The 144179-nt window shown below is 38.4% G+C and overlaps 3 pseudogenes; 2 read left to right on the top strand and 1 right to left on the bottom strand.

The window, feature by feature from the left end:
* The first annotated feature begins 1987 nt into the window (after positions 1–1987).
* Positions 1988–2781, top strand: LOC149229309 (uncharacterized protein At4g15545-like; annotated as a pseudogene).
* A 22880-nt stretch (positions 2782–25661) lies between these two features.
* LOC149229308 (two-component response regulator ORR21-like) lies at positions 25662–80854 on the top strand (annotated as a pseudogene).
* Positions 80855–88561: 7707 nt separating this feature from the next.
* Positions 88562–124881, bottom strand: LOC149229307 (protein NODULATION SIGNALING PATHWAY 1-like; annotated as a pseudogene).
* Positions 124882–144179: the final 19298 nt, after the last annotated feature.

The raw sequence follows: 144179 nt of genomic DNA, 5'->3' as shown, positions 1-144179 counted from the left end.
AAGACTCACACGAGCTCACGGAGTGAACCCGAGTGTGTGCAGTCATCAAGTGAAACTCTCCAAGGGAGGCTCCGAAGTTGGTGCAGACCAAAATTTTGGAGGGTGGTTGTAGCCGCTACAACAATCACCCTGGGTTGGCTTAGATTTTCTTCTCATCAATAACTTTCAATTAACTATTCCTTTGATCAATTCTAGTACCTGGGTTGAGAGTTATTCCCTTTGGAATTTTAACCTGTTAATCCATGATTTTCACTCTTCATATTTTCTGTAGCTTTCTTTGAAATTTTTGCGGGATTTTTGACTTTGACCCAAAATTCTAGGTTTACCACTGTAATCTACTCGGAATTACCTTTCTTTTGACTGCTCATTGGGCGAAAAAATATGCCCTTACAAAGTTTCGCTTATCTTTCTCCAGACTTTTAGTCGTTTTGAGCTCATCTTCCCTTTTAAAAGTTTGGTGTTCTTGCAACCTCAAAGTCATTGAATAGGCCCATCCATGTCACTCATGAAATCGTAGGTCATATGATTAACATGGCCTTTTGCCTCATTGTCCACCTCAGTGCCTATCCATGTTATTTGATGCTTCCTCGCTGGTCATTTCAGCCATTACATGATAGCATACGTGTTCAGGTCAACAGGCGCTTTCATGGACCATACACTACATATGCTCTTGGGCTCTACATACACTTTCAATCGCATTTAATTAAAACTATAAAATATTACATATTTATATATTAACCTCTCAGGCCTTTTGCATACTATCGTATCAACTATTGACACACACACACACACACACATATAGCGCACACACATATAAATTTATTATTAAACAATACTCTTCATATATTATTAAACAACTCGCGTTTACAAATATGCCTGATGTGGCTACTTTCAGGTCCACCCCTAGCTACTCTTTCATGCCCCGTGGGAACTAGTGATTCGCCCTATGAGGCCCCCCACATATTTCACACGCCCCACATATTCATGGCATATTATATATGTAACATACTAGCAATTTCACCTAAAGGTGAAAAGGAACGCAAAATCCGTGCTTGCAGTGTGCAAATCCATGGACTTGGGTGACTGACAACGATATAACCATAAAAAAGCAATGGTCATCCACGTGTCAATAATTGAAATTGCTAGTAATAAAATTTGATACAAGCTAGTAATAAACATTGATACAGGTTGACATTTATAGTCAATATCCCTCAATTCTCACTGCATCACCGGTCACATGAAACACAATTATTCAAGCCCCCAAACTCCGGATCCAACTCACGAGATAAGGTTGATTCCCTCTGTAATTGATCTCCAAACCATGGTTCGTTTGAGACCCCAAAACCCATCCTCAATAACCTTGGTTCATCACTATTCCTTGTTTAAGTGTCGCAAGCAAAACAAAAGATGACATGCAAACTGATCAAAATGAACCGGACAACTGCAAGCTTAAAAATATCTTGATAATCATGGAAAGAAGTGTTTATTTATTGAAATGAATGCCATAACCCGACGCCAGGTATTTTCGCAAGATATACAATTTTCTAGAAATAACATGATAGCATGACACATTACACTCCTGAATTTATGACACCAATCAATGTAAAGAGCTCTATTCAATATTTATCTTCAGGTTATTGAGAGTCTAGCCTCTGTGTAGTTTTAACAATATCCCAAAATGCGTTGAAACTGGTAGTCCAAATTGTGTTTCAAACTTGAGTTGTAGACACATTTGCTCCAGTTTTGGGAGGGAGAGAAGTTAGAGGTCCTCTTGTATTTAGTTGGTCAGAATGTCTCGCTCGAATCTCCACTGCAGCTAAGCACCTGACCCAAAAAGGCCTCACGATCCAAATTTCCTCTAACTAAACAACATTCTTGCACTCCCTCCAAAACAAGCAATAATTTGATTGCCCGTTAGCGTTGAATGCCCGCCATACCGCCTCGTCTCTTGTTAACCTCGGGTGTATGCAGGGTTTCATGCATGGTCATGGTGTTGGTCAGTTTAGAAGTAAATAAAATACTATTCACTCCCTTTGTACAAGAGCGAGCACTCGATGAGCAAAGAAAACTTGCGAATGAGAGAATTGCATTAGCGTCAACTGCCAAGAAGCTTAATCGAGATGTGGCAAAGTTGGAAGCATCACGAAAAAAATTATGAAATCACTTCATGAGGATGATGAAACACCTCAATATAAGGCGACAAAAAGCAAGACAACCCCACTACTGGGTACACAAATCTGCCGGTCAGTTCATCATTAAGAGGAGAAGAGGCCAGTAATGATGGACTAGCAAATCAAGCTGGAAATGGAACCATATAAACAAGCAATTCAGCTGAGAAAGAAGAGATTCATGGAGAGACTAATGCTTGAAGGCAAGGTGGGTAGAGGTTTTCATTGACACCCTATCTCACACCACAACGTACTCCAACACGAACACCAAAGATGATATTTGCAACTGGTTCATCTAAAAGATCGGTTATGTCTGTAGTAGGTTCACCAAAAAGATCATCTACTGCAGCGTCTGCAAGAGGACATTCTGTGTCAAGATCTCCCACAAGGCGTCCGCATGAAGGTGGAATTTCATCAACCAACTCATCAGACAACTGCACCAAATTCGCCTCCAACACTTCTTGTGCATACTTCACGAGTGGATGGAAAGGAGTTCTTCCGTCAAGTTAGGATCCGATTATCATATGTACAATTTAGTGCATTCCTTGCCAACATTAAAGAGCTAAATTCTCATTGGCAAGCAGAGGGCAATGATAATGAGATGTATCACTGAGCTAACTCCCAACGCTGAGCACTACCTGTCTCCACCATAAATTCAATAGTCAACGCGTGACGATGCGCGACGATGAATTCCAATGAATTCTGATAGTATTGTAATCATACAACCCAAGGGTATCTTGTGGTCCACCACCCACCAACCAGGTGTTAAATTTGGATAAGTGGGAGGAGGAGGAAATTTAAGCTCGGTGATGAGCGAACAATGTTTGCACATAGAGAGCCCGCACAGAGAAAGCCTTCAGCATAATTACATAACATAAGGTTTTGACGGCATAACATATTCGCAGGCCCCATCATTTGACGTGGTCTGCTATCGGGGTTTTGACCCTCTTAAAACCTTGCCCCTTCTGACATAGCTCGCCTCCGGAGCTTCATAGCTTGTCGCCAGCCGACTTGATCTTGTTTTTCCACCTCTCCCCACATTCTGTGATTCCGTGGCCCGTCTCCAAAGCATTGTTCCGATCTGCTTCCACAACGTCCATCGCAAGCTCAATATGGTGTCAGGAGATATCAAAACCAAAAATACGTCTCTACTGGAGCTCTTCCCTTTTTTATAGCTACTATCTTCCCAATGTACAAATGGTAGAATTTTTAAAACTAATAGATGTTCAGTACACCAGCTAGTGCAAAATGGTATATATGTAACTATGATCTTTGATGAAATATATATAAAATAAAACGACCAGTAAAACAAAAGTATCCCTCTTACAGGCCCTCTTGCATATATTGGATGTTTCTTAGAATAATGCGTGCAAATCCAATTGGCCATTCATGACCCAAAAAAAAACTTGAAATAGCCAAAATTATAATATGCAAAAATAATAGCTAATTTTTTTTTAAGAAAAAAAAAAAACTCTTGTATTAATATTAAACAGATAGTACATATGTCATGTATCTTGATTACACCTTGCTTCTTCAGCATACATTACCTCCAAAAAGGTAGTGATCTGTGTCTTTTCTGCTAACCATATCTTCTAGTTCTATGTACATAAGTGCTTTAGTTCACTATCAATCCTACTTAGTCCTATACTATTTAATGATAAAAAAGAAAACACAAAATGTATTCATCTTCTTACAGTAAAAAAAAAATCCCATGTGTTCATCATTACTCAGTATTGTCTTATAACTCTTCGAGAAGTTGATGCTTCCGGCATTTGTCTTAACCCCATGATCAAATGCTGTAAAAAAAAATTTACCAGGTTCTTTCCCAATACCTCTTTTGGATAGTAAATCTGCAGTCCAGTTCTGTTTTTTGTAGATGTGATCAATGTTGATGTGTTGGTATGTGCTTACCATCATCTTGATGCGCTTCATCCAATTATTCAAAATCGGAGGGGTTGAATTTATTCTGTCTCTTAGTCCAGTCGATACTTCCTTTTGCATCCCCATGGACCTGTAGACTCTCCAATCCCAAACATTTCCCTGCTATCAACACTCCCCATAACACCACTATCTCTGCCTCACTGTTCGTGCCCTGTCCCCCTTCCCACCAAAAGTGATAGCTTTTTCTTGGCTCAGTGACTATGTAAACCCCACATCCACATTTCCTCCCACAACAAGCTCCATCGAAGAAACCCACTCGGAGTGTATGCCATATATTTTTCCAAATGATTCTTCTATGCTTGCTTGCAATATGAGTTGGTCCAAGCTCCAAGAAGTAGGCAACAATTTTTATTATGTCCTCCCTTACTATCGGGTTCCTGTTCTAAAAAATGAGTGCATTTCTGCTCCGCCAAATGATCCATATGAGATATAGAGGGAGAAAACGAAATTTATCATGAGATTTAATTCACTTCCATATGCAACTTCTTAATGTAGTGAAATGCTTCATTGGCATGATGCCTAAGGTGTCCAATACCCCTTCCCAAACAACCATCACATATGGGCAATGTATAAATAAATGTGCATTATCCTCACTACTTTTCTTACAAAGGAGGCATATCCCCGGCCCTATGTGTCCTATGTTAAGTAAATTATTCCATGTTAGTACTCTGTCCTTTATAGCCAACCAGCTGAAACACTTGATTTTGTTGGGGATATTCCCTTTCCAAATTTTTGAATCCAGGAGTTCCCCTGATGTCCCAATGCCTCCCTAGGGATGCCATTGTATATCTCTTTTACCAAAGGGTGCCCCTTTTTCATGCCCCCCCATGACAAATGATATTGCTGATCATTTAGAGAGATGCCCGCGTTTCTCAGGTTGGTGATATAATCTTCCCATTCACTGACATCCCCCTCCGATAGTTGAATGTCCCTAACACTTTTCCATGATTGGCGGTCTATGCACAATGCATCAAACTTATAAATCTGATTTAGGTAGATTAGCTCTCTGTTATGCAGGAGATTAAGAATTCCATATGATAGAGTGTGGTTCCCTCCCATACCTTTAATAGCATCCAGTCCAATCTTGATGATTGTCCCATCTCCAACCTCCCACCGAACTGATCCCATCATCCACTGGATGTTTTTCATCATACTCCTCCAAATGTATGATGAATTAGTCTTCCTCTTGGCCCCTCTCGAAATCCAAGCAGTGAAAGACTGTCCATACATGTACTTTTCAGTGATGATCTTTGACCATATGCATGATCCACCCTCCACATGTTCTTTATGATTAGGGAACTATTGAAGGTGGCTAGATCAATAATACCCCATCCCCCTTCCTCTATGGGTCTAGAAATTTGTGACCATTTAACAAGATGATACTTCCCCCGAGATAATTTCCCATTCCAAATGAATTGACCCATAATAGATTGGATCTTTTTAATGATCTTTCTTGGCAGTTGGAAAAGGTGCATCCAATATACCGCAAGGTTTTGTAGAACAACTTTTAACATTATCATCCTACCTCCCATAGACAACCATCAATTTTTCCATCCATCTAGCTTCTTTTGGAACCTTATTACTAACCATTCCCAGTCCATGATGTTATAATGGTTGGGCTTCAGGATGAAACCCAAATATGTGCACCCCTCGTCCAAATGTCTCACCCCCATAGCTAAGTGCAATCTAATATCCTCTATCTTAGGACCAATGTTCCCATTGTGGATGAGAAAATACTTCGAACCATTCATGCACAAACCCGAAGCTCTACCAAATGATGAGATGATGCTATGGAAAACAGTTCATTCCGCCAAGGTAGCAAGGCCTCCGAATTGGAGGTCGTCTATGAACATTAAGTGTGTAATGGTAATCCTTTTTGACAGTTTAATACTTGAGATTGACCCCACCGCTTTTGCATCCCTCACTTTTCTGCTGAGGCTGTCAATTACCATAAGGAACAACATAGGCGAGAGGGCACACCCCTGCCTCAATCCCCTGTAGGCTGAGAATAATTTGGATGGTATTCCATTTATAATTACTGCAAAATTTGTGGTCTTAATGCATGCCATAATCCACCCAATGATTGGAATGGAAAATCCCACTTTGTTCATAATCAATTTGAGGAATTCCCGGTCTACACAGTTCGTCAAATCAACCTTTAGCATACAAGACTTCACGTTCTTGGATTTGATGGTATGCATAACCTCCTACGAAATACCAATAACATCATGAATCTGCCTTCCCTCGATGAACTTGAACTTCTCCTCTGAGATGAATTTTGACAGTATCAGCTTCAACTACCTAGCGATCACTTTAGATATCAGTTTGTACATTGTATTGCATAGTGATATCGGCCAGAAATCTGCAAATGTTTGAGGGATTTTCCTCTTTGGAATAAGAGCGATAAAGGTGGCATTAACAACCCCAAGAATAAAGCCATTTATCCTTGACTCCTCAATCACTGCCAATAGGTCAGGTATCATCAAATCTGAAAAATGGATAAACACCTCCACACCCTAACTGTCCAGTCCTGGGCTTTTCTCCCTGGCCGATTCTTTCATAGTGTCTACTAGTTCCTCCTTCGAGACTGATCTGCACAGTAATTCATTATCCTCCCCCGAGAACCACTTCGGCATATGGGAGATAAATTCTGACTGTGCTTGGAATTCCAAATCCTGATCCTTATATTGATCCTGGAAATGACGCATAGCCTCCACCTCTAGTGAAGCTTGTGAGGAGATAATATTCCCATCCTCCTTCTGAATGCTTTTGATGAAATTAATGTTCTTCCTGTGATTAAACTATCTGTGGAAAAATTTCGAGTTCTTATCTCCCGCTTGTACCCAAATCGCCCTGCTCTTCATTTAGATGTCCTTCTCCTTCTTCAGTAGAACCTCACGTTTGATTCCCTCCATCTCAATGATCTTATTCTTGTATAATGTCGAGAAATACAGGGGGTCATTGGGGTCATTCATCATTCGAATCGAAACGTCAATGTCCTTTATAGCCTTATCTTCTTCTCTTTTTTCCCTGCAATCCATTCACGGGCTTCCCTTTTCAACCGAGAGAGCTTGTTTGTAATTACAGTCAAGCAGTCCTTTGGTCCCGTAAGCATTGGCCTTTGCCAAACCAAATGAACGATTTGTTCAAATTCCTTCATTTACAGCCACCTCGGATTAATTTTGAAAGCCTGGTAACTTCTGATATCAAAATCCCCTCTTATTACAAAACATTTTGTAACTATCCCTGTACTCCCCGTTCCTTGATCCTGGAGGATCTCTACAGTGAACCCTACATGCTTTCCCTTCATGAAGAATCTCCCATTGTGTCCCTCTTCATGAGAAGAACAATTCCCTCTTGCACCATTTCCCCAAAATCTTTTGTTTTTACCAATTTACAAGACCAACGCTAATGACCCTAGTCCTCCTCGCGCCGATGTGCAGGAATTAACATTGTCCCTAGTGTTGACCAGAGCGACTGAGCTTTGTTCCAGTCGCACTGATCCTCTTATGGAAATTTTTTTAAATAAATAGCCGAAGCTTCCAGCTCTAGAAGCTTCATAACGAAAGTCTGGTAAATGGTTTGGCCGGATGGGGTCGAGGATGTCAGTTTGGGCTCCTTTCCCCTATAAGGATGGAACTACCTCAAGAGATAAGACCTTCTCCCATGAGAAGAGGATCCATCTCCCATCCATTCATGCTATATAAACCTCCCTTTTTCCCAAGCACAAGCTAGTGTTAATGTTGGTGTGCTAGTGCTAATTAAGTTTGGAGTAAATAACAAGCTATTCATAGTTGTAGCTCTCTAGTTGTGTGAGGGAGAAGTGTGAATTTGGTTTAGTGTGAAGCCTAAAGGGAAGAGCCTTAAAACTATCATTGTTGAGGCCATCATGGAATGCTAGCAGAAGTGTGTGGGAACCTAGTTTTGTCGGAGGAGAATGGCAACGTCAAGACAATGGTTGTAATCTCTTCTTGATTCAATATATATGCAACTATCGATTGATTTCCTACATGATGTGTCATCTTACATGTTCATGGCTTAATGTTTCTTGACTTGTTAAGTAGGTTGAATTACAATTTGTCTATTATCACGGTTGTTGTTTGCTGTTATTTACTTGTTTCAGGTGTTTGAAGAAGGAAACGAGAGATAGCTGGAGCGAGCAAGCAAGGTCATCACCAAACAGGATAAGCGTACTGAGAGGTAGGCTCTCTTAATTGGTTCTAACCTAAGGAAATCTTCCATAGAATGTATCAGTTGTGGCTAGACCCATTATTGGGCTAGAGGAATTGTTTGTGTCCACACTCATAATTTTACTTCACCACACCTCTCTAGGCCAACATAATAGGTCTGTGATCCTATATGCTGTCTACGAGAATTGAAAATGCCATATTTGGAAGGAGGAGGAATAGTGATTGGCATATTAAGAATCAGTCGATCCTTTTTGCAATGCCTTCTCCACCTATACGTCCATTCCTCCATGTCGGCCCAATTGGATTTAGAACTATATCAACCATAGCATGATCTCTCATCCATACCTCAAAATATGATGACATCCCGTCAACTCGTGCCTTGTTCCCCCATATCTCCGTCGGCCCCATAGTGAAGTTCAGGTCTCTAGCAATAATGTTCGAACTCAATCTAAAAACTCCAGTTTTTGTTACTCTGTCCCAAAATTGTTTTCGACCAGTATACGGAGCATATATGTTCGTGATCCTTAACCACCTGGTCATCCCTTTCTTATATCTGGACATGATAATACCTGCACACAAATTGTATGCCACCAAAAATCATAAATGATGGGATTCCACATAAATCCCAATCCCCCCGAATGTCCATTGGCATGAGTTGCACATGCAACCCAATGTGGACAGATTGCAAGCATGGCTTCCACCATTTTGACCCGCTCAGACATGGTTTCTTGAAGAAGTATCATGGAGGGGTTGTGAGACCTAACCAGACCCCTAAGAGAGCATATTTTATGGGGTGCTCCCACCCCCCTGATATTAAGGGAAATGATGGGCATGGGGGGAACCCTATGTTGGGCGTTCCCTCTCTAAGGACCTGAGAACCATGTGCATCAGAGATCGTGATACACCCAACAATGAATGAAGTATCAATGCCAAAAGGGACCCCTCCCAATTCCAGATCAGAGGTAGGTGATAATGCAATGTGATTGAAATCTGTAATTTTTTTGTAGCGGGTAGCCCTCTTTTTCTTGAGGGTGACATTCCGTAGACTAATCCCTCCATCAACAGACTCTTGGTTATGGAAAAAAGACAGCTTGATGGTTAAGGGAATGAGGAAATCATCTGAAAGAATGAGAGCTTCTAGCTCTCGGTCTGGCAACAATGAATTTGTCTGGGAATTCCCATCCATGTGTGTCGATAGGTGAGAACTACCATCCCCCCCATCCAGTGGATAAATAACATGCACAGGCTTGTCCAGTGGTTTGAGGCCTTTCCCCAGGGCTTCCCTCGAATCCAAAATGTTAGATGGGTTCATCGATCCTTCCCGAGTGTCTCCCATCCCAACCCCCACAGAAGGGCCAGAGTTAACTAGATACAAAGGAGTGTGGAAAATCGTCTGATGTGCATTAATAACATACGATTTATTTACAGGTTCATTCATAAGGGAATAATTACTTGGACCAGGGTCGAAATTGTTGGCTTGTGCAGCGTTTGATTGCTGAGATTTATCTGATCTAGTCTATATGCTGCCATTGCCCTATCATTCTGACCCCACCATATGTACCGTGCCAAGCCTAAACCCCTCATATTCCCTCCCCTGCTAATCAAACCCGGACAAGTAGCGACAAGGTGACCAGTCTCATGGCAATGCAAGCAGAGGAAAGGCATACTCTAGTAATTGATCACTAAGGTGAAGGAAAAACTACTCCATCAGATCTCAAGTTTCGCCGTCAATCCCCGACCCATCTCCACCACAATAAGCATCCATGCCATCCTTTTGTCCAACTGCCCGAAAGAACCTTCATCCCAGTAGTAATAACTTCCAATCATGTTTGGAATTTCCTTTAAAACTTCCTCATTCCAAAGCTCTAAAGGGAGCCCTAGAAACTTTTCCCAGATGTAATGGCGACCTGGTCTCTCTGCAAATGGGTCAAAACCCGCCTTCCATCTTTTCAAAATCAGAAATCCCCTACCTTTCACCCATGGCACCTTCAGTATCCGCTCAACATCCTCTGCCAATTGCTTCATCTATTCCCCTGTCATATGGAGAGGGTGCCACGTTCCCACCAAAGCTTTATGCCTCAGTCACTCGATACTGTCCCAGTGTGCCCCAACTCCCAAAGTTAATGGTATCTCCCCCTTCACTGCTTGCAGAGGATGTTTTTTCGGTTTCGAAGCACGCTTAGCTCCATAATTACCTTCTCCATTTATCAGACCACCATGCACTTTCTCAATGTCCTGCTCAGACAATTTTTGATATTGTAAAAGGCCGGACATGGCCGCCCGCTCAACCTTGATGGTTGCTCCTATCAATGCCTCGGGGGATGGAGACCCTTCATCCTGCATGTCTGCCATCCGACATATGAAACGTACTACAACAACAATGTAATAAGTGGTCCCGTAGTAACCACCTCATGGCACACCTCCCCTCCTGTAGTAGGTGCCTAATATGAATCCTTTTGCATAATTTAGTTCCACATTGGATTCATGAAATAATGAGGGTTGACCTAGACCCCCACTCACCTCCAGACAGTAGGAAGGAGAAAATATAAGGGACCGACACGTTTATGGCGAGATCACTAGAGGATTTCATGTACCAATTTGCCCGTATCCCTAGTAGTCTGAACGATATAGCTTTAAATTCTACGTCCAAAAAATACAAACTAGCTGTGATCAATCCCTTGACACCTAATATAGACCCAGATCCACAATGCCTACTTAGTCTAGAGCCAAGGAAGTCCACCAGCAAGCATTTCACCAGCCCCCCAGTAAGGAGTTTCCTGTCATAACTAAGACTGATCCCGCACACATGATTAAAAATTGGTTACGACCCGCACCTCTAACATTCTCGGCATCCTTACATAACTTAGACCACACCCATTCTAGCACATAGTTCCTGATACCGAATGCAAGTTACACAACAGGTCTCACTGAATCTCTCACAACAACTCTCACTGCACTAACACTAATATGGTCTCCCATCCCACCATAAGAACAATACTACCGCTAGAAACGATATTATGGTGAGAGCGCTCACGACACCATCCCTATCACAAGCAGTTAGACCAGTCCTTTGCCAAGCTCAATGGCGGCTCGAGGTAGCTCATTTTCTTGCAGGTTCTCATCTCAGAACAATCTCTATTTCTATTGCACTCCTACCTACGAAACAAACGAGCCTCTTATCAGAAGCAAAATGGTGTTCAAAGCGTCGCCATCTTGTTGTATTTCTTCTTCTAGCCAACCATCTTGATTGCGCCAATGGTCTGCTCCACCTCCAAAATTTGAGTTCTCTTACGTTGTTTGGATAATTAGAACTATCAGGCCAAAATAAGTAGAGTTTCGAAGGAGTATCAAGCTCCTCACATCCATTCTAACCGCATTGCAGATAACGGTGCTATTACAGGGCGCAATGTATGCTCTTGCAAATTAACCATTGCTCTACAAATTCCTTGACGACAACGTGATTATGCAAGAAATATAACTACTTTCTCCCAACATGAACAACAACTATAGGTGGTCTGAATTGTTAATCTGCGAGTAGGTATGGTTACGATGTATATGAAAGCCATACCATAACCTGCAGCTTTCCAGATCCGATAGGCTTCCTAACTCTATAACGCATTTGGACATTTCGTTATGGAACTTCATCCCATGATGGGTATATAAAACGTTATCTCTCTCTCTCTCTCTCTCTCTCTCTCTCTCTATATATATATATATATATATATATATATATATATATATATATATATATATATATATATATATATATATATATATATATATGTATTAAAATCCTATCCTTAAACTCTCTTAATACACTGCGTATCCTTGAAAATTTGAAGATATATACACAGTGGAAATATCTATTATTTGGCAACATTAAAGTATATTAACAAATATCCCCAACTGGGATTTACAACAAGTCGTATTAAAAGCACAACACATCATCTTACATAAGTAATTATCATGAACAAGGCACAAAATTAAAATGTGAAGCAGAATTGTAAGCACTACAAACATTTTTACACAAACCCCAAAACTAGGGTTTTATCATTCATCATTCAGATATATAAGCAATACAATATACAAAATTGTATACTTATCTTGCTAAAAAGATCGACTGGCTATGGTCTCTCCACATTCCACCCTACCATAGACTGTGTGATTCATAGATTTCAACCATGGGTCACCCCCGAACCGAGGGCTATAACTTCACACGCGACAATAACCGATAATAACCATACCTCCATGGTCAAGGTGCCAACCCAATAATCATGTTACTCCAGGGCTCTAGGAACCCTCCAGGCTAACTACAAAGGTGCCAACCCAACAACCATGTGTTGTCTAGGCAATCCTCTCTGCGGACAAATATGATCCCTCTAGCCCAATGAGTGGGACTAGCAATCTGTGTGACAATATACTAGACACTTTCCTAAGTTACAATTGAAATAGAAGAAGAGGAAGATGACCTACCTCGTTTTGATGCTATAATATCCTCCTTTGTTGAAGACCTCAAATTGCTTATGCCATGAGCTCGGTCCTACTGCTCACAGTGTTTAAATGCCTGCACAAGAAATCAATACACAACGAAGCATACAAGTACAAATAACATAATCGAAAGTAACCTACTTTACATATCAAGGAGCATTAAGATAAATGATGCATTAACATACACATTTATGGAAAATGAACCAACAATTGTATATATTAATAGAATAAAGGAGGAAGCATACAACCAAGCCTTGATGTCAATAAGCTCTCCTTGAGTGAATGTCCAAGTCCAAGCTCAAGCTCTCCAAGAACTCCTTGTCCAAGCCAAAAGAGTAGCATGTAGGCACAATCTCAACATAAGGGTGCAAATAGCCAAAGAGCAACCATTTGGGAATGGGAGAGGATGAATATCTATGCAGGGAAAGGGAGTTAGGATCTATCCAAAGATAGGAGAAGGCCCTCATCTCAAGGAGGTAGCTCATAGGGATAAGACTAAAAGGCCAAGTTGAGAGAACTTGACCTCATCCATGCCGAACAACCTCCAGCTCGTCGTTCTGGAAGCCTCTAGATCACAAAGCTTCTTGTTCTTTTTGGGAAAATTGCCTTTTAGGGATCATAGTGCAACTAGCGACCATCGCGGTTTTCAGTGTTAGGGGAGAGATGATCCTCAAATTAGGTTTTTAGAGCCGTTTTCTTCAGGGGAAGTTCAGAGCATTTTTCATCAGTGTTTTAGGGAGGATTTGAGCTGCATATCTGGATGAGTACATTGCATGATGGTCATGTTTCAGGCACTTTGGGGTATGTCACATGGAAGTGTGGGAGGTGTGACAAAATACTATGTAATAGATGCCCCCTAAAGCATAAAGGTAGAACAAAGAGTGATGGCTGAGATGCTTTACGAGCTTTTGCAAGGATGAGAACAAATACTGTTAGGAGACCTGCAACTCAAGGACGCATATACATATACATATCTGATATCAAAACATGAATCCACGGTATGGACGTAGCCATCTGGATAATAAGGACTTTGAGAAAGATCCATGGCATGGGCACATCCATCCAAATGAGAAGGATCATCTATAGATCTAAGATCCAAGGTATGGACGCCACCACCCGATATAGAAGGATCATCATAAATGTAAAGTCCCACGGTATGGTCACATCCATCCGTATAGTAGAAACATGTGTACAATCATGAATAATACATATCTCCACATAGCCATATTAGACAAAGCTCAAGGTCTTGCACTCCATCCCAACCCGATCAAAGTATGAATTCTAACATGAGAATGAATGTGTCGAAGTCGAACATGCTAGAAAACCACTTGATTACTGGCTAATGATGTGGACCGTTAATAGGCACGAAAGGAACCACCAATAATGATAACTGTCCTCAAGGTACGATAGTACAATATGTGAATGTGAAAATGAAGTTGATGTCGAACACTCGTGGAATCACCCAATCGAAGGTCAATAGTGAAAACCTATCGTCAGATGCGAAGTTGAAGTCAACAGGAAGTGACCCATCGAAGGAGGGCCATGATGATTCCCCCATCATCGACACGAAACAAGGAATAAAGTGAAATGAATGAGTATGATCAAGACTATAGCAAAATGTTAGACAATGTATAGGTAACAAACTGCAGATAGGACTTCTCTTGAACATATTTGTGACATGAATCCAGAGTGTGGCAAGATTTGAATCAACATAGGACCACGGGTCATGATGACGAAAAATAGAATAGTGAGATGAGAGGAAAAATGGATCACCCAAACCCCAAAAGGCAGGTGACTGAGCGAGGATATCCTAAACCCGACACGAGATGCAGATGAGTGTCATGTTCAAGAGCGACATGCTGCCTATACAAGAGATGTTTCACTTTCACTTTTTCCCCACTATTTCTAGTGAGTACCTCTTTATTTTTACACAAGCTTGAAGAGGATACCATATGCTTGTTGTATAAGTTCACCCTTCGGATGAATCCATCCTAGTAAGTTTTACGAGTCCTAGGAAGGAGAAACTTGGGCTTGTCATGGTGACAAGTCTTTCATCATTTAATTTTTACGAGTTCGATGGAAGAGTAACTCAGTGTCTTTTTCATATTTAGAGAGTTTGAAAAAGAGAAGAAAAAAGAAAACTCCATCAGGTCCCTTTTCGTAATTTGTCTCTCGAACCCGAAAAGGTAGAAAACAATATTCGAGAGAACCTCTTGATCATATTGACCAAAGTGTTCATTTTTCGTAAATAGTCAATCCCAACTCGAAAAAGTGGTAAACATATACTGAGACGATGCCAATTCATTCAATTTAATGAGTTCAAAAAGACAAGTACTCGACAATCTTTTCATTTTTTGAGAGTCAGAAAAGAGCTTAAAGATGACTCCTCTTAGAGAAATGAGTGGTATAAAAGGATAACAACTGGTTTTGGTCATGATGGAACTGCTCAAAACATGTAAGGGTCAAGAGGGTGGCTAATAATACCATTTATCACAGATGTTCCCTAGGCAAGGGTAAAACAACCAAGTGAAAGCATATGATCGACTAAAGAGATGGTGACAATGGAATGAAAAAAACAAGGCTCATCTAGCGAAAGCAGGCTGATGGCAATCACGAGAGGGAAAGTGGGAATGGTTTCATTTTTACACAAGCTTGAAAGATGGGAAACTATGCTTGAGTGTACTTGAATATGGTTTTGTTTTTTCACAAGCTTGAAACATGAGAAAAACTATGCTTGTATTTGGTTTCATTTTTACACAAGCTTGAAACAAAGATAAACTATGCTTGAGATAAGTTTGCATGCCCCCAGTAAAATGACTCAATCCGAGGTACATGCCCCCCAAGCTTCATTTCATTCACCTAAGTATACTACTGGTTACTAACAGGTGGATGGAATGAAGGTTTACTTATGAGATCAAGTGAAAGACTTGACTAGGATTTTACGATATCTAATCAAAGACTTGAATTGGAAGGGGATTTGTTTCATTTTTTAATGAGCTTGACACAAAAAAATAACCATGCTCATGACACAAGTAAAGGAACCATGCTCGTGGATACCTATTTAATTTTTTAACGAGGTTGACATAGTAAAAGAACTATCCCCATATCCCTTGTTTCATTTTTTAAGGAGCTTGACACAAGACAAGGAACTATGCTCCACAAGACCTATTTCATCTTTTAACGAGGTTGACATAGTAAAAGAACTATCCTCATGGTACCTATTTAATTTTTTAATGGGGTTGACATAGTAAAGGAACTATCCTCATGGCCCTTGTTTCATTTTTTAACGAGCTTGACACAAGACAAGGAACTCTGCTCCAAACCCTTTATCACAACCCAAAAGAGGCCATGGCTTCCAAGAGGTTCTCATCAAATGGGAGAACAACACTCTGGAATGGATACATGTCCAGGGATCCAAATGAAAAATTAGGTTCCAGTGCCCCCCAGTACATGGTGTACTACATCATCTACTAGATCATCAGTAGATGTGGGCATGGAATACATGGCCATGTAATTAACCTGTGGTGGGGGTGATACCGCTTGTAAATAAGAAGCATTTAGGGATGATGGTTGAGTGGGAGTTTATTCAGGACCAATGAATGTAAGTTGATCAATGATCACAATGCTTCCTTCATGTGGGAAACACATCACTCGAAAGAGGGAAGAGACAAGAGCTCCATGACATAAACATAGTCACGACTAAGGAGTAGATTAAAATCTAAATGGCCTTGGACAACCATCACGTCTATATACACAGTATTTCCTCCCAAAGTAATTGGAAACTTAGGAAGGATCCCTAATGGTTGACTAGTTCCTCTTTTAAAAGCTAATGGATTCTGGGTGATGGGGACAAGCTAAGGAGAGCCTAAATCTTGCCAAGCAGTTGAGGATAGAATGTTAACAGAAGCACCCTTGTCTATGATTATGCTAGGTACAACGATATGGTAAGCCTGTACTGTAATATGGAAAGGCACATAAGACGGAAGACGATATCCTTCCAGTCGACTCCAATCAAAAGAAGTGACCAAACTACTTGGAGGGGGTGTTGTAGGAACAAGAGAGCTACCCTCTTTCTCTCTGGGAATAGGAGAACTGCTCTCATGCATCTCGGGAATGGGAAGATTTCCCTCTAGTTCATTCGAAACTGAATAAACCAGAAGAACTTGAGCAATATGGGGTGATCTCTCTACCAAAAAAGTATGGTTAACTAAAGGTGGTCGAGCCAAGTCTCCCGGTTTCTCAACCAATGGTTGGTCAAGAACGGACTCATGAGACTCACTTTCAGAGAGAGTGGGGTTGACCAAAGATGAATGTTGATCAATCGTCGGATCAACTAGTGAAGGATTAGGGAAAAGCTTTTGATACCCAGTTAGAAGACGAGGTTGAGAAGCTGTAAGGTTTTCCAACTCATTGGAAGCCTCATCCAGAAGAGGACAAAAGTGAATGTGATGATTACCTTCACATAACTTACAGGGAAATTTGACTTTTCCCTTTTTCCCATGGGATTTACTATCACTAATTGAAGGTTTATCAACAACATGATCACCAGAGGCAGATGGCAAAGGTTTATGTGAACCTATAGACCACACTTGTAAGACCTTGGGAATAACAGGACAATTCTGAAGAAGGTGGTCAACCTTACATAACATGCAAGGGAATTTTATTTCAGGGGGTGGTTGGAAGATCTCTCTTCATTAGTTACATCTGTAACAATAGTTGTTTGGTTTCCCCTTGTCTTATTTTGTTTCTTCTTCTACTTAGCTTCCTGGTTACGAGAATCCAAACTTTCACCAGGAAAAGAGGATGAACGGGGTGAAGAAATAGGCGAAGAAGGAAAGGGGTCAACGTTAGGATCAACATGAGGTTGGTGTTGTTCAGGTGGAGGAGAACTTGGTTGAAAAGTAGTTTCGACACTCGGAATCACCGATGTCGAAAATAACCAAATTGGCAGACCAATGGTCAATCTAGGAAGGGACAACGTTTCCATATAAGGAGCACTACTATTTCCAAATGAAGGAAAAGGATTAGGATTCCCATCAGAGGAGTTTCCTTGACTGGTAGACTCAGGAAATGTTTCCATTGGTATTAACCTAAGATCTACTAAGGAGTATTCCCACAGGAAAGATGTTGTTTCGTGGTCAATTAATTGATTTTAGAACTTAACAAAACAAAATCAAAGAGGGGTAAGCTAGGAAAGAGGGTTTACCAAGTATCCGTGAACCGCTATATACACCTTAGCCGAAACCAAGGACTTAATGTACGACTGTCAATCTCCCCGAATGCTGTGTTCGGTGTATCACATTTACAAGGCGGTTGACTTAGTTACCTATGGCTAAAGGATAACAACCTAATGGGGTCTCCCAATATATACGGGGAGTACAAGTCCGCGTTAGCGGTGTCTAATGCAGAACCGTTCAATCAGAGCATTCCTATATACTTATCATACTGAAATGCCTCTAATATACTCGAAATTATTGGAGAACCTTCTATATACTTCCATACTAGGATGATATTTCACCCCCGGGATACACTGCAGGCAGTTAACGACAACAACAATGTTTAAAGACGTCGGAACACGTCTCTAGCCTGGACTTCTAGATATTTGCGTTAAGTTCCAAATGATCCTTAGGTTAATTGAGGTAAATTTTAATGTTTATATTCAATTATATTTTAGTTTTGGGCTCAAAACAATGTCACCTGAATCCCTAAGATGCAATTATATGAGAAAAGGAATTTTTCCACTTCAATGAAAGCTATAATAACAAAGGGAAGAAATTTCAATCAATAATGCATCAAACAAAATGCATCATGCAAAATGCCTTCCACTAACTTTCACTTTCGTCTTCCAAATGCAATGCCAAGATGCAATCATATAGAAACGAAAATCACTTTCCTTTCACTAAGATGCAATAACGATTTTTCTTTCACTTTGATTCAAAAAATGCAAACTAGTGCAATGAGCAAAGTAAAATGCAATCAACTCAATAAAAATGAAGATTTCCTTCACTTTAAGATTTCGAATGCAAGAAATATCTAAAAAATACTTAAATTGCAATATCTTTCACTTTTTCTTTCTGAAACATAAGAATGAAGACAAGTACTTCCTTTCAGTTCAACCCAACCAAACAATTCATAATCTATGCTTGACAATGGAACTAAAGCAATCTTCAAAGCATCAACGTTACTCGACACTAATGAAAACTACTTCACACTAATGAACCAAAAGCAACTTGTAAAAGATGTCTCGATTACAGGAAGACTCTTGAACGGGAGCAATCAATCTCAGAAAAGTAGACTAAACAATGAGTGGTGACCTAGGTGAAAATCTACTAGACACTTTCCTAAGTTACAGTCGAAATAGAAGAAGAGGAATATGGCCTACCTCGTTCTGATGCTATAATATCCTCCTTTATTGAAGACCTCGAATCGCTTGCACCACGGGCTTGGTGCTACCGCTCACAATATTTAAGTGCCTACACAAGAGATCAAGACACAACAAATCTTACAAGTACAAATAGCATAAACGAAAGTAACCTACTTAATATATCAAAGAGCATTAAGATAAATGATGCATTAACATACACATTTATGGAACATGAACCAACAATTATATATATTAATAGAATAAAGGAGGGAGCATACAACCAAGCCTTGATGTCAATAAGCTCTCCTTGAGCGAATGTCCAAGTCCAAGCTCAAGCTTTCCAAGCACTCATTCTCCAAGCCAAAAGAGTAGCATGTAGGCACAATCTTAGCATAAGCGTGCAAATAGCCAAAGACCAAATATTTGGGAATGGCAGAGGATGAATATATAGGCAGGGAAAGGGAGTTAGGATCTCTGCAAAGATAGGAGAAGGCCCTCATCTCAAGGAGGTAGCTCATAGGGATTAGACTAAAAGGCCAAGTTGAGAGAACTCGACCTCATCCATGCCGAACAACCTCCCTCTCGTTGTTTTGGAAGCCTCTAGATCACAAAGCTTCTTGTCCTCTTTGGGAAAATTTCCTTTCAGGGATCATCACTAGTATCCAAGCCAAAATCGTGATGGCATCATGGGGCTAGTATAGTGCAACTAGCGACCATTGCGGTTTTCAGTTTCAAGGGAGCGATGATCCTCAAATTAGGGTTTTAGAGCACTTTTCTTCGGGGGAAGTTCAAGGCAGTTTTCATCAGTGTTTTAGGGAGGATTTGAGTTGCATATCTGGATGAGTACACTGCATGATGGTCATGTTTTAGGCACTTTAGGGTATGTCACAGGGAAGTGCGGGAGGTGTGACAAAATAATGTGTAACACCATGCTACTCTAGGGCTCTAGGAATCCTCCAAGCGTAAATCCAAACAACTCCTAGTTGGTATTAGAACCCATGCTCAAGGCTCACTTGCTAGTTTCTCAGGATCGAAGTCTAAAAACCATCTTCCACACAATCCTCCCAATCATAATAATATTCCTCATAACAATAAAAATAACAATGATCATAATAATCCCCATAAGGCTTGCATATATATTTCTCCTAATGCATGACATCTCTCAGCCATGTGGCACACCGAAGCCACATGGGCCCTTGGTGTCCTCATCATCGGCACACATCATCCAACACCATTTCCCCTTTTCATTGTGGAGTTGCATGCCCCCCATACTCTTATCGTGGAGTGGGCTCCATAGCCAACCTATTTAATTATTATTAAAAATATTACATTGCATTTATAATCATAGCCCTCTGATCATTAAAATATTATTAACAATATTACAAATTACATTGCAATTATAATTAGAATATTACATTGTAAATATAATTAAAATATCACAATTTGATTATTATTAAAAATATTACAAATTACATTGTATTTATAATCCTAGCCCTCCGACCACTCAACAAAAAATGCTTAGGCACGTTGGTCCCAAAGTACATAATATATCTACATGGGCATGCATGCCACACAACATAGATTGGCTCACCGGCCTAATACCTTGCACATATAATTACAACATTAAAAGTGGGTAGGGGTATTACAAGGAAAATCTAGTGGGCTAAGAAAGGTTGGAGCAAGCCATGAGGCACTGTAGTAGAGTGATAAATTTGTCCTCTTGGTGTTCTTGAATCGTTGCAAGTGGTTATTCAAGAAAGTAGAATATTTTTTTCACTAACTTTGTTTGAATCCTCTAGTTAGGTCATAACCCATCAAATCAATGCAAGTTTATGAATTTTTATTATGCCTATTATGCTTTAGGGATTTATTTTGTTAAAGCTCTAGATAAATTTTTTTGAGTCTTGCAGACACACCAACACTTCACGGGATGATTGTGATCTTACAACTAATAAACCCTATGTTCATTGTGTTTAGGAATACTTCTCCAACATATTCTTCAAATTAATATACAAAATTGTCATGTTTCAACGATTTGATTTTGAGGAAATAAAAGAATGTTTGTTGGATGAGTTAAACAATTATTTCTTGAAATTTACAGGAGGTAATGACTATCTACATATAAACAGAATCCTTATGGATCAACTTGTAGAGACATCTTCATGACAATACTCTTCATCTCCTGATCAGATATTTTCAAAATAGCTGGAAGATGTACACATGGACGGCTTGGTAAATCTTCTTTATGTCCATAAACTTTCCTCAAAAACTATTATTAAATCAAATTTGATGGATGCAATGTTGTTTTCTTGCTGGTTGGATAGGGTTATTTTGGATTAATCCACTCTAGGTCCCCCAATTAAGCTGTTGAGTAGGATGTATTCTATCGAGGGGTTTGGCATATGCATACATTGACATATCTTGTTGGCTTCTATTTCCACGCCATATTAGTCCTTGGGATAAAGCAAGTGTGAGAGAAATATATGTTTGATGAAGAACCAACCATTGTTTTAGTTGTTGCATAACAACTTCAGAAAAATAATGCTGCCATTCAAACTCATTATGTAAATGAGGAAAATAATGTTTGCTACAAAGAGAGCCATCACAAAGCACAAAGGACCTATAGATGATATCAATGAGGGATTCCACACTTAGCCAACGAAACCATGCCCTTACATTCTGATTTAATGTTAACTTTTAAGTGTTGTACTTAACATATATACAAACTCCCTTTAACATGCCCCTTTTGAGAAGCTGCTTTTTGTAATCCAATCATGCAATGATATGGAAATTGGAACTGATAATACGTTTCCCTATCTTTCTTGTAAATATTAGTTCAGAATCAATCATAGGATAGTGGTTCCTTGCCGGTAAAAAGATATTTAATATTATTACAAATATGAGTTAGGGAATTCTTTATCATTAGGGTGTCACTTAAGGTTATTTTGATGCTTGTGTAGTGGGGCTTCCAGATAAGTATGCGTATAATAATTTATTAGACAGGTTTAATTGTAGGATATACAAAAATTTTAGGCTATTTGGATGTCCTATTCCATGGAGATTTCTCATATGTCTGGCGAGGGAAAGTAGAAATTTGAATTCCATTATGGGAAGCTATGAGCAGTGTACGGTGGCATAGGATTGTAGATTTTACAGTTTATTTTCTAAGCAAAAATAGAGGCATAAGGGAAGATATTTGTCAAGATATTACGTACCATTTTGGTAATTATGAATAGGACAATCACAACTAAATAAATAATAATAGCATTCTTTAATAGTTATTAATATAGAAACACGACATGAGTATTTGATAAAGAGATATGAAGACAATATAATTATATGTGAAGCTATTGTAACAATCATTGTATATGTATCGATAAAAATGTCATTCACTCTTTGGGCTCTCCCACCTTTGGTGTATGAGAAATCCCCTTCGAGGATGGTTATTTTCCATCACTGGGCCATGCACATATCTTCTCTTGTGGTGAACAAATAAGTTCATTATGATTATCTTTTCTCTAGTAGATCCTAGATGCTACTAGATTCAGGACCACGTATTCATTACAAGCAACTAATCTGATTGGTTTAGAAGATTATTCATCCATGGTCCTTTTGCAGAAGGAGCCAAGTAGAGTAGCGTATTTTGTCACAAAAGTCCTTTTTAAAATATAAAAGAAAGAATTTTATTTATTTATACAAAAATATCAGATAGGAAGTTAGGTTAGCTGCAATCCCAAAATGAAAAAATTACAGGCATAACCCGCTGGCTCAAACCCAAACATCTCTAAGGGAATATAGTATATACCCTTTAGGTCGAGGCTATGTTGTTTTTCCAGTATATTATAGATCTTTTCCTCATCTCTATTCTAACTTTTCTTTCACTCCCTTAACATTATAAATCAATGCAATCATTTTGTTCATTTCTCATCCAACTTTTCTAGTACCTTGTCCAATTGCATGTTTTTTTCCTAAACCTCTTTTTATAGTTTAATCACATTTTATGTAAAATTTTATTGTTTTTCCATGATCCACACATCAGCTCCAAGCTTTACTGTAATCCATAGATTTATCATAGTCTCATTAAATTATGAAAACTTCTCGCCTAATTCCCATGAAAGCTTTTCAAGCTTCCTCTTAGAAATATTTCGCAAAGTAAAAGTATTTTTCTTGGTTTTGGAATGACCTAGTTCATCCTAGTCCCTACCTCCACTTGAAATTCTTCCTATTGCCTACTTTCCTGCTCTCCCATTTGCTTCGATTTCTGTCACTACATCCTCTTCTTCTTCTGTTTTTGGGGCATTATGCGTTCTCCTTAGCCATTGATTTTCCTTTATCCTTCCACTAGGATTTTAACAACCTTAATATTTGAGTTTATTTCTATCATTTTGTATGCAAAATAATAAATATGATTGTGGAATTTGATACACACACTGCACATCAGTACACATCCTGAGAGGGTGTCCTTATTAGGATATATTTTTCGATAGTTGTCCTTGTTGGGACATATTTTTCTATAGGTGTCCTTATCAACATTATATTTTTGAATTCTTTATAACTTTGCTTGTCTAGTGAAAATTCCTATTTTCCTCCCCACTAGCTTCCTTTTTGTATCTACATATCACATGCACCTAATTACTCTCATCTAGGTATTTTTTAGCTTCCCCCACAAATGTTGAGATGGAAATTTTTTTAGAGCTTCTCGTAATTTTGTGCCAAGTGGAAGGGGTTGTCCCCCCTTTTTGCAAGCTCAACAGGTGAGAAAAAAATATGCACTACTTGTGCAGTTGTTGTAAGAACTAGATGTGTTTGAACTTATTATGATCTGCCACTAGAGGGATATGTGAAAATGTTATGGTTCTTATGCATTCACTTGTGTTGTTCTCAGTTGCTACGTACTAAGCTATATTTTGACTTCTATCATCAACTATGAATATAATTTTTTCCTTCCCTTCTGCATTATCATATTGTTAGGATCAAAGTCTTTATACATGTGTTGTTGATGGGGCTGATGATAAATTTCAAGTTCTTTTAAACAACTCCTAGGAAATGGTTGGTCTCTTTCCTATGAGATCATTTTTCTTAATCTTGTTTCACATTCTGACCCATTGAGTAAACATAGAAAAGCATAATAACTCTAGAAAAATACCCTCTAATGGCTGATACATATGCATAAACCATGCTTTTTTCCAGAAGAATTATTCCAAGTTAACTTAAACACCATAGATAGGGATTCAAACCATAGTCCAGTACTATTAAAAAAATTAGCATAACCTTTTAGATGAATAATCCCAAATAATTAATAGCCCTAGAAATTCCTATCAATTATTAAGTTATTACTATGTAGAATGCAAAAGTCCTTTACAAAATTGTTGACTCATGCTATATTCTTGTGTTAATTTTTTTTGGTGTCCCATTTAGGATATTGAGAGAATAGAAAAAAGTAGAGTCTTCAATGTAAGCATTTCAGGAGTGGTGGAATTCAGGGCAACACCTATGCATTCCCAATGATGAGTTACTAATTCAAAAATTACCAATATATGTAATATTGAAATGGATCCAAAATTCAATAGGTTCCTTTCCCATGGTTGATACTAGATCACATCATCATGCCAAGTGAATGCATAGGCCCAACCGTACGCCACAAACCTTTAAAATCCACACAACACACTTTTGATAGAGACAACCACTAATACTGAGTTTAACCAACTGACGTCTTTCTAGCTGAGGTGTACTTGAAGAAAATAATTGTGAGTAATATTCATGCTATGCGTCTTCTATCTAAACACCTGAGGCTGCTGTAAATTGGTCCGCGTGCCTTCTCATCAAAAAAGTCTTTCCTTTGCTAAAAAGATTAGGGAAATGTGTATACAATCATAATCAATGAATTCCACAATAGGGAACATAGTTTACATGATTCAGTGGTGATAGACAAAGGTGCAAGGAAGTTCTATAGTCATCATGCATCCAATAGATGAAATAAAAGTAAGAGAACCAACCTTCAAGAAAAAGATTGCCCCTCTACCAAACACATAATGCAATACAACCACCTCCTGATCTCAAGTCCATGGTGATTTAGCATAACCATTTGGACTAGCAAGATTCCATGCTGCTTATGCATTATTGGGTACCACTGGAGAGACACAATAGGATAAATGATACTCATACTCTGCTTTCACAACCTGCTCAGAAAAAATCTTAGGTCAAATTTCAAAACAACAATGCATATGAAATCAAATTCTTATCTTATGTTCTGTGCCTGATTTTTTATTTGACATGCCATGTGAGAAACCTCTATGCCATTTTCTCTTTTTGATGCATGTGAGTTGTGGACTACTAAATAGTGGAATTCATTTTAAGATCTATTGAGGTTGAATTTGTTTTCGAGATCACATATTATGAATTCTGATATACAAATATGTAGCATAATACATTCATACGAAGTTCACTGATAAATTGTACACAAGTGTTTTCAAGGAGATACTAAACCATAATCATGATATGAGAAAAAAAATGGATTTATCAAATGCAACACCTCGTATTTCTCCTACAACTAAGGGCCATGTTGAGGTGGTCAACGAGCTTGTTGCTGGATATAGTAAATTGAAAGGAATTGCTAGAAACAAAGGCAAGAGTGCACTACATTTGATTGCAAGAAGTGTGTAACACCCTCACCCCACATCTACCCAAGTAACCATCCAATAGGGGTAAATATGCAATGAGAAGCCACTATAATGGGATTCAACCTCCTAGGTGACCTTAAGGAAGTGGAATTGACAGAATCACATCACACAAACCTTCCACATGAACAATAGAAATCCTAGGAGCCATCCCAACTACTCACGTAACCAACCCCTGGGTCCCACTGAGTTTTTATACCATTAAACCCCCAGACACTCCCTTGATATGGACAAGGGCGTGTTTGGGAGGCTCTAGATACTCCCACAACATGGGTATGCATGTGTCTCAGGACTTTTCTCCTTAGACCTATGCTTGCGAATCCAAGATTTGTGCCCCTTTTTCAGGCCTAGAGCTCAGGTCACTACCCAAAAATCAATGGCAGGTTCATAAATGAATTTACATAATAGAACAATGATACATTTGTAAAAACATTGACAAGTTATAGACTGGACCCCTTCTAGCCATGACAAGAATTTTGTCAAACATGTCACAAATATGTAATCTATAGGTTTAAAAAATAAATCTGTGCATAGGGGTCTCATACTTATATGAGAATCGCTAAGAAGAATTGTTCCCTTATATAATTAGCTGCATTATCATCTATTAGGTCATAGATACATTGTTCATTCCTTTAAAAATCAAAACATGAGGAGAGCCATACATCATCACTGTCATAATACATGCTTATAACTAGCATAATAACAACATAAATACCAAGGATACATCACCCATAGAATCCACATATAAACCAATACATTTACACATAAGATACTAACGAAATAACCTCTTATTAATGAATGCAAAAGCCAACTCGGTATGGGACTACCACATTCCTCCTGACCGTAGATTGGCTGAGCCAGATCTCTCTTCATCCAATCACCGTCGTTCCATATTCCAAGCATGAATGTGGGACTCAAACCAAAATAACCAACCAGGGCATCCTAAGGCTAGACCACCTCACCCTCATAAATAGAAACTAGGCTTTACCTTAATCCACACCAGATCACTAAGCCAAACAATAAACATGTAATAACAGACTACCATGATCTCCACCGGACCACTAGGCCAAAACAAGCATGGATTCCACTTGATTCTCCACCTACACCGTGAGGAATTTTCTTATCTCCTAGTCTCTTAGGATTTACCGCAATCCACATAGGATCACTAGGCCCTAAACCGAGACTCCACCCTCTAGGCTTTATCATATATCTCACCATTCACCATTAAGGATTCCTAAGCTTAATCAAGGGAAACCACCTCTAGGATTTATAGTATATTCCTCCATTCACCAGTCGAGTATTCCTAGGCCCATCAAGGCACACAATACCTAGCTTTATCGCAACCCACATTCTGGTTCAGGGGTCACTAGGCTAGTGGCTTTACTGCAATCCACTGTCTAGTTTAGGGATCACTAGGCCATGTGTTCTTTATTTCAAAGATCCACCTCACTTAGCTTCGAATCCATTCGGCAATCCAGCTCAACCAAAACATGAGAACACCATCACATCATGGCCATCTAGAAATGGAAAGGTTAGGCTGAAAACACTGTCATACCTATAAAAACCCATGTCATAACAACAAAGAGCCACATGCAATACCATGCATGCCAAATCTAGCAAGGAAAACACACATGCAAATTGATTCTTGTAAAGAATCTTGCTATAGTTGCTTGATCCTACTCTTCCATTCTTGCTCCTTCCTTCCTCATGCCTCCTTTTCCTTTCTTGATCCAATGCCAAAGTGCTCCAAGAAAACTCTAAGTGTCCAAGAGTGAGAGAGAGATAGATAATAATGAGAGAGCTCCAAAACTGAACTGAAAAAAGGTACCAACTAATCCTCATAAGCCTTTTTATCAATTAGGCCTCTATTTTCTTCATTTTTTATTATTTTTCCTTCATTTTCCTCCTCACATGCAACTTGTGACATTTCACCTTCCTTTTCTCCTAATTTCCATTATTTTCATAAATAAATGTGCCAAAAATTCCATTTTGCCTTTCTAAATGCTTTAGCCATTTCCTTAGCCATACTTAACCAAATGAACACACACACTAGGATGTCTTTCCCAACATTCAACTTGGAATAAGTGTCCCATCAACCGTGGTTATTATTTTTTCCTTTATTAACTTTTATTACATGGAATTTTGACCAGGGTTATTACAGAATCCTCCCCCTTGGGGGACACCGTCCTCGGTGTTCAACCACGCCTATACCTCAACAAAACTGTTGAAAGGGAAACATATTTACCATGGAGCTTTATAAATTAGCTTGTTGCAGTATTTACAATGAATGACTCCGTTGAAAAGAAAACCAACATGACAACTATGATGACATGACACCCATACCGCTTATTTGGATATTTATAACATAGCTCATGGAGGTATTTACATCCATATACATATGTACATATATCTAAACATCACACCAAAACATATACCAAACATCATACCAAAATTTCTTTTCCTCAACTGACAAACAATGAAGGATACATAGCCCACATCTGATCCGCCATCCCCTATGTAGCTTCATCGGGCCCAAAGTGCTTCCAATTCACTTTAACTTGCTTGATTTCTCAGTTCTGGAGCATGCGTACCTTTCTTTACAATATACACTAAGGATCTGACTGGAATTCTCCATTTGGGTCCACCTGCAATACATGCCATTTAATCACATGATCAACATCTTTAACATACTTCTTAAGAAATGACAAATGGAAAATATCATGGAATTTCAATGTCGAAGGCAGTGCAAGTCGATATGCTACTGGTCCGATCTTCTCAAGAATATCGAAGGGTCCAAAAAAACCGTGGTGCCAGCTTGGCACATGATCCAATCCACAAGGAGATCTTATTCGGTTTGATGTGCAAGTACACCTGTTCCCCAACCTAGAACTCCTTGAACAACCTATTTTGATCTGGATAACTCTTTTGCCTATTTTTTGTTGCTGTCAAATTATTCTTGATTACCTGCATTTCCCACTCCATGTCTAACAACATGTCCGGTCCAATCAACACCTTGTTAACTGGATCACTCCAACTAATGGGAGTATTACAACTCCACCCATACAATGCCTCAAATAGACTCATCTTCAAAGATTCTTGATACCCATTTTTGTAAGAGAACTCTACTAGTGGAAGGTACTCTTCCCACTTTCACTGCTGATGCATCACATGCATCCTCAACATGTCCTCCAATATCATATTGACCCTCTCAATCTGTCCATCTATCTGTGGATGATAAGCTATATTGAAGGCCAACTCTGTACCTAATCTTGCAAATAACTCCTTCTAAAACTTGGAAGTGAACTTCGCATCCCTGTCTGACACAATCTTCTTCAGGACTCCATGTAATATGACAACGTCCCTGATGAATACCTGTGTTACATCACTCGCTGAGAATGTAGACTTCAGGGGAATGAATTGTGCTACCTTTGTCAACCTTTCCACCACTACCATGATGGAATCATCCTGTCTCACTGTCTTCAACGAACATGTGATAAAGTCCATGGAAATGACCTCGCATTTCCATTCTGGAATCACAATCATCTATAGCAGTCCACCTGGATGCTTACACTCTACCTTCACCTATTGACAATTCAAGCACCTATCCACAAACTCTGCTACATCCTTCTTCAGATTCGACCAATAATAAAATTTCTTCACTGCTGTCAGCATCTTCTGATAACTTGGGTGCCCTGAATATGGTTTCCCATGAAACTCCTTCAAGATCACCTTCTTGATATCACTGTTGTCTAGCACATATATCCTGTCCCTAAATCTAAACAATCCATATGTTGTGAGATGATAGTCAACATCTTGTGCACCTGCATCTATACCTATACCTATACCACTACCTATACATGTACCTGTAACACTACCTTTACTTGTACATGTACCACTACCTGTATTTGTACCTGCACTCTACTGCAACCTATGCACAATTTGCATGTACCTGTCATTCTGATGACCTGCTTACAAGATCCTATCCTATAAATTTGTCCCATAGGAACTCATAGCTTCTATATGATTTACTTATATCCACTTGCTAAAAGAATCTGCAACCCTGTTCTCCTTTCCTTTGAAGTGTCTGATCTCAAAATCAAAATGACTAATCGTGGCCAACCATCTAGCTTTTCTGGTGTTTAGATTCGACTGGTTAAATAGATACCTGAATCCATTATAACCACTCATGAATACAAACCTCCTGCCAAGAAGATAATGCCTCCACATCTTCAATGCATGTAATATCACTGCTAGGTCAAGATCATCCATCAGATAGTTCTTCTCGTGGTGTTATGAAGAATTTTGCATCTACGGATAAATACTAATTCCCTAGGTAGGTAGCTATACCTAGAACAACAAATTTAAAGTGCTTATCCTTTTTCTATAGACGATAAATAATGCAAAGGGAATCAAAGGACCTACTTGTTATTTCACTTTCCTTTTGTCTTCTTTGTATGACTCTCGTCACTCCTTCTTGAACTTAACTCGCTTAAAAAGTACCTGCAAGCATAAACAGAAGACAGAGAACCAACCAAAGCAAGATATCTATCGATTATAAGTAAATGGAATAAGATACATTCACACATATAAACATCATATATCAAGATAAGCATACGGAAAAAGGGGTAAACAACTTAATTAAGTAGAAGGAAGAATTACAACCATGAAGTCCAATCCATTGTCACTCTTCTAGCTTGGGTTCCAACCAACATCACATCAATAGAAAAACACTCTGGAAGCATAACACTACTTGCTTATACTCTCAATCTTCACACCAACAATATCTCCTTACAAATTCTCAAAGTCCAACCCTTGATCACTTAGACGAGTGCTCAATTTATAGGAAGATGGAGGAGGTTTTGTCATAAATGAGGGTATTGAATGGCCTTCCATACTTAGAGTTGGTTTCCATGGAGGAAGGGATGAGAGGATAGGAGGTTACTTAACTCATTCCTCATCCATTTTCGAGCTCATAGGAGATGATAAGTGTGGGAATCTTCTAGAAGGCTCCAGAAGATAAGAATATTCCCAGAACCCTATGTGAATTTCACTCAATCTCGCCCAACATAGGTCAAAGTGGGCCTAAGTGCTCTGCAGAGCACCCTTGCATGGGCCTACCTGCGCTGGTCCTTCAAGGAGTCATTTCAGGATGTCTTCAAGCCATGAAACTGTCAGGGAAGGAGGCATTCAAAGTGTTGACTTGTCTAGGGCATGTAGCAACTGAATTAGGGTTTGATGAGCCCTAATAGTACTGATCTGGATGATGGGAGTGATGTGCCCAAATGGATCTATAACAGCTGCCCCCTAAAGCATGAAGTTGAAAATGTTAATGTCGAGTGATATGCTTTATGATGTGATGAGGAGGTTCTGAAGCGAATGGTGACTTGCATCGATTACAATACATAATATCATGATATTTTGATTTTTTCTCATGAATCACTGAGGGAAGGCATACCCATGCTCAGCATATAAACTTTCATTACAAGTACATAGATAGTCATCTATAGATATAGAACCATGATAGGATGACTATCAATGTAAAGCCATTATACGAATGATTTGATACATTTCCTAAAATCGCAGCCCAGATGGATGAAACTAGATCCGAGGTCTTCTATCTCGTTCAATCGTTCACTCAAGTACAAGTCTAACCATGCGAATATGTGATCTGAAGTTGAACATGGGAAGACACTGTCTGATTACCATCCAATGATGTAAGCCGTTAACAGACGCGAGAGAAATCATTGATAATGATAATGATCCTTAAGGTACTGCAGTACATTCTGCATGGTGTGAATGGATGTTTTGATGTCGAACACCATACAAAGTCTTTCGGTTGAAGGCCAATGATGTCAACCTATCGCCGGAAGTGAGAAACCTGCCATTGATGTATGCAAGCTTCAAGGTACTAGAAGGGTGTTTCTAAGTCAACTTGTTGGATAATGTGCTGATGTCGACAAGAAGTGACTTGTCGCAGGAGGGCCTTGATGTATCCCACATCAATGACACAAAATGAGTGTAATGATTTTGGAGACAGAATTCAACTAACGACACAAGGTTCAGGAATGGCGGTCATGAAAATGAAGGTTTATGAGTATTGCAAAGGATGAATTTCAATCTGAGTGACTTCTCTTGAACATGTCGGCAACACTGAATGGATTGACAGCATCAACCCAAAACAAAAGTAATGGATGGTATGATAGATCAAGGTATGATGACCATCAAGTGGATAACCCAACCCAAATAGTCACAATGATGAAGTGAAAGTGTCATGTTCAAGAGTGACCTGTTGCCATAAAGTGGTTTACCCCCTTTCCCATTTTCCCCAGTCATTGCTGACTAGTACCTCTTTATTTTTATCAAGCTTGAGAAGGATAACATATGCTTGTTGTATAATTCCACCCTTCGGGTGAATCCATCGCTAGGTGATGTTTTAATGAGTCTAGCGAAGGTGAAACTCAGTCTTGTCATGATGGACAAGTTTGTTGCTATTTGATGTTTTAATGAGTTTAACAACAATGATAACTCAGTGCTTTTCATGTTTAGAGAGTTTGAAAAGGGACAAAAAGAAAACTCCACAACTTCTTTTTCGTAGATTTGTCTCTCAAGTCTGAAAAAGGGTAAAACAATACAAGAGAGAACCTATTGATTATGTTCAGTCAACGCATTCCTTTTTCGTAAATAATCTATCTCGAACCGAAAAAGGGTTAAACTTATACTGAGTAGATGTCATTTCCAATCCATTAACGAGCTAAAAAGGACAAGCGCTCAACAATATTTTCATGTTTCAAGAGTCTGAAAAGAGCTTAAAGAGGACTCCAAGGGGGTTCCTTTTTTGATGTTTAACAAAGCTCGAAAAAGAGATAAAAGTATGCTTTGTGGTCAAAGTACAATTCACGATTGTGCACGTCAAATTCTATAATTTAGCTGTAAATCTGTTCAAAGCAACAGCAAATGGATTAAACATACCTCTTTCATTGGTAAAAATAGGTAAATACCAAAGTTTACTCATTTACTGTTCATGAAATAAACATAAAAACAAGAATTTACCATGTTATTTTCACCTTTTGATATTTGCCATTCAGTTTATGCTCTGACCCTATTTTTTACATCGATCTTCATTAGCTGATTGTGAGAGAATCTGCAAAACATTTCTCGTGCCGTCTGGACCAGGTAGGAGATATACCCCTCCTCTTTCTTTTCATATCATTCTTTTACTATTTCATGCAAGTTTTTAGGGTTTTTAGGGCCCTTGGGGTTTGAATTTTTCACCCTTGGACTAGCGCAAGATTGCATATCCAAAACTACATTGGGGAGCACCCAGATAGAAGGGATTCTACACTGTAGCACAGTGTCTCCTTGCCTGGGCTGCACTGAGCTGGGCGAGTTTCACAAACTTGTTTCACCAAATTGACCCAAAATTTCTCCAGTTTTTTGCATGAAAAGGATCCTAACTAAGCTTATGGTTTGATTTCAGGATTTCATTGGATCAGAATGTCTATTACTTGGTGAGAAAGAGAGCATGAAGAACAAGACATGGTTTCCCTAAATGATCTGGGTACAGTTGAGGCCCTTAGAAACTGTGGGTTGCTCAAATACTTCAGGTTGTTCGGAATGAGGCAACAATCATAACTATTGTAGTTCCTAGTTCATGCATGGGATCCGACAGATCATGCTTTTCACATAAGAGTCGAAGTTGTCCCTATTGTGATCGATGATGTTTACTTTCTTACAGGGTTGTCGAGACACGGTGCCCCCATATCTCTCTCAGGTTCTTCCTGTGGAGGGGAGACAGTGAGGGACTATGTTCGACAATTCAGTCGTCCAGGTACACAACCTAGCAAGGACGGAAACATAATCATCAAATATATCCATGATTTTCCTTTGAGAACAATCCTTTTCACCATTGCAAATTTGGTAGGCAGTGTGACACTTCATCTGGCGAATAGATCATATGTGCAATATGCTCTTGAGTGTCTTGAGCCAACTTTATTCAACTGGTGCGAGGCAGTACTTTCTTCACTGAAAGAAAAACTGACAAAGGTAAAGAGTGGTAAGACCAAGAAATTTAGCTATGGATCACTCTTAATTGCTTTTACCTTAGAAATAATTCCATTGATGCAACCCCAGCATGTAACACTAGGTGTAGCTGGTCCTAGAGATCCACGGATGCCACGGTGGGTCGAATTGATGGCTAGACATGTTGGTCAGTCATCGATTACATTTTCCACTGCATTCTTCAGTTGGCTTGATCAACAACACATTGTCATTGAGGAGCATCCATACTCAGGGATGGACTTTTGTGGAGATCCAGAGTTGAGCCTACCAGTGGGCGCTCAATGGGGTGGTATAGGTAAATTGTTTTTGACCAAAATGTTTTTCGATTTTTAAGTTTTTACATGTTTTTGTGTTTTGCTGTTCCAAGACTATACTAAAATTTTTCTCATGCATGCTGATGTGGGTACTGTTCGACCTATGAGACACCGAAAGGAGGCAGGTGGGCCAACGCGGAAAAATGTTGGGAGAGCAGTTCTCCAGGATTTGGATTTGGCCGAGACACTGGCAGAGTTGCAGGATCATGTAGAGGGATTGACCCTTGGTATTCTGGATGTCTGGATCGAAGAGTTACCTATGAGGCTGCAACACCATACTATTGGTGTTCCAGGCCATTGGATGCGGCTCTTGCACATGATAGCTCAGCCGTGACTTGTTATCATGAGCATCACTAGGTCTACTTAGGATGTTTTTGCATGCATTTTGAACTTTTAGGTCAGATGACCAAACATGTCTTGGACACAATTTTGTAAAAACTTTTAAAACATCTATCTATTTTTACTTTCATAGTTTATATATATATGGTTATGTGCAATCCTATTCAACTAATGATGTAAATTGAAAAATTTACTTTTACATGTGTCGCAAATGTCTATTTAACACATTGTTTGCTAATGAGTCAGTTAATGTGTTAAAGTTTATGGAAATATGTTGATATTGAATGTACTCAAAATGTCTTTCCAAAATACAACTCTAAGGAACATACAAATAATTGTTGGGTTTCAGATGGTATAAACGTGATGAGCGTCATAATTGGGTAATTATATGGGCCTTAATTCACCTCCTAGCTTAGTCAAACCAACTATTCTCTCAACTTATTGCATACTTTTGATTATAGTTTGTTTATGAGATGAGTTAGAGTTGGATATTTTGCTTTGTGGTCTAATGTGCATTTAATGCAGGATTTAAGGATAAAAGCAAGGAATTTTGGCAAAGGCCTTGGTCAAAAATTGAATGGGACAAGGGAGAGGAATTATAGGAGGTAGATCCTCCTCATCTACTACCCCTCCATTCGAATATTCCTCTATCATCTTAGAGTGCAAACAACCAAATCATGAGGACTAGAAGGCAGCCGAGCAAGTGAAAGTCAAAGCACCAGTTTATCTTGAGTTTGGGAGCCGAGCCTCCCTAATTTTAAGGAAGTCATTGGAGACTTCAGATGTATAAGTAGAGAGGCCTAGGACCTCAGTAGGATTTGGATTTTTTGATTTTAAAAATTTACTTTATTTTCGAGATGCAAGACTTGTGACAGTTGTTGATGTAATCCATTGTTTTGATAATAAGAATGAGTTTTGTTTTGAGCCAACACTGAGTTAACTCAGAGGGCTGAAGCTCTTGGGTTAGGGCCCAACCCTAGCAGCTAAGGCTCCTCTTTATTGTACATGTATGCTAACATAGATTCATGGTTTAATTGATCATTTTCTTAAGTAGCCGCATTTCCATTATAGTAGTGTAGAGTAGATTGGTTGTGTTTTAGTTTAGCAGGTTATCCAGGAGTTCTTGCATGAAGTTTGTTGTCTTGATTCAGTACGAGTTTCATTTCATTATCGTCTTTTTCCATCACTTTTTGCTCATATGCTCATTTCCTTCAGCACGAAATGCTTAAGTGGAAGCTAATAAAACATGTCTTGATCATATTATACCTGTAGATTTGACAAAACGTTTGTTAGTCCAGCCTTACGATGATTTGGCGAATGCCAAGTGAAATGGCATCAGAGAGAAGTTTGATCAACGCACTATATTTAGTGATATTGTTTGTTGATCGACCAATACAAATCCCTTGAAAACTCGCCAACTCGCCACTTGGAGCGAAAATGGCCCATGCTGCAGAAGATAGGTTCTGCATACTACGACTAGCACCATCGGCGTAACCAAAAAATGGTTCCAAAGTTTCCAACATCTGCAAAAAATGCAAAGCGGATTACTTAACCACATAAAAACTCTAAAAGACACATTGACACATACACATGCAATTAAAGCATATATACAATGAGTTTTACTACACTCAATTAAGCATAGTAACGTTTGAAGTACAACCCATTTCAGGGCTGCGACAATGGAATTCCATCATAATCCACCAAGTCGTAGGCATCTTTTGCCAAAACACGCTTGACAATATAAGGACCCATCTAAAGTAGTTCAAATTTTCCTGCTCCTAGTTTATCAGCTTCCTGATCATAAAGCAAGACCAAGTCTCCTTCTGATAAAACGAAAGGCTTGACATTTCTCTCATATTACGCCTTGATTCGTTTCTTATGTGCTTCGTTAGCCAATGCGGCTTCACGACGAGTTTCATCCATATGGATAAGTTCCAAGAAATGCACTTCTTCTTCAGAAGAGTCGGTAACAGGTCAATCGCGAGTTTGAGAGATGAAATTTCGCATTGTATCAGCAAGATTGCCTCCAGACCATACACTAATTGAAAGGGTGTGTATCCTGTTGCATTTCTCACCGAGGTTCGATATGCCCACAAGGCAGAGCATAGGATTAAATGCCAGTTTCGTTTATGAACCCCTATCATTCTGTTAGCTTCTTGCTGCAGCAGGTATTCATCTTTCATGATCGACATTTTTTCATGCCAAATATGTCATACTTTGCATGCTGCAACGCTCCATATTTGCTACAGAGGCCAGAGAAGTGTCCATGAGAGTGTGCTAGTCTAAATTCCAATGCTATGTTCCATTTTGATGAGTTGTTCCATTTTTGATGAAGTTTTTTCAGTTAAGGGAGGGCCAAACAGCTTTATCTTGGTCTCCCTAGGTTTCAATTTCCTGTTGTAGAATATAGAGAATCAACATCTGTCCAAACAACTTAATCTTGGCAGATTTGTAGATAGGTAGAGAAACAAGGGTGCTCAACTGCTTAATCTGGGCCCCTGGATGAAATAAGTGTAGATGTAGATAGGAGGACAGCAAGAAGAAAAGAATGAAAAGCTGGGTATGCTAGTTCAAGTGCACCCAAACCAAAAGAAGAGAAAATGTTAGGCAAGTAGGCTGGGTAGGTAGCTCTGGTGGTTGCAGAATCATGGCATGAGACCCATTTTGCCAGTGTCATATCTATTCAGATCACAAATGCAATGCAATTTTCCCTTGGAGGACTTCAAGCGAGACATGACTAACTCCCCCTTCTTCGTATTCCCCAAATCATTTACTAACTTCCCCAAATAGGTCAAGATCTGCTTGATATCTCTTAAATTTCATCATTTGCCATATCATTGCCTAAGTAGAGATCTGCTTTGCTTAAGGATGCTTATATTTCTTATACGAGTCATTTTCCCCTTAATAGCCTAAGATTTGCATACTTAGCGCTCTCTCATCACATTTCATATTAACTGCTAACTTTATTATGTAACTCCTTATCTTCTTCCCCTCCCCCGACTAACGCTATGTTAATAATTCTCCTATATACTTATCCCTTCCTCTGGTTGAAATATAATCGTAAGTATCGCTTGGGAATTACTAAGTTTACTTGAAACTTAGTAAGAACCCTCATTTCGCTCAAAAAACCATCTTTCTAAAGTGTTTGGACTCCTTCCAAAACACAAGAACCCCCTTCAAATGCCATAGGACTCACTCCGATGCATCAAGAACCCTTCCAAAGCTTTAAAAGGCCCTTTCTGATCGCATTAACTCTCCTCCGATAAGTCTTCCTGTCCTCTGACGCGATATCGCTATCGGAGGTCGCAGCATTTATTCATCGGCCCGCCCCTTTATACTCTCCCGATATCGCTTCGCCGATGCGATTTCGCGATCGGCAGTAGTAAGGTTTTTACCTATATACATACGCCCCCTCTCGTCTGCCAATGCGATATTTCTATCGCATATGAAAGCATATCGCATCGTGATCCATTCATTTTTGCAATATTTTCCATTATCACACAGCTGCATGCCATGTCGCCTTTCCGAAATCGGCAATCGCCCCCATTGCATCATATATATAAAAAGCATTGCCCTCTATCCTTGCCAATTGCCGATCTCCGAGTTAAAACCCCGCCGTACTGCCACATCACCTCGCCACGTCACTACCATACTGGGACCCCCTGCTGACGTCATACTGACGTCATCACTAAAGGAAGGCGCGAAGGGCGCAAATCGCAACAAAGAGAGCCCAGAATGAAAATTAGAGGCAGTTTTTGATGTGCGATTAGCGCTAATCGCGCATCGCTAAGGAAAAATGACCAAAATGGAAAGCCTCATATCGTTCGGTTTCCAAGAGGCTCGAAAATTTGCAGTTTTAATAGGATTTCTTCATTTATGATTCCTATTCAAATCGGACAGCACCAATATCATTCCAGAAGCCACATAAATCATTTCCAGCAGCCATCCTTACCTTGAAAGAGCAGAAAGCGGGCGATTTGACAGTTTCAAACACGCCGAGGGAGAGAAAATGTCCCGATTCAAGTGTCAAAGAGTATCAAAGGAAAGATGAAGCCCAGATTAAATTAAAGAGTATCAGTGAAGCGGCAAAGAGTATCAGTCCGAAGCGGGTGAACATTAAAAGCCCCCAAACAAAGTCAAAAAAAGCAGTACAGCCGTTTAAAGGCTTTCAGATCATAGTCAATACACATCAAAACCACTCAAGAGTAGGGGATCACAGCCCAAAGCACAGTTATGGCTGATTGAACCGCGCAGAGCCATAAGGACAGATTTCAAAACATTTTTTTGAGGCAGCTGCCCCAGCGCAGCACTCAGATATCTTCTTGCATTAATTCCACGACAAGATTAGATTAAAAAACTCATTTCCCTCAGATCTGTTTAAGATCTGCTGTAATGAATATCGTTAGATATTTTCCCTATATAAACCACCTTGATGCATTGTTTAAAGGGTTGGTTGGTTGAGTTGCCCCAGGAGAGACTCGCTCTGTGTATCTGATATGTTTTCTTTAATCAAAGACTGCTGAAAAGTTTGGAGGATGGACTGTTTGATCTGTTTTCACTGTTCTAAAGAACGAATATGGAATTCTTGTGCTGCAACATGATCAAATAAGTGTCTCTTATCTTTGTTTAATTTTATACATGTTTTTATCATACATATATCACCATCTAAGTTACAGAAAGAAAGATTAGCTTAGAATTTGTGTGGCTACACTCTATGCTCAGTTTCTGTGACTTCTATATGTTTTCTTCTGACTCAGGCATAAATATGAATTCCTCATGGCTCGTATTTTCCCTGTTTCATTCATGTTTGACGGTTATCTAGGGATTCTTTATTGCTCCTAGATAGAGCTCATTCACCCTCCCTCTGTTAAGCTGAAAGAGAGATTCTTAATTGCCTCTCTTTTCTTAGCATTCAATCCATCTCCATTTAGCTTGAAAGTTGTTTCATGTGTAGCTATCTTGCTCCATATTCCTCTTGTGACCAAGAAAACGCACCAACAGTCCTAATCCTTGACTCCACGCCCAATGGTTTGAAACTCTCGCACTATACTTACCTCTCTACTTAGAAGCCTCATCCATCCCACCAAAATCAAACAAAACCCCTTGAACTCAATAACTAGCCTAAAATCACCATCAATAAAGCTAAATCATAAAGAGAGAGCCCTCTCTGAGTGCTGGTAGGCTAGGACCTGCAGTCCAAAGATTGGTTTGTGGTTACCTCGGCCGTATCCTTTAAGGAGCTTTAAGGACAACCTGAGTGATAACATAATGGCGACTCAGCTGGGGACTTCTTCAGATAATTTCACAAATCAAGTTGGAAAGCTCCACTCGGAAAGAATATGATCTCCAAAAGTTTCTTTCTAACCCACTTTTCTTAGAAAAATCCCCAAAAAACAAGTTAGACGCTGGCTCCTAAGAAGAAAATACATAATACCAGGTCAAACCCAGACCCAAACCCACCAGCTGTTTTTGAAAATCCGAATTTAATCCCAAGAAACCTCAGGAAATTAGAGCGAAAAGAAGACTTTGCTGATTCTAGTCCTAACATAATTTGGCCAAGGGGTGTTCTCACCCCTGTCAAAATTCTATTTCGTTCAACTCCTAGTTCCGCTTGTTCCCTATCCACCTCTCATAGCACTCCTTCCACACCTTCGTTCACTGCGCACACTACCATTACTTCTCCTGTTATCCCAGTTGTTCCAGCTGTTCCATTTATCCCAGTTGCCCCACTTATACCTGTTAATATGGCTAATAGATATGCACCCCTACAACTGCCTGCTAACCTCGGGGCTATGCCTCAGGATTACCAGACTAAAATAACTTATTTTGATGGCACGAATGCCTACACAACCCTTCAACATACAAAGAAAATGCAGGATTACTTTGAAAGCTATGAGATTGACGATGATGCGGTGAGAATGAAGATTTTTGTCCAAAGTTTGACAGGCGATGTCAGGACTTGGTTTAGAGCACTCCCAGCTAATTCCATAGCAGACCCAGAAGCCTTGTACTAGTCATTTATCAATAGATGGGAGAAAAAGAAAGACCCCTTGCACATACTAGCCGAATACGATACAATTAAAAGAGGCCCTCAAGAAACCGTTTTGGACTATTGTGTAAGATTCAATAATGTCTACAATGGAATACCACAGAACTTAAGACCTCCACCTAACCTTGCCTTGTATAAATTCCCTGATGGTTTCGACCCAGATATGGCCTACCAGTTAAAAGAAAGAGCCCCTAACAGCCTTGCCGAAATGAAAAATGTGGCTGTCATTGTGGAGGAAAATTTAATTGCCAAAAGAAACAAAGCCAGAACGGAGAGGAGAACAACCTGTAAGGAAGAACCCTCAACCATAGACCAAAAGCTGGATGTCCTTATCAGTGGCATGCATAGGCTAGTAGACAGAGTGGACAATGTTGAGAAAAAATCATCTTCGGACGGGTAGCAAACCAACGCTGTTAGGAACCCGAACTTCAGAAGCAATCAAAACCCAAATGCCGGAAGGGCGAGCCCAGACCGTGAAATAAGGCCTCCTTTCCAAGAAAATTACGCTGAGACATCAACAGCTAATGAGCCCATGGAAGACACTCACATAAACCTAATGGGTTTGAAGAACGAGCAACACATCTTCTTAACTAAAGAAGACCAAAATAACGATAACATGCATCAATGCCAAACTCAAACCCAAGAATCTTTCGACTTTGAACAAGCCTATGACCCAGCCGTTTATGAGCTAAACAAGCAATATAAGCTAAGAACCAGAACGATTGATGTGCCCAAGCCCATCAAACCAAAGGAAAAACAACATCCCGATAAAATCAAAGGCAAGGCCGTTATAACAGAACACGTTGAACAATCTGTCCCAAACCCACAACACGTAACCATAGATGATATAACTATCGAACAACCTTCTAAAAAATAGCCTGTCGTGCCTTTTGCCTCAAAGGAGGACGTGCACAACGTTCCAAAAAGCCTGCCCATAACTGAGCAAATCACTGATAATTCCAATGAAAAAGAGAAATCTTCCATCATCAACACCAAGACTCAACTGGAAAAGCCATTTAATTTAGAGGCAGAGATTGGAAAACTTAAGATATCCATCCCCCTCTCAGAGCTTGCCAAGCATGATGTTTATAGGCAGCAAATACAAAGATCGTTACAAATGCCAGAGGTTAAGGATGATGTAAATGTTTTAGATGATACCCCAGAGCTGCTCTTTGGCCCAGAAGTCAATGAAAAACAGTCAATGGAGCAGTTTTGCCATTTTATATTAGTTTGCATATCCATGATAAAATTTTACATAACGCAATGTTTGACTCAGGTGCATCGCACAATCTTATGCCCAAAGCGGTAATGGAAAGACTAAACCTTGACGTAACCAGGCCATACAAAGATTTATTCTCCTTTGAATCAAGTCAAGTCAAGTGTTTAGGCTTAATCAAAGACTTGTGTGTCTCCTTAGTCCAATATCCTAACAAGACAATCCTCATGGAAGTGGTGGTTGCTGACATTCCACCAAAATACGGCATGCTCCTATCAAGATCTTGGGGAGCAAAACTCCAAGGATCGCTGCGATTAGACCTCTCTTATGCCACTATATCAGTCTTTGGGCAACCAAAAAGACTATATAGAGAAACAATCATGAAATATATGGTGAGTAGCGAGGATGAGCCACAAAACTTCCCCATCTACTTTATCCATACTGATATGGATTCATTTATTTTTTTTAATAATGATAGCTGCCCTTCAACTGATGTCAAGCCTTTGGCTTTAGAACAACAAGCACACATCAATGAAGAATCGGTTACACATACCCATGAGACTGTCACAACAGCTAATGCAACCAGCACACAAGAAGAACCTCGCCAAACACGAGACTCAGGTTCGCCCAATCCTAAAATGACTGAAACTCTCAATACTAACCACAAGCAAGAAATCACATGGTATTTAGAGTTTGATGGTTCAAAAAACAAGTTAGGAGCAGGGGCTGGAATATGGATTCACAACACACATAACAATCATGCACAAGGTCATGCATATAGACTAAATTTCAAATGCACCAACAACATGGCCAAGTATGAGGCACTCCTCTTAGGCCTTAGGCTACTCAGAGCTTTAGGAGCTGCCAACGTGTCTATTCTAGGTGACTCCGACCTAGTAATCCAACAAATGAAAGGCAACTTTGTTACTAATGACAATAGAATGAGGGCCTATAGGACTGCTGCCACTAATATACTCAATACATTCACTGAATCCACGCTTGCCAAGATCTCAAGAGATCATAACATTCATGCACATAGTCTAGCCACTTTTGCTAGTACATGCAAGCTTCCCTTTGAGCCAAATCACCATTTCACTGCCGAGATAAAACATAGGCCTGCTATCCCAAATAATGTTAAAGATTGGAAAGTGTTTGAAAGCGATGAACAAATTAACAATTTCCTCACTCTTGAGGATGAGTTTTCAAATACTAACATTGACATGGATACCATGACGGATGAACAATAACAAACAAATGAAAATCAGTAGGCTGTAACAACTGTAACAGCCAAACAAATGTTGAACCCAACTGTTTTTGACAATGCAAACATAGAAGAGTTGAAACAAATGCATTTGGAGGAAATAGCCAAAATAGAGGCCGAGATCATTGATCTAAAGGATAACTTTCTCCCTGCTGGCCTTACTCCATTAGAAGATATGTTTTATGCTAATGATGTTCCCAAAAAGCCAAAAATACAGCCCCTAAACACTGCTATAGAAGAACATAACATTGGGACAGCAGAGAAGCCCAAAATGATCAAACTATCTCAAACTTTGCCAACTAATCAAAAGCCCAAATATGTTGATTTGTTCAAAGAATTCCAAGATGTATTTGCTTGGAGTTATGAGGATTTGAAGTCCTATGACACCTGAGTGATCCAACACACCATTCCCTTGAAACCAAATAAAAAACCCTTCAAACAGAAACTTAGAAGAATCAATCCCGTACTCCTTCCTTTGATTGAAAAGGAAGTGAAAAGGATGTTTGAAGCAGGTATCATAGCACCCATCAGATTTTTTGAATGGGTATCCAATCTTGTTCCCACAAGAAAGAAGACAGGTGAGATTAGGTTATGTGTAGATCTAAGAAATTTAAACCAAGTCTCCCTAAAAGACCACTACCCATTGCCAAAAATGTGCCACATCCTACAAAGAGTAGTGGGGTCATCAAGAATCTCTTTGCTAGATGGCTTTTCAGGTTTCAATCAAATACTGGTTCACCCGGATGACCAAGACAAGACAGCCCTTACCACACCGTGGGGAACATTTAAGTATGTGAAAATGCCTTTCGGACTTAAAAACACTGGTGCTACCTTTCAAAGGGCAATGGATATTGCATTTGCTAAGGAAATACATGATTTCCTAGTTGTCTACCTCGATGACTTGACCCCTTTCTCCAAATCTGATCAAGAGCACTTAAAACATTTGAGGTAAATATTCATGACATGTAGGAAATATGGCATTTCCTTGAACCCCAAGAAATCCCTCTTTGGCCTTGAAGAAGGCAAACTCCTAGGCCATATCATATCAAAAGATGGGATCAGAATAGATCCTGAAAGGATCCAAGCCATTTTGCAAATCCCATATCCAAGGAATATAAAAGAATTGCAAGCATTCCTAGGAAAGATCAATTTCCTAAGGAGATTTATCCCAAATCTAGCTGAACTGATAAGACTGTTAAGTAACATGTTAAAAAACGATGCCAAGGTAAAATGGTCTCTTGAAACCAAACAACCCTTTGAGAGTATCAAATCCACCTTAACCCAAGCCCCAGTCCTCACAAGTCCTCAATTTAATAGGGACTTCATCATATTCTCATTTGCATCTGAGCACACCATAGCGGCTGTCCTTTTGCAAAAGGATGATCAAGGAGCTGAAAAGCCAATTTCATTTTTCAGCCGAGCCTTAAGAGATGCTCCCTTGAAATACCAAATCATGGAGAAGCAGGCCTACGCCCTTGTTAAAGCAATCAAAGATTTCCGAGTTTAAATTTTATATTCACATGTGATTGCCTATGTCCCAAACGATGTTGTAAAAGACATATTAACCCAAGAGGGATTAGAGGGCAAAAGAGGCAAGTGGATTGCTAGTATCCTTGAGTATGACATTGAAATAAAACCAACCAAGCTGATAAAGGGACAAGGTTTAGCCAAACTGATGTCCAAACCAAACTTTCAAGCCTTAGACATTAACCAATTGGACAATGAACAGGAGCTGGCGACTCCACAGATCAGTGAAACCTTTTTGCAATCTCCATGGTATGCTGATATATGCTTTGTATTGTTAAACCTGTTTGCTCCCCCAGGATTGTCCAGAACCAAGAAAAGATTTTTAAAGATGAAGGCTTCAAAGTTTTGCGTCATAGATACCGCATTATTTTGGAAAAATCATGAGGGCATATTGCTCAATTGTTTAACCATGAATGAAACTAACAATGTCATGAAAGAATTCCATGCAGGGGACTGTGTAGGACATCTATATTGGAAGTCCACCGCTGATAAAATTCTAAGGGCTGGTTTCTATTGGCACTCCTTGTTTGCAGATATACAGAAGTTTACTACCTCGTGTCATAAATGCCAAATATTTGAGGGCACAAGAAAGCTGTTGCCTTTGCCTCTTAAGCCCATTTCAACTGAAAAGCCTTTTCAACAATGGGGTCTCGACTTCATTGGAGAAATCCATCCCTCTTCCTCAGGCCAACATAAGTGGATTTTAACAGCCACCGACTATTTCACCAAGTGGATTGAGGCCATCCCATGTAGGCAAGCCAATGAATCCACCATTATCTAATTCCTTGAGTGCAATATCCTTTCCAGATTTGGCTGCCCTGAGAAGATCATCACTGACAACGCTGCTGCTTTCAAATCCAAAAAGATGATCAATTTTTGCCATAAATTTCATATCACCATAGGCCACTCTACAACCTATTACCCTCAAGGTAATGGCCTGGTCGAATCATCCAACAAGAGTCTGATTAATATTTTCAAGAAGATCTTAGAAGAAAGCAAGAAGAACTGGCATAGAAAGCTCACAAATGCCCTGTTACACTAAAAAATGTCACCATGACTATTTACAGTTAGTATGGCTCTATCAACAGTCATGCTATCCTCTTAGGCAAGTCTTATACCTCTGCTCTCCATGTCAAACTCCAAAAAAGAGAGAAAGTCTTTATAAATGTATTTATCTCTGGGTACGCAGGTTCTCTCAACCTTACCTACGGGGACGCACCCAATGTTCACAAAAGCTGCGTCTTTGGATGCTCTGTATGTAAAGGGGCAGGTGCGTCCCCCTGTAAAGGTTAAAATGCGCAAGTTTCATCTTTAAAAAGTTACTTGTGGTCATTTCTAGAGCATTCTAGAAGGTTGTTCGACGTGTATTGAGCGCCTCCAGATGGTTCATGCACCCCTACCAAAGAGGAACTTATCCCATCAATAAGGGAATTATCCCATCCAAAGAGGGGATTATCCCATTGATGGTGGACCTGATTAACTTCCTCTTGAGCACTATAAATACAGGCATTGGGCCAGAAGGAGAAGAGGTTGGAAGCTATACATTTCTAAGGGTAAATGCTGCAGGAATTAGGACTCCCATTTAGAAGCTTGTGAGGAGAGATTACCATCTTTGCTTGTTCTATTTGGAAGTGGGTGAGCTTTGTCAAAGTAAAGGAGAACTCTTGATGGACCCTGGGAGGGACTTGCACAACACCAAGGCTCAGGTTGTATTTGTTCCTTTTGTTACCTATTAATGCAAATGAGTCCATTCTTCTCAATAACTTGTTATTTATGAGTTGTTTCATGTACTCCTTGGTCTATGTGTTAAATATGTTTTATTCTATGAGATTATCAAGTGCTATTTAATCGTTTGATTGTTAGTGGATGCAGGTTTCAAAGTGAAGGAGGAGCTCATTGGGTAGACAGACTTTCAATAAAGAAATCCATTGGGATGAGCCCTTATGAGCTGGTATATGGCATGGAGGCCAGATTTCCATCTTCCTTGGGCATTCCTATCATCAAGTTGTTACAAGAGATCCAAGCAGAACCAAACAATATTCAAAGAAGAATAAATCAGATCATTCATCTCCAGCAAACCAGAGAGCATGTGTATGACAGAGCTCAAATTGTGCAAGAAAGGCTAAAGAAAGCATTTGACAAAAGGACTAAAGCTGAGGATTTCTTTATTGGCGATAAAGTGTTGAAGTGGGAATCACGAAGAGAAGACAAGGGAAAGCATGCAAAATTTGATTTTCTTTGGAAAGGCCCATTTGTTATCAGTGCTGTGCAAGGCAATAACACGTATTTTCTCAAAACTATAGATAACAACACAGTGGAAGACGGCCCCGTAAATGGCCGAATGTTGAAACATTATCAAAACGCCTTTTAAGGGATACGGTGCCCCTGTATATATCTGTACATTAGTGTTTGTATATATCAGAGCTTTCCTTTTATTTTCATAAGCAATTCGATTGCTAGTAGCCACGTAGCATAGTATGGAAACAGAGTAGCGCAAGTCCTCCATTTCAAAGCTCTGTCTTTGCGTTGATTTTGGGAAAAGAGCGCAGTTCTGAAGAAAAGAGCCAAAGGAGCGCAACATTCGAAGCCTCTGTTCGTTTGAAGTTAATTTCAAAGAGAAGCACCTCAAATTTGCTCTCGGTTATCAAGTTACTTCAAAGGGTGCGCAAGGGAGGTTTAGATATATTTTAAATGTACTCAATAGTAAGGGGGCAGCGCTGTTGTTTATAACAGCGAATTCAATTTAAATGCTGCATTCAGGTTTCCAGCTCTTCAGTCAATAGTATCAAAGCAGAGGAGCATTTTTAGGGTTACAGATACAGCCTGCTCAAAAAAAAAATTAAGAGTAGTTGCTCCAGTTTCTTCCCTTTTTGTGTTTATTTCAAAAGGCAGTTCTCAAGCAAAAGTTTATGTAATATCAAGCGTGCAGAAGAAAGCAGGCAGTGCTTCATATTCACAGTGATTCAGTTGAGGGAAAGTGCTGCTCATACGTCAAAGTCCCATGCATTTAACAGTCAGCACAAAGAAAGTCTCAGTCCCACAGCAACAATAGAAGATCAAGGCAGTTTGACCTGCTGTTCTTGGCTTTTCACAAGGAAAAGCCATCCCCAAGTGGAGCCACTGTTAGCTTCCTGCTGCAGCAGGTATTCATCTTTCATGATCGAAATTTTTTCATGCTAAATATGTCACACTTTGCATGCTACAACGCTCCATATTTGCTACAAAGGCCAGAGAAGTGTCCATGAGAGTGTGCTAGTCTAAATGCCACTGCTATGTTCCATTTTGATGAGTTGTTCCATTTTTGATGAAGTTTTTTCAGTTAAGGCAGGGCCAAACAGCTTAATCTTGGTCTCCCTAGGTTTCAATTTCCTGTTGTAGGATATAAAGAATCAGCATCTGTCCAAACAGCTTAATCTTGGTAGATTTGTAGATAGGTAGAGAAACAAGGGTGCTCAACTGCTTAATCTAGGCCCCTAGATGAAATAAGTGTAGATGTAGATAGGAGGACAACAAGAAGAAAAGAATGAAAAGCTGGGTATGCTAGTTCAAGTGCACCCAAACCAAAAGAAGAGAAAATGTTAGGCAAGTAGGCTGGGTAGGCAGCTCTGGTGGTTGCAGAATCATGGCATGAGACCCATTTTGCCAGTGTCATATCTATTAAGATCACAAATGCAATGCAATTTTCCCTTGGAGGACTTCAAGCGAGACATGACTAACTCCCCCTTCTTCGTATTCCCCAAATCATTTACTAACTTCCCCAAAGAGGTCAAGTTCTGCTTGATATCTCTTAAATTTCATCATTTGCCATATCATTGCCTAAGTAAAGATCTGCTTTGCTTAAGGATGCTTATATTTCTTATACGAGTCATTTTCCCCTTAATAGCCTAAGATTTGCATACTTAGCGCTCTCTCATCACATTTCATATTAACTGCTAACTTTATTATGTAACTCCTTATCTTCTTCCCCTCCCCCGACTAACGCTATGTTAATAATTCTCCTATATACTTATCCCTTCCTCTGGTTGAAATATAACCATAAGTATCGCTTGGGAATTACTAAGTTTACTTGAAACTTAGTAAGAACCCTCATTTCGCTCAAAAAACCATCTTTCTAAAGTGTTTGGACTCCTTCCAAAACAAAAGAACCCCCTTCAAATGCCATAGGACTCACTCCGATGCATCAAGAACCCTTCCAAAGATTTAAAAGGCCCTTTCCGATCGCATTAACGCTCCTCCGATAAGTCTTCCTATCCTCTGACGTGATATCGCTGTCGGAGGTCGCAACATTTATTCATTGGCCCGCCCCTTTATACTCTCCCGATATCGCTTCGCCGATGCGATTTCGCGATCGGCAGTAGCAAGGTTTTTACCTATATACATACGCCCCCTCTCGTCTACCGATGCGATATTGCTATCGCATCTGAAAGCATATCGCATCGTGATCCATTCATTTTCGCAATATTTTCCATTATCACACAACCACATGCCATATCGCCTTTCTGAAATCAGCGATTGCCCCCATCGCATCATATATATAAAAAGCATTGCCCTCTGTCCTTGCCGATTGCCGATCTCCGAGTTAAAACCCCGCTGTACTGCCACATCACCCTGCCACGACACTACCATACTGGGACCCCCTGCTGACGTCATGCTGATGTCATGCCAACGTCATCACTAAAGGAAGGCGCGAAGGGCGCAAATCGCAGCAAAGAGAGCCCGGAATGATAATTTGAGGCAGTAAGCGCTAATCGCGCATCGCTAAGGAAAAATGACCGAAATGGAAAGCCTCATATCGTTCGGTTTCCAAGACGCCCGAAAATTCGCAGTTTTAACAAGATTTCTTCATTTATGATTCCTATTCAAATCAGACAGCGCCAGTAGCATTCCAGAAGCCACAGAAATCATTTGCAACAACCATCCTTACCTTGAAAGAGCAGAAAGCGGGCGATTTGACAGTTTCAAACACGCCGAGGGAGAGAAAATGGCCCGATTCAAGTGTCAAAGAGTATCAAAGGAAAGATGAAGCCTGGATTAAATTAAAGAGTATCAGTGAAGCGGCAAAGAGTATTAGTCCGAAGTGGGTGAACATTAAAAGCCCCCAAACAAAGTAAAAAAAAGCAGTACAGCCGTTTAAAGGCTTTCATATCACAGTCAATACACATCAAAACCACTCAAGAGTAGGGGATCAAAGCCCAAAGCACAGTTATGGCTGATTGAACCGCGCAGAGCCATAAGGACAGATTTCAAATCATTTTTTTGAGGCAGCTGCCCCAACGCAGCACTCAGATATCTTCTTGCATTAATTCCATGACAAGATTAGATTAAAAAACTCATTTCCCTCAGATCTGTTTAAGATCTGCTGTAATGAATATCGTTTGATATTTTCCCTATATAAACCACCTTGATGCATTGTTTAAAGGGTTGGTTGGTTGAGTTGCCCCAGGAGAGACTCGCTCTGTGTATCTGATATGTTTTCTTTAATCAAAGACTGCTGAAAATTTTGGAGGATGGACTGTCTGATCTGTTGTCACTGTTCTGAAGAACGAATATGGAATTCTTGTGCTGCAACATGATCCAATACGTGTCTCTTATCTTTGTTTAATTTTATACATGTTTTTATCATACATATATCACCATCTAAGTTACAGAAAGAAAGATTAGCTTAGAATTTGGGTGGATGCACTCTATGCTCAGTTTCTGTGACTTCTATACGTTTTCTTCTGACTCAGGCATAAATATGAATTCCTCATGGCTCGTATTTTCCCTGTTTCATTCATGTTTGACGGTTATCTAGGGATTCTTTATTGCTCCTAGATAGAGCTCATTCACCCTCCCTCTGTTAAGCTGAAAGAGAGATTCTTAATTGCCTCTCTTTTCTTAGCATTCAATCCATCTCCATTTAGCTTGAAAGTTGTTTCATGTGTAGCTATCTTGCTCCATATTCCTCTTGTGACCAAGAAAACACACCAGCAGTCCTAATCCTTGACTCCACGCCCAATGGTTTGAAACTCTCGCACTATACTTACCTCTCTACTTGGAAGCCTCATCCATCCCACCAAAATCAAACAAAACCCCTTGAACTCAATAACTAGCCTAAAATCACCATCAATAAAGCTAAATCATAAAGAGAGAGCCCTCTCTGAGTGCTGGTAGGCTAGGACCTGCAATCCAAAGATTGGTTTGTGGTTACCTCGGCCGTATCCTTTAAGGAGCTTTAAGGACAACCTGAGTGATAACACATTCTTTGAAGCATTCGCTTCAGGACTTTGTTGATGGCCTCAACTTGTCCATTCGCTTGCAGATAATAAGGAGTAGAACTATCATGTGAAAGTCCTAACTTGGCAGTTAACTTAGCCATCATGTGATTGCGAAAATGCGACCCATGATTTGTAACTATAGCCTATGGTACACCAAACTGGGCAACCACGTGGTTGAAAAAGAAAAGAGCAGCCGTCTCGCCGCTGTTGTTTAATGTTGGCATCACCTCGGCCCATTTTGTGAAATAGTCAACAACGACTATAATGTACCCATGCCCCCCGGTCGAGGTGGGGTTACATGTCATGAAGTCAATGCCCCATTTGGTGAATGGTCCAACGGTGATGACAAGATGCAATGGTGCAGGTGGTAATCTAGCTTTATGGTCATAGATTTGGCATGCGTGACAACTTCTAACAGTAATTATGCAATCTTTGAATATGGAAGGCCAGAAGTAACTAGCACAGAGAATTCTCTGCGTGGTAGCATAACCAGATATGTGTCCACCACAACCACCTAAATGACAATCATTCAAAACTTTCTCGGCTTCCTCATGAGTGAGGCACCTTCGTAAAATCGTATTGATACCACGACGGTCAAGAGTGTCACCAACGATCAGATAATATTTGGCTTGGTATCGAATACGTCGCTGTTGCGAGTGAGAGGTATCAAGCCAGAAAGTTTGGGTTTGGAGATAAATCAATATATCTCCATACCGCACGTCAGATGGTGAAATCAAGAACAGAGGCTCATTCAAAATTGATGGTTCTGATGTTGAATTAATGGTATTCGAGGGAAGGTTGCAAAGAAGCTCGACGAAGACTAGAGATTTCTTTGATTTGGATTTGATGAATTCCAAATCAAACTCTTGCAAATTGATGATCCATTTGAGTATTTCCCCCCCAACAATTGATGTGACAAAATATATGTCATAGGGTTGCAATTCGAAATGGCAGTGGTCTTTTGGAGCAGGATGTAGTGGCGAAATCTCTGTATAGCTTGAACAGTAGCCAGATCTAACTTTTTGACGTAAGAGTACTTAACTTCTGTATCATTGAGATTGCGGCTCAAATAATATATCAGATGTTCAATCCCATCTTCTTCTTGAACTAAAACCATTCCAATGGTTGTATCTGCAGCGGCGAGATACAGGAAGTAGTCATTTTGATAATTCAGGGAATACATTAATGAGGCTCTAATCAAGGTATCTTTAAGAGCATCAAAGGAAGCTTGCGCAACCTGGTCCCAATGGAAGGGTATCCCCTTTTTCAATAAACGAGTAAATCCTTTAGCCATTTTAGCATAATTGGGAATGAACCTCCTCAGAAAGTTAGCCTTCCCTTGGAGTCTCTATAACTGTAGTAGATTGGAAGGTGGAGGCAAGTCAAGGATTGCCTGAACCTTAAGTGGATCAAGTCGAATTCCCTCCTTAGACACTACGAATCCAAGCAAACAACCAGAACCAACACAAAACACACATTTGTGTGGATTGAGTCATATTTTGTAGTGTCAGCATCGTAAAAATATAGCTCTCAAATGTTGCGGGCGATCAATCCACTTTCGTGAATGAGCAGGTAAATCGTTAAGGTATGGTTGAAAAATATGTTTGATGTCATGGAAGGCATAATTCATCGCCCTCAGAAATGTTGCCCCTGCGTTCCTCAAACCAAACGGGAGTTTCCTATAAGCGAATGTCCCACATGGACAAATAAAAGCAGTTTTAGATTGGTCCTCTGGGCGGATATTGATCTGATTATAGCTGGAAAAACCATCCATAAATGGGAATATTTCACATCCGGCACATTCATCAATAATATGGTCGATAAAGGGAGTAGGATAATTGTCTTTTGGACAAGCCTGATTAACATCCCTATAATCGACGCACACTCTATTGTCCCTTGTTTCTTCATGACACGAACAATATTGGAAACCCAATCAGTAAGAGGAACATGTTAAATGAAACCAACATGCAAAAGTTTTTCAACTTCTATTTTAATAGCAGTAGCCTTCTTTGGATGAACAGGACAAAGGCATTGTCGCACTGGTTTGACATTAGGATACGTTTTGATTTCATGTTCAACTATACTAGAGTCAATTCCTAGCATCTCCTCGTATGACCATGCAAATATATCTCGAAATTCATGAAAAAGATCATGGTAAATATCAAGTTCTTATGGAGAACAAGATTTGCCAACATGAATGTTTTCTACAATTTTGTGCTTGGTTGAAATATTGATAGAAATAGTTTCTTCAATATTTGACAGGTTTCGCTCGGAATCTACTGTATCTATGAAAACATAATTCAAAAGAAAATCGACAACTGAAGGGTGATTAAGTTCATTTGAATAATATCCTATGTGATATGGAAGATGGGAATGACGATGATAATCTTCCCATGGTTCTCCTTCCATCATCATTGATTGGATGATTCCTTCATCAGTAGAAAATATACGTGAAAAAGGATCAGAGGAAGTATGATATTCTGATGAACGATCTACCCATACAATTGACAAAAATGGATTTGGATTCACCGCACAAGCCAGAAAAATTGATTGCTATGCCAGCTCAATAGGGCTTCATGGCATGATTTCATTATTACTATCAACTTCAAAACTATTGGTAATCTTCCCTAAGTTAGATGAAGTGGAAGATATCATGTTGCAAGTCTCAACTTTGGCCACTTACACCAAAATTTAATGGTGATGGTAGTGAAAAAGTACCCATTAGGGAAGGATCTTTAAAGAGACCTACACCAATGTTTTGAAGAGATAGTGGGGGTCCATGTACCAACGGAATGCTTCCAGTAGCCTGTGAACTAGAGGCAAAGAAGGCGAGTTAGTCGATAACTGTGATTCCACCTTTATGAGGGAATGCAATTGTATGAAAGTACATTGAAACCATAGTTGCCATAGCATAAACCCACGGTCTTCCTAGTAAAATGTTGTAGTCAAGGGGTCCGTCAACAACCTCAACTTCAACAGTTACTGTTTTGCCTCCTAGTTTGATTTGCAGATTGCTCGATATACCACAAGGCGTATATGTGCATCTGTCAAAAGCTTTTAACGTTGTTGGTGAATGTGACAAAGACGGTGAGCCAAGTGTTTTCTGGCGATTCATAGACATAATACAAGTAGATGCCCCCTCGTCAATAATGGTTCGATGAACAAGTTTATTCAAGGCATTTACTTGAATAAAAAATGCTAATTTCACTGGTAACTGTGGCATATAACCCGCATGGTTGAAAAACACAAGATTGGAATCAGTTGGATCGATTCCACCAATTGCTGACAACAAAGCCTGCTTTTGGGAGGGACAGTTCTGAAGTACCTCAAGCGTAGATATAACATAAGGCGACTGAGCCAAATCTTATACTATGTTATAATTATGTGCAGCTCGAGCTTGAGGGTTAAATGTTGATTTATGTACAACTCCCTTAGGTGGTTTTATTGTTAAATCTGGTGCAATAGGTGGTGGAATAGGATCATTCGAAGTCGAAGTCGAAGAGTTAGGTTGATCAGCCTGGTTATTCGATGACGACGGTTGATTTCCATAATCTTTACTTCATGTTGACACCAAAACTTCAATTTTAGGCTTAGAGGCGGATAGCATAAGCACTTGGGAAGTGGAAGCATGGTCTGTAGAAACCATATTTGTCTCTGGTTTCGGAAATGGATCAGTGAATACCACGGATGTATTATAAGTCTTTAGAAGCTTTGAGACTGCGGAGCGATGAGGACAATCTTGCGTAAAATGCTCATCGTTACAAATCAAACATGGGTAACGAGGTTTCCTAGCCGAAGGAGAGGAATAAGATGATTTCTCTTGAGGGGAGTTATTTTGTTTCTTCTTGTTTTTCCCTTTCTTCTTACTTCCTGGTTGCTTTTCATTCTTTCCCTTGTCAGATGACACAACATTGATTTCGGAAGTAAGAGTGTTATTAGGTGCATTTGTAGTTTGATTGGAAATGGCAAGTATTTGACCAGATGGTCTCCCTACTCTTTGTGTGCTCGAAGAACCAATCACACCGTCACCGGTATGAGAGTCCTTACTCAATGGTGGCGAAGGAACAGTGAAAGCTGGTCGGGGTGCATTCAGGATCTTGTCGTAGAGCGTGCCAGACTATGTATAAATCAAGTCCAAATATCAGGCATGAGAAATTACTTGCTCTTCAGTGACAACTCCACATTTCACCACATCCTCAATGATTGATGGCATCAAGGATTTTATAAACCACTCAGCCAGAAACTGATCAGGAACATAAGTTTTAACCATCTGACGACAACGACGCCACTCGTGAATATGATCAGAGATATGAGTAGCAGTAGTCTATTTAAATTTGGTTAATAGTTCCGTTCCAGTCTCATATCATATGGGTAACTGGAAGTGGGTTAGAAATGTGGTAGCTAAGGCAGTGAAGTTATCAAAAGAAGCTTGTGGTAACTCAATGTACCACTTTGCAGCTGGACCAGTAAGCGTTCTCTGGAAAAGACGTAGTCTAACAAAATCATCATTCAAGGAGTTTGATGAACACCATAAATGAAAAGTCATGACATGGTTGGATGGGTCTTCTCTAGGGTTTCCATTGAATTTTAGAATATCAGAAGGTAACTTATGAGGAATCACTGACCACCAAGGTGCATAATGAATTGGGTCATTGGTGAGCCGGTTTAGATTTGGTAATTCAAGTGTTGCAACGAAAGGCAACTGTCTATTGAGGTCAGGTTGAGCATATCTAGGGTAAGATGGGATTGCCTAGGCAATAGGCCTTTGCATACCATCATAAGGCATCTGCTACTGGTAACCTTGATAAGGGTAAGTTTGTTGAGAAAATCCGGCATAAGGTTGTTGTTGAGCACCGAGATACATTTGTTGTTGTTCAATCCTAGCATAAGCTTGCTGACGAAGACCTGGATAAACTTGTTGCTGACCAAATCCAGCATAAGCTTGCTGACCAAGTCCATGTTGAGGTTGGTATTGCTGGAATTGTTGCTGTTTGTACTAGGGCTTCCAAGGCTATTGAATCAACTGTTGTTGTTGTTGGTACAACGGTTGTTGATTTAACAGTTGTTGTTGCCCACCAATGTAAGGTTGACCAGGTTGTGAATAAACTAAACCAGTGTAAGTCCGAGTTATTCCAGTAAAAGGTAAACTTGCCTGAAGTTGTTGGACTCTAGACACAATTGGTTGTTGTAAAATTGCCTGAGAAGGCTGGATTTGTATACCTGAAACTTGGGGATCTGAGGTTGAAGGGCCAGCTTGCACATGTTGAGATACAAAAATCTGAGCTTGTGCCTGCGGTACAACTGTAACAACAGGTGTCGTAGGTATGGATGAGACAAATTTCATAGGTTGTGATGGATACACAAGCCTAGGTTGAACGGGAATGGTTGGCTTCCATTGACAGACAGTCATTCCAGGCTGACCTAAAGACGATGACATACTGACATATGGTTGCCCCCCAGAAAATGGAGGATAAGGAGAATGTGCATATTGTTCTCCATATGGGGGTAGTCTAGTGTAAAGCAGATACATAGGACAGTAACCAGATGAACCAACTTGATATGAACTTGATGGGTCCAGCTGTTCGGTATCCGTTAATGAGGAACCAGATAAAATTCCAGTAGAGGACATTGGTGAAGACCAAGGGCTAGAAGCAACACTTGAGTGGGTTCCCGATAAATATTGGTAACCCAATGGGATGGATGGAACACCATACAAGTGTGACTAAGGTGTCATAGTAAACATCAAAGAGTTTGTGACAGAAGGTTCTACCGTAGCCATAACAGATGGTACAGTCTGGGATGTTGACTCTGCCATAGTCAAATGTCCAAATAAGTTTCATAACGAATCAATGGGTGTTTGAAAGTAATCAGGATCAAAAGGAGCAATGAAATGAGGAGTATGAGGATACAGATAAAGTCCAGTTCCAAAATGGAATGGAGTTCTGGGTGATTCTACGTCAGGTTCCTCTTCTATCAAAATCAACCAGGTGGAAGAATTTCACAGTCTGGTCCATAATAAATTTCTGGTATTTGTTGCTGATATAAAGAGGAAGTCTCGACAATTACGGATGTCTGAGGATATACCAGTTGATCTTCTTCAGGTAAGGTAACAACTTCTGATTGTTCAACCTCAAGATCCGAATGTTCCGGTAAATGAACAAGTTCAGGTTGGGCTTCGTGAACAACTTCTGGTCTAGAAGTAACTTCTGATTGAACAATGATGGGTTCAGGATCCACTTCTAGTTGAACAGATTTAGGTTCAGAAGTAATTTCTTGTTGAACAACTTCGGATTGAGAATCAACTTGTTGTTGAACAACTTGGGTTACCGTTTCACTAGATTCAATTCTAGTTTCCTCAGGTAATTGTGGAGATTCCACTTCAGTAACAGATGTACCAGTAACTGTAGGAGTAACTGGGGTCATAGTACTTACCGGTATAGGTGTTTTTGGTAATTTAGATGAAGAACCAGAGGCTTGTGAAGTACTGGATCCAGTCAAATGAGACCGCTTCGACTAGATAGGTGTAGCTTCGGGCGATAAAGGCGATTTACTCGCTGCTCTTCGCGAATGACGGGGTAAGGGTTGATTTTCCTCCACGATTGCTAATTGATTTTATTACAAAAAATAAATAAACAAAAAGGGGTAAGATAGGCAAAAAGGTTTACCAAGCAACTGTGAACTGCAGAATACCTCCTGGTGAACCAAGAAGTACGGGCCGACAATCTTCCCGAATGCTGTGTTCAGTGTATCACAGTGTACAAGGCGACTGACTCGGCTACCTAAGGATGGATAACAACCTAGTGTTGTCCTCCCATATATACCTGAAAGTACGTGGAGGCCCAATCCGTATTAGTGTTGTCTAATGCGAAACTGCACAGTGAGAGAATTCCCATATACTTTACGTACTGTAACACCGCCCTATATACCTGAAGGTACGTGGATGAGCTATGATATACTCACATACGTGGAATGAGGTATCACACTTAGAATGTATCGCAGACAAGTTAGTGATAGCTGCTATGTTTTACGACGCCGGAACACGTCTCTAGCCTAGAACCTCTAAATGTTTTGCGTTAGGTGACAATGCTCCATTAGGTTAATTGATGTTAATTTTAAGTTGATCTTGATTAAGAATTTTCCTTTCAAGGTTCACCACGTGATGTATTTTCAATTCCTAGAATGCAACTAATATGATAAGCATCCTTTTCATTCAATTTTGACAATGAAAACCTTAACTAGTAGGGATAGAGCAATCAGATTCTTGTAATCAAAGAACAAAGAAGACATCTAATGCAATTTCCCTAAACTATTCCTATGAGCACACACAAACTCTTTTAATGGACAATGCAAGTTTTTCTTTTCAATTCCCTTAATGTTGTGATGAAAAAGGAAACTAATGCACATATAATCAATCAATCTTTTTGCAAGAACGAAGACTTTACAACAATTTCGTTTCGAAAGAAAAGAAGGGTTTTACGACACTTTCTTTTGAACAAAGATTAATCGAATATAAATTAACTTTGACAATGAATTGATAGTGATAAAGAAATCATTTAAGAAACACTAAACAATCATAGACAAAGTAGGGATGGCAAAGGAAACACAAATTGATTTCAAAGACACAAGCATCATTAACCTTTCAGTGAACAGAAACATAAGGAACTTTGGCAAAAAATCAACTCAAAGGAGGGATTTTTGTCCTAAGGAGGATCAGCGCTGCCTTCAATGGGAGACAGTGTGCTTTAGAGCACTGTCCTCAAGCCAAGGGTGCTCTGCAGCATTCTGTCTCTAGACCAAGCCTACACTGGTGCCAGAGAGGCAATCCTAGGGGCTTACAAGCACATTTTTCACCAAAAAAACACTTCAAAAGTCTGAAAGAAGATCAATGGAAGCAAGTAAGGTTTACTATAGTGTACTAGGATGAAGTTAAAATACCTGGAACGATGATCATTCCCCAGCGGATTCGCCAATTTTTTATGAGGAATTTTGCATCTACGGATAAATATTGATTCCCTAGGTAGGTAGCTAAACCTATAACAACAGATTTAAAGAGCTTATCCTTTTTCTATAGATGATAAATAAGACAAAGGGAATCAAAGGACCTACTTTTTCTTTCGATTTCCTTTTGTCTCCTTTTTATGACTCTTGTCACTCCTTCTTGAACTTAACTCGCTCAAAAAGTAACTGCAAGCATAAATAGAAGACAAAGAACCAATCAAAGTAAGATACCTATCAATTATAAGTAAATGGAATCAGATACATTCACACATATAAACATCATATATCAAGATAAGCATATGGAAAAAGGTGTAAACAACTTTATTAAGTAGAAGGAAGAATTACAACCATGAAGTCCGATCCATTGTCACTCTTCCAGCTTGGGTTCCAACCAACATCACATCAATAGCACAACACTCCGGCAGCATAACACTACTTGCTTATACTCTCAATCTTCACACCAACAATATCTCCTTACAAATTCTCAAAGTCCAACCCTTGATCACTTAGATGAGTGCTCAATTTATAGGAAGATGGAGGAGGTTTTGTCATAAATGAGGGTATTGAATGGCCTTCCATACTTAGAGTTGGTTTCCATGGAGGAAGGGATGAGAGTATAGGAGGTTACTTAACTCATTCCTCATCCATTTTCGAGCTCATAGGAGATGATAAGTGTGGGAATCTTCTAGAAGGCTCCAGAAGATAAGAATATTCCCAGAACCCTATGTGAATTTTGTTCAATCTCACCCAGTGTAGGTCAAAGTGGGCCTAAGTGCTCTGCAGAGCACCCTTGCATGGGCCTAAGTGCTCTACAGAGCATCTTTTCATAGGCCTACCTACACTGGTCCTTCAAGGAGTCATTTCAAGATGTCTTCAAGCCATGAAAATTTCAGGGAAGGAGGCATTGAAAGTGTTGACTTGTCTAGGGCATGTATCAAATGAATTAGGGTTTGATGAGCCCTCCTTGCATGGGCCTAAGTGCTCTGCAGAGCACCCTTTCATAGGCCTACCTGCACTGGTCCTTCAAGGAGTCATTTCAGCATGTCTTCAGGCCATGAAAATTTCAGGGAAGGAGGCATTCAAACTGTTGACTTGTCTAGGGCATGTAGCAACTGAAATAGGGTTTGATGAGCCCTAATAGTACTAATCTGGATGATGGGAGTGATGTTCCCCAATGGATCTGTAACACGTGGTCATTTAGTTTCCATGACTCATAGCATACCACCTGTCCATCTTGCATAAGGACTCCACTAAGTCCTCTCTTGCAAGCATCTATACATACTACAAACTATTTATCTAGATCTATAATCTTTAACACTGGTTCATGTGTCAATAACTACTTGAGCTGCTCAAAACTACCCTCACACTCCTTTGTCCATTCAAACTTATTACCTTTCATTTGCAATGATGTAATAGGATAAGAAATTTGTGAGAATTTCCTGATGAACTGCCAATCCCATGAAGGAGCTCGCCTCATCTACATTTCTAGGAGATTCCCACTCCATGATAACTCTTACCTTTTCTGGATCTACTGTTATTTCTTTCTTGGAGACAACATGTCCCAAGTAATGTACCTAAGTTTGAATGAAACTTCACTTGCTGAGCTTGGCATACAACTGATGCTCTCTTAACAACCTCAACACGCTGCCAAATTCTCAACATACTCTTCCTCATTTTTAGAATATACCAATATGTAATCAATGAACACAATAACAAATTTATCCAAACAGGGATACAACACACTATTCATCAAGCACATAAAGGTAGTTGGAGCATTAGTTAAACCAAATGGAACTACAACAAACTCATAATGCCCATACTTGGTTATGGCCCTCTAAATTAGACACAAATTAAGGCCCATCTAACCTTTCTTAGTCACATGAAGGATATATTAAAAATCTCCTTATACACTTAATAATGTTTTTTTAGCTTTAATATGTTCATTAGGAAGGTTTAAATATAATTGCATATTTGTGCTTAATATTATTTATTTTTGTAGAATATTGTGAGAATATTGGGAAAATTATGAAGATCCAGAGGAGGAGATAATCTAGGGACTTACTTCCTACTACAGGAGGATCAAGATTGGATCATAAATCAATAGGATATTATGAAATTATTGCACAAATTTTGGAGCTCTAATGATTGAGAAAATCTAGGAATGTGTTCCCTCTCTTTTAATACAGATTCCTAGTATTGGGAACTAGATCCACTATTTGAGGGATTTTGGAGGGGAAATCTTCCTCCTTTCACGTAGAATTATTCCTCATCATTTTATATATGTACCAATTCGAATTTTCCTCCAGAGGAATGCATTTTTTAGTCTTCTTGTGGAGAAAACTTGTATTTTTGTAGTTCCACTTTCATTTCTAGTAGGGATGTACTTGAATTGATTCAAATAATGAATTTTGGTGTCATTTTTAGCTCCTAAAGCTTGGTATCCTTCATATGACTTTTATTATCCTTGGGATTGGCTGTCCCACGAGCCTCAAAGCCCTTTTTTATAATTTACTTTTCTTCTTTTCACTTATTATTCACATGCATCTCTTGTTCTTGTTTTTCCTATTTCTGCATTTAGTATTGATGATTTTTTGCTATAGGATTGGGTTAAATGGTTGAAGTGAGTTCTTTTATATGTTATTTACAAATTCACAAGCATTATTTCATCCTTGGAACAACTTTGGAAGGTCATAGTAATCATTGAGCTACTTGGATTAGTTTACTTATTCATAAATCTAAAATTTCTGGAAATCCCTTGTAGCAAATAGTAGTAATTTTCTACTATTTTTTAGAACATTTTAATGAAATTCATTTGGGTTGATTCCAATTGAATTAGGTAATAAAAACATTCAAGTTAATAAATTTTTTCACCCCATTTCATTTTCGCTTGATTAGGTTAGGCATTTGATAGTTTAACTAGCTCACTAGTTCTCGAATTTCCATAGTTTAGACTAGTAATTTTATGCTATTTTTTAGCACGTGTTAACAGGGGGTATTTTGGAGTGATCCACTTGGAATGGAGACTTATGAAATCCTAATTAATAAAAAAAATTGTCCCATCCAATTTTCATTTGATTTACTTGGTCATTCGGTGAGTTATCTCCTCATGTAGCAATTATTGTAGGTTTTAACCCCGTACAGAAATTACCTACATACGAATTTTAAAAACACAGAAAATAAACAATGCGAGAGCATAACACATAAAACACATATACATAGAGATTTTTCCTTGGATCCCAAAACCGGGACTACCAGCTTGATTTTTCATTATGTTCCTTTCAATGTTATAATACATATTTATACATGCCGAAGCATCCAATACCATGGACCGAAAACCATTGCGTCCAAAACCATGGACCGAAAACCATCGCGTCCAAAACCATGTGCAAAAATCATGCACAAAACCATAGGTAGGTCTACCCAACTTAACATAGTGTCAAAAACCAAAATTTTCCGGGGCGCTGCCCTGGACCCCATAGAGTGGGGTTACCTGCACCCCTCAAACCCCCTGTGACTCCCCCCGCTACGCAATCGGCGCAACGAAGGGGGGGCTCTGGCCCCCTCCAAACCCCTAGTTAACTACCATGGGCAAATCATGGAAAGAATATAACACAACCCAATATTCTCCCACTTGTTGTTTTCTTTCCACAGGGGGCCACAAGAGAGCTTAGTCATTTATCCAACCCTGCAATGCCCATTGTTCCTCTACACCAAGAGAAATTCTCAGAGCTCACATATTTTGTCAATGCATCTGCAGTATTCTTCAAAGTGTCCACCTTTACCAGCAACACCTTTTTGTCTTCTATCATATCCCTCACAAAGTGACACTGAACATCAATGTGCTTTGTCTTTGAATGGTAAGCAGGGTTCTTTCCCAAGAAAATTGCACTTTGGCTATCACTGTCTATCCTTATAGCTCCATGTACTAACCCCATACTTGAACACAATTTCTACAACCAAAATGCTTCCTTGCTTGCATGAGTGGCTGCCATGTATTCTGCCTCTGTAGTTGATAGTGCCACTACAGATTGTTTCTTACTCATCCAACTGACTGCACCTCCAAATAGGTTAAACACGTACCCACTTGTAGATCTTCTCTGATCTAGATCTCTAGCCCAGTCCGCATCAACAAGGCCACGAATATCCAAAAATCTGTCCAATCCTAGTCTTCCTTGGTAGCACAAACCATAATCACTAGTGCCACGCAAATACCTGAAAACCTGCTTCACTACTGTCCAATGCTCCTTCGCTGGTTTTGACATAAACCTGCTTAATACTCCCACTGCATGTGCAATGTCTGGTCTAGTACAGACCATTGCTTACATCAGGCTACCGACTGCACTTGCATATGGAACACGGGACATATCCTCTTCCTCTTCTTCTGTCTTGGGACACTATTCAGTAGATAACTTTACACCTACAGGAATAGGAACCTTCACTGTTTACTATCTTGCATATTAAACCTCTGCAATATTGTCTCGACATACTTCCTCTGGTTTAACCAGAGCTTCCTCTTTGCTCGATCTCTTTTAATTTCCATGCCCAAAATATAGTTTGCAGCACCAAGATCTTTCATGTCGAATTTGGAGGACAATTGGGTCTTCAAATCCTGGATAATTTCTTTGTAATTTCCAACCATCAACATATCATCCACATACAAGACCAAATAAATAACACGGTCACTAATTAATTTAAAATACATACAATGATCTTCTTTGCGTCTAGTGAAGCCAAGTCCCCGTATAAATGTATCAAATTTCTGATACCACATCCTTGGTCACTGTTTTAACCCATACAGAGACTTCTTTAACTTGCATACAAGTTATTTCTTACCCTTCACCGCAAAGCCTTCAATTTGCTTCATGTGGATCTCCTCTTCCAGATCCCCGTGAAGAAATGTTGTCTTCACATCCATCTATTCTACATCAAAATCAAAAGCAGCAGCAACAAATAAAAGTAATCTAATAGAAGCTACCTTGGCAATAGGAGAAAAAATATCACCAAAATCAATTCCTGGCACCTGGGAATAACCTTTTTCTACCAACCGAGCTTTGTATTTCTCCACCTTTCCTTATGCATTTGTCTTCTTCTTGGACACCCACTTGCTGCCAATGGGTTTCCTTCCAGCTGACAACTTCACCAAATCCCAAGCCTCATTTTTGTGCAAAGATGCCATTTCATCAACCATGGCCTCTTTCTAGAGTTTTCCATCCTCTGAATCTACTGCTTCCTTCATGGTTCTGAGATCATCATCAGTAATAGATAAAGCAAAATTTGAACAGAAAGAAGATGGACTATACCTTTATGGCTACCTTCTTTCTCGAACTGATCTTCTCACACTCGGAGTTTGTGGCTCTTCATCTTCTGATTCCTCCTCTGTTGTAGAGTCTGATTCTTCCTCCTTTAGCTCAAACTCTATCTTCTCAGGTTCCTTTGGTTCGACTTCATGTTTAATAACATCTTTCACCTCTCTGAACACGACATCTCGGCTGTACACAAACTTCCTTGTGACTGGGTTCCAAAGCTTATAACCCTTTAAACCATCCTTATACCCAATAAAGATGCACTTTTCAGATTGACTATCCAACTTGGTTCGTTTCTCCTTTGGAACATGTACATATGCATCACATCCAAATACCCTCAAATGTGAAAGAGAGGGTTTCTTACCAGTCCATACCTCTTGTGGAGTCTTATCCTCCAACACTGATGAAGGTGATCTATTGACCAGGTAACATGCTATCTCCACCGCCTCTGCCTAGAATTCCTGTCCTAACCCGGCACCATTGAGCATGCTTCTTTCCCTTTCCATCAACGTCTTGTTCATTCTTTTTGTAACTCCATTTTGCTGAGGTGTATATGGAATAGTCTTTTGCCATGATATACCACACTTCTTACAAAATTCTTCAAATTCCTTTATGTAAAACTCTCCACCATTATCTGTTCTCAGCACCTTTATCTTCTTCTCTGTCTGGTTTTCCACCAGAGCCTTAAATTCTTTAAACCTGTCAAAGACTTCAGATTTCTTCTTAAGGAAATATATCCATGTATTCCTTGAGAAGTCATCTATAAATTATACATAGTACATAGAATTACCCGGTGATGGAACCTTCACAGGTCCAAAAACATCACTGTGCACAAGCTCTAATATCTATTTCACCCTCTTACCACCAGAGGGGAAACTCACCCGATTCTGCTTCTCATATACACAATTTTCACAGAAATCAAAATTCAGAGAGCCATTACTCATACCTTCTACCATACCTTTACCATGAAGTATTCAAAGGCCCTTCTCTCCAATATGTCCAAGCCTTTGATGCCACAACATGGTCTTCTCTCCAGAGACCACTAGATTTTCTGCTCCACTTTCAGGAACCACAAAACTGTTGCACCCATCAACAACAATGCTACCTTGCAGCTTGTATAGAGTTCCAATCCGAACTCCCTGAATCAATACCAATGCTCCCCGAACCATCTTGCTGGCATCCTTCTCAAACGCTATTTTTACACCTGCATCATCCAACTTGCTTAAAGAAATCAAATTTATGGCCAATGCAAGAATATGTAGAACACCCGAAAGTGTTTTAACCCTTCCACCTTGCAACTTCAACTTTACTTTTCCACGACCAACGATTCTAGCCTTCCTATCATCCCCTAAGAAGACATCACCACCATCGTATTTCTCATACTTGCAGAATCACTCTCTATGGGGAGTCAAGTGAAAGGATGCACCTGAGTCAATCAACCATGCCTCATGATCTACATGTGTACTTGAAGAAGCCAAGTACACATCCCCACCTTCATCTTAGGTGGTTTTCGCCTCTACAGAAGTAGCATCATCAGATCCCTTTCCTTTTTTAAGAGCTTTAGATTTACATTCCCTTTTGTAGTGCTCTTCCTTTCCACATTTCCAGCACACCACCTTTACAGGTTTTCCTGGAGATTTAGATCTCCCTCTAGATTTAGACCTCCCACTCGATGACTTATTTTTGTTTCTGTTTTTGGACCGTCCTCGTACAAACAAGGCATCACCATTCTGGCTCTCCATATTTTTCTGTCTCATTTCCTCCGTCAGTAAGGATGAGACTATTTCATCAAACTACAAGGCAGTTGCATTGCTACCTATTGCAATAACCAGACTATCCCACGAATTTGGTAGAGAACACAACAAACTGATGCACTTATCTTCATCTGAAATTTTAATATCAACAGACAATAATTGACTTACCACAGTATTAAATGCATTCAGATGCTCTGTCACCGAGTCTCCATCTTTCATCCTCAGGTTATACAACTTTTTCCATAGGAACAGTTTATTCACCAGAGACTTAGATTGGTATAAAGTCCCTAACTTGTCCCACAGTCTTCACCGTTGCTTCCCTTGATACATTCAACAATAATGAGACACACAATCGTATTATGCTCTTTGCATTCCGATCCAACTTCTTCTATTCTTCATCGGACACTCCCGTTGGTTTAGTACTTGGATCTACCATGATCCACTGATCTTTATCCACCAATAGATCCTCCATCTTGAGTTTCCATAACTCAAAACTCTGACCATTAAATTTCTCAATCTCTATCTTTCCACTGCTCGCCATCTTCTTTCACCACCAGAATCGATCCCGCAGATCTCCCACTGAACAAGGTCTACCACACACTCGAGTGAAACCCCTCAGCAGCAAAGGCGTCCCCTTGAAGCCAAAACAACTCTGATACCAAATGTAGGTTTTAACCCCGTATAGAAATTACCTGCATACGAATTCTAAAAACACAGAAAATAAACAATGCGAGAGCATAACACATAAAACACATATACACAAAGATTTTTCCCTGGACCCTAAAACTGGGACTACTAGCTTGATTTTTCATTATGTTCCTTTAAATGTTACAATACATATTTATACATGCTGAAGCATCCAATACCATGGATGGAAAACCATCGCGTCCAAAACCATAGACCGAAAATTATCACGTCCAAAACCATGGAACGAAAACCATCGTGTCCAAAACCATGGACCGAAAACCATCGCGTCCAAAACCATGTGCGAAAATCATGCACAAAACCCATAGAGTGGGGTTACTTGCACCCCTCAAACCCCCTGTGACCCCCCCCGCTACGCAATCGATGCAACGAAGGGGGGGCTCCGCCCCCCTCCTAACCCCCCGGTTAACCATATGGGCTAATTGTGGAAAGAATATAACAAAACCCAACAATTATGTCTTCGCCTATAGAAAATATGTCCCTTCCTGTAACAAACCTTTAACACCACTTTAATTCATCAGTTTTGATCCCCACTGCAACTATGAATTAGTCTAGATGAATAATGACCCCTAGCTATGATTTTATGATCAGGGGAAGCTCCTAAGCCACTCCAACCCTTCCTTTTATTCACTGCAAAAACATAGTAGACTTAGTTTCTTTATCATAAGTATGATGCAAGTAGGTTACTGATTTACAAGCAAGTGTGAACTAGGTAGATGGTACATGAAATTATGATTGGTAGTTTGATGAATTATGCAAGATAAAATAACTTTCTTTCTACAAGTAGATTAACCTTTGTCCTTTCATAAATTGATTAGTTAGCATTTACAAGTTGAGCAAGTAGCATTTCCATTTCGTACAAATAGAGTAATAATTATTTTTTTGCAATTATTTTAGGCTTGTATTTCATGATATTCACTCCATTACATCAGATCAACAAAAGAACGAAACATTGTATGCTGCACATATAGTGTCGATACCTGTTAAGTTTGTACAAATCCCGGGTTGATAATTAAAGTTGGTAGCCATGGGAGTTGCAACATTCTTGTTGCAATATTGAGGCTCATCACTTTTTGGCATCGTTACCGAGGACGTGTCAAAGTATGAATTGTTTTCTTCCCTAGTTGATTCATTTATTTTACTTTCTGTAAAAACACAAAAAATTGCATTAGGAAACTTTCATTTCAAAAACATAAAATTGCATTGCATTAGCATTTTCATTCGAAAAAAAATTCCAACACCAACCCCACCCATTTGATCACATGGTGCAGTAAGAGTCACATCACCATCCAATTTTGCAGGTAGAAGAAGAGGAGGTGACAAAGAAGGTAGAAGAAATGGATGGAGATGATGACAATGAAGAATATCCTCTTGGATTTCCGATTCAAGATACTGATATCATTGTTCATATGAAGAACATCCCTCCATAGTTTCTTCCCAACTTCCATAGTATGAGGTTAGAGGATCCAAAAACCTTTCTCTTTGAATTTGAAATCCTTTGTAGATCTTATGGTTACTTACTAAACACTAAAAAGTTGAGATTGTTTCCGGAAACATTGAAGGGTAGAGCTCTTAAATGGTTCATGAGTTTAGGGACTAATTTAATAAGATCATGGAAAGATATGCAAAAGATTTTTCTAGAAAAAATAAAAAGACCACGATCTCAAGGAAGAAATATTTAGAATGAATAAAAAAGAAGACGAGAGCTGTGAGGATTTAATATAGAGGTTCATGTATAATGTTAAGAGGGAAAAATTACGTCATTTAGGATATGACACACTAAAAACCCTCTTACTTAGAACTATTAGGGATGAGTGGATTGATCTTCATGATCTCATGAGTAGAGGTAATGTATACCAATTATCATTTGAAGAAATTTGTGAAACATGCAAACACATATCAAGAGGAATCGAAAGAGTAAGTAAATCAACATCAAGATTGGTAAGTCAAGCTAAACTTGGAAATTTATTTGATGGCTTTAAGACATAAATTCTTAGCAATCTAAGAAAACAAGTAAAAATGTTAAGAATGCAAGATGAGGAAAAAGAAGATGTTGATATTTGTGTTTTCCATGCAGAATCACATGTTGTTAAATATTGCCCATCATTACCAAGGTTGAAGGAAGATTACTAAGAGGACAATGAGGCAAGTCAATCACCAAAGAAACTATGTTATGTAGCTCCAAGAGGATCATGGAAGCCTAGTCAACCTGGTATGATGTAAGAACCTAATTCACAATTTCAAGTTTATGCACATACATCTCAAAGTATTGGAACACACCCTTTCCTTGACAAACTTGGCCATCTCAACCCCAAAACCAATCTTGGCAACAAGGTTGGCAAGAACCTTATGGGAGAAATCTACAATATCCTCAATATCCTCCATACCCAACTCCATGTTATCCCTACCATCCACCTCCACCACAACCACAACCCCAACCATATCCATTTGAAAGATCCACTCCCACTCAACTACTTGTACCACCATTTCCAAACCCACACAAGGAACTAACTCAACTCGCTTACAATGTTGAGGTACAACACTTCCTAACATCTCCTCTTGATCTCAATAGTATTCATCTTAGCTTAGGACGAGAATTGTAAAAAAGCGATTCTCGTAATGCCATTGAAGGACAACTGCAGAAAAAAAATATTCAAATGAGAAGACCAAAGAATAATGGGCTACACTTGATGAAGAGAAGACATCAGAATTAGATATTGAGAGAGTTGCCTCATGTTTACCATCATATCCTCCATGTGTTCAAGAGAATAATCTACAAAAAGAGGAAGATTTAAATGTCATGATAAAAGAAGACATGAAGAATGATCTAGATGAGTAAGTGAACCAAGGTATCAAATCTATATTAAGGTTTGGTTCCAGAAAATCGACAAGATGGAGCATCACTCTCTTCTTCAACTGTGCTTGATATTGTTAAAGTCAAAGCATTTGGTCTCTGACATTTAGGTACATGTCAAAGCATATATTTCAAGCCTACACACCAGTTTATCTGTCATCTTGATGTGCACATGGCTCCATTGGAAGTATTCCTATACTTGAAAGAGATTTTGTTTTTTCAAGTAGAGTAGGATAAAAAAAAAGAAAAAAAAAAGAGGAAAAAAATAAAATCTTAGGTGAAAACCTCATTTGAGGCCCCTGAAATTGGCTCATTGATTGAAAAACTCCATGAGGCAGTCAATGGGTTGGAAAAAGTAGAAAAAAAGAGAAAAATAAAAGATCCTAGGTGAAAACATTCTTTGGGGTGCCTAAGAAGACCTACTAGTTGAAAACCTTATTGAGGCAGCTCGTAGGCCTAAAAGAAAAAGATGAAAAAGATGAAAAGAAAAAAAATTATTTTCTCCATGTATCTCTCTCTCTGATGAATGCAGGTGCTCTCCAACTTTGTAAGCAACAAGAACAATTTAGCACCAAAAGGAAAAAATTGACCAAAAGTCTAGTCAAGGAAGTCAAACTTGGGATTTCTCCTCCTTTGTCCAAATGCTCCAACAAGACCAAGGCCATGCCAATCCATCACCCTCATCTATTTCCACCATCCGCCGATAATTCCCAAGCATTTCCCATTCATTTTCCTCAATGTCCTAAAATGCTACATGAGGGCTCTGTTTTGCTACAGAGACCAAAATACCCAGAGCATAAAATTGTTTTTATCATATCTGAAAACTATGCATCCATTTTTTGAGATTTTTAATGGGGAGTTGCATATGGATGATGGTAACATGCTCAAGAAATTTCAGCAAATTCCAATGCACACTTTTCAAGAAATTTACCTCCATCACCTACAACCATTTTTAATTTTTCTCGAGATGTGTGCATCCATTAGCCAAGATTTTTATGGGTAGATACATAAGGATGATGGCAACATGCTCAAAACATTTTAGGTCAATCTAGTCTACTGTTTGAGAGATATGGATAAAACAATTATGCTATAGGAGGCTACCTTGAAATGCTATAGGAGGGACCATAATTGCTACAGGAGGCATATCTGATTGGAGAAAGAGGCCAAAAGGTCATGTATTCTTTAGGAAATGTTGAGATAGGTCCACCATATCCTCATCATTCATTTTCCACACCACTTGACCTCTTCTCCACTCTCATTTTCATCCCTGTCCATGAAAAATTTCCATTTTCACCCCTTCTTTCATTACTTTCACCACAACCAAGGTTTTTGATCCTTTTTAGTAGATTGATCATGAATTATCAGTGTTTTGGAAGCATTATCTGGACGATGAACCACACTGGTTGGTTTGAAATGCGTCGACAAATGAAATATCATGTGATTTACACTGAACAAACTCTCTCATAAACTTGATATGGATCATAGAAGCCTCAATTCAACAAGAATATTGTTGTCATAGAAGGGTTTCTATCACTGCTACAGGAAGAACTACATTTGTGTAGTAGTCTGCAATTACCTTACAAAACCACAATTGATAGCACTAGAATGAAGAACCAATAATCTTGAAGACATCAGAGAATGATTTTGATCTATTATGGTTGTGTTTTAAGCTAACCTGATGTGTCATATTTATACATGATGATTTGGTCAAAGATGCTAGTTTGACTTGTTGTGACAAGAAGTAAACAGGATTGTGAGTGTACCTTATTGACGAGATACCAATGAGGTATGATTTGAATTTATTTTGAATCTAATGGGAGTTATGTGCTTGGTATAGGACACACGGAAATTCTCGGTTGGGTGGTTGAAACCGACTGCAAGTATTAGCAATAACAACAAAAGGAATTGGAACATGCAAAATTATGTTGGTAAAGCACTTCAGTTGCAGGGCCATTGTGGGACACTGGTACCCATTCGTGACCATTGATTGTCATGAGCATGCTATGACCAGTATGATGATTTTAAGGCAGGGATATGCCTTGGTTTTTGTATCTTCTGATGTGAGGAAGCCTTGCCAAGGGATGGACTGCCCAGGATGTGGGCGCCAGTGGAACTTGGAAGGTGTGTGAATGCATGAAAGGGGATGACTGGATTTCCTAAGGGATTGTGTATCAGAGAAGGGAAGACCGGGGATGGATTTGTTTTGGTCATTAGCATTTCTATATGGAATCAGATGCACATTGGAAGTGCACCCTAGAACAATGAGCCAGTAACTGTTCACTGAGAGGACTGGTGGCACGGGATTATAGTGTTGGACATTGGATGTAGATTTGATTTTGCAGTGGATTTTGGACTTCTTGGAAAGGAGGTGAATCCTGGTATTACTTCGAGGGTGGAGGTGTGCACCTCTGGATTCCCTTGTTGTGTATGTGGGCATCATATCCTTTTTATTTGTTGGTTGAGAAAATGTGCATGTGTGTATTATTATAAACACTGTATCGAGCTGGATTTATAAAGGTCCATAAACAGTATGGCTATTTGTTGGTTGAAGAAAATGTGTATGTGTATATGTGGTTATTGTAAATACCGTAATGAGCTGTGTTATAAAGCTCCAGTAAATGGTATGTTTTTCATGTTTCAATAGTTGTCATTATAAATATTGCAACGCGCTGTGTTATAATGATCCATGGGAAATATGTTTTGTTTTCAACAGTCTTGTTGGTTATAGGTGTCATTGAACACCAAGGACGATGTTCCCCAAAGGGGGAGGGTTCTGTAACAACCCTAGTGAAAATTCCATGTAAACAATATATAAGACCATAGTCATTGGGACACATATTCCAAGATGAATGGTGGGGAAAACATCCTAGTGGGTGTTGATTTGGTTTAATGGCTAAGGAAATTGGCAAAGGAAATGGAAAAGGCTTTGCAAAGGCATGATGCATTATTTGGCATTTTATTTATGAAAATAATGGAAATTAGGAGAAAAGGAAGGTGAAAGGTCATAGGTTGCATGTGAGGAGGAAAATGAAGGAAAATAATGGAAAATGAAGAAAATAGAGACCTCATTAATAAAAAGTCTTCTGAGGATCAGTGGGCAGGACTTGACCAATTTAGTTTTGGAGCTCTCTCATTATTCTCTCTCTCTCTCTCTCTCTCATACTCTTGGATACTTAGAGTTTTATTAGAGCACTCTTGGATGGTGTGGCATACTTGGAGTTTTGGAGAAAGAAGGCAAATGAAGAGCAGGAAAGCGTAAGAGGGCATCGGTATTAGCATCTACAACGGGTTTTTCTTGCACGTATCGAGTTGCATGTATTTTTTCCTCACTACACTAGTAAAAAATGATGAAATTAGTAACTAGGTGACTAAAAAAGTTAGTCACCACAATTATTTCAAGTGAATTACTACTAATTTTGAGCAATTTTAAGTGACCGAACTAAAAATGACTAACTTAAATGACTAATTTAGTCTAGGGATAAAATATACGACTAGACAATAAGTCACTAAACTAAACATGACTAACTTAAATGACTAATTTAGTCTAGGATTAAAATATATGACTAGATAATAAGTGACAAAATTAATAATGATTAACGTAAATGACTATTATAGCCCAAGAATAAAAATATGACCAAATAAAAAGTACAACAAGGATATGAATTAGTCATTTATGTTAGTAATTTTTAATTGTGTCACTTTAGAAATGGAAAATTGCAATTTTGATACTGAAGTGTTACATTTCACTATAGGGGTCTCTGAATCCATCTGCAGTGTTAAAATTTAGAGACAAAGGCATCTCTGAATCCATATACAATGTTAAAATTATGAATACCCTTTTGTCTCTAAATTTTAACACTGCAGATGGATTCAAAGACCCCCTTCTTTGAATCCATATGCAGTGTTAAATTTAGAGACAAAGGGGTCTCTAAGTCCATCTGCAATGTTAAAATTTAGAGACCCTCGTCTACAATGTTAAAATTTAGGTAGATAGATTCAACGACCCCCTTAAAGGGGTCCATGAATCCATCTATAATACTAAAATTATAACACTTTTATACAATCACTACTAAACCAACATAAAAGTTGCTATTAAAATGATTAACCACAACACATATTAACATACTCAATATCCTTGTCATAAATAGAAAAATATATATATATATATATATATATATATATATATATATATATATATATATATATATATATATATATATATATGGGTTTCTTCTCAATGACTATCATGACCACCACATTTTCACTATAATTTAGTTTTTAACAATTCAATATATAAATATACATAGAATGTTAGGAGATTATCGGCAAATCATTCTATATTTCCTTGCAGGGTTTTATTGTTTGAACCTCTCAGACCTAAACTCCCTCTTGAGGACATTCTTAGATAGTGTATTGGCTCATTTTCCACTATCAATGATCCTGTAGGGACATTTCCATTCTCTTCCTCCTTGATGTCTGCCTATATCTCTGTTATGGGTGGAGGGTTTCCCCCTTCCCCCTCTCATTCCTCTCCTACTTTTGGTGATGCGTAGCATTTTATCTTGTTATTTTTAGGGCCATGTTCAGTAGTTTAGTTTATGTTATTTTATGTTTGACCTCTTAGAGATTAGCTTATAGGAGTTGCTCTGGCACTCCTACAGTCTGTCACCATTGATTGTACCTTTGCATCCCATTGACATACCCTTTTTGTCATTCATGGACATTAATAAAATAACATGAATTCCCAGGTATAACCTAATAACTTCCTGAATGGAATTCCCAGGTGTAACCTAGCAACTTCCTAAAACCAAATTATGAATAATAACCTAACAACTTCTTGGAAATGCAAACTAACAATTGTTGGAATTAACATATTATACTTTTAGCTAGTGATTTGATATTGTGGGGACTATGTTTCCCTATAATCTGGGTGCCATGTGTCAACCTGACTATTGTTTGGGAATTCCACCCTAGAATTGGCGTGCTGTAGAATTAAGAATAATTCTGCAGCTACCCTAAGGAAGTGATTCTGGAGATTCTGCAACCGTCTTTAATCATTCTCCATAAGGAATTATGTGGTAGGTGTTAATTCTACACAAAATGTTAATGAACACTGGTAGCCTTCAACAGATCATAATTGGTGAGAACTAAGAAATTTCATTCAAAATATTCATAGAGGCCGTCAAATACATTAATTTGCAAAGAATTACTTATTTAAATCCAAATTTCTATAATAATGTGGTTAAGCAATATAGAAAATTGGATGTGTTAGGTTTTTTATACTCATGAAAATGTCAGTGGAAGATGAGAAAACCAAGACATTTATGACGTTCAACATCACCCCCAAACTGAAGGAATTGTACACCCTTGTGCAATAAAGTCATCCATGTCATTCTTATTTAATTTCCTTGAAATCATAAATTTCAAATGGGTTTGTGCATTTTTTATTTTATGATAGCCCACGATTGATTCAATTTACTCCAATTGTTCATGTTCACTTTTTGCATTTATTGGACCATTGCTCTTCCAGTTCAAAATTGGATATCATAGCAAGGGAAATCTAAATCCAAGTCCTATCCAATGTATTTAAAGATGCTTTTCAAGTGTAAAGGTGAGTCCTGAATATAGATGGTTTGTGATTTGGAATTAAGTCGGGTTCCATTCTCTTCAATTCTTATGTAAGTTCATTCTTTCTCATTTGGGAATTCATAGCATGGCCACTTCAGGTATCAACAAAGGCTTTGAAATGCTCTAATAATTGTTGCTATCCCATTACCCATTGGGTCTAAGAATGTGAAGCATTTCAGTATGATGGGGCACGATCTTTGCTCAGACAAGCAACTCAACCTTGGATATATAGCCCCACAATTCTTCAAACCTTTGAATTTAATTCTACATAGTAGAGATAAATTCTTTAAAATACCATCCTCCATAAAAGGATGAGGAGACCATCTTATGAGCTTACGCAGGACATAATTTTGTAAATATAACTCGCATTCTAAGTTCTGCCTCTTAGGAATGCCTATGAAATATATAGAAAATACTTGGTTCATCCACATTAACAATTGGTAGATTTGAAGCATTCCTCTCTAGTAAAATTTGAACCATTGCTCCTTAAAATATAAGGCATACACTTTGGCAGGTGGCCTACATTTTATCTCAAGCCCTGATTTTGGCCATCCAAATTGATTCCTTTGATTTGAAACACAATTTGAGAGCACACTTACATTCAATAGCTAAAGCTCGTGGTTGGTGTGACGTACTAAACCACATGCCCCTCTTGAATGGTAAGCTAGAGCAACATAACTCCCATGTCTATCGAATGTATGAAGGTGCCTATTTGTAGTTGATATACCTTTTGGAATCAATTGCAACTAATTAAGGAATGGTTCCTTTAATGCAAAGCATGAGGGTGTAAGCATCACATGAAGAAGATTCTAAGTAATTGTTGTAAGCATCACAGGAATAAGATTCTACGTAAGCTTCTCATGAGGTTAGAAAGTTACTATCCAAGTGTTTAAGCATTCACGTTAAATTTGTTCGGGAGGACCTAGAATTTTCAGGCTGGAGAATTTATGTTGCATTAATGGAGGCATTCAAAAAGGTTCATTTTTGTTCAGTTCATGTCCAAAAAAATTGATAGCAGGATCCCTTTACCTCCAAAACTCTTACACCTGCAGGATTATATATGGGATTTGGATAGAATGAGGCATGTTGGCTGTTACAATATTACATGTTCACAAAAACATTTATGTGTAGTTATGCATCATTATCACTGGGTATTAGGTGTTAAAAAATTCAATACATTTTGGATGAAATACCTATTTTGAATGCCCCAATCTGGCATTTTGGTGAAGGGTCCATATCCACTTGTAGTTAGTCTCGAATTTGATCCCTGTAGTGCATGTGCATTGCTACAACTTTATATACAACTCCATGGATTGAACTTCTACCAATAACATGGGTACTTTGTTGAATGCTCTGCTCTGACATTCTAGTTAAGAACTCATATCTACAGTTACGGTGCTAGTACATTGCTACAATGCCACATACAACTCCATGGATTGAATTTCTACCAATGATGTGGGTATCCCATATCCATAGTGGGTCTTAATTCTTTAGTACAAAGGGTACATTCAACATTGTAATTGAATGATGACAAGCACAGATTAAGGGGGGATAAGTTTGCATTGAAAGCTTTTGGAGTGCTCTGGAGTGATTCCATGCAGTTCACTTACATGTACGCCCATTGGTGGTAATCAATACTAAGAATTATTACAGAAGAATGTATATCTATAAAAGTTTCAAGAGTTTTGTGTGTAACAATGGCAATCCAAATGTCCAATTACTTTCCTTTGTTCCATCCATATTTGAGCACTTGAAACATGTTATATAATTGATAGCACAGTGGCTACAATTGTTACCCATAAATGACATTCAGGACATTATGAGGGCAAGCATGCATCATAGAAATTCTCATTGAGATGCAAATGCATAGAAGAGAGCACAATATTCTTGCACGAATACAACTGTTCTTATTAATGTGCATGAAATTAGAGAATGAATCTATTTCATTATTTCAAGCTCTAATGTTTTCATTTTGAATCAAAATATGTTTTTATTTGTATTACATTATGAGGGATTACCCAAGCTTTGTTAATCTGGAAACTGGCTTCGAGATGCAAGTCCCTAGGTTCGGTTGGGTTGATGTGATAAGCATCTTCTATGAGGTCCAACACTAACATTTTCTTTTGTATATTTCATCAAGTAATTGTTGTAAGTTCGACACCTTACTATGTGGGTGTCTCTATAATATAGGTATTGAATTTTTTTATTATCCTTAGCCAGTATTGTAGATGAATTGTTGTCCCAAGGTTATCATCCTTTCCCTTAACCAATATGGAGCTACACCAAGTTGGCACAATATCATGTCCTATTATTTTGTTCTATGCACTATTCTCTCTGCTGTTATGTTCTCTGTTCTTTTGCCATGTATGTTCTCTCTTATTAGAAGGCAAAGTCAACTTCATTTTTAATATCTTCAGTATCTTCATCCTCCCCCCTATTGGCATACTACATAATATTGGACTATTGTTGAAGGATCAATGCTTGCTAGTAAGGACGGTGTTGAAAGACTTTGGTCCTCATTTTGATCGAATCATTGTCCCATGTTCATCATCATTTACCTTAAACAATCTAGATGGCCACACTAAGCTAGCACAATTAGACAGATAAGATAAGATAAATGTATTAGTGGTTGAGTTATTTCAATGAAAGGTTTCAAATTCCCTAATTTTTCTTTTTCCCACTCTTATAAGCAAGAGCTAGGTTGCATCTCATTTTACTTTTGGCATACCTTGTTAAGTGTCAAAACTGATTATTTGTTTATGTTTCAAAGGGTCTTCCTGGAGGGGAATCCATACATCCTTGGAATCACAATGATTGTTTCATTTCTTCATTCCATCTTTGATTAAATTTTTGCATTCAAAAATGGTAAGTTGGGCCTTTTTACTACTTGCTTTTCAATGTGGGTTTATTCAGTTGTATTAACTATATTATAATATTTGCCATTTTTTTGTGATATTGTTGCTTATTGGTTACATATATTCAATTTTGGAACAAGAACAAGTCAATGGAGGTCAGTGGTGTGGGTGTTAGCGAATTCTTCCTTTGTTGTAGCCCTTTCTCTAGCCTGTTGATTCTCTTCAGTTATATGTTTATCTGTTGGTTTCTTTATGATGTCCGTGTGGTGGAAACTAAGTATTGGATGGAACAAGGCATTTTCCTGAATGTTTCTCATATAGAGTAGAGGGTCATGGATGAAGTCTTTAGATCTGAAATTGCAAGGGTGTAACAACAAAACACACAAGAATACAATAGAGCTGATATGCTCTATTAAAATGAAAGTTCCAACTAATAGCTTTGATGGAAGAATGTATAGATTTTAACGAGGGAAATTAGCTGCATGATGAATGAAAACATGATTTTTAACAAGGGAAACCAATAGTTTTGCAATGGAGGGAAAATTAGTTTTTAACAAGGGTAGAAATTCATTTTCAAAAGTTAGAGCTTATCAAGGTCAAGGGTTTATAAATAGGTGTGCATTAACCTCTTGTTGTTGAATCAGAAATGATTTGGTTAGTAAATCAGCTTATCACATTTTTTTTGCCTCTCCATTCTATGTCATTGTAAGTGCTAGATGAGTCATAATACCCATGCTAGTTTTTTTCCAACTCAATTAGTATGAATTTCCATTTTCTCAATTTTATAGTTGCTATAAGGCACAAGAGTTGAGATGTCTATGACCAATGCTTTTTTGGATTTGACCCAACTGGCAGAGGAAGTCTTAAATGCTTTCCTAATTTTTCTGGTGCTTATTTTTCAAACATTTTATCATTTTGACTTGTTAAGTTGTTAATCAAATGATGTTATCCTTGCTTTTGTATTTGCAGTTACATCATGTGGGAAAGAAATCACAACCCTGAACTTGTTAAGGGAGAATAAAGACAAATTTGACCTTGTGATAAGTGATGTCTATATGCCTGACATGGATGGATTCAATTTGTTGGAACTTGTGGGACTAGAAATGGACCTTTCTATTATCAGTAAGTGTAGCAGTTCATTTGGTAGACCTAGAAGTTTGATTGCTTCTAGTTTTGTGTTACTTCTTTTGTTTATTAATTCCCTTAAAAGGTTTATGGCAGCTAAAATATGGCATGTATTGATGGAATGATCCAAGCCAATTTATTTTTGGTAGAACAAGGACTAGAAGTAGTGAAGAAAGGTAAAGGATTCACACTAACTTGCAATGTAGAAAACTGCTACCTAAGTACAACAGTCTGAACTTATCTTTTTTACTTTTGGAACCTTAAGCTCTAGATAAAGAAACATGTTTCATATAAAGTAGGAATTGCCAAGATAACTTATGTGCTACATGTTCCATGGTCTTTTATAACTGAATTGGGGTTGGTATTGAAGTTAGGGGCATTTAGAGAGGATAGCTTGCAATTTTCAATTATTATAAGGAGCAATATTTTCCTACTTTAATTGTCACTTACCTTGTACTGGAAGCCTACATAAGTGATCCTCTCCCCAATCGAATGGGTAGATATTAAAGAAAAATTGAGTGTATATTATTTAAGTCGTAAAGACTTCCCAGGATGGAGGAATTAATCAAAGAACCACCACCCATGAATTGCAATATAATTTTCTTGACTGTGGCTATGATTACTATGAACATGGCACTGGAACTGTACGTTGATTTATGGATTCTCGTAGTGTGTTGTTCTACTAAATTGTTGTCTTTTGTATGATACAATGATGTCAACAAATGTCGAAACAAGTGTTGTGATGAAGGGGATAACTCATGAGGCTTGTGATTACCTGATGAAGCCTGTCAGACTTGAAGAAATAAAGAATATTTGGCAGCATGTTGTGAGAAAAAAAGACGAAAAAGAGCAAGGATCATGACAAATTAGACCATGGAGATGCAAATGACAAGTTTAGTCATGGACCAGAGGATGGAGAACATGGGTCTAGTTCCAATGATGGAACATATTGTAGTTGGAAGCTTAACAGGAAGAGAAAAGAACAAAATGATGATGAGGATGAACATGATATGGAAAACCCTTCAACATAAAAAAAACCAAGAGTTGTTTGGTCAGTGGAGTTGCATCAACAATTTGTCAATGTTGTTAATACATTGGGAATAAACAGTAAGAAACCTTCCTATTTAGAATTTTAACTTTGAAAATTTATCTTTTCAATGTATGACCATTGACATAACGAGTTACTTGTTACCAGAATGAATTTCTTTGCTACTCATTTCCTCTAGAAGAAATTTCTATTCATTTTAATTGGAATGTAGTTCTATGTAAACAATGATTACATTTACAAGGAAATCAATTTTCTTTAGAGGATATTTTTTCATGATTATCTCTGAATAATAGGATTTTTTCAAAGGTATTTTGATGTTGATATGATTTCTTTGTGGTATGAAAGTCGTTCCAAAGTAAATATTGGAGCTTATGAATGTTCAAGGATTGACACGAGAAAATGTTGCAAGCCATCTACAGGTGTAGTTAAGTTTCTACCATATTTTTTACATATCTAAAACTAAGTCATCTTTCATGCTTAGATTTTGGATTTCAATCTCTAGATATGTTGCAATCTTTTTTTTTTATGATTTTGTTGTTTCTACAGGTCTCTTTGATCTCTAATTTAAATATGTGTATAGCTTGATTAAATAGAATAGTCACACGTGACACACATATTTGATTGAATTGATTAACATTAAAGCTTGTTTTTTGATGGTGTGTATTTTCTTTTTTGAATAATCTATAGAAATATAGAATGTACTTGAAAAGGCTTAGTGGCGTGGCTAGTCAGTAGGGTAGCATGGGCAATGCATTTGGAGGAGGCAGAGAATCTTTGTTTGCTTCTCTTTTCCAAGTGGATGGAATTGGTGATTTGCAAGTTCTTGATTTATTTGGAAAACTTTGTGTTCGTGCTCTTAAATCATTGCAAGTGGGGGTTATGTGTAGATTAAATGGTTTAGTAGGCTTGGGTTTTTCAGGTCTAAACCCCTCTGGAATTATCCAATTTGCCTCTCTTCCTAGCCTTGGGAGAAATAAAAGAATTGGAAGGTCTCAAGGAATTTCACCTGTAAACAATCCAAGACTACATTTCCTTTTTTATCAACTCGATTACAACAAAAACAAAAAATTACTAGACTTAGAGATATAATTTCTCCTGTGGACGATCTTGAAGGATTTCGAACAATGTAGCGGTAGCTGACAGCTACAAAGAGTCTTCTTGTTGGCCTGGGTGGAGGTAGCAGTGGAAACATCTCAGTGAATTTAACAAATAATGATTTGGTGTTGCAATTGATGTAACAATAGAAACAAAAGCATGGAAGGGGTTTGACCACCTTAACCACTGAAAGAATTGTTGGTCAAAGATTGGGGGAAAGTGATATTAACATGGTAATCTCTTCTCAACTACCTAATACTAATGTAAATAATGGCAACTCGAGTAATGGTGCAACAATATCAGGGTTATCAACAAATGCATGTTCAATGGGTGGTCCTCTAAGTAGTACATGTTTAGGTGTGAAAAATTTAAGGGAAATCCTTTTAAATGCATCACATGTTGATTGTATGTGAATGAAAGTTTTTTTCTCTTCCTGTTAGTTCCCTTGTAGGGCCTAACCCTCATAATCTTAACCCAACAAAACATATCTTCCTATCCTCTATTAATGCAGTGAATAGCAACATTAGGAACATAAGTGAAGTTGTGCCATCTAACAATAGAAGACCTAAGCTTCCAATTCTTCGTAAGTCACTTCCTGCCCAATGAAGAAATCCATCCTTTCACTCTCGCTGCTACCCTTTCACTCTCGCCTTTACCTTAGATAGGTCTGGCTGGCTTTCTGGCTTGTGCCTCTTAGACAGGATATGAATCAGATTGTAAACAAGACATGCAAAATCATAATAAGTATTTGGGAAAAATCTCAAATCCTTTGTTAAGTACAAAGTTGAGCCGAGCATCTCTTCTTAACCAGAAAGTTGTGGGAACATATATTGCTCAACTGTAGGGGCAGAACACTGGCTTTTGTGATCAAAAGAAGAATTTGGATTTAAAACTCCCAATGAATACAATTTTTCCAGGGATTGGTGGACGATGTGAAAGTGAGTAATCCACTGTAGACAGTGGATTGCAAAATATACTTACTCTCAAATGTACGATTTTAATTTTTTACATATCAAATTTGATTTTGAATACATGATATTTCTCTGGCACTCCAAGAAACACATCCCTAAGGACAGTTAGGATGTCTCCAATCTCAGAAAAGTTTAATGCACCACCTAAACAAGGAGATGGTGACCTCCCCCCTTCGATGTCATTGGATAAATCCAAGGAAGCCTTTCAAAACTTGGGTGCTTAACCCCATATTGAGTAATGGAAAAATCAGATAAGGTAGTGGTTATCTCAAGTTTTGCTTAATCTTCTTGTTCAAAAAATTGAAACCAGTCATAGCCAAGTAATATATTGCTCAAAATATACTTACGATCAAATGTATGATTTTTAATGTTTTACATATCATATTTGATTTTGAATATTGATTTGTGTTATTTCCATCGCATGTATGAAAATGACAACAAATCTTGGGATTTCTCTCACCTTAAGATAAGTAAGTAGTGATGTACCAAATTATGGAGTCTCTTCTGCTACTTCATCAGATAATCTTGCTAATGAGTGGCAGACAACATTTACTATTGATGAAGATGGATTTATTCATCAATTGTGTGCTACTCTCATACAAGCACGAAGTGCTCCTAATAGTAAGTTACACTACTTAAAAGTGTTGGGTGTGTATTTTATGTTGTTAAAAGGTTGAGCACTACTTTATAAGTCACTCTAAAACCTCAATGTTTCTATCTCTGATTAGTTCTCTACAAGCTCAATGTTTAAATCCTTGATGTTGGGTCAGTTTTAGGCTTGAAATGTTTAGGTTGCAAAGAAATAATGCAGCGCTCCGCCTTTTAGCATGTTTTTTGTTTAACATATTTGAAGAATTTATATTCAAATTGTATACTTTGTATCTATAATTATTGTGTGTTTCATTCTATCTTGAATGTAGCTCCACAACCATATTTACTGGGCCTTCAACCTATAAAATAGAAACATTTCAATCCTCATATTCAAGAATGTTTGGATGTCGTGACTGAGCATCAAAGTTTGTGTGTATTAATGAAAGGAGAGTGGGTTAAGGGGTTGTTACCACAAAGTAGTATTCGTGTAGATTACACCATACGACAGATTAAAGGTAAAAACATATTTAAGTGTGATTTTGAGTAATACCAGTTTGGCTTGCTGACTTGCTCAATCAAGGTAACTTCCAAAGTAAAATTGTATGGGGAAATGTGCAGAACTTGCAGAAGGAACATGTGTGTGAGTTTGAGGGAAGAGGGGAATTTTACAACAAAGTAAACAAAAGATGGACTCTGGAACTGCCCACAGATTCACATCTTCTTATGTATCTTTTCTATTCACTTTTGGAGCATCCGCAGTGGATGCTGCATGTGGAAACTACTTCTTATCCAAATACACAGTCAAGCAATAATCCTTTATTTTTCAGTATCCTACCACCCAAAGAAATATTTCCAGAGAAGTATGTTGTATTTTTGTCCGCTGTTCCTATTATTTTTCATCCTGGAGCATGTCTGCTAGTAGTAGGAAAGCAGAGTTGCTGTTTTTGCACTATACTGGGATAAAGTGTTGCAATTCTCTCTTCAGGTACATTGACCAAAGTTAAATTTTCTAGGGCCTAGTCAATATCAATGGTCTAGTTTGGAGAGGCAAGATGTGTGTGTCGACAACATTTCCCCATTCACTACTCTAGTTGCAAATAGATTGCCATGACCTCAAACTACTCGATCCCTTCCAGGATCACAAGTACCATGCCAAAGCACATTCGCTTGGGACAAACAATTTTCAACACCATGGTCTAAACCAAGGCCTTGTCTTACAAAGGAGGAAATACTAAACAAAAGAAAATCTTGAAGAGTTTCTGGCAAATGTGGAAGAAAAACTGTCAGAGTCTATGTCAAAGGCAGCAACACCTTCAAACCAAGGTCTTACAATGCCATCACCAAGCCTTCATGGAATAGGTGGCAACACTCCAAGTCCTATTCCAAATTCAGGATATTTCTCTGGCACTCCAAGAAACACCTCCCTGAGGACAGTTAGGATGTCTCCAATCTCACAAAAGTTTAATGCACCACCTAAACAAGGAGATGGCGACCTCCCCCCTTCGATGTCATTGGAGAAATCCATGGAAGCCTTTCAAAACCTAGGTGCTTAACCTCATATTGAGTAATGGAGCAACTAGATAAGGCAATGGTTATCTCAAGTTTTTCTTAATCCTCTTGTTCAAAAAATTGAAACTAGTCATAGCCAAGTAATATATTGTTCAAAATATACTTACTCTCAAATGTATGATTTTAATTTTTTACATATCAAATTTGATTTTGAATACAAGATCTTTCTCTGGCACTCCAACAAACACTTCCCTAAGGACAGTTAGGATGTCTCTAATCTCACAAAATTTTAATGCACCACCCGAACAAGGAAATGACGACCTCCCCCCTTCGATGTCATTAGAGAAATCCATGGAAGCCTTTCAAAACTTGGATGCTTAACCTCATATTGAGTAATGGAGCAATCAGGTAAGGAAGTGGTTATCTCAAGTTTTACTTAATCCTCTTGTTCAAAAATTGAAACCAGTCATAGCCAAGTAATATATTGCTCAAAATATACTTACTCTCAAATATATGATTTTAATTTTTTACATATCAAATTTGATTTTGAATATTGATTTGTGTTATTTCCAAGATAGGTTATGCAACCGTTAGCAAAGCTTGGGATTTCTATCACCTTAACATAAGTTGGTAGTAATGTACCAAATTCTGGAGTCTCTTCTGCTGCTTCATCTGATAATGTTTCTAATGAGTGGCATACAATATTTACCATTGATGAGGATGGAGTTCTTCATAAATTGTGTGCCACTCTCATACAAGCATGAGATGCTCCTGCTAGTAAGTTACATTACATAAAAGTGTTGGGTGTGTATTTTATGTTGTTATTTAAAATGTTTTATTGTTTTTAAAATGTTGCAAATCTTATTAGGCACCTAGATTTTTACCATGACTTAGTAGTTCTGCACCATAAGCACCATTCTCACTGTGGTGTGGGAAATCAATTAGGAAGTATGGTTTAGCAATTCACTATTTTCTAATTTATGATCATCATGTTCTATACGTTAATAGCTATTCTCATACATGCCCTGATGACCTGGATCATTTTCATTTTGTGTTTTCTAGTAATTCCAGCTTACCATGGCATTATATATTAATCTTGTGCTTCTATTTCGAGAAACAATTCATGATAAAGTACTTTAAATTTTAGATTGGTAGCAATAATCCAATGACCAAGGACCATACTACTATAGGATTCAATATCTACTTCTTACACATGACCCCAAACCACCTAAGTGAGAAAATTATCTTCTATTTTTACTTCCTAGATTATGTCCAGGGAGAACTCTACATATGAACAAAGCTCTTGTTACCTATGGATTGTTCTTAAAGGTTAGTAAGTTTTCAAGTGTTTCTGTGACAAAGTGATTTTCATAAATTGTTGCAGGGAACAAATGGTTGTTGAATTGATAGCAGCTGTAGGCATCCTACAATACATTGCTTATGAGTTCACTGTTTTGGCTTCCTATCTTATAGATTTTAAACTTTTTCATGGTTAATAGAATGGATTGTAAGTTGGAATATGACTAGTATTGTTCATTTTTCTAATTGTAGATGGGGTTGTCAAGGTGCTACAGATAATAGTAGGGTTATTGTTCCTCATAGGTATTTTTGCTATCTTAAAAGCATTTTTGTTGCAGTGAATGACAAATTCAAATGGTTATGATGTTTTTCAAACCCCTCCTCGAGATTCAACAACAAGATCAACATCAAACAAACCTACACAATCATTTGGTTTTGTAGAACATCAACAAGAACTTTAGGGGTTAAGGAAGAGGAATATTGAGGAGGGAAATACAGACTTCCCTTGAAATATTGGTAGTAGAAAATAGCCACAAAGATCAAAGAAATCATCAACTCCATCCCCCTCATCTCTATTAGCACTTGTACAACAATCACCTTCTAAAATTTCTTGTGGACTAGGGCCTGGTCAATATCAATGGTCTAGATTGGAGAGGCAAGATGTGGGTGTCGAAAACATTTCCCCATTCACTACTCCTATTACAAATAGATGACCATGATCTCAAGGTACTCGATCCCTTCCAGGATTGCAAGTACCATGCCAAAGCACATCCCCTTGGGACAAAAAATTTTCAATACCATGGTCTAAACCAAGGCCTAGTCTTACAAAGGAGGAAATACTGTTGGAAGAAAAGCTTGAAGAGTTTCTAGAAAATGTGGAAGAAAAATTGTTAGAGTCTGTGTCAAAAGTAGCAACACCTTCAAACCAAGGTCTTACAATGCCATCACCAAGCCTTCATAGAATAGGTGGCAACAATCCAAGTCCTGTTCCAAATTCAGGATATTTCTCTAGCACTCCAAGGAACACCTCCCTGAGGACAACTAGGATGTCTCCAATCTCACAAAATCTTAATGCACCACCTAAACAAGGATATGGTGACCTCCCCCCTTTGATGTCATTGGAGAAATCCGTCGAAGCCTTTCAAAACTTGGGTGCTTAACCTCATATTGAGTAATGGAGCAATCAGATAAGGCAATGGTTATCTCAAGTTTTTCTTAATCCTCTTGTTCAAAAAATTGAAACCAGTCATAGCCAAGTAATATATTGCTCAAAATATACTTACTCTCAAATGTATGATTTTAATTTTTTACATATCAAATTTGATTTTTAATATTGATTTGTGTTATTTCCAAGATAGGTTATGCAAACGAAAGCAAAGCTTGGGATTTCTATCACCTTAACATAAGTAGGTAGTAATGTACCAAATTCTGGAGTCTCTTCTGCTGCTTCATCTGATAATGTTGCTAATGAGTGGTAGACAACATTTACCATTGATGAGGATGGAGTTCTTCATCAATTGTGTGCTACTCTCATACAAGCACGAGATGCTCCTCCTAGTAAGTTACATTACTTAAAAGTGTTGGGTGTGTATTTTATGTTGTTAAAAGGTTGAGCACTACGTTATAAGTCACTCTAAAACCTCAATGTTTCTATCTATGATGAGTTCTCTGCAAGCTCAATGTTTAAGTCCTTGATGTTGGGTCACTTTTAGGCTTGAAATGTTTAGGTTTCAAATAAATAATGCAATGCTCCACCTTTTAACATGTTTTTTGTTTAACATATTTGAAGAATTTCTATTCAAATTGTATTCTTTGTATCTATAATTATTGTGTGTTGCATTCTATCTTGAATGTAGCTCCACAACCATCTTTATTGGGCCTTCAACCTCCAAAAGGGAAACCTTTCAATCCTCTTATTCAAGAATGTTTGGATGTCATGACTGAGCATCAAAGGTTGTGTGCATTGATGAAAGGAGAGTGGGTTAAGGGGTTGTTACCAAAAAGTAGTGTTCGTGCAGATTACACAGTACAACAGATTAAAGGTAAAAACATATTTAAGTGTGATTTTGAGTAATACCAGTCTGGCTTGCTGATTTGCTCAATCAAGTGGTAACTTCCAAAGTATAGTTCTAATTTGTATGGGAAAATGTGTAGAACTTGCAGAAGGAACATGTGTGTGAGTTTGAGGGAAGAGGGGAATTTTATAACAAAGTAAACAAAAGATGGACTCTAGAACTGCCCACATATTCACAACTTCTTATGTATCTTTTTTGTTCACTTTTGGAGCATCCTCAGTGGATGCTGCATGTGGAAACTACTTCTTATCCAAATACACAATCAAGCAATAATCCTTTATTTTTTAGTATCCTACCACCCAAAGAAATATTTACGAAGAAGTATGTTGCAGTTTTGCCCTCTGTTACTATTTTTTTTATTATATCCTGGAGCATGTGTGCTAGTAGGGGGAAAGAAAAATCATGGTGTTTTTGCACTATATTGGGATAAAAAGTTGCAATTCTCTCTTCAGGTACATTGACCAAAGCTAAATTATCTAGTTTGAATGAGATCAATTTGCTCACATATAATTGGAATAAATCCTTGTTGGATTTTGTGTAAATTCTACTAGAAAATATGCCCAGAAAAGCTCCAAAACATATAACAGGTAGACTACCACTTGTATATATAGGGTGAAGGTAAAACAATCGACAATGATGTTAAGGTTCTTATGTGAAACTACAACACAGTGATTTTAATTGAGCATCAAATGATAAATAGATGAAAATTTCATTTTTTCTTTATTATTTGTATCCTTTCTGCTATCAGTTAAATATAAGCATTGAATTTGACCCAAAGTACAAATTCAAGAGACCAAAGTTTATGTACATTTCTATGTATGATACGTATGAAACAAGAATATAGAAGTTAATAAAAAAATATGCATAATATTTGCAGAATATGAGTGAAACAAGGAGTCTGCTCATGTAGGCTCATTCAAATATGGCTTCCACAAAGAGAAAAATGTGACAGGATGACTCTTCCAACACAAATAAATATACCCATACTCCAAATGCATCTCCAATTTGAATAATGTTTACAAAAAATGGCTCTTGCACAATGAATTATTTTGTCACTAGGGATATGACACACAAATCCCCCTTCCTTAACTCTAGTGACCCACTTCAATTGGCTCTCTTTTCTCTCCATACAAGAAGCACCATCATATCCTACATTATTAACTAACCCCATGCCAGACTCACCTTCAACCATAAGCCTCTCCTTGCACTCTTTCCCCTTCAAACATACACTGTTGGAATCCAATAATCTTCATAGATGATCTACAAAGTTCTTAAATCTTTCTATGAAATCAAGAGACGAATGGTTTATATCATTATCAATCAAGAAAAATAATTCGGGATTTAGGTCCTTTATGAATTTGATGAACTTGTCACGAGGGTGAACTGATGTTAACTAATTGTCTTTTACTTCATTTTTGTCCAATCCCTCTCCTAAGAGTTGATGAAGATGAAATTGTGCACAGATAGCTAATGCCTTGTATTCTTTGACCCCTAGGGCTTTCAATGGTAAGGGAATCTAGGGATTTTGCAATGACATTGAATTTCATATCAAGATTCAATGTCTTTGCACACCTCTTTAAATGGTTAGGGAAGTCATTGGAAGGAGTGTTATCTAAAAAGGGTTCCCCATGAGTGTCTAATATGATAGTTATCCTTTGGAGACTAGGAGGCCCAAGTGGTATCCTAGCCAATGCCCCCATAAATGTGGGCCATTGTATTCCATGAGAAACACCAATATCTATTACATGAAGAGATTTATTGATATTGTCTTCAAAAGTTTCAATCAAATATTTATTGCCTATGGTGTACACCAACTAATACGATGGACTCACCTCATGAAACTTGATGAGAGCCCTGTGAGACAACCTTGGATCGCAGAGAGGAATTTAGAGCAAGGAAGAGATGCGTTGGGATCCATGATCTCAACAATGAAATCTCTTAGCCCATGTGTTGCAAGCCTATGGTTCACATCAACTGAGATTGATGCAGGATCATGGAAGACCTGTATGAGATATTGAATGCTAACAATGTTATTGTTGGTTATAACCAATACACAAGAGTTTAGTAGTTTATGAGAGATTTTTCGGCGAAAATCACAAGGAATACCATTTGTCGACGCGTTTCGAACCAACTAGTGTGGTTCATCGTCAGGGCAACTTGTCCTGACGATGAACCACACTAGTTGGTTCGAAACGCATCGACAAATGGTATTCCTTGTGATTTTCGCCGAAAAATCTCTCATAAACTTGATATGGATCACAGAAGGCTGAACTCTATAGTTTAGTAGTTGTTCAACCCATATCGATTCGTTGGGAAGATTAGGTGGACTACTCTGGAATCCACCTTATCTGCCTTTGTTGTCTCTATTACTATTGTTGTTATTATTGTAGTTTTTGTTTCCTGTGGTGTCCAAATATAATTGATTGTTTGATTCTTCTCCATGCATAGAACTTAGTTTCTGGGGCCAGTTAGTGGTTTCCATGACCCAAACTCTCTCCTGTGTAGGGAGAGGCTGCATTTTTTTCAAAGACATTCCAGATCTTGCCTTTAGTAGATTCACATAAGACTCTAACTATTTTTCTCTTCTTGGTTATCTTGTAGAATCCTCCACATCATTCTGTATTCAACAAAGAAACAAATTAATCACTTTTGGTTTTATACTCAAATTCACATAAGAAATCTATTTGGTCAAACTTGTGGAATGAGCAACAAAATTAGTAGCAGAAATATCAGTAGTGTCTTCTTCTCCATCCTCTACCTAGAACAATATAAACCATAACACAAAGCTTTAAGGTGAGGGGAATTAGAAGGGAAAGGAGAAACATATCTCATTTCAAGTTATTTTGATTTACTCAGAATAAGAAAATAATCCTTGAAGATCAACATAAATAGCAGAAATAACAAGAGAGTAAATCTACTCGAATGTTATAATTGTCTGCTTCAGAGCCTCTTCCAAAGAATGAGCCTCTCATATGAAAAATAGTAAAACAAATTTCATAAGTAGTTCAGAGAGTTGGTGTCTTCTCTAGTGGTCCACTTCCAGGAAAGGCAATTGTCTCCTGTGCTAGAATTTGCATGGAGATGGATGTGAGTAAAGATCTCCCAACTAAAATGTTATAATTGTTTGCTTCAAAGCCTATTCTAGAGCATGAGCCTCTCATCTGAAAAATAGTAAAAGAAATTTCCTAAACAGTTCAGAGAGTTTGTATTCTTTGTACGATGGTCTTCTTTAAGGAAAGGTGATTGTCCCTTGTGCTAGAATTTTCATGAAGATGGATGTGAGTAAATATCTCCCCACTAAAATGACATTAACTTTAGATGAATTTAGTTGGACCCAAAAAAGTTCTTGACTATTAAAACTTGAATTTTCAATGAAAAAATCTCATGAATTGGGGCATCCCCCTCCCTCTGTTCTTAATGTTCCAAATGCATGGTTACAGGAAAAACAAGATGTTCATTGGATTGTGGTCTAGTAGTTGAGATAACATGTGGTGGCATTAAAGAATCAAATTTGAACCTTGAATAATGACATAATCATTTTAGAAAGTTTGGAAGCTTCCCAATATATGTAGATATGTGGTTATAGTAGCAAGTAAAATATCATTTAAACTAGAGATTTGTATATACACAATGGAGGCCTCCACTAAATAGGTTATGTAATAGTGGGCTCTAAAAAAATCTCATATATTTTATCATATTTAAACCAAATAATTAGAAATATTCCAAAGAGGTATTAGTTTAGTGATATACATAGTGGAGGGCTCAAAACACCGAACAAGTTACTTAATCATGGGCTCCAAAACTAGATCTCATAGATTTTAACAAATTTAAACCTAACTATTAAAAATCTTCCAAAGAGGCATTAGTTGAGTGGTGAGAAATTATTCCCCAAACATATGATGTCAACCTCAAAGCAAAGATCCAAGGTACAATTCCCGAGTGAGTTTGGGAGAATACATACCCATCATGATGACTTTCAGAGGGACAAGAATGGGTGCAAGTCCCAAGCAATTTAAGCAAAAAATGACTTCCCTTATGAATTTCAAAGGAAAAAACAGATACACACCCCTCATGGCTTACAAAAGGACAATGATGGGTGCAAGTCCCAGGAAATTTCAGCAGAAGGGGCTTCCCTTATGAATTTCAAAGGAAAAAACAGATACACACCACTCATAACTTATAGATGCACAGGGGCAAGTACAAATCCTGGGAAATTTCCAAAAAAAGTGCATCCCTCACAAATTTCGATTCGAAAGGATGCATCTTCGCCTCACAATTTTGGTGAAATATGTAAGTTTATTACAATGAGGTGGGTGAAATATTATCACTCTCCTAACTCATAAAATATTTCTATCCACCAATTTTATACTCTTGTATATACCTAATATAATATAGAGTGTACAGTTTGATTTTCTCTCACACTTTCCTTCTTGTGAGATTGTTCTCATTGCTCTTTCAATTCATGCACATATCAATAAGGTTTACTTTCTTGTTTCTATTGCAATATGAGTTTTGTTTGGTTGAGGTATTATTTTTGTTTTTTTATGATAAAGTTTATTCCTATTTATTCAGTTTTAACTCTCTTGCGTTCAATTCTTTCAATGAGTGGGTATTGGCTACATGATCCACAGATAAAACAATGAAAATTTTAGATTTGTGCAAGATAACCAATTCTTTGCATACCTTTTCTTTTCACAAGTATGTGATTTGTTTGGGTCTAATTAATTTTCTTGTTTATGGAAGTATCATCCTGAATTTTTATGATGTATGTGGAAACTTGAAATGTTATATCTCTTTATGTGGAGGTACTTCAAAATTGAAATGCAAATTGATTTCTTAAAATAGAATATAAGGAATTGAATATCCATTTATTCTTCTTAAAATGCACCGTAAAGAAGAGAGTTTTCCTCTAGTATTTTCACCATTTTATTTGGTAGAAGACATGGTAGAGAATGATACACTACTCCTTTTCTCATTATGTTTGGAATTTATACCTATTGATTGAGTGTTTTGTGTAGCTTCATTGTTGTTTGTTTTATACCAATAACTTCATTTCTAGTTTGTTTAGTTACCAATAGAAATTAAGCTTCATTATACAAATATAAATTAAGCTTCATTGTGTAGCTTCATTGTTTGTTTTATACCAATAGCTTCATTTTTGTTTTATACGAATAGTTAATTTGTGTAGCTTTATTGTTGTACAATGTTGATCATAAAAGAGTATTAATTCTTATGGTTTATGGCAAATATGTATGAGCATTAGGATCTGGATATATTGGGAATGTATTTGTTTTTGAAACAAATATTTTTTACGATGTAAATGAATATGAAAGAAGAAAATTAAGTGGGTATGTTTTGTTAGATACATTGGAAGGGGGTATAAATGACATAGGTTTAGAAACTATTCCAAAATTCCATTTGTTTTGAATATATGACATTTTTGGTAGGTATGTGGAGATAACATGTGAAAATGATACTATGGAGTACAACTAGTTAATGATCGACTTATTTTTATTTTTTTGACTCACAAAGGAGAGGCAAGGCCAAGATGCAACCAATCAATCATTATGTTAGTAGGAAGTTTACTTCCTCTGGACACTAAAAATCATGGCATATTGGGACATGTTACCCACCCACATGTATGGGTTGCTATAGGAGATTTTTTTTCTTCTATGATGCAATTTTCTAGCTAGTTCTCATACATGATTTATTATGTTGTCTTTTTCTTTCCATATGTTTTCACAAGATATCTACAACTTGATCTTTTTAGATTGTAACTTAGCTGATATGATTGTTATTAAGTTCCCAAGGTTTTATTTTTCTATGGTGACATTTTATTTGTTTTTTTTATACAGGTCATCTGGCCACATAGTGGCCATTATCACCCAACTAAAGAAAACTTGTTCGAGTTTCTTGCTTTTCTGGGGAAAATTGACATTGACATAGCTGATGTTGAGGTATATGTCGTATAAATCCTTTATAGTCTACTTTATTTTATATTCCAGTGTTCATCGTATTTCATGTCTTATACTCTACATTATATCTTCTTTCATTTCAGAAGAGGAACTCAATATTGATGATCAAAAGAAGGAATTGAAGAAAGAGGAGAAAAATAACATTGGAGCGACAAATGCAGAAAGAGAGAGAGAGAGAAGAGAACCGATCTAGTGATACCCATAAAAACAATATCTCGCATGAGACACACACATAGAGACTGATGATCAAGTCTTAGGAGTTGGTGAATTCACCTACAATGCCTTGGCAACATAATGATAATGTTTTGAAGTGATGAAACAATATTTCATGTGTAAATTGTAGTCCAACCAATATTAATTTGGAAACTTGTATTGTAATACTTGACATTTCGTATAATATAGTTTATGTGGTTGAAATTATTTATAGTTGCACTTGATATTATTTAGTATTGTAATTAACATTTGTAACTTCATGTTTTCATATTAGATGAACATCCACATTGTATGAAACTTTTTATTTTTTATTTTTAGTCGCAAAATCATACTAATTAATTTATGTTGATTAATAATGAACACATAGAATCAATCTAAAACTACTAAATTAGTAGTTTATATTGATTAATGATGAACACAAATAAACTGAATATACAACTAAATTAGTCGTTTATAATGATTATTAGTTAAAGTAAATGAAATGAATATAAACTACTAAATTAGTCGTTTATATAATGAATATGAAACTACCAAAAAAATATAAATGACTATTACAAATGATAAATTTGTGATTACAAAGGACGACTAAATTTTGCATATATACGACTATTAGTAGCTAATTTACAATATCTTATAACATGACCAAAATTTAGTCATATTTCTTTGGTCATTAATTGATTTTAAACGATGACTAAAATTTGCATATATATGACTATTAGTAGCTAATTTACAATATCTTATAACACGACCAACATTTTGGTCATTAATTGGTTTTCTTGAGTGATCATTGTTGTATATTTGGTCATTAATTGTGGCAATTAATAACTAAATCAATGACAAAATTAATGACCAAATTAATGACTAAATATACTACTAGATGATAAAATTGAGACAACCAATCAATGACTACGCTAAAAACAACTAAAATTTGGTCGTGTTATAAGATACTGTAAATTAGATACTATTGGTCACCGATTGTAAAATGGTTGTTTATATGCAAAATTTAGTCTTTTTTTTAGTAACTAATTAACCATTTTGTACTAGTGCTAGTTTTGGCATGCATGCCACATGCATGTGGTTTCTTGGTCATGATTTGTCACTGTCACGAAGGATTTCCTGGACTGATAGTGGATTTTCCTAGCCTTTCCATTTCCTAGATAACCATGGTGTTGTCGGTTTTTTTTTTTAAATGGTTGGTTCTCATGTTTCCTTAGCTTGGGTTGAGTTATTAGTTCCTGGAGCCTTGGTTGGAAAAACACTCTAGAGCCCTGTAATAGCTTGGGTTGAGTTACTAGTCCTATAGCCTTGGTTGGACAAACGCTCTGGAGCCCTGTAGCAACTTGGGTTGAGTTACTAGTCCCTTACTCTTGGTTGGAAAATCACTCTGGAGCCTTGTAACAACTTGGGTTGAGTTACTAGTCCCTTACCCTTGGTTGGACAAATTATTTGGAACCCTTGGTGGGTTGAATTACTAGTCCTGGAGCCTTGGTTGGACAAACACTCTGGAGCTCAGTAAAAGTTGTGGGTTGAGTTACTAGTCCTGGAGCCTTAGTTGGACAAACGCTCTGGAGCCTGGTGTAAGCTCTGGGTTGAGTTACTAGTCCTGGAGCCCTCATTAGACAAAGGCTCTAGAGCCTGGTAAAAGTTATGGGTTGAGTTACTAGTCCTGGAACCTTAGTTGGAAAAACGCTCTGGAGCTCGGTGTAAGCTGCGGGTTGAGTTACTAGTCTTGGAAGTCGGGTTGGAACAAATGCTTTGGAGCCCTAGAAGACTTGGATAGAGACTGATCTAATGTTGGTTTCATGATGTACGACCATGAGGTGGAATCATTGTTTGATGGGTTGAGGTGGATGGCCTTTGGAAGCCCTGGATGAGTTTTGATTGATGTGTTCTATGAGATCCCATATTCATGTTTAAAATATGACACGGGGGTGAATGACTGAAGAGAGATTTGGCTTAGCCATTCTACGGTCGGGTGGAATGTGGAAGTCCCATCTCGGGTTTGGATTTTGCATCATTAATGAAAGGTTATTTCTCCTTGTATTTCTATGAGTATTATGATGGATTATATGTGGTGTATATGGCTGCGATTTCATTGATATTTCTGTCCCTATTATGTTGGTTATGTATATGTTTTATGACAACAACTATGTATGGATCTCATCATGTTTTTAATGGTAAATTAATGAAAAAAGTATCTATGACCTAATGGATGGAATGATAGTTAAAGTAATAAGGAAACAATGCTTCATGGCGAATCTCAGATAAGTATGAGACCCCTATGTTCAGACCTATTATTCACACCTGTAGGTTGCATATTTACTAAGTGTTTGAAAAAATGCCTATCATGGCTAGTCGGGGTCCATTCAAGGTCTTGAACAAGTATTTTCTTTAGTACTGTCATTTCCATGTTGTTTTACTAATTTTAAGAGATGGTTCAATTCTTGGCAGTGACTTAGGCTTTGGGCTTGAAAAAAGTGGCTCAAATCTTGGAGTTGCTAGAATAGCACTAACAAATTGGGTCTCTGGTTGCGGGCAGGCAAGGCTATGAGAGAAACTATAGGATTACATTTGCATGCATTCCTTTCCATGGGAGCGACTTTGGGTTTAATTCATTTAAATGTTAGGTTAACTCAGGGGTTGGGCACCTGGAGTGGTTGATTAGCTCCTGGGGATCCTGAAGCACCTGAGGGAGGTCTATGTGTTGTGTTTATTTCGATTCCATTTCCTTAAGGTTACCTAGGAGGTTGAATAATGTCATAGTAGCCTCTTGTCGCATATTTACCTCAGCGGGCTGATTTCTTGGGTAGATGTGGGAGGAGGGTGTTACATTGGTACTGATATTTTGAAGGGTTCCTCTCTTTTAGGCCATTTTACTCTCCTATCGCCCCAAGTTTCACAAATGGTTTCAATGGTCTCGACTATTTCTAATGGCCCTATTGATCCCTGGATCCTCTCGACCCCTTTATACCTCGATTCAAATGGAGGACAAATGATGTTGTCACTAGATGAATTGACTTACTAGGCCATTCAATTTGCATTTGATTCTTTTACTACTTTGGTTATGACTGATGGTACCACTTCCTTTCTGTTATGAAACCAGCTCACAAAAAGATAGAAAAGATAGATCAACGCCTTAGAATTCAACCTCTTCGAGGGGAAACCTCCTTTACATTACACAACTGAACAATTCTTGGATGATACAAATGAATAAACCTCCCTTATATATATAGGATTCTAAGGGGTCACAATATAATCAAGCCGACATAATAGTAATAACATAAGGGCACAACAATAACAATAGTGGGTTTCTATGGGGTACACTAATAACAATATGGGGACAATAGGGGCACAATAATAACAATAAGGGCTACAATGACAATAGTAATGGGGGAATCACTAGTATTATAGGGACCTAACATTCCCCTCTCCTTCCGAAAAGCGTTGTACTCAATGCTTGAGTAGTTCTGGGTGCTTTTGTATACCTCCCATGTGGAATCTTCAGTGGATAAGTTCTTCCACTTGATGAGATACTCCGAAATTGATTGATTTCGTAGCTGTCAAGTTCTTGTTTCTGTTACTGCTTCTGGTTCCAATATGATTTTTCCTTCCTCATTAAGTTCTGGCAATATTGTTTGAACTGGGAGCTTGTCAACTATAACCTTATTTAAACATGAAACATGGAAAACTGGGTGCACTCAGAAAGTTGTAGGAAGCTCAAATTTGTATCCCATAGTACCAATATTTTGCAACACCTTGTATAGACCATGATACTTTGGTGATAATTTATTATCCTTCTTAGCTTGCTTGAGGGACATTTGTTTATATGGTTATAGCCGTAGGAATACCCAATCACCTACATCAAAACTTCTTTTTCTGCGATGTTGATCTGCCTGTTGTTTCATTCTATTCTCCACCAACGTGAGGTTACCCTTTAAGAGTTGGAGAACTTGTTGTTGATGCTCGATGTGATGTTCCACTCCTTGAACCTTAGAATTTTCTCTTAAATATGATGTGATGGATGGTGGATGATATCCATAAAGTGTCATAAATGGGGTCATTTTTGTTGGAGTATGGAAGGAAGTGTTATACCGCCATTCAGACAGAGGCAACCATTTGAATCATTATGTCTTTTTATCAAATACAAAGCAACAAAGATATCCTTCCAAACATTTGTTTACTATCTCAGTTTGCCCATCAGTTTGAGGATGATAAGATGAACTATGAGCTAACTGAGTACCGAGACAAGAAAATAATTTTGTCCAAAAATTTCCAGTGAAAATGGGATCTCTATCGCTTACAATAATCTTTGGGTTTCCATGTAGCTTTTGAATTGTTTCCGTAAATGCAGTAGAAATCGTGCTGGCTTTAAATGGATGCGATAATGCACAAAAGTGTGCATACTTGGTAAGTCTGTCAACTACCACCATGATGACACTCTTTCCTTCGGACTTGGGTAAACCTGTGATAAAATCCATTGAAACCTCCCCCAACATTAGCTCGGAATTGATAAAGGTTGTAATAGACCTGGGGTCTTAATTGTTTCAACTTTATTTTGTTGGCAAACCAAACATTCCGCCACAAAATTTTGAATATCCAATTTAAGGCCATCCCAAAAAAACTCCTTCTTAATCCTGTGGTAAGTTTTTAAAAATCCTGAGTGCCCTCCTAAGGGATAAGTGTGAAATTCCATAAGAATCTTTTGTTTGAGTTGGGAATTCTTACATAGGTATAAGCAATCTTTGTACCATAACAAATAAGTTTTCTAGCTAAATGTATCATATGTACTGTGATCTTGTTGTAAATTTTGAATGAGTGCCCACAATTCTTTATAATTATTCCATTCATCCCTTGCTTCGTTTATCCAATTTGGTTGGATAATAGAAATGGTGCACATCAATGCTTCCACATCCTCATCGTTTCTTGATAGTGCATCTGTCGCAACATTTTGCTTCCCTTTTTTGTAGATGATTTCATAGTCATAACCCAACATCTTTGTGACCCATTTTTGTTGGTCTTCAAAGGATAATCTTTGTTCTAAAAAGTATTTAAGACTATCATGATCCATTTTTACCTTGAAGTTTCTTCCCATTAGGTAGGGTTGCCATTTCTTAAGTGCATGTAGTATTTCCAACATTTCCTTCTCATAAATAGCTTTGTGTAAATACTTTCCTTTGATTGGATGACTTTCGAAAGAAATGGGTCTTTCATCTTGCATTAAAACAACACCAATTCCATTTCCTGAAGCATCACATTCCACAATAAAGGTTTTTGTGAAGTCCGGCGTAGCTAAGACCGATGCTTGGCACATTGCTTCTTTAACATGTTCGAAGGCCTTTGTTGCTTCTGGAGTCCATGAAAATGCATATTTCTTCAATAATGTTGTTAGAGGTGTTGCTATTCTCCCATAATTCTTAACAAACTTGCGATAATACCCTGTCAACCCAAGAAATCCTCGCAGATGCTTTATGGATTTGGGGATTTTCCATTCCTTAATGGCTTTAATTTTGCTAGGGTCTACCTTAACACCTTCATGAGATAAAATATGACCCAGATATTCCACCTCTTTTACTCTAAAGAAACATTTGGAGCTTTTTGCATATAATTGTTTCTCATCCAATAGTTTGAGCACCCTGTCAACATGTTGAACATGATCCTTCCAAGACTTGCTGTAGATTAGTATATCATCAAAAAATACTAACACAAATTTTCTAAGGAAGGGTTTGAAAATGGAATTCATCAAACCTTGAAATGTAGAAGGTGCATTGGTAAGGCCAAAAGGCATGGCGAAAAATTCATAATGACCCTCATGAGTTCTAAATGCTATTTTCAGAATGTCTTCAGTCTTCATTATGATTTGATGATATCTTGAATGAAGATCCAACTTGGTGAAGTAAATTGATCCATGCAATTCATCCAATAATTCATCAATGACATGAATGGGAAATTTATCTTTAATAGTGAGCTTGTTGAGCTCCCTATAATTCAGACACATGCGACATGATCCATCCTTCTTGTGCAGCAATACTACTGGAGCAGAGAAAGAACTTTGACTAGGTTGAATTATACCAACCTCTAGCATTTCTTCAACCATACATTAAATTTCACTCTTTTGGGCATAGGGATATTTGTACAGCCTGATGTTTGGAGGAACACTTCCTAGAATCAAATGAATAGCATGATCATGGTCACGAATAGGTGGGAGGCCTTTGGGAGTCTCAAATACCTTGGAATGATTGTCCAAGACCTTTGGAGATTTGGAGAAATAAATGATTTCGATGTGGGGACCTCTAGCGAACATAATTGTGCAATTATGCCTCGTTGTTCCTTCTTTAGAAGCTTTGTCATATCGTTAGAGCTTATCTTTCCCGGTTTCCTTGCAATACCCCTTAATTCAACTTCCTTTCCTTTTGCACAAAATTTCACGAAAAGTTCTTGAAAATTAAAATCTATTGTACCCAAAGATTGTAGCCATTGGACTCCTAGTACAACATCAGCACCACCCATTGGAATGGAAAGAATTGGGCTATTCAATACATATTATCCCATGGATAGCTTGATATTATGGCACTTACCAGAGCAATTTATGGTTCCCCCACTTGCAACCATCACTTGACACTCTGGTTTTGGATATAGGAAGCAATTCAATTCCTTGGCTATCTTATAATGAATAAAATTATGGGTACTTCCCGAATCAATCAACACTATTACCTTTTTCTTCTTGATATGTCCTTCTATCTTGATAGTTTGAGGAGTGGTAATTACGGCCAATGCATTACAAGATATGTTGTATTCATTTCTTCTTTATCTAGGGTTTATTCCTAGAGTATATCCTCTTCTTTTGACATTTCTTGTTCCTTTTCTTCCTCCTCTTCACAATCTATGTAGAATAATTTCTTCTCAGTACACTTATGACCTTTAGTGTATTTTCTATCACAACTGTAACAAAGCTATTTTTCTCTTTTTTCTTCCAATTTTTGTGGTGTCAAACTTGTAGGTTGTGGAAGGCTAGGGGCAACAACACTTCCATCTTTATAGTTGTGAGTGGTAGGCTTCCTGGTTGCCATAATTTTGCTTTCCATTTTTATTGCTAACCTGAATGCCTTCTCCAATGAACCAGGTTCCCAAAGGCGAACCTCATGTTGGATATTATCCTTTAAAGTCCCTATGAACACATCAATCATATGCTCCTCTGGAATATCTTTTACCCTTATGTTCAATTTTTGGAAGTCCTCAATGTGCTCCATCATTGAACCCTTTTCTTTGAGATTTATCAATTGGCTAAAAAAGGTATTGCTTTTTGTATCCTCATAAGGTGCTATCATTTCTTCCCTAAAAATTGCCCAAGTGACAATTTGTTTATGAGAGAAAAGCCATTGATACCATACAAACTGATTTGATTCCAAATATAAGTTGCAATACGTACCTTTTGTGTGTTTTGCACATTATGGAGATCGAAAAATTGCTGCATTTGTAGTATCCATGTTCTAGGATCCTTTCCATCAAACTTTCTCATATCGATTTTTGGAACATGGTGGGTCTTCAATCCAACATTAGAGTCTATGAAATCATGATTAACATTTCTTTTGTTCTCATCATGAGTTTCCTTTACTACCCTTTCACCATTAGTAACCATTTCTTGTAGCAACTTATTCCAATTTTTCTCCAATTCTTCCATCTTAGCATCTATGCCATTCATCTTAGCATCCATTCCATTCATATTAGCTTGCATGCCATCCATCTTAGCTTCAGTTAGCTTATGTGAGAGTGAAATTTGTTGTACTTGGTCTTGTAATTTTGATATATCATGTTGCATTTCTTCCTCTTCTTCACGAGCCATGCTAGAGCTTTCAGGCCGCTTACTAGGTGTTTCCATTTTCTTTCTCCGGGGAACTAATTAATGCTAATAATTCTTCACTATTCCCTTTGAATTCTTTCAAACTAATTTTTCAAACCAATCTTATGCAAACTTTAAAAAAAAACTTCACACATTTTTTTCACTTTGTAAGAGCTCGATATTGAATCTGTTGTACCTCTGTAACTGTGGATCTTGAATATCTAAAATTGCATCCTGTAGTATCCCTTTGAGTCCTCTTTCTAACCCCGGGGTCTGATCAAGATTGGATTCTCCAAGGAAGGGTTATGCCAAATCTCCCACGGTGACCTGATTATAGACTATTTCAGTAGAGCGAACTTATATGAAGTGCCACGTGTCACTGTTTCGACCTTAGTACCTGAAATTGATATACAGAAAACTATACGCTGTCCTCTTTCTAAAACTTCTTATGAAATTTCAATCTGATGCTCAGAACAAAAGTTATGACGATTTTCCCCAGGTCACCTGTTTGGAATGTAATTCGGGAGTCTGAAAAACCCTAACTTTCTTAGATCATATCTTGGAAAATATAGTGAGACAAGCTATGAAGTTTAGATCCAAAGTTCAGAACAATTTCAGCTCAAATGGGTTTTTTTTTTAGCTTCTGGAACATCATAGATAAGAAGTTATAGCGAAAATTCCACGATGACCTGTTTGAAGCTGCGAAACCCTAGAATCCAAAGCTTTGATACCAAATGTTATGAAACCAGCTCACAAAAAGATAGAAAAGATAGATCAACGCCTTAGAATTCAGCCTCTTTGAGGGGGAAACCTCATTTACATTACACAAATGAAAAATTCTTGGATGATACAAAAGACTAAACCTCCCTTCTATATATAGGAGTCTAAGGGGTTACAATATAATCAAGCCAACATAACAGTGATAACATAAGGGCACAACAATAATAATAGTGGGTTTTTATGGGGCACACTAATGACAATATGGGGACAATAGGGGCACAATAATAACAATAAGGGCTACAATGACAATAGTAATGGGGGAATCACTAGTATTATAGGGACCTAACACTTCCCCATCACCCATCCCTCTAATGGTCTCCTCAATGAAGTATTGCCTTCGGATGAAGTTATCTGAGAAATCATGTCTTTAGATGAGCGACCCTGGGAAGACTCTCATCATCACGCTTCGATATCTTATTTGGACGCGACCTCTTTACAAATCTTTCCTTTTGACCAACCTTAGATTGTTCCTTCGCCTTACATGACTATCGAAACTATGGATTCACAAGGTAACTTGGGTAATCTTTTCCAAGACTATGCTCATTGATATCTCGGTCAAAGCAAGTATCATGGAAAATATTTAGATTGGAGTTGGCTGCAGTCCCGATGAAATTGCGCGCTTCACCTACCTTTTTAAGGAATTTTGCAATGTGTTCGCTTGGTCTTACAAGGAAATGTCTGGCATAGACCCTTCTATTGTCAAGCACGAGATCAAGAAGATCCGAGCATTCTTTTTATGGTTTTTTCTTGCTCATTCATCCTAAAAACCTCGAGTTTAATTTTTTGACCTCATTAAACTACTACTACAAAGAATGATAATTATTTTTTTGATATTTTTCTTGATCGTTAATTCGAAAAACCTCGATTTTACTTCTTGAAGCTCGTTAAAATTACACGAAGAAGCTCCAAGAATATTTTTTTAGGTACTTTTTCTCACTTGTAAAATTGAAAAAACCCCGAGTTTCATCTTCAGGATCGTTAAAATCTTATGAAGAAGATATGAGCATATTTTTTTTTGGGATTTTTCTCTCTCTTAAACCAAAAAAACCCTGAGTTACCTTCTTTGGGCTTGTAAAACTCCTACGAAGAAGATTTGAGCAATTCTTTTTATCTCTTTTTCTCGCTTCCTAAAACTAAAAAAGACATATTGAGTTTCCTTCGTCTGACTCATTAAAATTTTACGAATATTATCGAGTTTACTCCATCCCCTCGTACTCATAAAAAATGAGGTAGATGTCTATTGAGCATAGGTTTCTCACTATATCTATAATCAATGGACTAACTTATGGGAAAGGAATTGTGTCGGGTATACTATTAACCCTTTGTCGCACCCAATTATCAACCATGACAAAGGTACCCTTGGAGTTGTCTTTACGATATTTTTAGACTCTCTAAAAATGAAAAGACCACTGAGTTTGACTCTGTGGACTCGTTAAATTTAATCATATTGGGAAAAATTGGACAAAACAATGGCTCAATATCTATATTCTGAAGGATATTTTGGTAGTATTATTCTTGTCACTCCCTTGAACATGGCACCCCCTTAGTAACTTCCTCTTTTTTCATCTTCTCGTTGAAGCTTACCATCCTATGAGTTTAGCCTTGATACCCTGATGATTCCTTTATCCTTGTATCCTAAAACTCTTTGGTGTTCTTGAGTCTAAGCTCCTTGGTAGCCTTGATGTCGTGCCTTCTATTGTTCAAGGGAATCACCTACTCACTGCTTCCTACATCAACGATGCAATCATATGCCTATAATGTCCTAAGTCCATTTTCCCAATCTATCTCCAAAACAATCATTATTGTCTTGTCTCACGTCAACTAATGGAGGAAACATTATTTCCTACCTTTGACAAGTCTCTTCCTATCGACTTCAACATGTTGTTTAGGAAGCATATCCAGAAATATATCAGTACCCTAGAACTTGCAGACCTCAATGAAGGTTACCTGTGTTTGATTGGGATTTTTCACTATTGGCTCCTGGTTGAACGAATCTACAAGTGTTCGATGCTAACCACTTTTATTCGCACTCGCTAGATTGCACTGTGCATCTTGGAGACCATCATCCTTGTCAGTGGCCATCCTCATGTCTGTTAACAATTTTCATCATTGAATGGTAATCAAGCGATTTCTCACATGTTATATTGCAACTCCCTTATTCACATGTGAAGAAATATGTTGTTTGTAGAAGCAACAACCAAGACCTTGGGTGGAGGCTTACATCACTCAACCTTGTTTCCTCTCCCAAGCTGCATATATTATTTTTGGAGACAAACCATTAGATTGATCATATTATGACAAAGTTTCTACATTGTGCCTATCGACGTACATCATAGTCATATCTCTCCTGAGAATCACTCTGATTCAACTACTACGCATGGGAATTCCCAACTTAGGACATGTTCTTATATATTTGACATATGTTGTTATGTTGAGGTCTCTCCTGGTTCCATGACTCCAATCCTCTCTCTCTTTAAATGTAGTTTCTAAAGTATTTCAGCCATCCTCTTCTTCTCTAACCTCACACTTTAGAGGGAATATGTTATACAGAAAATGACCTCCTCATAAGCTCAGAGGAGAAGGACACTTTGACTGGAAGAAAACCTTAAGTTACAGGCCCATTTTCCATGGTAACACCCCCCAGAAATAGACAAATAGCGTTCAAACACTTCTTATGACCCAGCAAAGGGTTAGTACCTAGGTTAATACTTTGTTTTACCTAAAGGGAAGCGTTACTGGATTTTTATGAGATTACAAAGGTCAAAGAGTGAGTTGACTGACTGACACTCCACTTTTCACTCAAATGTCAGCTCAAAAACTAGAAACATCTGCCTCAGTCCTGTCTAAGGAAATTGCTAATCCTAACAAGAATACAGAAAATGGGAAAGAGCAATAAAGTGAGGAAACATCTAGATTTTTCCTCAATGGAAATTATGAATAAATTGGCAAGGATTGAGCCTCTCCTCATCTATAAATTAGAGGCTAGGCCATTGTAACAAGGATCAAAATTTGAGCATTGTTATGTTGCCAAGAAGTTGATCGAGAGAGAGAGAGAGGAGCTAAGGAGCTAAGTGAAGACTTGATTCAACAACCATGGTTGTAATCATTCTTCTCTCATCTGATAATACAAATATTCTCCTGTTTTGTCTACTTGATGATGTTGACACCTTCTTTCTTTATATGTTGGTTCAATGGTGAGACTGAATATTATCTTAGATGCATGCTAGTTTTATATACTATTATATGTTGATGTTTTGAATCATTAAGGTTTCATATTTTGTGAAGGTTACTTTATGTATTTTCTATGTGCAGGTCCTAATCTGAGAGCTAGCAAAGGATCTTTCCCTTGTTACACTGAAAACTCCAATGGATCTACACCAAGGATTGAAAGGTAATCCTTCTCTTTTACTTTGTCGATTCCTAGATTAACATGAGTATTTGCATGTATCTCTGAACAATTGCAGGTCACCTCATTCTGTCTACCTTAGGTCCCAGGAGACCTGAGAGGGTTTTCTGTCCACAACCACCTGTGTGTTAATCCCTACAATAGAGCCCGATCATGTTGGTCGAGAAGAAGGATGGAACCTGGGGACTTTGTATTGACTATCAAATACTAAATAAGATCACTGTCTGGAATAGTTATCAAATCCTAGGGATTGAAAACCTTTTGGACCAGCTCAAGGGGGCCAAATACTTCGACAAGATTGACTTGAAGTTTGGTTATCACCAACTACCAATCGAACCCTCTTATGTATGGAAGATTGCCTTCAAATCAAAGGAGGGAATTTTCAAATGGATGGTCATGCCCTTTGGGTTGACGAATTCACCAGAAACCTTCATGAGGATGATGGATGATATCTTGCAACCCTTCACCAACTCGTTCGTGGTATTGTATTTAGTCAACATCCTAATCTTCATCCAGTGTTGGGAGGAGCACCTACACCATATTCGACAGGTCCTCCAAACCCTACAACAACACAAATGGTATGCCAATTTGGACAAATGGACTTTTGGTATGACCCAGGTTTAATAATTGGAGTACATTATTGATAAGAAAGGTGTGCATGTGGACCCAACAAAGATACAAGTTATTTAGGATTGGCCAGCCCCAACCACTCTAACAGAGCTCTAAATCTTTCTGGGCCTTGCCAATTTCTATCGTAGGTTCTTGTTGGGATTCTCTCATATAACTTGGCCTTTGAGTCAAGTCACCAAGAGCAGAGAGAAATCAAAGTTCTTTTGGTTTGAATCCCAACAAAAGGTGTTTTCTGAGTTGAAGAATTGCCTCTGCTCTACACCAATGCTCTCATTACCAGAACTGCAACTACCATTTGAAATTAAGAGAGACGCCTCCGACTATGCTATTGGTGTAGTTCTTACTCAGTAGAGGCATCTGATGGAATATCATAGTGAGACACTTTCAGATACGGTCTAAAAGTATCCCACTTATGACAAAGATATTATTCCATTGTGCAGGCCTGTTGACAATGGAGGCATTACATTATGGGGAAGGAAACGATCATCCACAAAAACCACCAACCCTTGCATTTCATACAAACACAAGGAAATTTATTGAATGATTTCTATTAGAAATGGTCCACATATCTGCAATAGTTCCATTTGAACATCAAGTACAAGAAGGCCAACACCAATAATGTTGCACATTGCCTCAGCCGACCATCGATGATGGCACTGACCACTATGCTCAACTCTTGTGAACACAAGACTTCAAGATGGTGGAAACTTAACAAGAGTGATCCAGAATTCAACACCACATACTAGATTCTCTAGGAAGGCAAGTGAGTTCTAGATTTTTACCTCCTGGGCACACTATAATGCAACCTAAGACACCTCTTTGTTCCTACAAGCGAGCGTCCAAGATGATTTGGGAGGCGCACTGCACTAGGGTCACTCGACATTTTGGGGTAGAGAAAATAGTGGTAGTGCTACACAAGTATTTTTATTGGCTGAACCTTCAACAAGATGTTGGGAAGTACATTAGATCTTGCACTACCAATGTCATTGCCAAACCTACAATCAAGAAGCTAGGCCTGTATACTCCTCAACCTACTCTTAGTGTTATCACCAAAAAATGATCACCTAGCCATTTCTCACTAGGTGGATCGAAATACTCCACTGGGTCTTTAGTTACACATTTGTCATCTAGCAAATGGTGACTCCACTGGTGGAATAACAATGTTCTTGGGTGATTGAATTTTCAGAAAATTTTAGGGTTTTATTCAGCTATTTTTTCTCCCAAATTTCTATTTATATTATTAAACCCTATTTTGTCAAATTTTCGGATTCTATTAGGTTTCTGGTCTTTTTCGCGGGGCATAGGTACCAACCGAGTAGGAGATGGAAAAATATTTGCAAGATCTGCCAACCGAGACTCCCAGGAACATAAATCACTTTTTTGCCCCATAAGTGAGTTGCAGAGCACAATTTTTGGCTCAAAACCTGCGTTTTCCTCAATTCCAGGTCAGTACCTATGTTATGGAAATTTTCTAAAGAATATTCAAAATTTTTACAGTTTTGCCGAGAGTGTTGTCTACAGACTGGTTTGGGTTATTCATATTTGTTTGTCAGTCTCTCTTAAGCATGTATCCACTTGATTTGTCTCTTTGAGGAAGGAAATAGCCCCCTAGGTTTTAGAGTACACCTCCACATTGTTAAGAACAAATTTGTTAAGTGAGGAGTCTAGCGTTTTCAACATTTTCAGCCACTGTAGATCCATTACTTTTCAGATCTATTGGATAGGTTTATTTCAACTTTTCTCCCTTTAGAGTTTGGGTTTGCCTTTCCCCCCTTAGGATCCCATTGAGCATCCTGGGTCTTTGAGCTTCACACATGTCCTTTACAACAATTTTCACCTCTGATTTTTATTGTTTGTCTGCACCATTTTCAGCAGCTTAGAGCCTTTAGATCCCAGTCCCTTGACATCCGATCTTTTTTTGGCCTCTTTATGTGTCTTTGAGTATCTTTTTGGCCTTCTCTTGTTTAGATTCTTAGTGGCCCTTGTGGGTGGGGTTGTGTGTTCTTGATTGGTTTATTTTTCTATCATTTGAGATTTATTTACAATATTTCAGCATTTTACTTTCAACAACATATGGCATCATGAAACATGATTAATTAACTCATCCACTTGACACATCATTTTCACATGCTCACACTTTAAGTGAACGTGAGATTGGTTAACATTGCCAAGCCAATACTCGAAACAGTACACCTTAATAAATCAAGACACAGAGATTAAGCCTACTTGGGCATCAGGGCCAAACAATCTTTGTAGTGTAGGTGTAGGGTCGATGGGATAGGCTTCCAATAACACCCATCGATCGCTTTTCATTGAGACATAGAAGTTGACATATTAGGGAGTTTAAAATCATTCACCATTCCACGCATAAAGCTGAAGTGTGTCAAAAACCTGATCCAGAGGGGGTTTGGCTAGGTCATCGTGTGAGCAGTTCTCCTCGAGGCTACCCAACCCGTGTCAGGGAATTCATGCGTTGGCTGACTACCAAGAAGCTCAAGACTCAACCACCCCCATGGGATGAAGGTAACTGTAGTGACCAATCTTAGGAAAACACCTTATAGGACTGGATGTGGGAAGTAGTTGGTCCTCTACCCCTCCTTTCTCTGGATAGCTCTGCTTGCGGGGATGAGATTCTGTCAAGTAAGAAGTTATTTGGAAGGCCATATGAAACAATAGATGTAGGATTGTTTGAGGATTTAGATCACCTATAGGCTAGAGGTATTTTTATTTGATAGGATGTGTTTTCTTGTATTAGAGTAACGCCATTAAAATAGTTAGTTTACACTTGGAACCACTGCGTTAGTTGTTTGCTTGTTGTTTGTTGCTCTTTTATTCCTATCATTATCTCGTTAATATAGAGACCATTATGCCTTGAAGGCGTTTGTCACGTCGAATTGGAGGGCTTCACCCTTAGTTCCTATTAGGCCATATTACTCCTCCCCGTTGAGTTTGATTTCATCCTCCTATTCCTCCATCGAGTCATCATTTTGATTCTGTCGATTCATCTCGTTCATCCTTTGATTCCGCATCTTCTCAACCCCATATTGCCATCATGTCAAGCACCAATGTGGGTGCAAGAACCCAAGGTGGTAACTAGGGTGACCCCACTATTGGAACCCCAACTGGTGTGGTCACTCCTACTCCCTTACTTCCGTTTGTTGCTAGTTTAAGTCTCCTAGATTTTAACCAACTTATCAATGACCCTCTTCTCCATGATCCCACATGGCCAAAAATGCATACTAAACTCCCTTCAGACATCCCAAAGTTTGAAGGTGATCTAGGAGAAGATCTGACTAATCATGTTTTCTCCTTCCATATGTTCGTCTTTGGTTGTTCCAATGCACGCTCACTAGAGTTGTTGTGAAGTGGTATGTAGACCAACCCAGGGAAACCCATTCCACTTTAGTGACTCTTGCCACAACCTTTCTTTCATATTTTCAGTTACCTCTCCGTAATGATACAGATACCAAACTTTTGACTTCATTCCATCAAACTTCTACCACCCGCCTTTCCGACCATGTTCAGGAATGGCGTAGAAGGAAGAGTATCTATAGAGATCCTGACTTCTAAGACTGAGTCTACATGGATTGGTTTCTTTAATCGCTATTGGCTCCCATTGCAAAATATGTTGCCTCACACTTTCCTCAATCTGAGGAAGAAGCACTCCAAATATCTCTCAAATTTGATCTGATTTATGCCCAGTCAGGTTATGTTTACATTGTCATCCCTGATCTGCCTCGACCTGGTGCTGTTAACGCGCCGAGGGAATCGCATGCCACAAATGGCATAGTTGGAACCATATCACACCCTCAGCCATGTGCTCCACCTCAGATGAGTTATGGTCACCCTTAGGGAGGGATCAGTTCCATGTACAATTATTCCTCCCCTAATCCTCCTTAGGGAAATCCTTCTCCAGGTCCTAGCACACCATATGCATATCCTCCTTCGCATCAACAGATGTCTAGGCTAGCTATTGATCCTCCTTCTTATACCAATGTTGCCCCATATCCCTATTATCTGTATGCACAACCTAGGGCTCTAGCCCCTTCGGCACCAATGCCCCAGCCCCCATGCCTGCTCCCCCTCAGTCGCAACAACCACCTCCTCCACTAGGACAAGTGTATGCTTAGTAGAGTGGACTCAATCCCCCTAAAACTAAGAAAAAGAACAAGGGGAAGGGTAATAGGAACCAACAACAAGAAGGTAATCAAGGAAAGCAAGGTTCTCCACCCAATGCCCCTCAGGTTACTCAACCTAATCCCTCAACCTAGCAATAGGGAGGTTAGCCCAAGTAGAACAAGAATCTTCATACGAAAAAACCTTGTGCTTGTTGCAGAGTCTATGGTCATAATACCCATGAGTGTCCTCTTTTACCTTAGCTATGATAAGCATGGGAAGCTAAAGCTTCTCGAGGATCACATCCCACCACTCCTCCTCCTCCTCCCGCTTCATCCCAACCAACCATGATTACCAACCCTTTTCCTCAACAAGGATACATAGCTACTCAACCTACACAAGGTCAAGCAGCCCAACCAGCTCCACCACCTGGTCAATGTGATTATCATATTCTCATGATGAATTCTGATGAGGTAAATATCAAACAAGTCAACCTCCAGACTCGATCGTGCCAATATGACAAGCCACCTACTAAGTCTACGACTGAGTCCCAACCCAAAGGGTCTACCAAGCCTCTATCGACACCCAACGGTACATTACAGATCCCTCAAACTAAGGTTGAGGTCATACCCAAGATCCCCAAAGGTCCATTACGTCAAAATGCTACTTCTACCAAATCCACCCATTCATATAGCATAGTAGATGACTTGGCGCAATCTCCTGCTGCCATGTCAACGCTGGAATTTGTCCAAACATGCCCATCATAACGAAAATCTATACTATCTACTCTAGGCACCGGGGATCCTCCAGATGATTATAGGATTGTATTTCATGTTGATAAGTTGGATAACCATCCCTTACCTTCATTTGTTTCTTTCCAAATTCCAGTCTCCATTTGAAATGCCACTATCCAGAGGTGTATCATTGACGAAGGCACATCCACTTGTGTGATGTCTGCTAGTGTTTGGAAACAACTTGGATCTCCTGACCTATCCCAGTCCACCATCACTTTGCATGCGTGGGATGGTCATCCTTCACAACCTCATGGCTTATACCACAACTTCTTAGTCACAGTTGCTGACAAGATCGTCTGTAATGACATTGAAGTCATTGATGCTTCCCTAGCCTATAACGTCCTTTTGGGTTGTAGCTATACTTACTCCATGTCAGTGGTTGCATCTACGGTTCATCGTAAGATGTGGTTTACCCATAAGGGAAATATCGTCACAGTCGATCAGTTGGCGTATTATGCTCCAAAAGCCTAGACTTCACCTCAGACCAACATTTCTTCTGTGGCTGACAATAAGAATGTCTCGTCTGTATCTCCAGGAGTCTATAAAGATTCCTCTTTTCTTGCTTCTTACTATGCCCCCCCGCTTAATCCTTCTAAGCCTAGCTCAAGAAGTGTTTGCATGCTCTAAGCATCGCAAGCCACCCTCAAACGGGCCGTTATGTCTTCACAACAGTCTGCACCTTCACAACCTATTGTGCTTGACTTAACTCCACCTACTGGTACAACTCCTCAAGGATCACTTCCTTCTCCTAGTATCTCTCCTAATCCATTTCCACCTGGAACCATTCCCCCAGGTCTTAACCATTGTGGAGCAGTTCCTCCATGCCAATATCCTTTTGGTTAGATACCCTTCTTATTCCCACCTCTCGGAGTCTATTCTACACCTTTCATGGCTATGTTGAGTCTACCCAATATTACCTTAGGTATCCCATTCTAGTACATCGATCCCCCCGCAAGTACTCCACTTAATCAATTGAAACCTTACACTGCTTTGACCCCAGTCCAACCGATTGTTCCTAACCTTGCCTTTGCTTCAGTTCCTTAACAACCTCAACAGGAGCTTACTCCCGTTGCAAAAGAATCTAGCGAGGGGGGCAAAGCCTGAATGAAGGGAACCCAAGACAAGGCTCCTTAGCAACTCCAACTCCTCCCAAGCCATTGAATCCTCTTCCTCCTTGTGCTTTGTGTGATGTTGTCAGTCACGCCACCAATAATTGTCTTGAACTCCCTCATGTTAAGGATGTGGTCACTGATACCTTACCTAATTCTAACATTCCTAAGGTCCATGTTACCTTACCTGAGTCAGTTAAGAAGATCTGATTGTTACGCACAAACCACCCTTGCACTTTGTGTGATAACTATGGCCACTATTCCCATCACTATCCCCGTCTCAAAGATTTTCGTGACACACTGCAAGTGCTTCACGAATTAGAGGCCGCTCGTAATGAGTCCACTTCTCCTTTACCTACGAATTCTGGTCCCACTTCTACACCAGAACATTAGGTCTCTACTACATCCATTGTGATCCCTCCCCCTGATGTCAAGATGATGGATAGTTCTACTCCTATTCTCTACCTATCGTCATTAATGAGATCACTACCTAGAAACTCCCAGACGTCTCCTTTTGTGATTATGTTGAACCTTCTTCGTCGAACACATCAGTAGATCTTCCATCTACTAGTCATATGTGTCCCACCTTTGACGATGCGTATGTGAACCTTATCTCTCATGAAGAGGCTTCAGGTAGATCTTTGCCATAATGTGGTATTTCTTTCTCCAGTCCACCCATCTTCCATTCTAATGAAGACATTATGGAAGCTATGACCACACATGATTATCCTTGGGATGATATGCACCATCGTGCGTACTTCCTTCTGCAGCAGACCTATGACCAAGATACTGTGGAATCCAAAGACTTCATTCATGGTGACTTCGATTGGTTCAATAACCCCTTACTTCGAACCCATGCATTTGAACCACATACACCTTGTGGCCATTACATTGAAATCCAATGTTTGGGTAAGGGGGAATCCACTTTTGAGAGTCTAGGATAAGCAATTCTCCCTAACCCTCCTAATGCATCATCTAGGGTCGACTCTAGTGCCATTATTCTTCCTCATTTAGAAGAACCTCCAGAGTCTCATATCACTTCAGATCACTCTTGGGATGGTCCACTTACTCATCCCTTCATCTTACCTCAACAACCTAGTCCCTTAGACATTGTTGTTGTTCAACCACCATGGTTTCTAGGTGAGTATCAATTTATTATATCCAAAGCCACCATTTGGTATAGTGACACCATGTATGCGAACCTAGAAATTTAGTCCATTTGATTTGTATATGCAGTACCAAATGATATTGGTAATCCACCATTCCTTTCTATAACTATATATACTTGTTCTTCGCATAATAAGAAAACCATAAAAAAATGGCGAACCACATCATCAAAATGTGTTTTGAGTCCACTACTCTAAATACATTCGATATGCCCATAGCATGGCTGGGGGGACACATATGCCCCTATATTTCCTCATCATCCTTTGGAGGATCTCATGCCAATTGGGCCGACATACTTGAAGGCCTTATTCAAGCACTTGGAACACAATGGCGCTCCACAAACTCCTCCTACTAGGGGGCATCATTCCCACCTTTGCATACCAGATTAGTCCCCTCCATCACATATGTTGGGGGGCAGTATCCCATGCTTGGGGGCATGATGGCCCCTAGCCACCATTTCACTTGATCAACATAAGTCTTGGTCTAGATCCCAACGATATAGGTATGGTCAATTATCCTCTCATTACTTGGATAGCTTATCCTACCAGCGTCTCCAGCGAGCCATATACACATAACATATTGTAGATGCTTGAGACCATATCTTCAACCTTTCTACTCTGTGTGATGCCACACATACCACTTGGTCCCCATGTTTGACTTGGAAGGTAGGGATGATTCTAGACCTTCTCTAGTAGTTCATTCCTGTGTTCCTTTCTTACCTTGATTTTTGACAAGTAACCATCCTTCCAAGAAGCATTAGGGCCATTTTTGGACAAGTAAGGTCACATACGAGAAAATCGCAGATCCTGATTTCGATGGTCGGTTTGTCTACTACGATTTCCAAAAGATTTAGGGCCTTATCCTCCTCTCCAAATTCTCCACATCTCACTATGCAACTAAATTAGATTTGGAGGCAAAAAGCTCGTTTATAAGAAAAACCCTAGTTTTTCCCGTCGCCTATTGTGACCCCCATTTGATAAACCATAAACACCATTGGAAAGCTCTCACAGAGTTCTATAATGGGTCTCCCTCTGTTTTTGGTAATTGGAAACTTCACCTGGAAGCCATTTTTTCCATGAGGTCTCACTTTTTTGCCTCTCAAAACCAAATCTCTTCATATGAGCCATCCATACTCTCGTACCACTTTACCTTTACATTGGTTAACTCATGTGTCAATTTTCATCATAAGTAACCATCGATTACTCATGTTTTCATGGTCCCCACTGGGCCTCCCCCATGTGGCAGCATCATCGAGTCACCCTTGTTCAGAGCATCTGAGATGTGTCACCCTTGTACTTATGGAATCTGTTCCATGTCCCCATTGCATACCGTTACAATGTTTCATTTGTCATCATGCTGCATTTATTCCACTTTTGACCTCCAGTCCTTTTGCTTCATCTTTGTTGAACCCCCATTTGGGTCATCTACCATCCCCTTCGGAATCGAGTCAGTTGCTACCAGGTCAACCACTTTTTATTATACTTTGACAAGGGAAGTCATCAGTTTGCCATCCATCTTGTTTCCTTCCATCATTATCCCTGGTGTCAGTCCATCAGTCACTCTACTATATTCCCTCGTGCCTTTATTGAGGCTTCCTCATTGCCTTACCTCTGGCAGACTCTCTTCTGTCGACCTCAACACATTTATTCCAGAAGAGTAGTCTAGAGGGCGGTGTACCTTGGTTCCATATTGCATCTTTGTTCGGTGCCCTGGATCAGGCAAAGGGACTCATTATTTCCCTTTGACTTGGTTGTTTCTAACGTGCTCGCCATCAGCTCCATATCGCATGATTGAGATTTGTACACTTAACAGTTTGGTGATCTGGATGATTGTCCCAGTGAGTCCTGGGTGTGTGTGCGATGTTTCAGACCTCATGAGGGTTTGGCTGTTTAGGTATCCCACCACATGCCCAGATGGCCACAGATATTGATCCAACCTTTGATGTGGCTCCGCAGATTTGATGGGTTCAGTTTCCACCACTTGTAACACCCACAACATGCATGTCTCCTCTAGATGACCCATTCATATTTTCAAAGCCCTTTCCTATTCAGTAGGGCTTCCTTGGTTATGATCCCCCCCTCCCCATGTCAGTTTGAGGGGAATTATATCTCATGTACTCAAATACTATTGTATTCAGTCCCGACCTATGTTTTTCTAGGCACATTATGTATATGAGATCCATTGTATTATTTTCTAGCCCGTTGATGCCAGAGTATCATGTATCATGTATCATGTACTTTATAGCTCAGTCCCACATTGATGGGCTCACCATTATTCTTTTTTCGTAGTTATATTGGCGAGTATGGGTATGCCTCCCCTGCCTCATTTGAGATCATGTACTACACCATAAAAAGAGACTTCTACCATTTTTTAGGTCTCACTCCCTCCATTATTTGTCTGCCCTTGACTTGCTTCAGTTCTCTCTCTTTCTCTGACTCCCCTTTTGGTGTCTCGTGAAGTGTAATCTACAAATTATTTCGGTCATACGATTTGCTCCTAACACTCATACGTGTGGGGGAAATCCGTTATCACCAAAAAATGATCACCTAGCCATTTCTCACTAGGTGGATTGAAATACACCATGTAGATTTAATTTTACCATAGTAAAATCACTTTCACCTTGTAAAATAATTTAGTAAACCACCTTTATTAAGTTATTTTATGATTTAAATTAAAAAACCCCATCAGAATAATTAGATAAATCAATATTTATTTAATTTTCTCTAGGAATAATTATTATATCATTATTTAAATAATTATTCCTTGTCACATTTGATTAGATCCCTTAAGAATATTTAAATAAATCATTATTTATTTAAGTTTCCTTATTTTTGTTATTAGAATAATTATTAAATCACTATTTAATAATTATTTTGATTTCACACCTTTCTTGTTTCTCACGAAATAATTAATAAATCATTTTATTTGTTAATTATTTCTAAATAAAGGTATTTAACCATTTTAAATTCCTTTTCCCTCTCCAATAAATATAATAAAGTATTCCAAGTAGTTAGATATGAATTTGGTTAATAATATTTTATTATTCTCCATTTTCGAGATTAACTCCATACTTTTCTATATAAAGGAGGGTTTTTCATTCATTCTTCACCATGATCATTATCATCGTCAACATTATTGTCATTTTTCTTGAGCTCCCATTTTGAGTTCTTCACTTTTGTTTGGGTTTTTCACATTGAGAGAGAAGATCAATTTTCTAAAGCGTTAAGGATATCAAAGGACCCATCCCACAGAGGGGGACTTACAAACCAATCTGTAGATCTCCTTCACTAGGTGTTATCAATAAAATATTTGTTCATTCAAAAAGTCTTTCCAATTGGGTTATTATACTAGATTCTTTATATTGTTGCTTTCTGTTTTGGGTTATATCTTCTTTTACTGTAGGTTTTCTATTTGTGTTTCAGATCTAAGACGACAACAACCATCAAATTGTTGTTAGGGTCACTTGTCACCTAGTGACTTAAGTGAAGTATTTTTGGTACACCTTCCAAGAATTTTCACACTAACACCTAGCTATCCCTGGGAATCCATATCCATGGATTACATTTCGGGCATTTCTTCCACCAAGCAGGGTAACAACTGCGTGTTCATGGTCATCGAAAATTCTCACAGTCCATTATATGATATTGGGACAATAGGTTCCTAGGTACATTATGATCAAACCTCCAATCATTGTTGAATACCAAGCTCACTAAGTCCACGACCTTCCACCCCCAAACTGATGGTCAAATAGAGGTCACCAACACGATGATCGTTCATATTTTGTGCATGTACAACTCGAAGAATCCACGCACATGGGATGAAAGTATCCCCTATTTCCTGCACAACTACAACAAAGATCTACATAGCTCAACTGGCCAAATCCCCTTTCAAGTGGGGGTGGGATTCCAGCCACTATGTCCTATTGATGTTACCATACCACATGAAGCTACTCAAACAGATTCATCTCATGTCTGGTCCGCAGTTGACAAAGCTACCAACTTCATTGAACGCATTCAGCACATCCACTAGTAGGTCCATGACATTTTGGATAGATAAAATGCTAAGTACAAACAATGTCATGATCAGAATCAGGTGCCACACAAGTGCCAGGTGGACGATAAATTTTTGTTAAATTTGCAGAAGGAGCATCTCGCTAGGCCCCACCACAAGCTTTTCCTGCTCTAATATGGGCCTCACACCATCACTCAGGCTGTAGGAGGAAATAATTTCAAGCTCAACATTCCACCATTCCTTCGCCTACACCCTATATTCAATGTGGACCGACCGCGACCATACTTTCCCCCATTGTTGGACACATCAAACATTGTTGAGAAGCTAACAAGAACAGAGCTCAACCCAAGCTACATCGAACAAGCCATGACTGATAGGATCATGGATACACATATTAAGAACAATCGCCAATAGAGGATCTAGCTATATTTAGTTGTCAAAGAAGGCCAACTCCTTCACCAAGGCAAGTGGCTCACCAAGGACTATGTTCAACAGAAATTTCCTCACCCCATGAAGGCTCTGCACGCAATGGGTACCATTGCTTCCTAAGTGGGGAGGAATGTTATAGTTAGATAGTTGTGGCCACCTGCCTATTCCATGTGGACCTCTAGTTGGTTTCATTAGTTTCCTTGATTATAGCACATTTTACAATTTTTAGCATTTTTTCGGGTCCTGAACTTCTGAAGTTGTTTTGACCCTGTAAATGAAATTTTTTTGAGGTCTGTAGAAAGCCCATATCTATGGGCAAGGGCAGGGGCCTAACACTAGTGTTGTAGTACTCAAATATATCTTTCAAACAAGTTATTGTATGTGCAAAATAGAGATCATACAACCAAGTTATGATCCTAGGAATTTGGTTGTCCAACTAACCCTAATGGGGCCCACAAATGCTTGGCGTTCCGACTCCTAGGGTTAGGGTTTTAGTTGTTTAGGATTTTCCCTTGTTCTTCAATAATAAAATTTCCCTTGAGCCTCATTGTAGCATAGTTTATAGGCATGTAGCCTCCACATCTCTTCTCATAGATAAGTTACCATCGCCTGAGCTAGTTTATTTCCATTCAGTATGTAAGCATCTTTCAGTTCTTTGATATTAATGAAATGAAGAATTATTTCTATTGCATCTCTATGTTTCTTTTATTCTTGTATTTTATTGCATTCCTACATAATTTCGAATCATCACATTAATGGCCTTGTTGGTGCTACCTCTAGGACTGCTGTCACTTAGTTGAGTGGGGAAAATTCCTAGTTATCCATCATTGCTATCCCCGTCTCAACTACATCTGATCACACCTTTGGTCCTCTATCTACTGAAACTAACACTTTGTAGTATACATAAAAATCCAATAGAAATAAAAAGAAGAACAAGAGAAATACCTCTCCTTCTGAGGAGTAAACATTTGCTTAGAACACTTAAGCTCAAGCTACTACTATTGCTAAATATGTTAAAGAAAGAGAAAACTGTGAAGTTTCCTTGCAAAATTTTATATGAGGACCATTTGACCTATAAATGTCCTTTCTTGCAAGAGTGAATTGATTTCCTTACATAAAAGGACACTTATCGGACCCCTGCTAACTTCAATAACCCTTCCCTTGCTTAGCAATAACAACATTTGGCTGCGAACCCACCTCCACCCCCACAAGGGGGAAATGATGGTTCTCATCCCCCTCCTCCTAGAGAAGGATAATCTACTGTCTATGATTTTAAGTTGATCAATTTACAAACGTGTTCCACAAACTATGGAAACCTTTTCCCAGACACTTTGGATACCTCATCAACCTCTATTCTTCCTTTGCCTAATGATGTCCACATCAAGGGACCTATCACCAATCCTATTATTCATCCCCCCAAAGGGAAACTTCACCAAACTACGCATAATACATATGCCTGCACCACCAAAAACTACGATATTGTAGAAGATCCCATGTAGGCGTCTTGTGCCATGTCCAACCTTTAAGTATTACATATTTGTCTTATGCAAGGAAAATATTTACTTACAAGTATAGGTGGGGTCAACCCCCGGGATTCCAATATAGTAATCTTCGACATGGATAAAAGTACACCTTTCCTCTCACACCAAATTGCATTTCAAGTGCAAGTTCAAGCATGAGGAAAAGCTATTAACCACACTGTCAATGATGAAGGTGCATCTACCTGTATAATGGCTTCTTCTTATTGGCTTGCCTTGGGTTCACCCACACTTACTCCACCATCAAATTCTCCTAAAGCTTTTGATTGCCATACTTTCATCCCTAAGGGATATCTCACTACTTTTCCCATCACTCCTAGGGATATGACCATCTCGGTTGACATTTAAGTTGTTGATCACCCGCTCGATTACAACCTTATGTTGGGGCATAGTTGGAATTATGCCATGAAAGCCATTGTCTCATCAATTTTCCGACTCATCTATTTTCCTCATCAACGAAAAATTGTGACTCTGGATGAAATTTATTTCAACTACCAACTTCTAGAAATGTTCCCTTGGTAGTTGGTACTCTTGATACCTTCATTAGTATCCGTACCAACCTTTTCAAATACTGTGCGCTTCTGGGGTGTTTTCCTCTTTTGTCATCCCAGGTCCCTCTGACCATTTCTGTTGTCTCTATTGTACCTGATAAATCTATGGATCCATGGATCATACCAAACCCTTTCACTATTTAACCGTTTGGAGAAAAGATGTCATTGCCAATAGAAGAACTGGCTTACAAGCTACCCAATCTCCATCTAAATCTCCTTCTTCCTTGGTTGGGGCCCATGGTCCTATGGACTCTTTCATTGTAGCTTCCTCTATTGATCTTCTCGACACTATCTTTCCATTTGATGAGGATGTTATGGAGGTCATGTATCTAGCTAAGCAGCTTTAGGATGAGTTCCACCATCATGTCTCAGTGTCTTTTCCATCTGCACTGAACACGAATTCTATGAAAATACTATTAGTCAATCAACCTAAGATCTTTTTTTCATCTTTGAAAACTGTTCAAGAGTTATACTTGGAAGGGGTCTTAGGAAACCTCTTAGGGGAAACAACCTTTCCACCCATTTTGATTGGTCCTTACACTATTGCTCAGGTTCTTTTTAAAGTGACATATGAACTTATAGACTATGATGAGTACCCCCTAGCATCCCACTAGCATGTGCTTTGTAACTTTATGTACAAAGTTTTGTTTCTTTTGGTGTGTTTCTTCCCTTTTTCTTGTTTTTCTTTCCCTTTAGATAGGATCAAGTTGTTAGTACATCAAAAATCCCAAAATTTGGATGTTTATACAAAATGGATAAAAGACAAACTTGTGCCACATTTGTGTCATACCAAAACTTGTGTCGGTTTGTGACATCCAACCAAAAAAACTACATAATTTTCAAAACAAAAAAAAAATTCAACGTGCATTATTTTTATGGTCTTTTTCTCACTTTTAAACAAAAAAATCCTTGAGTTTACTTCTTTGGGATCATTAAACTCCCATGAAAAGAACGAGCATTATTTTCATGGTATTTCTCTCTCTCTCGTTAAATAAAAAAAACCTTGAGTTTACTTGAGGCTTGCAAAACTCCCATGAAGAAGGTTGAGCCATTATTTTTCTATCTTTTTCTCACCCTCCAATCTAAAAAGGATACCAAGAGTTTTCTTCGACTGACTCGTCAAAAATTTACAAAGAATATCAAGTGTAGTTTGTAATTCCTCGTACTTGTAACAAAATGAGGCGAATATCTATTGAGCATAGGTTTATCTCTTTATTTGGACTCAATGGACTAACTATGGAAAAGGAATTGTGTTAGGTATATTATTCTATATTTTTCATACCCAATTATCAACCACAATAAAGATGCATCCTATAGTCTTCTTCAATATCTTTTTAGTCTCTCTAAAATGTGAAAATATTGTCACGTTTACCCTTTCTAGACTCGTTAAACCAAATTAGAAAGGGAAAAAATTGGAAGAAAGAATATTCATTGCAATTTATTTTAATTAGAATTTTTATGGCAACAATCTATTGTCTATCCCTTGAACATGTAACTTTTCCAACATATTCACCCTTTGTCATCTTCTCTTTGAACCCTACCATATTATGATTTTTTCCTTGATACCTTGATGTCCCTGCATCCTCGTATCACTCTCCTCTTGGTGTTGTTGAGTTTAGTCTACTTGATCTCCTTGGTGTTGTCCCTTCCACTGTTCAATGGATTTTTTACTATTTGTTAACCTTATTGACCACTTTATCATGTGTCCATTTACCCTGAGTCAGTTCACCTTGTTGTTCCAAATCACTTCAAAATCAATCATTATTGTTTTGTGTCGATTAATGGAGGAATCCTCATTGCCCTTGTTTGGTAGATCCCTTCCTATCGACTTCAACAAATTATATGGTAAGTGGGTTGAGAAACATTACAGTATCCTAGAGTTTGCATTCCTCAGTGGCAAGTATCCATGCATTTGATTTGGGGTTTTTATTATTGACTCCCATTTGAGAAATTTCTATAAGTTTTCAACCTCAACTCATTTATTCACACTTGCTAGATTGTATTGGGCGTCTTGGAAAACGTCATCCTTATTAGTGGCCCTCCTTGTGTCTGTTAATGATTTTTGTTAAACACACACATGGCAAAGACAAAATAGGAAAGACAAGCAGGAGAGTATATTTATTATTAACAAATGATATAGATTTATAGTACATGGTGTGACCCTTGGATTCATATTCCAAGTGGTTTCTTGGACTCCTTTTGGCTGTTCAGCTTCCACACCAACCCTTAAAGGATTAGGTGTCCAACATTCCCCCCCTTAATCTGAAGGGTTATGTATGAGTCCAAGAAGAGAGCTATAATACAAAATGTGCAAAAATTCATGGTAGCACTAGGCTGAATGTGATCTCTGAAATGTTGGTATAAATGGTGGTGGTTTAAGGATGACCACCAACACTGGAACGCTTAGTGCAGTTCCCAGAACTCTTCCAAGTCTGGCATGAAGCTCAAGTTTTCTGCTAGAGGAATTTATTATGATGTTTTGAAGAGGGAAACCTTCAACCATGAAAGGGAGGTCTCACCCCTCATAAAAAGGAAACCTCAACTTGTGATGGTTTAAGGATGACCAACAACTCTGGAATGCTTAATGCAATTCTTGGAACTCTTCCAAAATTGGCAAGAAGATGAAGTATTCTGCTAGAGGAAGTGTCCCCAATTCTTTGAAGAGGTATCATCGACTGAAGGCATGCTGAGGGGCATCTTTGTCTCTAGCTACAACTCTGAATCTGGTATGGCAGGTTGTGGCTCAGGCTCGCTTGATGTGGCTTTGAAGCTTGTAGATTACCATCATTTCCCCCCTATCAGATACAAGGTGAGATGATGGAGAAAAATCAACTGCAAGACTGTTGAATACTCTAGAACAAGTTCTGACATGTGACTGGAATATCTTCTTGGCTGTTGATGCCCATTGCCAAGAAGCGATCCATCGAAGATGAATCTTTGTTGTTGCAGTAGGCTTGTTTCTGATGCATCTATTTGAAGAATGACTAGTTTTATGACAGTGCTTACATGTATGAAGATCAAAACAACGATATTTTAGATGGCCAACTCGGTCACAGTGTTGGCATTTCACAATCTGTTGCTATGGAAGAGGGGCAGAATCTAGAATAGCTAAAGGTGATCTGCCATGAGGAGCAGGTGAAGATGAACCGTCCTGAAGAAATCCAGCACTTTGAAATTGGATTGGTTTGGAGTAATTTGGAATATGAAAGGACATGTCCTTGTCATATCCAAGACCAGTTCTGTGCTTGTTGTGGACAAGCTCTTCCCAAGGTCTGATGATTGGCTTGGGAAGTGTAGGTTGAACTTCTACATCTGCATGTAACTTTTCTCTTGAATCAACCTCAACTTCATATTCTTGTTGCTGATGGGAGTCTATCTCAATCTTGAAGAGAGGATTGTTTTGAACAGAAAATAATTCAAAATGATGTCTTTTCTATTGTAGCTCATCTTGCTGAAGTTGAGACTCTAGCTGCAAAAATTCAATGTTTTCTTGTACATTTTTCAAACAAGTTTGAATGTCTGTGACAATGGCTTTGTCAATCATAATTGTATTGTCCATAGTAGAATGTATTAGAGTATTCAATAATTCTAATACAGTGCCAATTCTATCCATTTCACAATAATATCACTGCAAAAATTGATTGGCGTACAACTTTGTCTTCAAAAAATATTCAAGTATGTAGGCTCTCAATATACCTCCATATACAATGCAATTTCATACCATATGACATATGGCCATAAAAGGGGAAAATCCCACATACCATATTACGTACTACTTTCATGGCATGCCATACATACCTTTCATGTCATACCATACATACCTATACCTATGATATGTTCACCACATATAACTCATGGCCTTCACATTATATGCCATATAAAAGGCCAACGTGCTCACGTTTTATGGTCTTCAAAACATATCACTCAACATATGAGCCAAGGTTCGAATTTAATATGTATGAAATATATATATATCCATCATTATCTATACCATAAGGCCCCCTTTTAAAAACTCAACTCATATATAAAACAATCATTTAAAGGTTGTCATATGCCCACATTAAAGGTATTTAAAAACTTCAATGCACTTTCCAATGGATTCCATCCCATATGCAGTCAAGCTATCATACTGTATATAATTCATATATATATGGAGTGAATTCACCACACATGATGACTATTCAACACGCTTTTAAAACTACGACCTCAAAAATTCCAATGCGTGACCTTTCAAGGCTCAATGTGCATACCATAACAAGGCTCAAACACACTAGGCCATGAACATGCAATCTAGTTGGTTGTAATCCACGCTCACCTTCGACTGTTTAGAGGTCCGCATGATGGACTACTTGGCATCCTCATAAACACCATCTGCACTAGGCTGCTGCAACGGTCTTAGAATGGGAACCCTAATTACGTCAACTTGAAATGGCGAAGATGAACTCACAACTTCTGTTGTTTCTGAGAAGTCGAAAATGAGGGCTCGGAATAAGGACAGGGTCAGGGCGAAGGACAAGCTAGCCAGTTTGCCAAGGGAGCCGAAGAGGCGGCCGAGTGGAATTTATTTTACTTAAACAGGAAAGGTGAGAGGCACTACAGTGCATACCGCTGAGCAACACCCTTCATGCACAATGGTTTCTCCTGGAAGTCTTACATGCACCCCCATAAACCTCTCCTCCCATCACCTATGGTTAGATAAACCACCCTTCCACATTACGCAACTTGAAAATAACTGTCGAGGAGCTGACGAAGCCACCCGCCATATTCCTGTCCACTACTATCTCGTTCAAGTAGATGCCTGGAAGGATGCGTGGCGGTGCCTCTGGTACTGATGTGCTCTTGATAATGCTCAATTCCTGTCCACTTCCTTATCTCAGAGGGCTGCAAGAAGGGAGTCGAATGAGCAACAATATTGCAAAACGACCCTTTTACAACATGTTTGATTGCTATCCTGATGACATGGAAGAGAAGAATATGGCTGAATTTGGCAACTCTATTTCGAATCTGCAGTTAGAAAAGAAGAGAAGGTTGTCTGCAGAGCAGGTTTGTTCATTAGAAAAGAGCTTCGAGATGGAGAACAAACTTGAACCCGAGAGGAAAATGCAGTTAGCTCAATAGCTTGGACTGCAACCACGGCAGGTGGCTGTTTGGTTCCAGAACAGGCAAGCTCACTGGAAGACAAAGCAGCTTGAGCATGTTTACGACGCTCTCAAGCAAGAATTTGACACAGTTGTAGCTGAAAAAGAGAAGCTCAAATCCAAGGTTGGGCAGCTCACTGCTAAGCTAGAAAGCTATAAAAATGATGGAATGATCAGAAATGGCATAGGCTTGAACAAGATAAAAGCTGATAGTACTGAACATGAGGAATATGTTCAAACACATGTTGACAGGGTTGTTGCAGAGACGAGCCATTCACTGAGTGAAGTAGAGAAACCTATACAGGAGGAATCATGCATGCAGGAAGAAGTGTCAAAGAAGATGAAAGATTTCTCTGGGAGCTTCGACACACCAGACTATTAAAGGCAGAAATCATAGAATGCTCTGTCCATTGCAGGGATTCATGGCAGGAATGGGAGTTACAAATCTGAGCGCAGAAAAGGCTGAGTGTTTTGTATGCAGGTATCGAGCAACGACAGGAGCAGAGAAGGTAGCACTACAGAAACGTTCAAGTCAATGAATACACTGTCAGACCAGTGGAAGCATCAGTGTCAGAGCTGCCAGGCTTAGCCAGAATGGCATAAAACCGATAAGGAGAAGTGCTCAGATCTACAAAGGCCACAAAACAATGGCTCAAATTTGAGCAGGGCAGGAGAACGCCCGCTCTGATACCATGTTAAACACACACATGGCAGAGACAAAATAGGAAAGATAAGCAGGAGAGTATATTTATTATTAACAAATGATATACATTTATAGTACATGGTGTGACCCTTGGATTCATATTCCAAGTGGTTTCTTGGACTCCTTTTGGCTGTTCAACTTCCACACCAACCCTTAGAGGATTAGGTGTCCAACAATTTTCATTATTGACAAGTAATCAGATGAATTCTCACATGTTCAACATCAACTCATTTATTCACATGTGTAGAATTATGCCATCTCATAATGGTGACAAAGACCTTGGGATAAGGCTTACATTAATAAGCCTTGTTTCCTCTCCCAAGCTGCGTATTTTGCTTCTAGAGATAGCTTATCTAATTTTGATTACACTGCAACATAGTTGCACATTATATTTACTGGTGGATTTGATCTCTCATGTTCTACATGGATCCATACTTTATTATTCTACTTTAGATAATTAGCATGGGAATTCCTAAATCAAGACATGATTCATATATGACATATGTTGGTTGTTGTTTGCAGGCCTTGTTTTGTTCCGACACTCTGATTACTCTCTCCCCAACTATTTTATAAAGTATTTTTGTCATTACCTTATTCTCTGACCTCACACTTTAGGGGGCATCTATTATTCCTGAAAATACCTCCTCATCAGCTCACAGGAGACCACTATGCTTTTCATTAGAGAAACTTTGAGGTAAAAAATGGGCCTCAAAACAAAAATGTACAATCAAAATCAACTTTATGAGAACCAATATGATTTAAGATGATGATGTCAACCACAGGGGATGATTCACCATTGTTGGAGTAAAAAAGTAAAAAGATTAAAATAAAAAAACTACTTTTTCAACTCGTATTTTCAACTTATCTCCCTACAAATTTTCTCAAATTTTGATCAAGAGAACTCGTTGGATGCAAAATTTAACTCCTCATCCAAGCAATGCCCATCTTTCATACTTTCGATGGACCCCACTACACAAAAATTGAGAAATACATGTAAAATGTGATTGTATCACATTTTTCATGTATTTCTCATTTTTCGTGTAGCAGGGTCCATAAAAATATGCAACATGGGTACGCCTTGGATGAAGAATTCAATTTTGTATCCAATGAGTGATCCTTATCAAAATTTGAGTAAAACTATAGGAAGATAAGTTGAAAAGGAGTTAAAAAAAAGTTTTTGCATTTTTCCTCTAAAATTTGATGATGTAATCTAATCTTATTTTATTATTTCCACTATTATTTTATAATATGCCTTATGAGGCCCATTTTAGACCTCAAAATTTCTCTAATGGGTTGAAATACACCTCTTTCTTTAACCTATTTGAGACTATGACACACCTTTTATTCTTAATAAATGTGTTATAACACAAGTTATATACCATGAGGACAACATTACCCTAGTTTGTAATGCTTCATCTCTTCATATAGCCTGTGTTACCAAATTATCACTTAGTCACAAGGAAAAAATCTTGAGCTAACTCACTCTGACACTCTTGTTCACTTAATGAAACTCTTAAAAGGTGGAATGCAATCACCTTTTCCTCATCTATAGCTTTTTCCTAAATAAACAAAGCATACAAAAATGGGAAAAAGACATAAAGAATTAAAGCAAGAGGAATCATCACCCACCCTATAGATTTTGCCCAAATTGAACTAAAGAAGAATTTGGTAATCTTCATAGCCTCCACTTGCCTATATATTCAGGGCTTGGCCATTGAGAAAGGTATGGGAATTCTACGTATTGTAATGTCGTCGATATATTCCTTGTGAGAGAGATTTTGGAGCTAGGAGCCAAAGGAGGTATTGCTGCAACTACACCTATTGCTTGTAGTCTCCTTCCTACCAATTAATAATATAGATCAATTTTTCTTGCTTCCTAATTGATGTTCATTAGTTGCTTATTATGTTTAACTAATGATTGTTTGGAATTATGGCTTGTAGTGGTTCATTCAATTATGTTTAGGTGTTCATTTATTATGCTTTCGATTGATAATATTATTATGTTGCGAATTTTTGTTTGTTTTCCTTTATGTGCAGGATTAGTCATTGGAGCTAGCTGTGAACACTTCTCAACTACGTTGACGACTCCAGTTGATCTACACAGAAATCCAAGCAAGGTCCTCTCTAGCATTTCTTTGTCAATATAACTCTCCTTCTTCCATTATTGAAAGTGTCAAGCCTTAGCACAATCTTTCCCTTACTGTTAACACCAGAAAATCGTACACATATTTGTAGAGTCCAAAATACACCCAAAGTTGTCTAGCATAATGCACAAGTGAAGATTTTATAGCTAAAGACATTATTAAGATCAAAAAATTTAATTTCTCCTAAGGTCCAATGTATATTGAATTAAAAATTAAGGACTGCACTACTTTCCCTTTGATAGCCGTGTGATGCGTAGTATTTTCTTCGAAAGCCACGCAATCGAAGAAATGCCTACCCAACAATTCAGGACCACTTCCCATTGTTGTAGTGTTTTATTCTCAAAGATGTACAAAAAGAACCCACTTAAGATTGTGGATGACAAAAAATCTCAACAATATAAATGAATGCTAAACATTTTAGATCTACAACAACTGATAGAAACAAAACCTACCAAAATTCTGATCTATGCCACAATCATAGTTAAACATCAAAAATAAATAGTAATAACTCCAATCATCCAATGGAAACCATATATACAAAGAATAGTTTTATTATAACACTTGTGAAGGGAACAAATAAATGTTACCAACCCCCCTCTATGGGATGGGTTCTTGGCTATCCTCAAACATCTTTAGCTTGTGTAGAGTCTCTCTCCTCTATAATGTGTAAACCCAACAAAAATATGGTGTGTGACAATGAAAATAATCAGAGTTACAACAGTGAGTGCAACAATGAAAATAATCAAAAGTGAATAATGAATGGAAAACCCTTCTATTTATAACAAAATATTGAGTTATCCTCGAATAATGAGTAATAATAAAATATTATTAACCCCATTCTTGGAATAACCACTTGGAATATTTTATTATATTTTGTTAGGAGGGAAAAAGTATTTAAACTTTTGTTTAGAAATAATAAATAAATAAATGATTTATTTATCATCTCAAGAAATTGGTTAAGGGATAATAAAAAAATAATGATTTATTTAATTATTCCTAAGGGATTTAGGCAAATTTGACAAGGAATAATAATTAATTGGTGATTAATTAATTATTCCTAGAGAAAAATAAGATAATTAATAATTTATCTGTTGATTTTTCATAATTGGGTCAAACATGACAAGGAATAATAATTGAACAATGGTTTAATTAATTATTCCTAGAAGAAAATTAAATAAATAGTGATTTATTTAATTATTCTTCATGGTTTTAATTATAAATTACTTAACAAAGGTGGTTTATTAAGTATTTTCTCACAGTGAAAGCATTTTTTCTATGGTAAAATTGGCTTTACATGGTGTACTTCTATCCATGTAGTAAATTAGGCTAGATTATCAATTTTTTGGTGATAACACCCACACTTGGAAGACGATTCCCTAACAAGATTTCAGTCAAGGATAATCAAATTCGAGTCACCCTAAGGATATGCAGAACTCAAAGGAATCCTCTTGTCCTACTCATAAGTCATTTTCATTCATGAACTAAGAGAGGAAAGAGGGATTCAAAAAATTATATATAAACAAGCCATGGGAGAACAAAAAATGAAGTCAATGTTATGCTGGCCAAATTGGTATCAGAGAAAACCTTCATTTCATTGTTGAAGCAGAAGAAGTAGAGCACTATTTTGTTCGCATAACTGCTCCTTAGCAATCCATCACTCTAGCGTGTATAGGATTTCACCATTGAGAGAGACTTGATACTTCTTGGATAGAGAGAAGAAGCTTGCAAAGAGAGTGAAGAAAAGAACCTCCTTGCTAAGGATTTTTTTAGACCATTTCTCAAATAATTCTCTTCAAGTGTTTAGTATTCTACTATTTGTATTCATCTTCTACCACCAACAATCAATAAAGGGATCCATTTTCCATAATTATGTTGACTTGTTTTCTCCATTAAGCATCATTTATGTGTTTATCTGTTTGTTTTAGTTTATGTTAGTTTATGTATTATTTCCACCATTGCAATACTTTGTTTCTTCGTGCTTGTCCACTGACAACAACCAAACTGCTTGTTTTTCTTTGCAGGGAACAACCTACTGCTAAGAAGGTGTCTTTTGGTACACCATTGCTACAAAAACATTACAACAATATTGGCGACTCCATTGTTGTCTTTTACTTACTCTAAAAATTGTGTTTTCTTGACCTTCTCTCTGCATAATCAACTTACAAGGTGTTCAATAGCTCTTTAGAATTTTTGCAGGACCTTTTCGACCTATTGTTGGCTGAGAAGCGTGCTAGTTCACAATTTCTTTTCAAACATACATATTTTCCTCAAATAGACACACGGTCGTGTCTGTGCATAAGAAATCCCACGTGGTTTCCATAAAGCTAAAATTTCCTTGTAATTTCACTTTTTTTAGGTGATTAGTAACCTTTAGTGAATTGCTTTCATCTCTACAATTTTTTCTAGTCAGTTTAGATTACTTGATTGTTGTACTAATCACAATCAGTAGGGTAATTAAATTATATTTATTTTTATTTGGAAATTATCACATATATTAATTAGGGGGAAAAGTAAGTGGCCAAATTCCACACATATTTTTCAATATATTTTGCTTGTTTTTGCAAATCACATAGCTTAATTAGTAAAAGAATAAGTGGCCTATCATCCAAAAATCTTGTTATTAACCAAAGAATTTTTTCATTTCATTAGTTTTGGGACTAGGTCCAAGTACCATTACCAAAAGCAAGTAATCTTTGCTTCCCTTGCATATTTTAGGTGAACTTGGGCTAGCATATGAAAGCCTTCTTAACGCACTTGTGTTTCCCATATCCCTTTAGTCACACTTAGTGTAATAGGAGAAAGAGTAAGTGGCCCATTATCCACACATCATTTCCTTTTCATGCAAGGAACAATTGAAATCTAGTGTAATTAGGAGGATATTATAACAGATCATCGAATATCCATATCTTATCACACTTTGCATGCTCACTTGATCACTTGCACATAGTTACACATCACACACTAACCTTCTATAAGCTTCCTATTAGAAGGCATCTAGAGTCTAGAGCTTTCGATACTTAGTAAATATTTTAGCTTACATCTCACACCCTAAAGAAAATTTAGACCCTTAAAAGCAACCATAACTTGAACCAACTAAATTCCCCACAGGGGCCACCAAATAATTTATAGTTCAGGTTAGGACCATTAGGGCTAGGAATCCCATAAGATTCCATGGTCATGTTACATTTTTGAGACATAGTAGTTGAATTTTTAGGGAGCTTAAAACCATTCAATCATCCCATAGAAAAGAATACCAAAGCATGACAGAGACCCGATTCATAGGGGGTTCGGCTTAGGTCCAGTGCGTGCAGTACTATTTGGGGTTGCCCGACCAATTTGTGCTTGGTAATGGTAACTGAATACCAATAATCTAAAGGCTCAAACTCACGTGGGACGAAGGTACTTTAGTGGCCAAAATATAGGGTATTGAACTGATGGTGCTGGAAATCCATCAACCAAGGGGATCTCCCCGATATGAAGTCCCAACTAGACCTCACACTGTTTGGTGTAGGATTCCCATTTGGTATAAAGGCCTAGTTTCCATATACTCAGAGATCTTCCTTGGCTCTAGCTGTCAGCACATCAGAGTGTTACACTGGTATCTTCAAACATCAAGGTAAGTGTGCCTGGTGAGTGTGTAACGTAATTGTGTCAAGCTTCTCTTACTGCAAAAGGGGGAAAAATGTGAGCCTCTAAGTGAGAGGTAATAGTACCACCTAGGAAGAGACACACGTGAACCAGGAATGGTCTATACAACATCCAACGCAATAGTCCACAACAGATGCGACAGTCATTAAAACCAAAGTACAAGGGGAGACCCATCGACCATCCAACGGAGTAGTTCACAATGGATGTGATGGTCGTTATAACCAGTAAGTGAGGAAGGTTTGTCTAGTATCATATGGAGTAGTCCATAAGGATGAGACAACAATGATAACCAATACATCACATTCCCAACAAGGTAAGTACTAAAATAACTAAAATATTTCAACTATCTTAGTACATATGAAACAAACATGAATTAAAAATGACGAAAGAATAGTCTTACAAACATCTAGAAGACATGCATGAAAATGTGCTAGCCTGAACAAGCTTTTGTATTAAGAAAAAGTTCCAAGACACATATGTACATCATACATCACTAGCTGGGGTAGTGGGACATTGGAGCCACTCCCTGCTCCTCAAATAAACTGATTGAAACTCTCTATGCTTAGTGGGAGGAGCCAAGGTGAAAAGTCCTTGCTCCTACAATGGGAGGGGTATATAGAGCTAAGGATGATGCTTGACCGTTGTGACTCTTGGACTGCCCTCATGACCATTCAACTTCCTATGACTTTCCAATTGACATGACTCTTCATCTGCATTGTGTGTTTGTTGGAATTTCACTTTACATTACATTCAGTTATAACAGATATGGCCCATAGTAGTGATGTGGCCTCGAAAACTCATGAAACAACTTGAAATGACACTGCTGACATGGAATGGCTGGCTGTGGTGGAAATGTCAAGCTACTATTGCTACTGAGTGATGGGTGTGTTCTTAGATGCGCTTTCCCTTCTCCTCATCATAACTTGATGTTGCAGGGTCTTAAATGTTCCCTTCGATTGTCCTTCGATGATCTTATTTCATCCATCCAATTGCAAATAAGTCTTCTAGCATGTTTTCTCCTTCGTAATCTTGTTTGTCATTCCGCCATGATCTATTAGTGTACCTGTTCCTGCAATTCACTCATGACAGGACGACATCAAATCCAAAACATCCTAGTCTAAGATGATACATTTATTTCCATGGACCAAACCTGGGATAGATGACAAGCTTGGGAAGAGGGCCCAGTAACGACGCACTATACAGTTCCAGGTGACAGGGAGGGAGACTAGTCATTGAGACTGTGCAGAGCACAACTCAGGCTTGACTGAGGAACTATGGGGCACAAACTTCACTGTCAGGGAAATCTGCACAGTGGCCACTGGGAGGAAGGATTGCATAATTGAGGTCACCAGTGGCAGCTACAAGATGGGACCTTGAGGCACCTCTTCATAGTTTTCAGAGGGAAGACCAGACAGGGTAGCAGAGGGACCAAAGAGGACAGTTTTGTGTAGTTTTTGGGAGAAGTGAGTCCCAACCAAGGAAAGGCACTAGGAGGACACCTCTAAACAGTTCTAGGAGGAAAAGAAGGTTTAGGTATTTGTGAATTACAGGGTTCCAGTAGGCAGGGAGGAGGTGTTTGGTTGTGTTTTATTCTTTCCACAATTACCCAACACACAGGGGGGCAGGAGCCCCACCTGTACGTTGCGTCGGGCACTACTGGGGGTTCATGGGGGGGTGACAATCCCCACTGTCGGGGAATTTTTTTTTGGACCCTATATTAGGTGGGTGGACATACCTATGGTTTTGTGCATGGATTCACACATGGTTTTGGGCATGATGTTTTTCTATCCATGGTATTTTGTAGATTCGGTCAAGGGAACTACAATTATGTTATATTCCAGGGTTAATGGATTGGGGTTTATGGATGCTTCAACATGTATATATATGTATTGTAACATTGAAAGGAACATAATGAAAAATTAAACTAGTAGTCTCAGTTTTAGGATCTAGGGGAAAATATCTCTATATATATGTTTTATGTTTTATGCTCTCACCATTGTTTATTTTCTATTTTTAGAATTCATATGCAGGTAATTTATGTATGGGGTTAAAACCTACATTTGGTATTAGAGTTGTTTTGGCTTCAAGGGGATGCCTTTGCTGTTGAGGGGTTTTTGCTTGGGCCTGTGGTAGACCCTGTTCAGTGGGAGATCTGCGGGATCGATTCTTGTGCTGAAATAAGATGGCGAGCACTGGAAAGATAAAGATCGAGAAATTTAATGGTCAGAGTTTTGATTTGTGGAAACTCAAGATGGAGGATCTTCTGGTGGATAAATATCAGTGGATTACGATAGATCCGGGTACTAAACCAAAAAAAATGTCAGCTGAAGACTAGGCGAAGTTGGATCAGAAGGTAAAGAGAAAAATACAATTGCGTGTCTCAGATTCAGTATTGCTGAATGTATTAGGGGAAGCTTCAGCGAAGGCTTTGTGGGACAAGTTAGGGACTTTCTACCAATATAAGTCTCTGGTGAACAAAATGTTCCTACATAAAAAGCTGAATAACCTGAGGATGAAAGATGGAGACTCGGTGACAGAGAATATGAACGCATTTAATACTGTGGTAAGCTAGTTATTATCTGTTTACATTAAAATTTCAGATGAAGACAAGTGCATCAGTTTTTTGTGTTCTCTACCAAATTCGTGGGATAGTCTAGTTGTTACAATAGGTAGCAATGCAACTGCCTTGCAGTTTGATGAAATAGTCTCATCCTTACTATTGTAGGAAATGAGACGAAAAAATATGGAGGGCAAGAATGGTGATGCCTTGTCTAAACGAGGACGGTCCCAGAACAGAAACAAAAATAAGTCCTCGAGTGGGAGATTTAAATCTAGAGGGAGATCTAAATCTCCAGGAAAACCTATAAAGGTGTGCTGGAAATGCGGAAAGGAAGGGCACTACAAAAGAGACTGTAAATTTAAAGCTCCCGAGAAAGGAAAGCGATCTGATGATGCTCCTTCTGAAGAGACAAAAAAACCTCAGATGAAGGTGGGGATGTGTACTTGTCTTCTTCTTCAAGTACACATGTAGATCATGAGGCATGGTTGATTGACTCAGGTGCATCCTTTCACTTCACTCCCCATAGAGAGTGGTTCTACGAGTATGAGAAATATGATGGTGGTGATGGCTTCTTAGGGGATGACAGGAAGTCTATAATCACTGGTCGCAGAAAAGTCAAGTTAAATTTGTAAGGTGGACGGATTAGAACACTTCCGAGTGTTTTGCATATTCTTGCATTGGCCAGAAATATGATTTCTGTAAGCAAGATAAATGAAGTAGGTGTAAAAACAGTGTCTGAGAAAGATACCTACAAGATGGTTCATGGAGCACTGGTATTGATGTGGGGAGTTTGGATTGGAACTCTGTACAAGCTTCAAGGTAGCATTTCTATTGATGGGTGCAACAGTTATGTGGTTCCTGAAAGTGGAGCATAAAATCTAGTGGGCTCTGTTACACAGTAATTTGTCACCGTCCCTGTTACCCCTTCTCCCGCACATTGGAGGACTTATTCCGGGACCTGTGAGAAGTGACATAACCTGAAAACACTTGCATTGTATCCCGTTGAGTATGTACTTCATATGCCCTGAAGACACCTTCTGCAAAATACCCATAAAAATAGCCCTTTTTCCATTGGCGCGGTTCCATTGTGTATCACTCGCGCCAATGGGGGAAATCCTCCAAAGAGGGTGCGCCAACTGGCGCTCTGTCTCAGAGTCGCGCTCGCGCCAGCCCAGTTGGGTAAAGTTTTTAAAAAACAAACTTACGAAGGTTCTTCCTAACCTATTCATGAACTGATTCCATCTTGAGTTAGTTCAGTTGGGCTTCGAATCTCCATAGAAGGGAAGTAGTTCTCCACCTATCATGGAAGCTTCTTAGTGATAAAGCCAATCCCATGAATCTTGTGGATGGCCCTAACTCCTTCTCCTCTATCTATAAAAGCTTGTCCTTTTGCCTTTGACAAGTTAATCTCCAAGTTCCAAATTCTAAGCCCCAAAGTCTGAGAATTGCTAAGCTCATGCTGCAAGAGCCTTCTTCATACCCATAAGCTAAATCTAAAGTGAGGAGATTCTTGTCCAAGTAACCAAGGAGAGAGAGGCTTGTTTCCCTATTCCCAACAAGCTTTGCAAGGCATGTGCTGCTGATCACCCAGCCGAATAAGGATTTGACGTCAGAACTATGGTTGTATTCTTCTTTGTTTATCAATAATAGACGACTATTGGTTATGGTTCCACTCTTGTTATTATTTGTGATGATGATGAGTTATGTCCTTTCTGACTGACATATAGTTGCATATGCTGGATTTTATGCTTGTGTTTGTGTCGTTCTTTGCATGTGCAGGTGTCTATTCACAGAGATCGTGAGGATTGTGATCTGCTGGAGCAAAGGAACGGGGAGCACCACCTCTTCTACAAGCACTAGCGTTGGAATCCAGGTAGGCCTTCATCACTGGTCTATTAATTTTCAATTAGGAACTTGCGCTGTAGCGTTGTATGATTGTTGCTAGACCCGGTCTGGGCTAGTAGGGATTGCCTCTATCCGCAGAGGGGATTTACCTCCACAACAGTATGTTATGCAATGAGCAGTCATTCTGGGAACTAACATGTCTTTCTTCAATGAAACCAAGAACAAGTTTAAGAATGTTTGTTGATTAACCTGATCGAAAAGGTGTTGTTTCAGGTTGTCCCTAGTGAACTTGCTAGTGAAGACACTAAAGTGAAATTATTTTGTATTTAAAAACTCCTCCAACTCCCTGTTTACTTCGTCACTTGGCATGGATTCTCCTTAAGACCCAATTGATGGAAGTCTATTCATCTTGATGATCCTTTCAACTATGGAGCAATGTTGTTGATATTGTGTCACTGACTTTGCTCTTTGTAGGCATGGTATGTTATGCAATGAGAAGTCATTATGGGAACTGACATGTCTTTCTTCAATGAAACCAAGAACAAGTTTAAGAATGTATGTTGATTAACATGATTGAAAAGGTGTTGTTTAGGTTGTCCCTAGTGAACTTGCTAGTGAAGACACTAAAGTGAAATTATTTTGTATTTAACAAATCCTCCAACTCCTTGTTTACTTCGTCACTTGGCATGGCTTCCCCTCAAGACCCAATTAATTGAAGTCTATTCATCTTGATGATCCTTTCAACTATGGAGTAATGTTATTGATATTTTGTTGCTGACTTTGATCTTTGCAGGCATGGTATGTTATGCAATGAGCAGTCATTCTGGGAACCTAGGAACGACAATGAATCTACCTGACATTAGAATTTTCTCTTTGTAGGCATGGTATGTTATGCAATGAGCAGTCATTCTGGGAACTTGATTCCTAAGGTAACATTTTCATTGATTAGATAGATGCATAAGCACCCATATCAAAATGCTTTAGGGTAGAGATTATAGGTAGATATATATGAGGATCTATGCCTATGTGGAGGGTAGAGGGAAGTTCTATCCTTTCGATCAAAAAACTCATTAGTTGGGTTCCCCCGCAGTGCTTGGGTGCTCCTTTGGCCGAATGACTAGCTAGTCAGGGAATGAAAATGGATGCTTGATAGTATTGGATAATTACGTATATAACACAAGAACATAATTGTTAGTGTAGGTGCTTGCATGGGCCCTTATAGGGATAGGTGCTTCTATGGGCTTTGGCTAGGTAACCATCCCTTTAGTTGTACCGGAGGCTGCAGACAAAAATTTCGCTTGAAACAAATTCTTGAAAAACTTTGCATTCACTATTTTCATTCACATCTTCAATCTGGGATTAGACATGAATATCTTACCCAATAAGTCCTGGAATTTCATGGGATAACCTAACCGAATTTCGTGGGGGCAAGGCCATATTTGATGTGATAAAAGTGCCACTTGATTGCCTAAAGAGAAGGTAGACAGATAGGGATACGAAAGAGGTAACTAAACCATGCCTAAGGATGGGAACTAAAGGATGGTGGACGGTATCTAAGCCCAAGGATGGGAACTGGTGAGGGCCTCTAATGCTGGTGAATCATCAAATTGTTAGGTCGTGTTGATGCTAAACGCTGGTGAATCAACGGATTATTGGGTCGCGTTGATGCTAAAGAAGCTGGTGGCGTTCTTTCGGTGAGAAATTGGTTATTTCTCATAATCAATTGCTAAATTAAGAACTTAATCAACCAGAGAAACTTCTGCTAAGTCAACAACTAAATCCACAATCAACTGCTCCATCAACAACATAATCAATTGATTGGAAGAAGGATTGGAAGGAAGATTGTTTCGGTTACTTTCTTATAAGCAACCCATGTTCTAGCTAGCTATTGTATGGAGGCTAATGCTTTTATGCCATTAGTACCTAAGGTTATCTATCTTTGCTCTTTGAAAATATATTCTTTGCTATTATAATAGTCTGATACTGAATCGTAGGAGTTAGATTTGAGGTTATAGCCACACTGAAATTGGTTTCTAAATCAGTAAATCAATAAAAAAATCTCCCTAACTTAATGTGGTTAATTTTGAATTGAAAATCAAATTTTACAGGTTTGTACGAGTGCCGTGCTACAGTTTTCTGCTATAATGCCACTGCTACAGTGCTGCACACTCCGTGCGCTATCCTGCTGTCTTGGCCTGGCTGCGTCTCTTCGTTTGTCTTCAACCAACTCCTGGTGAACCAGTGGTGAACTTAGTGCGAACCTACTCAGATATTTCACGCTTTGCGACCTCAACACACGACTTCCTCGCCTAACAACGGTCTGGCGTCCCTTCGATCCTTTGGTGAACCCCTAATGAACTTCCTGTGAACTTCGAATGAAGATTGCGAGACAAACTACTACCACAACAGATAATTAAAATGCGCACAGGTATTCAGATGCAGAAATGTATACTCATATTATTTCTCAGAATGGATTCAGATTACAGATCTCTTATGACAGAGAGAAGATCACAGATGACAAAGATAAATTCCTTATCAGAGATTGACTATCGTTGCATTTATCAGGCTTTATGCCATTCACAGAGGAACAAGCAATACCGAAGGCTACCTGGCAACTGATAGACTCTGCCTCAGAATATACAGACTTGACTCCTATCCAGACTTGACTGACTGCTAATAGATCTGGCCACTTTAGGTTCTTACCAGTGCTGAGCACACTGATACACAGGCTTCTCAGATCTCTAAGACTTTCTCGGACTCTAAAACTCTCCAACTCCGAATGCCCGAAGAATGAGCCTTACCCTCAATTTATAACAAATGAGAGGGGACAAACATTCCTGTAGCATATTGAACAGGTGGACGGAATCATTGCTTTTGGTTAACACCGAAGTGACTTCCGCACAAAGATTCTAGTCCAGAAAAGTAAATGTTTTATGGAAAATATGTTGTCTATACATAGTGGACGCTTTTGTACAAAGCCCACGAGAAAATACTGTTTACAAAGTGGATGCTTTCTATCTAGCAAAGCCCACGGGAAAAGCTGGCCACAATTAAGTCCTTGTGACTAGACATAAAAATTACACTATGGATGCTTTTACAGATAAGCCCATGAGAATCGTCAGAATACTTTGATTTCTGGGAATCTATTTCTTTTATATATTAATTCGTCCCAAGCTTTAGTAAAGATTCGCCGGACAATCATAGGTTTTCCCAGTATTATTTGGTGTTTGATCTAGGTTAAGATTAACCATTCATAAATGGTGTCCATTCATCAACTGTCATCTCTTTAACAGTTTTGTAGATAGTGTGAAAGCATTCTCCAATGTTGTGTTCGAAGCATATGTCACAATGCCTTCTGCAATAGTTTTCATGATAAATTGGGTCCATGGCTGATCTGTTGACCCCATAATCAATCCACCACTGTTTAAACCAATCAACTTGCTAGTTTCTCTAGAAGGATGCGATTGTACTAAACTTAAGTTTAGTATAATGTGTCTCTTCTTTGTCATCTACATTAAGAAAGTCCCACCATAGCTTCTTGTATCCTGCAAAATCATAAACAGTGTCAGGAAAAATAATCTTTGGGTCTCCTTTTGGCCATGTAGCTGCATTATGAGTGGGCCAAGACCATGATAAATTTCTGGTACGATGTATGCAGAAATATTTCTCATATATTCCACTACGGGCTCCTCCATGGTACCAGATACCAGATATATCATGGAAATTTTGTTGTAAAGCTACTTCTGCAAATCTGGCTTCTCTTTTTGCATGTTCATATATCATATCATGTATCCATCTGCTGCCTTTTGGATACACTTTTCTTTCGGGTACAAGATGCTGGATATCTGTATGCGGCTGTAAATTAGCATCAAGTACTTTTGTATTTCTTAGCTGCCAAGTGGGTTTCCAATTTTTCTTGTACTCTTCCCAATCTTGGTTGTCAGGAATAGTCCGAAGGACTTCTTGCTTTTGGGCCTGGTCCCATTCAGTGACTATCATCATGATATGATCTTGGGGCTGGATGTACTCTCTGCTGAGAAAGTCTGGAAGACTGTTTTGTTCTCCTTTTATATGTTCGACCTGGAAATCGAAATTAGCAAAGAGTGCTTGCCATCTAGAAAATTTTGCTTCTCCAGGCTTTTTGATGTCCTTTGTTAAAACTTTATGAAGTGTTGAAGCATCAGTTCTTAATAAAAATTGTTTATTTATCAAATAGACATCAAATTTGCTGATGCAGTTCCACACAACCTTGACTTCTTTTTCTATAGTGGAGTAATTTTGCTTAGCTGGATTCCACATCCCAGATGCATACTGAACAATTTGTTCAGTGTCACCCATCCTTTGTTTTAAGACTCCTCCCCATCCAATATTACTTGCATCCATTTCAACAATTTTAAATGCATTATCATTAGCAACATATAATATGGGTAGAGTTTTTACCTTGGCTTTAATGTTTTGGACAACCTTGGTATGAACTTCTATCCATTATAGGGGATTCTTCTTAAGCATTTTATTCAACACGCTCCTGTCATTGGCATAATCTTGATAAAAATTTCTAACATAATTCAAACATCTTAAGAATCTTTGTAGCTGATTCTTGTCTGTGATAATATCAGGGAATTTGTCAGCAAATTCCAGAGCATGTTTCTATAGAGATATTTGTCCATTGGAAATAGTATGGCCAAGAAACTTGATAGTAGTCTGGAAGACTTCTATCTTCTTTTTGCTCAGAACAAGACCATTATGTTTCACCAATTGTTTGAATGTATAAACATGTTTGAAGTGGTCCTGAATGTTCTTTGAAAATATGAGAACATCATCAATATAAACTATAAGCCAATCAAAATATGGCTTGAAAATCTTGTCCATTACCTTTTGAAACTTTGATGGAGCATTCTTTAACCCAAAAGGCATGACATTCCATTCGTAGTGGCCTGTTGGAATGCTGAAAGCAGTTTTAAACTTGTCTTTTTCTGCAAATGGCAACTTGCCAAAAACCTGCTTTCAAGTCAAACTTAGAAAATATCTTTGCTCCAGCAATCCTGCTGATTAAATCTCCTTTATGAGGAATGGGATATGTATCATCAGCAAGAACAGAGTTCAGAGGTTTGAAGTTTATTACCAGTCTGGGTATGCCTCTGATTTGTTCGGCCCTTTTGTTCACATAGAATCCATAACAGTTCCAGGGACTGTCGGATTCTCTGATGAGCTTTCTATCCAAAAGCTGTTTGATCTCTTTTTCACAGAGATCTCTATATTCTTTGCTCATGGGGATGGCTCTGCTTTTGCAAGGCTTACCTGTGTAGCCTTCTTTGTATGGAAGCTCAACTGTATGCTGCTTTCTGTGCCAAAATGCATTTGGCTCTTCCGAACAGCATTCATCTTCGATCTACTTCTTCAATTCCTCAATTTTTTTTCTTACTTGAGGATTTTTCAATTGATCTTCCACCTGGAGTGTGCATTTCAGATCTTTTAGATCTGTCAATCTGGCTTCTTCTTTGTCCAAATTTTGGACAGTCTGCACCATTGTAGAAACTCGAGGATTCGAGATGTAAGGTAACTCGACCCTTTTTGTCATTCCTGTGGAAGTAGGAACAGATATGAAATAACCAACTTTATTGCCTTTTAATCTTGTTGACCCATGGGGTTCAACAGCTGCTAGGAATATGTTTCCTAGGATGCAGTCTATTGGAATATCTGCAACTGCAAATTTCATATTAATGCAATGATGCTCAAAACAGATGGAGGCTTTGGGAACTTCATAATTGAGCGTCTTCTTGCCTAGTCCCACGACTTTTCTTTCTGCAGAGATCCAATATTTTGCTGGTATGACTTTTTTGTTCAAAATATTCACATCAGCTCCTGAATCAAGGAGTGTTGTGAGTTCAAACATCTCTCCTTTAATGCAAATGTTTATTTTGACATGATGCTGCTAGTAGGAGATAGCTAGTAGCCTCATTTCCTGGAATCCATATACTGGATCCTTTTTCCCTTCAATAATCTCAACATTTGAATTTCTGGAATGTTCTGTAGTATTCCAGTGATGAGATTCTTCTTCTTCTTTTGTAACTCTTTTTCCTTTCTTCATTTCAGAAATCTGGGCCTTGAGAGTAGAAATTTTTGATTTAATATAATGAATTTCTCTACTCACTTCCCCTAAGGTGAGGGAATGCACCTTATCAGGATTTTCCTGATGTTTATGGAAAGATCTAGTATTTCGTTCAAAAGAAGCATCAATAGACAATGGATTCTTTCCTGAGTATATGGAAGAGCTGGATCTGAGCTAATCCATAAATGCTTCAGTCAATCGGTTCTTCATTTCACCTTCTTCCATTGCTCTGATTTGAGATAATATTTTTATCTCATCTTCTTCAGTTGCAGCCATTAAATTTTTTTCTTTCTGAGGTTTGAAGAATGGTTCCTCAGAGCTCGAATCACTATATGACTCTGAATCAGAGTCATAATGCATCTGACAGGCGCATTCTTCAGATTCGCCGCAAGAACAAGATGTGTCTTTTGAATCTGAATTATCTTGTATGTGTGCCTGTAGCTCATCTTGTGATGATGAATCAAAAGAATCAAAAGATGATTCCTCAAGTTGTTGCTGCTGCAAATGGTCTCTGATCACGACATTCTGACATCGTTCTGTTGTGTGAGAACGAGATCCACATTTCATACATTTGATCTGTCCTTCTTGTTTGACTTGTTTACCTCTTTGGACAGCAACTTGGGATTTCTTTCCCTTGTTGTGTTTGGATTCTTCACCTTCTGGACATCTTGATGATGTATGTCTAGTCTTACCACACAGCCAACAAGTGAGCTTGTTCCATTTCTCCTGCTTTGAAGTGTGGAGGTGAATGTCAGAAGGTTTATAATAATGTGTTCTAGGCACATACCTGTAATAACCTTTTCTGACCTTGGAGGATTGGCCTTTAGATCGCTGAAGAGGCTTCTTACGATCTTTATAGCTTTTGAATTTCTGCTTATACTCTTTCTTGGCTCTTTTCTTTGCTTTCCTCCGTTTGACCAAGGGGTCATCGACTGTAAGTCCATATCTGCTGCAGATGGACTTTTTATCTGGGAATCTTGAAAGCTTTTCCAAAGATTTGTTAACTTTGGAACTTGTACAGAGACTTACCAGGGTCTTGGTAATGTGTGCATAAATTTCACCCCATGTGTAAGATTCAAATGGTAATTGGAAGATTTCTTGCAGTCTGATGTAGTCCACAAACCTGGATGGAAGGGCTGCAAGATAAACTTGTTTCCATAGCAGATTCTTTGAATCCTTTACTTCATATATCTGCTGCATCCAATCTCTATGGAAATCTTCATACTGAGACATTTTGTGACATTTTAAATTCATAAGAATGACCTCATTCTTATCAGCAATTTCAGTCTCGCTGCCACACCAATGTTCTAAAATCATAGATGTCAAAGCACCTATCATGTTACTGATGGTTGAACCATCTGGATTATGTATTACATCTCCATTTTCATCTTTGAGCACTTCTTCTTCCATTTTTGTTATCAGCTTTGGAGATGATTCTGTCTCCCACCACCTGAGCAAAGTTCCTGTAAAACATTGGATAATTGTTTTGCAGGCTTCAATTTCACTTTTTCCCCTTAAACACATGAGCTTGTATTCTGTATACATCATATCAATCAACTGTCGAATCTGGCCAATGCTCAGATTGTCAATGTTCCATTCTCTATGTGATTCTGGGAAGAAAGTATGTGCTTCTGGGAGTTTTCCTTTTCCTGCAATATCAGGTGCAGGATATGTATTGAACCTACTCTCAAGAGGTTCATATATAGGAAAGGCCTGAGAATCAGACTCTTTCTCTTTTTCTTCTTCTCCTTCCTTAAATAAGGAAGCAATAGTGATCTTTTCTGTAGCCTCTGATTCTGAGGATGTGGCTACTTCTT

Source organism: Pinus tabuliformis, chromosome J (assembly GCF_031772625.1).
Source record: "Pinus tabuliformis cultivar Carrire ecotype Pingquan chromosome J, CPIR1, whole genome shotgun sequence".
Taxonomy (NCBI): domain Eukaryota; kingdom Viridiplantae; phylum Streptophyta; class Pinopsida; order Pinales; family Pinaceae; genus Pinus; species Pinus tabuliformis.
This window is presented reverse-complemented; position numbering and strand designations above follow the sequence as displayed.